The sequence below is a fragment of the Mobula birostris genome, chromosome 5 (assembly GCF_030028105.1).
Source record: "Mobula birostris isolate sMobBir1 chromosome 5, sMobBir1.hap1, whole genome shotgun sequence".
Classification (NCBI taxonomy): Eukaryota; Metazoa; Chordata; class Chondrichthyes; order Myliobatiformes; family Myliobatidae; genus Mobula; species Mobula birostris.
Window position 1 is genome coordinate 64,770,794 of NC_092374.1, and position 117,498 is coordinate 64,888,291.

The following is a 117,498-nucleotide window of genomic DNA, read 5'->3' on the forward strand; positions in this document are numbered from 1 at the left end:
GGCACTCAACGTCAGTAAGACGAAAAAGCTGATTGTGGAATTCAGGAAGGATAAGATGAAGGAACACATACCAATCCTCATAGAGGGATCAGAAGTGAAGAGAGTGAGTAGTTTCAAGTTCCTGGATGTCAAGATCTCTGAGGATCTAACCTGGTCCCGACATATCGATGCAGTTATAAAGAAGGCAAGACAGCAGCTGCATTTCATTAGGAGTTTGAAGAGATTTGGTATGTCAACAAGTACACTCAAAAACTTCTATAGATGCACTGTGGAGAGCATTCTGACAGGCTGCATCATTGTCTGGTATGGGGGGGGGGCTACTGTACAGGACCAAAATAAAGCTGCAGAGGGTTGTAAATTTAGTTGGCTCCATCTTGGATACGAGCCTACAAAGTACCCAGGACATCTTCAAGGAGCAGTGTCTCAGAAAGGCAGCGTTCATTATTAAGGACCTCCAGCACTCAGGGCATGCCCTTTTCTCACTGTTACCATCAGGTAGAAGGTACAGAAGCCTGAAAGCACACACTCAGTGATTCAGGAACAACTTCTCCCATTCTGCCATCCGATTCCTAAATGGACATTGAACCCTTGGATACTACCTCTGTCTGTCTGTCTAGGTACCATATCCGATGCAGACTTTGGTGACCATGGTTTTCCATATAGATCTATCCTTCGTTTTTTGGATGACTTCCACCTCCTCGATGTGTAGCCACCTGGCAATGCTTTTGATGTACATAAGCCGAGGTCTTCCTCTAGGTTTACTCCCCTCAATCTTTCCAGAGAGTATGAGTTTTTCTAGTTCATCTTTCCGCATGATGTGTCCTAGGAATCTGAGTTGTTTTTCTCTTATTGTTGGTATGAGTGATCGAGCTGCTTGGGCTCTTCTGAGAACTTCTTCATTCGATGTGTAGATACTACCTCATTTTTCTAACATAGAGAATTTCTGTTTTTTGCACAATTCTTAATCTATTTAATATATGTACATTGATGTATTATTTTTTTCTATATTATGTATTGCATTGTACTGTTGCTGCTAAGTTAACAAATTTCACGTCACATGCCAGTGATTCTGATTCTTGCTGAGTTATAATGCAATACAAACTGGTTGTGATTTGATAGCGATGTTCCCCTAATGAAGTGCTACCTGTCGCTGGAGAATATCATATCCCTATGGTTTAATTGGCACAGCTGGAACCTACAGCACGGAGAGGTTAAGTAGGGGAAAGGTCAAGCACCAGAGAGCGATAAATGCAGACGCAGTCGATGCAATCACCGGTGGCAGCTCCCCCTACGGAGAAACCTGGTATTACAGCGTGAGGGGCGAGTCCTGACATGCGCAGTGGTGGCGGCACGGGTTGGAGGGGAGGATCTGGGCTGCTGTTTTTTTTAAATGGAGGTGCTGGCAGTAGCAGAAGCTCGGGTAGAGGACGGAGCAACGGGAGGAGAAGGAGACGACTCGGGCGCCATGAGTGCGATGTGCAAAACGTTGCCCTCCTCGGGCCCAAGATCCATTTGCGACGTTTCGCACCCATTATCGGCCGAGGAACTGCTGTCGTCTGGACCCGACGCGACAACATCAACAGCAACGGCAACGGCAACGGCAGATGGGGACAAGGTGGGGGTGGGGAGGTGGGTTCTGTGGTGGGGGTTGGGGTTGTAGTGGAGACGGGGGAGTGGGGCTGTGAGGTGAGTGTGGGGTACGGCAGAGGGTGCGTGGTGGCTGTGAGCGGAGGATGGGGAGGGGCTGTGAGTGGGAGAGAAGTGGATAAGGGTGCTCTGTACAAGGGAGGGTGGGGAGAGTGGTTGTGGATGACCAGGGGTGAATGAGAGGATTGTGGCTAGGGAGCTAGGTGTGTTGGGTGACGTGGGTGAGGGCATGTGTTAGTGATGAGTTTATGGGGTTTGTGTGAGGGAGATGGGGTGAGTGATGAAGTGGGACATTGGAGGTCTGGTGTGAGGTAACCTGATAAATAGGTGTAATGGTGGTAAATCGTTATTTGATGCTACAGGTAGTGGTGGAGGTGGGAAATGTGACTCTTGGGATGTTTGCTCCCTGAGAGCTTTGGTGTTCAGTTTCTTCTCTGCTGTCATCTCAAAATTTCATTGTCTTTCCTGAAGTCGGACTCTGCCTGTAAAGTTTACACCAGTTTATCTCTAAGTATTTTTTTAATTTATAAGTTCATTTCCATCATGGGTTGCTTTGCAGGCAGTGAATTTTGGTAGTAGGGGTATTTTTACAGAGAAATTGATGGGCACTTATAGAACAGTTTGGGATTTCTTTTGTATCTACTTGAATATCAGTGTTAAAGCAGATGAAGTAATCTTGAAATATTGTTGCTGCATATAATGTCTGAAATGTTAGCTGATTTGAATATTAAATGGACCCATAAACAGCAAGATAAGGGTCATGAGAGATTGCAGATGCTGGAAATCTGGAGCAGCATACACAATCCAGGTGAGAAGGGGCTAATGATTAGTGAATCCAGGTGAGAAGTGGCTCTGCCATCTTGTGTACCTCCCCTTCTCTTCTCCTTCTATCTCTTCCCCCCCCCCCCCCCCGCCCCATGCTTATTCTAGCTTCGGCCTCACTTTTTTTTAGTCCTGTTGAAAGTTCTGGGCCTGAAACATTGACTGCTCATTTCCTTACATGGATGCAGTCTGATCAACTGAGTTCCTCCAGTACTTTGTCTTGCAATTATTACCAGGTAATCTGCATTCTGTGTTGCTGAATGAGGATTAAATATTGTTCAGGACATCAGAATAAGCACATTGAAATGCAGTAGGATTTTTATCCACCTAGAAGGGAAGTTTGGCAAAGATACCTCCTCTGACAGCATTTTGATTGGAATTGTAAGCCCAAATTTTTGTGGTCATTTCAGTGGAGTTGGGGGACAGAAGTTTATGACCATGACCTAAATGTGATACCATCTGATCAGATAGCCAGTCTTGCATACAGTTATTTTGTGCATAGGAAGCTCCTGCAAACAAAAAAATTAGAAATCTGAAATGTAAGCAGAAGGTGCCAAAAACCAACAGCCCCTTCTTGTCAGGCTATCATCATTTTGTGAATGAACGATAATTATTGATCTTGCCTGTGCTAGCCATATCCTGTGTAGTAACTTAAAATTACCAAGCATCCTCTGAGGAAAGAGCAGTCGATGTTTTTGGTTTCATTTCCTTTTATCAGGTTGTATTTGTGATGTTGATTGACAGATAGATTTTGACCCAGGAGTAGAGAAGGATTCTGTTATTCAAAATGGACTTTCAGGCTAGCTGGAGAGCACATTTGATTTTAATATCATGCTGGAGTCTCTGTCAGTTAAGTACAGAGTGCATCAGTCTAAATTTTGGGATCATTGAATGGGTCATAAACTTGAGTCTTCTGGTGTGAGAGACCATATACTGTCCATATTGAACAATAAGTGCCCATTGCATCCTCCTTGGCTGCCTCTTCTATCCTGTATAGAGGTGAGCAATACAATGTATTGTAATTTAGTTTGAATAACAAGTATCTGGCTATTGACCATTAATGAGTAAAGTTTTTAATATGAAATGCTATTGATGCTTTTGTTGGGAAGTCTACTATCAAAATGTTTTTGGTTAGGACATTGCTTTCACCTCGTAGTGCTTTATTGAATAGTACAAATAATATATTTATGTTGATAGGTAATGAATTCTTTGTAAAAGTGCTTTTAGCAAGATAGTTTTCATTGTTATTTTAAAAATTTTACAGGAATTTCATCTTGATTAATACAGGTAAAAGTTGAATTTTGCAATGGCAAAAGTGGCAAATGCAATCTTATTCTCTAATCCTGATTTTTTTAATTGCATTTGTTCTTGCAAAGTTTCTATTTTTGTTTTGTCTGTTGTAGCAAAGATGTATATGTAAAAAAAAATGCTGAATACAATGGATTACTTTTTCAAATCATTTTAATTGAATTTATTACTGTTTAGTTCATTCATCATTTCTCCTCACTTCCAACCACCAAATGTTAGGAGAATTTTCAAATATACTTGAATCAGATGGCTGGATAATGCTTTTGTTGAAGTACTGTTGTGTGTTCTGCTATGCTTTCTGTAATGTCATAGTGGTAGATTTCAGATAATAACTTCAAGAAATGGTGTTTGTGCATCTGAAGATTGTATCACTTGGAGTGTAAAAATGATTGAGAATGTGTAGAAATTTAAGATATTTGTGGTTAAAGCGTGTGCAAGACAGCAATCACAATATTAACCAATGTCACTATGTACCAGACTGATTATTATTGTAAATCAACTTGCAGCTAGGGATGTTTTAAGTTTCTGAATTTTTTTTTGTGTAATCATGTTGGTTACACAACGTGTTGGATGGGTGTACTACAAAAATTCACATTTCAAGTGTGTTTTTCTTGTTAAAATGAAGACTTGACCCCATTGACTGTCCTCTTTGCACAGTTCTCAACAGACTTACGATGGTGGTGCCATACTCTTCTAGGCTGACAGCTAAGTCTTTGAACATGGACCAGTTACTGAATTAAAGCAGTCACGTAGAAGCTCATTAGTTTCCTCAGACCATCACTGTATGATTCTGTACAGTAGTGGTCGCCAACCTTTTTAAGCCCTAGATCCCCTACCTCGGCCTTAGTGAAAGGCAACATCTACCCAATAAATTGTTTAGAGAAAAAATAACTCAGATTGTACTTCCAACGTGAGGCCTTTTATTTGGGCTAATTGTATCTGAATTACATAAAATGCTTTTGTCAAATTTTCAAATTAATTCAACCAAGAAAACACTGTAACTAGCATATCAAACAGGCCATAGCTGTCTTTCTTTAAGAATATTATAATACTTCATACCTTTAGTAGTAACTTCTACTTTGGAAAAAGTACCACCCGACAACTTCATGTCCAAAGGAACAACTTTATCTGGGATGGCAAAACCAATGCTGTGGAGGGGCTTATACATACATGCGCAGAAAAGACCGGAAGTAAAACTCCCGCAACACCAGAAACAACCTCTGTTTACAAACAGCTTTCCGTAGCGGGAGTATTGCTATATTACCATTATCCTAATTGGTATTAACTTATCTTTATAATACTCACATTACAACACTTCTCCCCCTTTAAATTCCAACATTCCCCAAATGTAAAAGAACTGGGAAACAAAAAACAGTGATGTCATTATCTTGCGTACCTCTGAAACTTATACTAGTGTCTCAGTAACAGCTTACCAATACAAAACACCTGAAAAATGTGGCAAATTCAACATTCTGTCTGACAAAGGAAACTGTCCATTCAAATATTCAGTCTGTCAGGAGGTTTGTGAGGGTGCTGTGCTGCAACAGATGAAAACTATGAAATCTAAGTACTGGAGCTGTTTTACTGACAGACACCTCACAGACTGTCTCAAACTGGCTGTCTGGTTATGAGCCAAATTTCAGGGAACTAGCAGAAAGTATTCAGCTTCAGTCATCATACTGAGTGCAACAGTCAATTTTTATTCATTTATGTTTGGTGTTGAAATAAAATAAAATAACGAAACAGAATTAAAGGTGCTGTAATGTGAGCATTATAAAAATAAGTAATACTAATTATAGTATTTCTGGGTTGTGGGGTTTTACTTCCGGTCTTTTCTACCACGGTGCATGGCGGGGGAGCTACACACATGCGCACTGGGCAGAACGAACGGAACTAAAACCCCGCAACCTCTCTATCTCTTTACAATCAGCTTTCAGTAGTGGAAGTATTGCTATATTACCATTATCGTAATTAGTATTACTTATTTTTATAATGCTCACATTACAATTGTATTTATTTTTCTTTTTGGGATCTACTGGGAAAGCCTCAAAGATCGACTGGTCGATTGCGATTCACCGGTTGGTGACCACTACCAGTGTACAGGATGCTTCTGTTTCTGTTTCAGTTTCTAATCCATTTTAAAAAGATGGGTCCAAATCCAAAAAAAATTGAAGAATCTTAAACAGATAGCCCCATTCCACTGGATAAAATGCTTTTTCAGCATCGAGTGATACAGCTGTTATAGGTGACTGATTATCAGCCACCGACCACATAATACAGGGTAGTCACAAGACGCCTCATAGAAACAGAGAAAACCTACAGCACAATACAGGCCCTTCGGCCCACAAAGTTGTGCCGAATATGTCCTTACCTTAGAAATTACTAGACTTCCCCATAGCCCTCCATTTTTCTAAGCTCCATGTACCTTTCCAAAAGTCTCTTAAAAGACACTATCATATCAGCGTCCACCACCGTTGCTGGCAGCCCATTCCACTCACCACTCTCTGAGTAAAAAAAAAACTTACCCCTGACATCACCTCTGTACCTACTCCCCAGTACCTTAAACCTGTGTCCTCTTGTGGCAACCATTTCAGCCCTGGGGAAAAAGCCTCTGACTATCCACATGATCAGTGCCTCTCATCATCTTATACACCTCGATCAGGTCACCTCTGATCCTCCATTGCTCCAAGGAGAAAAGGCTGAGTTCACTCAACCTGTTTTCTTAACATATGCTCCCCAGTCCAGGCAACATCCTTGTAAATCTCCTCTGCACCCTTTCTATGGCTTCCACATTCTTCCTGTAGTGAGGCGACCAGAACTGAGAATAGTGTTCCAAGTGGGGTCTAACCAGGGTCCTATATAGCTGCAACATTACCTCTCTGCTCCTAAATTCAATTCCACGATTAATGAAGGCCGATACACCGTATGCCTTCTTAACCACAGTGTCAACCTGCACAGCTGCTTTGAGCATCCTATGGACTCGGACCCCAAGATCCCTCTGATCCTCCACACTGCCAAGACTTTTACCATTAATATTATATTCTGCCATCATACTTGACCTACCAAAATGAACCACTTCACACTTATCTTGGTTGAACTCCATCTGCCACTTCTCAGCTCAGTTTTGCATCCTATCAATGTCCCGCTGTAACCTCTGACAGCCCTCCACACTATCCACAACACCTTCAACCTTTGTGCCTTATGTTATCAGATGAGCTGCGGCCCCTGATAAATCCCATTTGATCACTATGTATCAACCATGTTAGTACTGTGTCCAAACAGTTTGCAAGGATCTTTGATAAAATTTTCACATCTATTGGGATTAGGGAAATTGGTCTATAATTCTTACATTCACATGGGTCTTTACCCTCTTTCAGAGTCATGTAATTAGCGCTTGTGATAAAGTAGGGGGGGTAAATTACTCCGCTCTATAGACTCATTGTACATATTCAGCAGTAGCAGAGCTAGCTCCTCCATATAGCATTAAAAAAAAATTCTGTTGTAAATCCATCTGGGCCAGGAGCTTTCCCAGTAGGTAAGGTCTTAATCACTGATATAATTTCTTCCAATGTTATAGCGGAATCAAGGTGGTGTTCTTTTGTCAACTTAGGTAACCCTAATGGCCTCAGAAAGCTATCAATTTCTTCCTCACAAGAGTTGGAGGTTGATGTATATAGGTCCTTATTAAAATCTTGGAATGCATCTTTAATACCTTTAGTTGTCGTCAGAGTATCACCTGTTGCTGATCTAATAGCTGGGATGATAGAATTGATTCTCTCTGTTTTATACACCTTGCCAGAAGCTTGCCAGCTTTCTCCCCCGATTCAAATTGCCTTTGTCTTGCCCTGAAAAGCCATAATTCTACTGTCTGCAATAATATTAGATTGTATTAATATTTCAGCTGTGTTAGTTCTCTCAAATCTTTGGATGACATCCGCTGCTTCAACGCTGTCTCAATCTCTTTGATTTTATTTTCTAATTATTCTGATTATTTTGGTTTTTTTGTATAAGTAGTATGTTGAATAGTATATCCCCTCGAAACTGCCTTCAGGGCTTCCCAGTTAGTCCCTGCCGAGGAGGCCGTAGGTGTATTTATCTCTAAACACTCCTTGATTTGTTGTCTCATAGCTTGCCTAAATATTGAATCTCCATCTCAGTGACTGTATTCTCTTATACTGAGGTATTGTCTCTAAACAAACTGAAGCATGATATGATATTATAATATTACCAATTGCACATTGAGACACACACAGAAGGTTATATCCAAGTGACTTGGATATAAGGAAGAAATTAATCCTTGTGTATATTTTATGAACTGCAGGAAAAAAATGTGTGATCCCTCCCACTGGGATTCATAAGGCGCCAAACATTCTCAAGCCTGAAGGCTTTACACATTTTTTGCATCATCACAGTGAGTTTCGAGGTTCTATATACGACATCTTACTACGGTCGATGATTGGATCCATTACCAAATTAAAATCTCCAAGTATGATATCATATTCTCTAATAGAATGTAACTTTCCTTCAAGATCAACAAAAAATCTTGCATCTTCTATATTATGTGCATATGTTTGCTAAAATAATATGTTGCTTCTGTACTTCTGCCAAAATAATAAGAATTCTCCCTGCTTCATCTTTGATCTGTCTCTCACATCTAAACTGCAGCTGCCTATTGATAAGTGTTATAACACTCCTGCTCTTAGTTGACCCTGCACTGTAAAAAAAAATGATCTGTAGACCCCCCCCCAGTAGCTTTACTGATTCCTCTGCTGATAAATGTGTTTTCTGTAGAAATACCACATCCCGTTTTTGTCTCTTAAGCTTATTCATTACTTTTCTCCTTTTTATAGGATTCCTCAGACTGTTAACATTCCATATGGTGAAACATATTTTATCTGAATTAAGAGAAGTCAAAGTTAAGACAAACAAACAAATACACTACAATATTTTGACACTGACTCATAAACATCCGGAGACCCGGATGGTAGTTTGCCTCCCTGGTGGGAGGGTGAGGAGCCAGGGGTCATGGTACATATAGGTACCAATGACTAGATAGGAAAAGGGAAGAGGTCCTGAAAGGAGAATATAGGGAGTTAGGAAGGGAGTTGAGAAGAATTGCAAAGATAGTAATCTTGGGATTACTGCCTGTGCCACGTGACAGTGAGAGTAGGAATGGAATGAGGTGGAAGATAAATGTGTGGCTGAGGGATTGGAGCAGGGGGTAGGGATGCAAGTTTCTGGATCATTGGGACCTCTTTGGTGCAGGTGTGACATTGGTGCAGGTGGACAGGTTGCACTTGAATTTTAGGGGGACCAATATCCTGGTGGGGAGATTTGCGAAGGCTACTGGGGAGACTTTAAACTAGAATGGTTGGGGGGGTGGGAATCAAATTGGACAGACTAGGAGAGAGGAGGTTAGTTCACAAATAGAGAAAGCTAGTAGACAGTGTGTGAGGGAGGATAGGCAGGGGACAGAGAACAGGAGCACTCAGACTGAAGATGTAGGGGAGAAGGAAGAAAAAGATAACAAAGTTGTTTGCAACATTAGGGATAAACAGTGAGAGGCAGAGCGTTTCTTAAATGCATCTAATTTAATGCTAGGAGCATTGCAAGAATGGTGGATGAGCTTAGAGCATGGATTGATACCTGGAAATATGATGATGTAGGTATTAGTGAAACATGGTTGCAGGAGGGGTGTGATTGGCAACTAAATATTCCTGGATTTCATTGCTTCAGGTGTGATAGAATCGGAAGGGCAAGAGGGGGAGGTGTTGCATTGCTTGTTAGAGAAAATATTACAGCGAAGCGCTTTGACAGGGTAGATTAGAGGACTCATCTAGGGAGGCTATTTGGGTGGAATTGAGGAATGGGAAAGGTGTAGTAATGCTTATAGGGGTGTATTATAGACCACCTAATGGGGAGCGAGAATTGGAGGAGCAAATTTGTAAGGAGATAGCAGATATTTGTAGTAAGCACAAGGTTGTGATTGTGGGAGATTTTAATTTTCCACACATAGACTAGGAAACCCATTCTGTAAAAGGGCTGGATGGTTTGGAGTTTGTAAAATGTGTGCAGGATAGTTTTTTGCAACAATACATAGAGGTACCAACTAGAGAAGGGGCAGTTTTGGATCTCCTGTTAGGGAATGAGATAGTTCAGGTGATGGAGGTATATGTTGGGGAGCACTTTGGGTCCAGTGATCACAGTGCCATTAGTTTCAATATAATTATGGGAAGGATAGAACTGGACCCAGGGTTGAGATTTTTGATTGGAGAAAGGCTAACTTTGAGGAGATGCGAAAGGATTTAGAAGGAGTGGATTGGGACAATTTGTTTTGTGGGAAGGATGTAATAGAGAAATGGAGGTCATTTAAAGGTGAAATTTTGAGGGTACAGAATCTTTATGTTCCTGTTAGATTGAAAGGAAAGGTTAAAAGTTTGAGCGAGCTATGGTTTTCAAGGGAAATTGGAAACTTGGTTCAGAAAAAGAGAGACATCTACAATAAATATAGGCAACTTGGAGTAGATGAGGTGCTCGAGGAATATAAAGAATGTAAAAAGAACCTTAAAGAAATTAGAAGAGCTAAAAGAAGATAGGAGGTTGCTTTGGCAAGTAAGGTGAAAATAAATCCAAAGGGTTTCTACAGTTATATTAATAGCAAAAGGATAGTGAGGGATAAAATTGGTCCCTTGGAGCAGGGGTCCCCAACCTGTTTTGCACTGTGGACCAGTTTAATATTTACAATATTCTTGCGGACCGGCCGACCGGGGTGGGGGGGCGGGTAGGGTTGCCAACGGACAAGAGTTGCAGTCAAATACGTTGTGTTTGCCCCGAGAAAGACTACAATTACCATGAAGCCTTGCGTGGGCACCAGTGCGCATGCGTGATATGCCGATTTTTCCCCCCCCAGTAAATCGTTTTCGGCGATTCTGTTCGATTGGGGGTTTGAGGGTGGTTGTTAATCATGACCGGAATATAGGTGATAGGTGGCTAATACACTCAATTTCGTTTCTAAAAGGGTTTATCTAATGAATTTAATATTAAACACACAGTGCATATTTTCCTCGCATGAATATAGTGATAAGTCAATTATCAGGGGAGCTTGAAGTAAGTGTTGAACGAACTTCCAGTAGAAGTGGTAGAGGCAGGTTCGATATTATCATTTAAAGAAAAATTGGTTAGCTATATGGACAGGAAAGGAATGGAGGGTTATGGGCTCAGTGCAGGTTGGCGGGACTAGGTGAGAGTAGCGTTCGGCACGGACTAGAAGGGCTGAGATCGCCTATTTCCATGCTGTAATTGTTATACGGTTATATAGATCACTTATAAGTCAATAGCATCATAACATTTTAAGATATTAAACACACAGCGCACATTTTCCCCCGTATGAACATATAAAATAATTGCAACACATCAATATCGCTGAATTAGTGGGAGCCCTGGGTTTGTTTCCCTGCAACAAGTCAGTCCTATCAAGGGGTGATGGGAGACAGCGATACTGGAAGGGGGTTCCTTATGTCCAGTCTATTCCGCGATTTAGTTTTCGTTGCATTCGTTGCAGAAATACGTTGGAAATGGAAGCAACGTTTTCAGTGCTTTCGTGGCTGTCTCAGGATATTCAGCCTTGACTTTGATCCAGAATGCCGGCAGAGATGTTATGTCAAACGTACTTTTCAGCCCGCCGTCATTTGCGAGCTCGAGTTGATCTCCTTCCCGCGCTGCCATGGATGACACGTGCGTAATGACCTCGCGCGTTCAAACTCAACAGTGACCGTGACAGGGAATGAGGAAAGGTGCAGCTGACTCATAGCGCCAAATCATATCGTTTCCTCGCGGCCCAGTAGCATGTGCTCTGTGGCCCGGTACCAGTCCGTGGCCCGGTGGTTGGGGACCGCTGCCTTGGAGAATCAGAGTGGATGGCTATGCGCGGAGCCAAAAGAGATGGGGGAGATTTTGAACGATTTCTTCGGTATTCACTAAGGAGAAGGATATTGAATTGTGTAAGGTAAGGGAAACAAGTAGGGTAGTTATGGAAACTATGATGATTAAAGAAGAGGAAGTACTGGTGCTTTTAAGGAATATAAAAGTGGATAAGTCTCCGACTCCTGACAGGATATTCCCTAGGACCTTGAGGGAAGTTAGTGTGGAAATAGCAGGGGCTCTGACAGAAATATTTCAAATGTCATTAGAAATGGGGATGGTGCAGGAGGATTGGCGTATTGGTCATGTTGTTCCATTGTTTAAAAAGGGTTCTAAGAGTAAACCAAGCAATTATTAGCCACTTGAGTTTGACGTCAGTGGTGGGTAAATTGATGGAAAGTATTCTTAGAGATGGTATATATAATTATCTGGATAGACAGGGTCTGATTAGGAACAGTCAACGTGGATTTGTGAGTGGAAAGGCATGTTTGACAAATCTGATTGAATTTTTTTGAAAAGGTTACTAGGAAAGTTGACTAGGGTAAAGCGGTGGATGTTATCTATATGGACTTCAGTAAGGCCTTTGACAAGGTTCCATACGGAAGGTTAGTTAGGAAGATTCAATCATTAGGTATTAATATTGAAGTAGTAAAATGGATTCAGCAGTGGCTGGATGGGAGCCGCCAGAGAGTAGTGGTGGATAACTGTTTGTCACATTGGAGGCTGGTGTCTAGAGATGTGCCTCGGGGATCTGTACTGGGTCCAATGTTGTTTGTCATATATATTAATGATCTGGATGATGGGTTGGTAAATTGGATTAGTAAGTATGCAGATGATACTAAGATAGGTGGAGTTGTGGATAATGAAGTAAGTTTTCAAAGCTTGCAGAGAGCTTTAGGCCAGTTAGAAGAGTGGGCTGAAAGGTGGCAGATGGAGCTTAATGCTGATAAATGTGAGGTGCTATATTTTAGTAGGACTAATCAAAATAGGACATACATGGTAAATGGTAGGGCATTGAAGAATGCAGTAGAACAGAGGGATCTAGGAATAATGGTGCATAGTTCCCTGAAGGTGGAATCTCGTGTGGATAGGGTGGTGAAGAAAGCTTTTGGATGCTGGCCTTTATAAATCAGAGCATTGAGTATAGGAGTTGGGATGTAATGTTGAAATTGTACAAGGCATTGGTAAGACCAAATTTGGAATATTGTGTACAGTTCTGGTCACTGGAGTTATAGGAAAGATGTCAATAAATTTGAGAGAGTACAGAGAAGATTTACTAGAATGTTACTTAGGTTTCATCTAAGTTACAGAGAAAGGTTGAACAAGTTGGGTCTTTATTCTTTGGAGCATAGAAGGTTGAGGGAGGACTTGATAGAGGTATTTAAAAGTATGAGGGGGATATTAGACAATAGATGCAGGAGTATGCCATTCAGCCCTTCGAGCCAGCACACCCATTCACTGTGATCATGGCTGATCATCCACAATCAATGTCCAGTTCCTGCCTTATCCCCATAACCTTTGATTCTGCTATCTTTAAGAGCTCTATCCATCTCTTTCTTGAAAACATCCAGAGACTTGGCTTCCACTGCCTTCTGGGGCAGAGCATTCTACATATCCACCACTCTCTGGGTGAAAAAGTTTTTCCTCAACTCCGTTCTAAATGGCCTACCCCTTATTCTTAAACTGTGGCCTCTGGTTCTGGACTCACCCCCATCAGCAGGAGCATGCTTCCTGCCTCCAGCGTGTCCAATCCCTTAATAATCTTATATGTTTCAATCAGATCCCCTCTCATCCTTCTAAATTCCAGTGTATACAAGCCCAGTTGCTCCAATCTTTCAACATATGACAGTCCCGCCATCCTGGGAATTAACCTTGTGAACCTACGCTGCACTCCCTCAATAGCAAGAATATCCTTCCTCAAATTTAGAGACCAAAACTGCACACAATACTCCAGGTGTGGTCCCACCAGGGCCCTGTACAGCTGCAGAAGGACCTCCTTGCTCCTGTACTCAATTCCCCTTGTTATGAAGGCCAGCATGCCATTAGCTTTCTTCACTGCCTGCTTGCTTTCATTGACTGATGTACAAGAACACCTAGATCTCGTTGTACTCCCCCTTTTCCTAACTTGACTCCATTTAGATAATCTGCCTTCCTGTTCTTAAAACCAAAGTGGATAACCTCACATTTATCCACATTAAACTGCATCTGCCATGCATTCACCCACTCACCCAGCCTGTCCAAGTCGCCCTGCATTCTCATAACATCCTCTTCACATTTCACACTGCCACCCAGCTTAGTGTCATCTGCAAATTTGCTAATGTTACTTTTAATCCCTTCATCTAAATCATTAATGTATATTGTAAACAGCTGCAGTCCCAGCACTGAACCCTGCGGTACCCCACTGGTCACCGCCTGCCATTCTGAAAGGGACCCGTTAATCGCTACTCTTTTGTTTCCTGTCAGCCAGCTAATTTTCAATCCATGTCAGTACTCTGCTCCCCAATACCATGTGCCCTAATTTTGCCTACTAATCTCCTATGTGGGACTTTATCAAAGGCTTTCTGAAAGTCCAGGTACACTACATCCACTGGCTCTCCCTTGTTCATTTTCATAGTTACATCCTCAAAAAATTCCAGAAGATTAGTGAAGCACAATTTCCCCTTCGTAAATCCATGCTGACTTGGACCAATCCTGTTACTGCCATCCAAATGTGTCGTAATTTCATCTTTTATAATTGACTCCAGCATCTTTCCCACCACTGATGTCAGGCTAACCGGTCTATAATTCCCTGTTTTCTCTCTCCCTCCTTTCTTGAAATGTGCGGCAACATTAGCCACCCTCCAATCCACAGGAACTGATCCTGAATCTATCGAACATTGGAAAATGATTACCAATGCGTCCACGATTTCTAAAGTCACTTCCTTAAGTACCCTGGGATGCAGACCATCAGGTCCCAGGGACTTATCAGCCTTCAGACTCAACAGCCTAGTCAACATCATTTCCTGCCTAATATAAATTTCCTTCAGTTCATCCATTACCCTAGGTCCTTTGGCCACTATTATATCTGGGAGATTGTTTGTGTCTTCCCTAGTGAAGACAGATCCAAAGTACCTGATCAACTCGTCTGCCATTTCCTTGTTCCCCATAATGAATTCACCCGTTTCTGTCTTCAAGGGCCCAATTTTGGTCTTAATTATTTTTTTCCTTTTCACATACCTAAAGAAGCTTTTACTATCCTCTATATTCTTGGCTAGTTTACCCTTGTACCTCATTTTTTTCTCCGCGTATTACCTTTTTAGTTATCTTCTGTTGCTCTTTAGAAGTTTTCCAATCCTCTGGCTTCCCACTCATCTTTGCTATGTTATACTTCTCTTTTATCTTTATACTGTCTTTTACTTCCCTTGTCAGCCACGGCCTCTCCTTACTCCCCTTAGGATCTTTCTTCCTCTTTGGAATGAACTGATCCTGCACCTTCTGCATCATTCCCAGAAATACCTGCCATTGTTGTTCCACTGTCATCCCTGCTAAGGTATTGTTCTATTGAACTTTGGCCAGTTCCTCCCTCATAGCTCCATAGTTCCCTTTGTTCAACTGTAATACTGACACTTACAATTTTCGCTTCTCCCTCTCAATTTGTAGATTAAAACTTATCATATTATGGTCACTACCTCCTAATGGCTCCTTTACCTCGAGGTCCCTGATCAAATCCGGTTCATTGCACAACACTAAATCTAGAATTGCCTGCTCTGTGTTAGGCTCCAGTACAAGCTGTTCTAAGAATCGATCTTGGAGGCACTCCACAAACTCCCTTTCTTGAGGTCCAGTACCAACCTGATTCTTCCAGTCCATGTTGAAATCCCCCATAATAACTGTAGCATTACCTTTGCTACATGCCAATTTTAACTCTTGATTCAACTTGATTCAGATAGAGTTGACGTGGATAGGCTTTTTCCATTAAGAGTGGGGGAGATTCAAACGAGGACATGAGAGTTAAAGGGCAAAAGTTTACGGGTAACATGAGGGGGAACTTCTTTACTCAGAGAGTGGTAGCTGTGTGGAACGAGCTTCCAGCAGAAGTGGTTAAGGCAGGTTCGATGTTGTCATTTAAAGTTAAATTGGATAGCTATATGGACAGGAAAAGAATGGAGGGTTATGGGCTGAGTGTAGGTTGGTGGGACTAGGTGAGAGTAAGAGTTCGGCACGGACTAGAAGGGCCGAGATGGCCTGTTTCCATGCTGTAATTGTTATATGGTTATAAACCCCCGTTTAAACTGAAAAGTAACAAAATGTGCGCAAGAGAGTTTTATGCCATCAGTGGCCACAGAACACGACCAAAAAGAATTATGGTCCATGAAACACCCAGACCAGTTTTAGCTGCTCAGAAACAATGCCGGTGCAATTTCAGTCAACATAGCACAATTAACAGTATGTCAGCCCCAGTGAGATTAAGGTAGCTTCAGTTCAATACAATCCGGCAAGATTAAAAAAATAACAAACACAACCTGCCTTACATCTTGCTCAATTTAACCAGCGTAGTTAAACTGCACCCCCCCCCCCCAATCTCCTTAATAAATTTTCTTGCTTTATGTGGGCACTCAAAAAAAAAAAAAAGAAAAAAACAACTTGAAACTGTCCTTAGTCTCTATTCTTAGCTTGGCTGGGTAAAGCAGCGCAAAGCTCACATTCCACCCCCAAAGCATCTTCTTACATTCTTTAAACTTGCCTCGTTTTACTTGCGTGGGTCTGGAGAAGTCCAGGAAGATCATAACAGGATTGTTGTCCCAGGAAAACTTGCTCTTGACCCTCGCCCCTCACAGCACAAAATCTCAATCCTTTGACCTGAGGAACCTTGCGAAGACAGGCCGAGGCCTATCTCTGGTACTGGGTCTAAGGCCCAGCGCTCTGTATGCACGTTCTATTTCAAGCTTTTCCTCCCGCTTGCCAACAAGCTCCAAGACTAGCTTATCCATGAACGCGATGACATCCTGCCTCTTTTTTTCCCTCTGGAATGCCGATGAATTGGAGATTGTTGCGCCGATTACGGTTCTCCATGTCCTCCAGTTTATCTGTTACCTGGTTAATATCCGCTTTGGTAGCCAATGGGTTGACTTCTCGTTCCCTGTCCGCCGCTTCTAGATAGTCAACTCGCTTCTCGATGTCTGCAAGCCTGGTTATCAGCGATGACAGCTTTGACTCCACTAACGATATAGATCGGCGTATATCTTCAAGGCCTACCAGGTCATCCGAGATTTTTTCCAAAGCTGCATATATGTCAGCCAAGTCATGACTCGCCTCATGTTGGTCTCCCTCAGACGATGGTCCTCCTCCATCCGCCATTTTGATCAGAGGCTGTCTGCCCAGAGCACCGCAACCTCAAATGCCTCTTAATATCTCCGAAGCCTCTGTTTTAAGTTGTTTTGGCATCTTACGTGGACAGTAGCACTTCAGAGCTGCAAGAGTGATAAAATAGACCATGAAAGTGAATTTTGAAAGGATAGTTATATACCACTGGAGAGCACTGTTCTAAGCAGCTGTCTCTGTCATTGCGTCACATGACTCCGGTGTTGGAGCTTTTTGATTAGAATTGAGGATATGATTGTGTTGAGTGCTGAATTGTAGTCAACAAACTGGAGCCTGATGCAAGTATTACTATTGCCCAGGTGATCCAAAGCTATGTGGAGAGCCAGTGAGATTGCATCTGCTGTAGACCTGTTGTTGTGAAAGGCAAATTTCAAGGGGTTGAAGTCTTTGCTTAGGCCAGGGTTGATTCTTGCTATGACCACCTTTGAAAGTACTTTGCAGTAGATGTGAGTGTCACTGGGCAATGATCATTGAGGTGGCTCATTCTGCTCTTTTTGGGCACAGGTATGATTGTTGCCCTTTTGAAGCAGGTGGGAACCTCCAACTACAGCAGTGAGAAATTGAAGATGTCCTTGAACACTCCCACCAGTTGGTTGGTACAGGTTTTCAGAGCTGTACCAGGTACCATCAGGACCTGACTCCTTGTGAGGGCTTGCGTTCTTGAAGGATATGTTCTGATGATGTCCTCTGAGACAGATCAAAGGGTCACTAGATGCTGCAGTTTTATTCTCCCTTTCGAAGCATGCATAAAAGGTATTGAGCTCATCTGGGAATGAAGCATCACAACCTTTCCATGATGTTGGGCTTTGTTTTGTAGGGAGCAATGGCCTGCAAACCCTGCCAGAGCTGACAGGCATCCAATTCTGTCTCGAACCTCAATCGGAATTGTTTTTTCACTCTTGAGATAGCGGCCTGTATACTTCTTGGATCACTGGTCTTGAATGCCAGTGATCTAGACATCAGCAGACTATAAATCTCCTAGTTCATCCATGGCTTTTGATTTGGGTATGTTTGATATGTGCAGTGTCGAGACTTAGTTGAGAAAAGGACAGGAATAGATGCTTTAATATTAGTTTCTATCATTTAGAAAAGATGGAGGGAGGTAAAGGGGGAGAGAGTTCATCAGTGATAATATTACAACTGCTGAACCTATATCGGTAGAGCTCAAAAATAAGACAGCTACAATCACTTGGGGATATATGTCATCATCTCCAGCTGTGTCATATGGCATGAGCAATCATGGTCGCAACTATGTTTGTTCTTGGCAAACTTTTCTACAGAGGTGATTTGCCATTGTTGCCCTCTGGGCAATGTCTGCCTGGTGTCAGTGGTTACATAACCAGGACTTGTGGTATGTACCATTTGTACATACAACCATCCACCACCTGCTCCCATGGCTTCACTTGACTGGGGGGCTAAGCAGGCAATTCACCTTGCTCAAGGGTGACCTGTAGGCTAGCGGTAGGAAGGAGCATTTAAATCTCCACCTTGGCACTTGGGTACGGATCTCCAAATAGCCATAGGGTACTAGGGAACAGATAGGTAAGCAGATTAGAGAAAAGTGTAAAAACAACAGGGTGGCTGCCATGAGCAACTTCAACTTGTATAATATAGACAGGTCTCCTTAGTTCAGAGGTTTAGATGAGGCAGAATTTGTTACCTGCATCTAGGAGGGTTTATAGAGTCCAATGAGAGGAGGTCCATACTGGACCTGGTATGGGGAAATGAGCCTGGCTAGGTGACTTTCCTAAGGAGAGCAGTTGAGGAACCATGATCACAACTCCTTTTAATTTTTAAGATAGCTATAGATGAGGACAAATATGGACCTTGTGGGAGAGTATTAAATTGGAGCAGGACAAGTTACAAGAGTATTAGGCAGGAGCTAGTGAGTGTTAATTGGAAACAGCTTTCTTTTTTGGGCTAGTTCACAGTTGGCATTAAGAGACCAACTACACAGAGTACAGGACAGGTATGTTTCGGTAAGAAGCAAGAACAAAGGTGGGAAAGTAAACCTTGTTGAGAAGGTTAGTAAATTTGGTCAAGAAGGAAAAGTGAATGTAAGGTTTAAAAGTTGGTATTGTGTCTTTTTAAAAAAAACATTAAAGTGGATGTCCCCAGGGCCTGATGAAATGTACTGTAGGTTATTGAGAGAGGCAAGAGATGCGATTGCTGGATCTTTGATCAAGTTTTCTGTGATCTCTAGCACAATTGAGGACTGATGGGTAATGTTTCCTTATTCAATAAGGAAAATTAGGATAATTCTAGGAACTATAGACCATGGAGCCCCATGCCTTTGGTAGGGAAGCTACTGGAGAGGATTCTTAAGGATAGGATTATATGCATTTGAAAATCATGGCCTAATTGTGGGGGGTTCAATATGGTTTTGTACAGGGCAAGTCAGATTACTGATTAAAATTGTTTGAGGGGCTCATGAAGATGATTGAAGGTAGATCTGTGTGTGTTGTCTACATAGATTTTAGTGAACTATTTGACAAAATCACATGGGATCCATAGGCACTTAGCTGGTGGGGATTCACAATTGTCTCTCCCATGGGAGACCGGGTAGTGGTTAATGTGCTTATTTAGGCTGGATGTCTGAAGATTGCTAAAGGATACAGCAGGATATGGATCAGTTGCAGGTGTGTTTGGAGAAATGGTAGATGGAATTAATATGCCAGAGTGAGGTTTTACATTTTAGGACGGGGTCCCCAACCTTGTTTGCACCGTGGACTGGTTTAATATTGACAATATTCTTGTGGACTGGCCGACGGGGGGCGTGGAGAGGTGGTGGTGTTAATCACGACCGGAATATAGGTGATAAGTCAACTATAAGTCACTTATAAGTGGCTAATATACTCAATTTTGTTTCTAAAAGGGTTCATCGAACAAATTTAATATTAAACATAGCGCATATTTTCCTCGCATGAATATAGTGGTAAGTCAATTATAAGTCACTTAAGTCAACAGCATCATAACTTTTTAAGTAATGTTTGGATATTAAATGCACAGTGCATATTTTCCTTGTATGAACATATAAAATCATTGCAACATACCAGTATTGGTGAATCAGTGGGAGCGCTGGGCTTGTTTCCCTGCAACAAGACAGTCCCATCGAGGGGTGATGGGAGTCAGCAATACTCGAAGGGGGTTCCTTATGTCCAGTCTATTCCGCAATTTAGTTTTTGTTGCATTCATTGCAGAAAACCCTGCTTTGCAGAGATATGATGTTGGAAATGGAAGAAACATGGCTATCTCAGGATATCCAGCCTTGACTTTGATCCAGAATGCCGGCAGATGTTATGTCAAATACACTTTTCAGCCCACATGGATGATTCACTGGGGACGTTCACAAATGGGTCAGGGACCCATTCCTTTGCACGTCTTGGGTCATTTGCGGTTGGGAAGTAACGCTCGAATTCTGTCGACAGTGATGATAGGTGATCGCGCACCAGCTGTGAGAAGGATGGTCCAGCCTCAGTCTCTCCCAAAATCCCAGCTAATATTGGGAACATGTCAACTTGCCGTCTCCACAGTTCCAGTTTGGCTTTGAAAGCAGACACTTTATCTGCCAGCTTGAAGACAGTTGTTATTCTCCCCTGAAGTGACAAATTGAGTTCATTGAGCAGGTTGAAGATGTCACACATATAAGCGAATTTTGCTATCCAATCCTCGTCACTGAAGTGTGCTGCCAGTGGTGACTTTTTTCCTGAAAGAAATCTCTGTAGCTGCTCTCTTAACTCAAAAACCCTGCCCAGGGCTCTCGCCCTTGATAGCCACTGGACTTCGGTGTGTAAGAGAAGGCGTTTCTGCTCTGCAAAGCTGCTCAAACAGACGTGAGTTAAGGGCTTTTGCTTTGATGTGATTGATAACTTGTGCCATCTTGTTAGCTGCAGCTTCTCCCAACAGTTCACGGCACATATCCTTGGCAGCAGGCAGAATCAATTCTTCACCAACAGTGAAAGGCTTCTTAGCCTTAGCAATATGGCTAGCCACTAAGTACGACGCACTCAGAGCAGCAGCATTTGTGGAGGTGGTGGTTCTCTGCACTTGCTTCTGTTCCGCTTGCTCACCGTTTTTCTGCTCAAAAAACTCAACGGGTTTGTCTTTAAGTGCAGGGTGCTTGGACTCAAGGTGCTGAAGCAGTTTTGAGGGCTTCATTGCCCCCTTAGACAGCTTGTCTCCACATATCACACACAGGGGGCTTGGAGTGTGCGAGTCATCGGTCGCAATGAAGCTATATTTTATGTACGACTCGTCGTATTTTCTGTTGAAGCTTTTTTTTATTGTCTTGGCCTCAGCTGTTTCTGCATTATCATCATCGTTGGGCCTTTTATGTTCCTTACCACCTCTTCCAAAGAAACACTCAAGCGACGTTTTTTTCACTCTCCGAGTAGTTGTAGGTTAATGACCAAGTGACCTTGCGTGCATTCAAGTTCAACAGTGGGTGTGACAGGGAATGAGGAAAGGTGCAGCTGACTCATATTGTTTCATATTGCCAAATCGTATCATTTCCTCGCGGCCCGGTACTGGTCTGTGGCCCGGTGGTTGTGGACCACTGCTTTAGGAGATCAAATTTAGAGACAGTACACTGTTACTGGCAAAAGTCTTGCCATTATTGAGGCAGAGAGGAATATTGGGATCCAAGTCCGTGTATCCCTTAAAGTGATTGCATAGGTTGATGGGGTAGTAAAGAAGGCGTATGAAATGCTTGCCTTTTTAGTCGGTCACTAATTTTGAGTCAGGAAGTTGTGCTGTAGTTTTATAAAACGTTGGTTAGGTATGTTTTGGAATATTGAATTGAATTCAGTTCTGCTTGCCCCATTTAAGGATGGATGTGGATGTTTTGCAGAGTGTGCAAGAAAGGTTTACCAGATGTTGCCTGGATTAGAAGGCATCCTCTGCAAGGAGAGGTTGGACAAAATTCGGTTGTTTTCTCTAGAGTTGTGGTGTCTGAGGGGAAACCTAATAGAAGTTTATTAGAGATGGAGGCTTAGATGGAGTAGGATCTGTATCCTTTTCCCAGGGTTGAACTATCCTAATACAAGGTGGAGTGCATTTAAGTTAAGAGGGGCAAGTTCAAAGGAGATATGTGGGACAAGTTTTTTTTTTGAAAAATGTGGGTGCGTGGAATACACTGTCAGGCGGAGGCAAATATGATAGAGGCATTTAAGAGGCTCTTGGATGGGTGAATGAATTTGTAGGGAATGGAGGGGTATGGGCATTTTATAGGCAGAAGGGACTAGTTTAGTTAATTGCTTAAGTTCAGTACAATATTGTGAGCTGAAGGGCCGTTGCTGTGCTATACTGTTTGACTTGTGTTTGCTGTCTGTTGCGTATTCTCAGTATTACTTTAATTTTCAGTATATACAGGTTTTTGCTTCTCAATATTTGACTACTGGATTCAATTTTTCTTTTACTGAAGATGCCTATTTAAATCTACTTGGGTCCATCCTTTCTCCCTGGTCCAGAAACTTGTCACTCATTTCCATTATAGCTCTAATGTCATTTACCCCTTAAACATTTATTTTAGTTTTCTTACTCCAAATAACTCATTCATCTTCACTGCATGGAATCCCTCTTTCCCTCTATCTCATATAGGATCATTTCAGGGTCCTCTGCTCCCTTGGTCAACCAGTTCCCACTCTTAACGTCTGTGCTTACCTGGCTAAACTCTTTTGTACTGAACAACTTCCCCTGAACCCACCTGCTTTCTCTACGTCAAAGTTGTAGCTGTGGGAATTCACACAGGCTCATAAAGTGCATGTTTCTCTGTGATATGCAGAAAAGCCATCATTTCAGTCCCATTAAGAACCCACCCCCAACTTTTCTGTTAAGTCAATTACTGCTTGAATTAGTGTTGTTTTACTTACTTGCGCAGAACTAGTTTAGTTTTGCTGCCAATTTCCTGCCTTCTCACTTCTAACTGGTCCCTTTTGGAAACAGATTATTGACGAATATCCACTTTAAGTTCATTGCTATATTGACTATACATGTCTCTTCCCACACTTTCCCAGTTTCTCCTGTCACTGCTCTGGTGATGAGACTTTTCACTCGACCATCTCTGATAAATCTTCCTTTTTCTTTCCCTTCGGCCTTAGTTTATTTTCCCCTCTGCATTCAGTGGATCATCTTTTTGCCATTTCTGTTCAATTAGTGAGATTCCACCACCAGGTCCCTCTCTATTTTACAGCATTCTGAAGGGAATGCTTTACAGAATAAATCAGTCTGTCTGCAAGACTTTTTTTTTGAGCTTCAAGTTTCCCTTCACTTTAATTCTCCCTCCCAATCCCTCCCTGACATGTCTATTGCCAATTACGCTGTTCCAAAAATCCCAGTCGAATCATATTTCATCTTCCATCTTGTTATGACTTTTGGGGATATTGAATTATTTGATATAATCTACAAGATCTATCTCTAATATTAACTCAGTTTTTCATTCTCCATGGTATTATCTAGTCTTTTGGACATTTCAATAGTTCTATTTAATATCAGAGAATGTATAGAATATACAACCTGAAATTCTTGTTCTTTGTAGACATCCACAAACACAAGGGTGTCCCAAAGAATTAGCCCCCTACCTCCCCCCCCCCCCCCCCCACAAGCTGCAACAACCCATTTCCAGTATGTATTTCTTTGGTTTCAGGTTCAAATCCAAGAATCTTTTCACTTGAAGTCAAAATATTTTCTCCAGGGTCTTGCAGAGACTGATTCATGTGATGAAAAAAGTAGGCTAGTTTCTGCAGCCATTCTTCATCTTCAAAGCACTCAGCAAAATCTGGCCTTCTATTTTCTTGAAAGTACTCCTGCAATTCACCTTTCAGCTCAAACACCCTATTAAGAACTTTCTCTGCTACGCCACTGGATATCTGTATGTAGTAGGAGATTGGTGCTCTTTGTCCAGGTTTTCAGTTTTTTAGCATTCTCTAGTGAACTGGTCTTAAAACTGCTAAATAACTTGCTTCCTGAACTTTTTTTCACTGACTGTGACTTTATTTTCAAAAGCTTTAATCTGTTTGTTTTGAGATTCCAATCAGCACTGTGTCATATAGCTATGATTTGTAGTTAAGTGTATTTTCAATTGTGTTGGAGCCATTGCTACATTTGTAAGCTGTTTGCCACAGAGTAGGCACAATGGGGTAGGACAACTTGGATCACCAGTCCATGTAAAACCCACTGATAAGTAGCTTTCATTGTAAAGAGGAACTTCTTTTTCTTTTTGTCTATTGTTGCACTAATGCAGCAAAATGACTCAAGATTCAACATTAACCTTACCAAAATTGTCTATTGGGCTAGACCTAGAATCGTTCTCTTCCATCTTGCACCTCCTCTTCAAAAATTGCCACTCTGGACCATCTTTAGAATGAAAATTTCCCTCCAATCTTCTACTACACTGATAGTTTGCTCGCACCCATGCGTCAGCCGGGGGCACATAAGAAGTTGGGGGAGATAATTTGGGAGGGAGAGGCTGACGTGACAGCCCAGGTTGGGCAAGTCCATTCAATGCTTGGAAAACACACTTCATGCTCCTCCCTTCCATGCATACAGCGCTCGTCATCAACCTACTGTCCTCCCCTCCGTGCAATACAGCGCTCACCAATTATCAGCCTTCCATCCTACCCTCCATGCAATACAGCACTCACCATCAGCCTACCGTTCTCCCCTCTGTGCAATACAGTGCTCACCAATTATCAACAGCGTCCCCAATCTAGAGTCAAAATTTGAGAATGGACTCAACCAGGTAAACATGGTCCTACTGCACACTGCCATACTGAGCTGAGAGACCTCTAACAAGCTTGGTAAAAGGTCTGCTCGGTCACTGTCCTGCACTGTGAATGCTTGCATAACGTGTTGTGCGAAGTTGAAACAAATTTTTTTGAATCACAATCTCTTGCGGAACCCCTAGCGACCTCTCATGGAACCCTGGTTGAGAAACCCTGCTGTAATAGATGACATCACCATCTTCTCTGTGGGCTGATGGGTAAACTGTATATTAATTATCATCTTTAGCCAGTGTGACAAAATACCAAGTTATCAGAAGATTGAGGCTGATAAGAAAGACAATGGGGGAACATTCAGAAGTGTTAATGGGAGACGAGAGAGATTAATGAAAGGAGACACAGTTCCGAGTATTGTCAGAGACCGGTTGCTTTGAACCTGAACTGTTTGAAGTTTGATGGACAGGCGATACCCCAGCAGGGGGATAAAAGGAACAGGTTCGCTAAGGCAGGACACACCACGACACCATGAGATAACGAGACCCTGGAAAAGCGGTGTGCCCCCACAAGTTTGTGGGAGTTTTGGAGGTCTGATCGCGGGACCAACCGTAGACGCACAGAGTGAGAAGGTACGATCAGCAGGAACCTGGTGTGTGTGTCCACCCTTGCCTGGGTGCAGGGTTCACCGCAGAAGAACGATTGTATCCGGAATGGAGGGGTAACTGTCGGTGACCTCAGAAGACATTAAAAAGGGCTTGCGCCAAAAGCTAACTGTGATGAACACAGGTCGGTTTGAATCCGATTTGCATATTCATTCTCTCTCCCCAACGGCACAACAGCGATTACTGCGAACTAAACTGAACTGAACTCTGTGTCACTTGAGACTGATCATTTTACCCCTAGACTGCGATAGAGCTTGATTGATCCTATTATCCTAGTTCTGTGTACATGTGTGTTTTACCATTGCTAACCTGTTGCATTTATATCCTTATGATTAGAGTACTGTGTTGCTTATTTCTTTAATAAAACTTTCTTAGTTCCAGTAATCCAGACTCCAACTAAGTGGTCCATTTCTGCTGGTTTGGCAACCCAGTTATGGGGTACATAACACCAGTTAGAATTGGTGTCACTGGGGGAGCAGTTAACTGCAGGAAGAGTAAATTTTTTTTTTTTTTTGACTGATTCAGCATTCCTTTCACTGTTTAGTCTACCTACCTGAAGGTACTGTAGGTCTTCTGAGGTGTGAAAGGATATGGCAAGGATTGGCTAGATCGGGTAGCCAAGACTGGTCAAAATCTGGAACTGTAGAAGCAGTACTTGCTCTCGATATGGACAAGGACCTGGTCATTGGGGCAAGGTATTTTTGGTATTGTTTGTGCCCAAACTATTATCCTTTTCATCTGGAAATCTAAGATAGAACAATGCCTAAAGACACAAAATAAAACTTTTCATAGAATGGGGAAAAAAGTGTACCTGATATTGCCCTTGTCCTGATGGCCACCACCAAGGTGTGAAAATCACCTTTGGCCACAAGTCTGTCAGGCAGTGATCAGTGAGAAACATTTTTGGGGTGGCGGGGGGTGTAGGTGGTGCATATTCCTCTAGGTTAGTTTCTAGCAATTGACAAAATATCTCGTTATAACTCATCAGCAATTTTCTAGGTATTGTTTGGCTGGCAGTGAGAGGGGCTTACCCCATCAGATTCCTCCTGCACAGTCAGACTCTCACTACCAACAAGTGTTGCAGAGATGATTGTCTATTCCTTTGAGCAAAAAGGTCTGGAAAAAGATGCAAGAGTCCTTGTTCAACCTGAGCTGCAATATAACAGGGGACTCGTCTGTTGGCTCTTTTCAGGGGCACAGTATAATGTAGTGCTGCTGGAAGATCATTGGTTTGGTGAAAGTTGCAACTTGGTTTGCTTACAATTTGGTCGTTTGGTGCCACAAGATGTCAAATTGAATTCTGCTGACTAGCACTTTACAGATTGTAGGAGCAAATGCTAGGGAACACAAACTTTGTGAAGCCAATACAAAGACTTTGTGGAGAAGTACTACAATCTAGGGCCCTGTCACCTCTTGATATTGAATGGCACAATCTAGCGATCTCTTATCCACCTCCGTAGGTCTTTTGGTCAAGTAATTAGCATTGGTGTTTTGTGAAAATATTGGCTTAATGAAGCAAGTGTCAACAAGTCATGACATCCATGGAATGAAAAGAATGCATGATTGTATTTCCTGTGTGCATTTTTATGAATACTGTAAACTTTTAAAATAAAAGAATTTTGGAAGCTCTCTAGTCAGGCAGCAGCTGAGGGGAGAGACGGCAGATGTTTTGTATTTATCATAAGTGTCTGCAATATTTTACTACTTGAATTTTTTGAACATGCAATGTTGGTCTTCAAAAGCATGCCATGTTCTTTAGTATAGTGCGTAGTATAGTTGGGCTGCTCATTTTTTTGTTTTAGTTTATTCTGTTCTAATTGAATCTCACTGTCTGGGGGAGTTGGATTGCTCATAGGCAGCTGTTGTACTTTTCATTTGGCCAAGGTGCACTTTAATAGCTGGAAGGGAATTTGTTTTGCTCTTGTTAGAAGATATCCTGCAAGTGATTCAGTTAGATGTGCTATAACCACTAGTTTTGCTATATAAGGGTGTTACCACATTTATTAAATTGTTCATACTGTAAATGGCAGTTAGTGTTTTTAATTGGCTACCAATGGGTGTACAATGTTCATAAAAGGTAGAAAATTGATATATTCTCTTGTTGGCTGGAATTTAGGGGAAACTACCTGCACTTGTTTTGGAGGCTCAGATGACCACATTGTTTACTGTTTTTTTAAAAAAAATCCTTGAGTAACTCCCGCAGTTTCTCTCCCAATTCTAACATCTACAGAATCTGGAGTCTATATTGCTTACTGTGTGCAGCTTATCATCCTACAAGATAAATGCTGTCTAATTTGTTGAATAGTAATTTTAATGATCCTGAATTAGACATGGTGCAATTGCAAAAAGAAAGATTCAATTTTAATATTTATAGGTTGGTATGAGGCAAAGTATGATGCACTTCACCTTGCTGTATAGCAAAAGTCCCCATATTGTTCAAAAGTTCATTTATTATCAAAGTATATGATTGAAATTCTTCTTCTCCAGATAGCCACAAAACCAAGAAAGAAAAGAATGGAAACACTATCGTCAACCCCCAAGTCTCTCCTCGACGCACACCAAAAAACCCAAAGACAGAACAGGCACATTGACCACCACCCCCATCCCCCTCCCCTACACACAAAAAAACCCACAGATGTGGTGAAAAACATGGAATATAAAAAAAACCTATAAGGTGGGGGGTGGGGCGTGGAAGAAAACTGTCTGTAGACCAAGTTGATATCCAAAATGCAGAAAACCTGGGTAACATTCTCGGGACATAGCAAGAGGCTTTTCCCTCTCTGTAGCAGAGTGATCCCACCAGTGATGAAAAGGTCGTCTCCATTCTCTATAGCAGAGTGATCCAACTGGTGATCAAAAGATAGTCTTCCCTCTCCAGCAGTAGAGCAATCCCACCAGTGACCAAAAGGCAGGCAGCTGGTATTCACCTTCAGCATTCGTCTGGATGTTTCAATCTCCCTCAAGTTAATGGAAGCTTTAATTGACAAAATGGAGTTGAACGTTGGTTTGCAGCCTTTTCACCACGAGGTTCGTGCATACTCCCTCTGCCTCCCGGAATCCCCTTGGAGACTACAGAGTGCTGGAACACCCAAATAACCTCCAAACAGCAAATCACAGGCTCCAACAGTTGCAGATGAAAAATGAAGAACAAATGTAAAAGAAATGAAATGTATGGTTCCATGATCTATCCAGACGACATTGACTGAATACATTGTTGTATGCTGGCACCATCTTGATCAGAGCTAGTGCTGTGGCAGAGTTGTAGATTCTAGTTGAAACCACACATTTAAAATGGCAGCTGTCTGAGTGGGTTAAGTTCCATCTGCTCTGCAGAGTTCATCCATTTTTCAAAAAGTCTGTTTGCACTGTGCCTTCCGGTCCCTTTTTCCGTTCACTTTGTTCCTATTACAACAGCTGTGCTGGTCTGATGTCCTAACTTCAGGGCTGGGGGGGGGGGGCAGAAGAGGAGGGACAGTCTATGTTGCAAGCCTGCACTGGTGACCGTCCCACACTTGCCCTACGCTACATCGATGACTGCATTGGTGGTGCTTCCTGCACCCATGCTGAACTCGTCAATTTCATCTACTTTGTTTCTAACTTCCACCTGGCCCTCAAATTCACCTGGTCCATTTCCAACACTTCCCACCCCTTTCTCAATCTCATTATCTCTATCTTCAGAGACAGCTTATCCACCAATGTCTATTTATAAACCAAAGGACTTTTACAGCTACCTGGACTATACTTTGTTCCACCCTGCTACTTGTAAAAACACTATTCCCTTTTCTCAATTCCTCAGTCTCTGCTGCATCTACTCTCAGGATGAGGTTTTTCATTTTAGTACGAAGGAGATGTCCTTGTCCTCAACCGCATCTCTTCCATTTTACGCACATCTGCTGTTACCCTTTTCTCCTGCCATACTACCAGGGATAGGGTTCCTTGTCCTCACCTACCACCCCACCAGCCTCTGCGCCCAGCACATAATTCTCCGAACCTTCCGCCTCCTTCAACTGGATCTCACCACCAAACACACCTTCCCCTCTTCTCTGCACCCCCCCCCAACTTTCTGCAGGGATCGCTCCCTATGCAACTCCCTTGTCCATTTGTCCCTCCCCACTGATCTCGCTCCTGGCACTTATCCTTGCAAGCAGAACAACTGCTTCACCTGCCCCTACACCTCTTACCTCACTACTATTCAAGGTCCCAAACAGTCCTTCCAGATGAGGCAACACTTCACCTGTGAGTCTGTTGGGGTCATGTACTGTGTACGGTGCTCTTGATGTGGCCTCTTGTTATATCATTGAGACCTGACGTAGATGGGGAGACCGCTTTGCCGAACATCTATGCTTTGTTCACCAGAGCAAGTGGGCTCTCCCAGTGGCCACCCATTTTAATTCCATTTCCCATTCTGATATGTCCATCCATGGCCTCCACTATTGGGATAAGGTCACACTTAGGTGGAAGGAACAACACCTTGTATTCCACTTGGGTAGCCTCCAACCTGATGGCATGAACATTGATTTCTCAAACTTCCAGCAATGCCTCCACCACTCCACCCCATTCACCATTTCCCATCCCTTTTCCCTTTCTCATATTATCTCCTTGCCTTCCCATCGCCTCCCTCTGGTGCTCCTCCTCCCCCCCCCCCCCTTTTTCTTCCATGGCCTTCTGTCTCCTTCACCAATCAACTTCCAAGCTCTTTGCTTCATCTCTCCCTCTCCAAGTTTCACTTATCGCTTGGCATTTTTTCCTCCCCTCTCTCCACCTTTCAAATCTACTCAGTTCGTGTCAAATCACTTTTTATTGTCATTTTGACCATAACTGCTGATACAGTACACAGTAAAAATGCAACAATGTTTTTCAGGACCATGCTACATGAACAATACAAAAACTACACTGAACTATGTTTAAAAAAAAAACACAAAACTACACTGGACTACAGACCTACCCAGGACTGCATAAAGTGCACAAAACAGTGCAGGCATTACAATAAATAATAAACAAGACAATATACACAGTAGAGGGCAGTAGGTTGGTGTCAGTCCAGGCTTTGGGTATTGAAGAGTCTGATGGCTTGGGGGAAGAAACTGTTACATAGTCTGGTCGTGAGAGCCCAAATACTTCGGTGCCTTTTGCCAGATGGCAGGAGGGAGAAGAGTTTGTATGAGGGGTACGTGCGGTCCTTCATAATGCTTTTTGCTTTACGGATGCAGCATGTGGTGTAAATGTCTGTAATGGCGGGAAGAGAGACCCCTATGATCTCCTCAGCTGACCTCATTGTCTGCTGCAGGGTCTTGCGATCCGAGACAGTACAATTTCCGAACCAGGCAGTGATGCAGCTGCTCAGGATGCTCTCAATACAACCTTTGTAGACTGTGGTGAGAATGGGGGGTGGGAGATGGACTTTTCTCAGCCTTTGCAGAAAGTAGAGACGCTGCTGGGTTTTCTTTGCTATGGAGCTGATGTTGAAGGACCAGGTGAGATTCTGCACCAGGTGAACACCAAGCAATTTGGTGCTCTTAACGATCTCTACGGAGGAGTCATCGATGTTCAGCAGAGAGTGGTTGTTCCGTGTCCTCCTGAAGTCAACAACCATCTCTTTTGTTTTGTACCAGTCTGTTAGCTGCTGCACCTCCTCTCTGTATGCTGACTCATTGTTCTTGCTGATGAGACCCACCACGGTCGTGTTATATATAGTCTCCAGATTGTTAAGGACTTGCTGCTTGGTTCCTACGCGTGTTCTGCCTAAATTGGTCTTAATGTTCGGCTTAAATCTGAACAGTCAGCAGAAAATTTATGGCAGGATCTGACCTCATGATGTGGAGCCTGAGAAGAGATCTACCTACGTAGTAGAAAATGTTTAGGCATTCTATCCAACCATATGATGGATTTTTCCCCGTTTTTTTTTTCCTCAAAAAAAAAAAAAAGCAGTGGCCTTAAATGTTTGTCAAATGAGATTACTTGATTGGATATTTGTTGCCTAATTTCATAAGAAATAGGGGCTTGTTGTGAAATTTGATTTTTGGGACACTGCCCAACTTAGTTGGGTAGAAACCTGAATTATAGTATTGCATTATGACGGGTGCAGGTTTGGCATGTGATATTGTCAGGCTCGCAGGTGAAATGGAGCTGCACCCTAAACATCAGCGTGTCGTTTACAACTTGTTCTGCTATCAGGTATATTGCCCTAGTTGGTCGTTCTTTTTTTTTGCAGGAAGTGAAAAATTTTCCACCTGGGGGATTCCACCAAAGCTGTTTAAATTTAAACTGCAACATTTGCAAGAAAAAAAATTATTAATCCAATGAGGAAGTAGGGGTCATAGTGAATTTTGCAAAGTGTGTATTACTTGGGCAATAACTGTGAATGAATTAACCTAATTATGAAGAGATGAGTAATAAGCCAATGGGCTTTCCAAGTGTGCAAAACCTATTGCATAAAGTTATGGAGAAAACATTGGACATGACCAGTAGGTTGGGTAAGGCTTGATGTATCCTGTTGAGGATCCTTCAGCAGAGTGGATTAATTAATAAAAACATTAAAACGTAGAGCTAAGTTGCTGAGAGGATAGATATGGGGATGGCTAAGACAAAGAGCATTTCTAAGGTGAGAACAAGGTTCCCATGGCTGAGCTTTAAACACAGTCATTAGGTTGCAGGGCTTAAGGCGGCAGTTACAGAGGATATATTAACAAAGAAACAGAAAAGCCATATAATGAGGGTGGTTAGAGAATGTGCACTCAAATGAAAGCAGAAGCTGCAAATTGCAGATCTATAAAACAAGTCTGGCTGATGTTCCAGTGACATAGATGGAATGGCCATATGTGACTGAGACAGAGTTGAAACTCTGAAATAAAAGCAGAAAATACTGGAAACATTCAACAGGCCAGGTCATACTTGTGGAAAGAGAAAGCAAGGTCACTGAAGTTGTAAAATTTTGAGTTTGGTAGGCTCAGAAGTGCCTAGACTGAGAATGCTATGCTATTGCTTGTGCTTGCTTTGCACTTTAGGATTAAGCATGTGGTACAGATAGGGAGGGTGTGAGATGAAGAAATGAGCAGCTCAAGAAAGAGTGTGCCCAGATCTGTTAAATCTAATCTATGATTTTAATGGAAATTGATAAAGCAATATTTAAGGAGTTTATGGAGAGTAGTGCATGCTAGAAGACTGCAAGAATGCAAATAAAAAGTACTTTTATTTTTCCAACTTTAAGAAATGGTCTCACTCTCAACTGTTAACTTGACACTTGCCTTACTTCATTAGTAATTTATCCCTTGTTCTATTTGTAAATTTCATTCAGGTCATAAGAGACATTTATGCAATGCCTTTCAAGTTCTCTGGAACATCGCACGCTGAATTGGGAAAGTGGGTGACCAATCTGAATAGAACAAGTAATACAAACGGTGTAAATGATTTTTCTGGAGTCTGAAGAATAACAATTGATGTTGAGGATACTGAGGATGCCATTAGAACTTCCATACTCTTCAAAGTGCAGATGTGGTCCTCTGTTTAACATCTCAGTTTGGAGCTGGAGTCTCTGATAATGAAGTGCTATACTTTATTTGATCTTTGGAATGTTGCCATCATGGACGTAGCCTGGGTTAATTGCCCTGTTGTTAAGTAGGGTGTTCTAGGATTTGGACCCAGCATGGGTTATGTTCCAAGTTAGGAAGGGGTGTAACTTGGGGGGGGGGGCGGGGGGAGTGGAGGAAAATATGCAGGTTGCATTGTTCATGTTTGCCTGAAACCTTTGTCTTTTTCTGGTTAGTTGCTGCCACTGGAGTAATGTAGATAATTAATATTAATAATTTTTATGGATGTATGGTATCGTGGAGGTGTACCAGTAAAGTGGGCTGTTTGTTCTGCTTGATGATAGATTTGCCTATTGTCGGAGAGGTACTCATCCAATATACTTGTGAACTGTGTTTTATGGAGAGTCACTTGCTGTTGGATACCATTGTCAGACTTTCTCCTATAGCCACTTGCATGTATGGTCTTGACTTTCTGAACAATGGTGACCCCCAGAATATTGGTAGTGGAGAATTTGGTAATGCAGTAGCTGGCTATTCTAAAACTTAAAAGATGATCAATTCTGAAGTGTAAGCTTAGAACTGTGATCATCATGATGAGCTTCTGATCAACAGCTTTCTGACTGGGAAGCATCTATGCTGCTATTTGGGCTGCAGTTCACACTGTCATCTCTTGGTCCTGTAGTTCAGTTTCCAGAGACCAAGATTCTCCGGATATCATTTACTTTCAGCTCTTTTTGGAACTGAAGGCTGTGAGGAAACTGGTTTATAGACTAACTACAGCAAAACCTGGGTTAATGTTTGATCAGTTCCCAAAGTAGACATGTTGACTAATGTGCTACTCATTCTGTTATATTTTAAAAAAACAAATTGGTTCTGAATTGGTAGAGATTCAAAACAAGGAAAGAATGGTGGCAAGGACTGAACTGTGAAGGGAGCTGGTTAAATCTAGTCACTGGTGTTACCTGTAAATATCAGGCTCAAAAAATTGAACATAAATTTAAAGTCCAGCTCTAAATTTATCCTTCGCTGTTTTAATATAGAAAAATAGAACCAAGGATTGCATGTTTCTAACTATTAAAGAAGAATAAAAAAAGGTTTATAAGATACAGTGGATTCCAGTAAATTGAGACATTAGTAATTAGATGAACAGTTTATTTAGTAAGACTATTAAAGAACAAAAACTAAATCAAGAAAATAGTCAGTATTCCCTATGTTTATTTTGGGCACTACGCCACTTGATTGGGCCAGGAGACTGTTGCTGAACAATTTCTAACTAGCGTCAGTCACGTGCACTTGGCCATTACACACTGCACTGCTTAGAGCGAACAGTTTTTAAGTAGTGTCAGTTGGATGTTTGTGTTCAAAATACATTTGCAGTTATTTTTGTCCAGAATGCAAGTTGGTGATTATGTTGAGTGTATTTGTGGGCGGGCACAGTGGCACAATTAGGATCTGCGGTCTCACAGCACCGGAGACTTGGGTTCAATCTTGCAGAGGAGGAATTTGTTTAGCTGGAGAGTGGTGAGTCTGGAATTCATTGCACTGGATGGCTACAGAGGCCAGTCATTGTGTATATTTAAAACAGAGGGTGAGAGATTCTTGATTTGTCAGGTTACAGGGAGCAGGCAGGACAATGGGGTTGAGAGGGATAATAAATTGGCCATATGGAATGGTGGGGACTCGATGGGCTGGATGACCTAATTCTGCTTCTATGTCTTGTGGTCTGACCTAGGCTGCTGTTTGCATGTTCTCAGTGGGTAATTGTGCAGTTTCTTCTGCTTTGGTTTGTTTCCATGTATACAGTGTGCAAATGAGTGGTAAAATCTGAGGGCGTGTGGATTGAGAATATGGAGAGAAGAGATTAGTGTAACATTACTGTAAATGTGTTGTACATGGTCTGTGTAGGCTCAGTGGTTTAAAGGGTCTGTAATGTGGCCACACATTGCAGCACCAACAGAGCATGCCAAAATGTTCAGGAGAACAGCAGCAACAAAACAACAGGAAAAACAAGTCTCTTACCCACCCACCCCTCACACAGATAGACTTCATGCCCCAGATTCATTCTTGTGAACTTTCTCTGGACCCTCTCCAAATTCAGCACATCACTTCTTAGATAAGGGGCCCAGAACTACTTTCAAAATGCGGTCTGCCCAATGCCTTATAAAACCTCACATTACATCCTTGCTTTTGTATTCTAATTCTCTCAAAATGAATGCTAACATTGTATTTGCCTTCCTTACTGCCAACTCAACCTGCAAGTCAACCTTTAGGGAATCCTGCACAAAAACTTCCAAGTCCCTCTGCACCTCTGATTTTTGAATTTTCTCCTCATTTAGAAAATAGTCCACACTTTTATTCCATATGCCAAAGTGCATGACCATGCACCTCCTACACTATATTCCATCTGACACTTGTTTCTTCATTTTCCCCCAATCAAAGTCCTTCTGCAGGCACCCTGCTTCCTCAACATCACCTGCCCCTCTGCCTAGCTTTGTACACAAAGGCATCAATTCCTTCATCCAAATCATTGACACAATGTAAAGAGTGGTCCCAACATTGACCCCGGCAGCAAACCAGAAAAGGCCCCCTTTATTCCCACTCATTGTCAGTCAGCCAATGCTCTATCCATGCTAGGGCTTTTCCAGTAATACCATGGGCTCTTGTTATCTTGTCTGAGACCTTTTGAAAATCCATTTATACAATATCCTGCCTTCTATTTCCTTAAAAAATTCCAACAGATTTGTCAGTTTCTCCACTAGAAAACATGCTAACTTTGGCATATTTTATCATGTGCCTCCAAGCAACTCAAAATCTCATCCTTAATAATAGACACCAACAAATTTCCAACCACTGAAATTGAGCTAACTGTCCTATAATTTCCATTCTTCTGCCTCCTTTACATCTTAAAGAATGGAGTAACATTTGCAATTTTCTTATCCTCAGGAGCTATTCCAGAATTTAGTGATTCTTGAAAGATCATTACTAATGCCTCCACAATCTCTTCAGATACTTCTTTCAGACCTCTGGGGTGTAGTCTATCTGGTCCAGGTGACTTATCTACCTTCAGACCTTTAAGCTTCTCAAGCACCTTAGTAATACCAGCTACACTCACTTCTGCCCCTTGACACACTCTCATTTCTGGCATTCTGCTAGTGTCTTCACAGTGAAGGCTGACACAAAATACTTAAGTTCGTCTGTTATGTCTTTGTCCCTCAACACTACCTCCCCAGCGGTTCGCTATCCACTATCTCTTTTATTCTATACATCTTAGGGGAAAAAAAAACTTCTGGAATTCTCTTTTATATCATTGGCTAGGTTGCCTTCATTCTTCATCTTTTCTCTTGTTGGCTTTAATTGCCTTCTGTTGATTTTTGAAAGCTTTCCAATGCTGTACCTTCTCACTAATTTTTGCTATATTATGTGCTCTTTTGCTTTTATGCTGACTTACCAGCCGCGGTTGCCCCATACTCCCTGTAGAATACTTCATCTTTGGGATGTATATTTTCTGCGCCTTCCAAATTTCCTCCATGAACACCAGTCATTACTGTTCTGCTGTCAGCCCTGCTAGTGTCCCCTTTGAATCAACTTTGATCTGCTCTTCTGTCCCACACCTCATACCTTTTACACCATTGTAATATTGATAAAGTGGCATGCAGCAGTTTGGGCACCCCAGTCAGAATTTCTGTTACTGTGAATAGCTAAGTGAGTAAAAGATGAACTGATTTCCAAAAGGCATCAAGTTAAAGACACATTTCTGTAATATTTTAAGCAAGAAAACTTTTATTTCCATCTTCTACCGTTTCAAAATAACAAAAAAAGAAAAAGGCCCGAAGCAAAAGTTTGGGCACCCTGCATGGTCAGTACCTAGTAACACCCCCTTTGGCAAGTATCATAGCTTGTAAACGCTTTTTATAGCCAGCTAAGTCTTTCAGTACTTGTTTGGGGGATTTTCACCCATTCTTCCTTGCAAAAGGCTTCTAGTTCTGTGAGATTCTTGGGCCGTCTTGCATGCACTGCTCTTTTGAGGTCTCTCCACAGATTCTCGATGATGTTTAGGTCAGGGGACTGTGAGGGCCATGGCAAAACCTTCAGCTTGCGCCTCTTGAGGTAGTCCATTGTGGGTTTTGAGGTGTACAGGTTTCCCCCGCCATCCGATAGCGTTCCTATGAAACGGTTCGTAAGCCGGAATGTCATAAAGTGAAGAAGCAATTACCATTTATTTATATGGGAAAAATTTGTGAGCATTCACAGACCCGAAAATAACCTACCAAATCATGCCAAATAACACACAAAACCTAAAATAACAGTAACATATAGTAAAAGCAGGAATGATATGATAAATACACAGCCTATAAAGTAGAAATACTTTTCTACAATCATTGCTGCACTGTTCACCGTAGCGAAAATCTCACGCAAGTGCTCTCGGCAGAAACACTCTCTCCAGTAACCTTTAAGCAATGAAACTGCCAAATCATACCAAATAACACATAAAAATACACGAACTATATAAAGTAGAAATAATGTATGTACAGTGTAGTATCACTTATGGGACTCTGGGAAACAGCACCGAGCACACTGATGATGGTGTGTTAGGCTGAGTTGTCAGAGTTTGGGGTGGTGCAGTGGTCCCCAACCTCCAAGTAGCGAACCGATACCGATCCGCAGAAAATGCAGCAGCCAAAAAGTTCTATTCAGAAGGTTCAAAGGAACATCTAAACAAGCCTGATGCATTTTGGAAACATCCTGTGGACTGATGAAGTTAAAATAGAACTCTTTGGCCGCAATGAGCAAAGGTACGTTTGGAGGAAAAAAGGGTGCAAAATTTCATAAAAAGAACCCCTCTCCAACTGTTAAGCACGGGGTCTGATTGATCATGCTTTGGGCTTGTGTTGCAGCCATTGGCACAGGGAACATTTACTGGTGGAGGGAAGAATGAATTCAATTAAATACCAGCAAATTCTGGAAGCAAACATCACACCGTCTGTAAAAAAAAAAAAGCCGAAGATGAAAAGAGGATGGCTCCTACAACAGGATGATGAACTTAAACACCTCAAAATGTACAATGGACTACCTCCAGAGGTGCAAGCTGAAGGTTTTGCCATGGCCCTCACAGTCCCCTGAACTAAACATCATGGAGAATCTGTGGAGAGACCTCAAAAGAGCAGTGCATGCAAGACGGTCCAAGAGTCTCACAGAACTAGAAGCCTTTTGCAAGGAAAAATGGGCGAAAATCCCCCAAACAAGAATTGAAAGACTCTTAGCTGGCTACAAAAAGCATTTACAAGCTGTGATACTTGCCAAAGGGGGTGTTACTGAGCACTGCCATGCAGGGTGCCCAAACTTTTGCTTGGGCTCTTTTTTTGTTATTTTGAAACTGTAAAAGATGGAAATAAAAAAAAATAATGAAATATTAAAGGAAAGTGTCATCTTTAACTTTATGCCTTTTGGAAATCATTTCATCTTTTACTTAGCTATTCACAGTAACAGCAATTTTGACCAGGGGTGCCCAAACTTTTGCATGCCACTGTGCATTCAATTTTACTTTCTCCATCTCAAACTGCAGGGTGAATGGCATGGACATGATCTGAGTCGTCTCTGACCTTAGCACCAGGGAGGCAACATACCATTCAGGTGTCTCTTTCATTCCACAAAATTTGCTTCCTGCTGTAATTGTGGAATCACTACTGCACTCCTCTTCTTCCCACCCTGCCTGAGCCACAGGGCCAGACTCTGTGCCAGGGATCTGGTCGCTGTTGCTTTCTTCAATAGGTCATCTCCCCTAACAGCATCCAAAGCGGTATACTTATTATTGAGGGGAACAGCCACAAGGGTGCTCTGTACTAGCTGTCTATTCCCCTTCCTGACAGTAATCCTGCTACCTTCCTCCTGCAACTTGGGGGTGACTACCTCCCTGTGGGTCATATCTATCTTATTTTTCTATAACCCAAATGTCATCCAGCTATAAGTTCTGTCCCTTAGCACAGTCTTTGAGGAGCTGTAGCTTGATGCACTTTGTGCTGACATAGTTATCATGGGGAGACTGGATAGCTCCCAAATTTCCTAGATCTCTCACAAGGAATGTACCACTACATCTGGACCCATTTTCAGTGTACTCACTATGTACTAATGGAGAAAAATACCTTACTAGAAACTATTTTACTTAGAACCTGTGCTTGCCCAAAGCTGTTGAGCCAAAGCAGGACCTCTCCAACTATGGCCATTCCACATACATATCCTCTCTTTTTATTGGACCTGTGCAAATTTCAGCCTATTGATACCCCAGAGCCTCACTTCATTCTTCATTTCCCAGTATTGGGGGGGGGGGTGCGGGGGAAGGAAAAGAACAGCTCCACTTTTTTTTTAAAACAAAAGATAAAAAGCTTACGTTGGAAAAATCTGTTTTCCATGTCTGTTGAATTTGTAGTGTGCTTCCATTCTTCCACTCTTGCTTGGGTTGCTGCGTTCTTTTTTTCTGGCTGAGTGAATTGGAGGTGTGGACCCCTGTTAAACCATGAATGTAATTTGGCTCTTGGCTAAGATGTCTTGAGATGAAGGGATTCACCTTGAATTGTCAAAAGTCCATTTCCCTGTATAGATGCTGACTGACCCACTGAGTTCAGTTTTTCCTGAAGATTTCTGAACAGCTTTGCTTATGTAGCTTCATGAAAATTTGGATGGTGGATAATTGCTCTTTGTTTGATCCTCCTTTTGAAGGAGTACAATGCAATCTTTTGCCTTCACCTGACTTGTATAGGGAATCTGTTTCATCATCCATCTAACAAATAGCTCCTTTGACACTGGTGGAAATCTGAGAAATCAATGGAGATGTTGGACTGGAGTTGTGTGTGTGTTGCAAACATGATATTTTCAAGAAAGATCTCACATTGATCGATGTTGCTAGCTAGCTCACATAAGTAAAATGTCAATTGACTGCCTCCAGAAATTTGGCATAAGCACTGAGATTGTTCTTTGTATGAATAATAACAAATTTGAATGGAATTTCCATAAACGTTTTGTCTGTTTTTATAGGTTAGATAAGCTATTGCAAATGGTTTCAATTAATTTGAGAGAATGTTTACAGTATACAACCTGAAATTCTTGCTCTTCTCAGGCATCTGTTTTAAAAAAAAACAGAACCCCAAAAGAATGAATGACAGAAAACTGTTAGACACTCAGGCCCCTCCCGCCACCCATTTCAGCAGAAAGCATCAGCACCGACCACCCACCAAGCAATAGCAAAGCCCCAAAGAGACCATGATCTGCAGTCAACAGGCAACAGAAACTGTTGTCTACCTGACAGCTCAAAATACCACAGTATGTCTCTTTTGTTCCCCCTTTCACCAACAAGGGACAGAGATGTCACCCATTTCAGTGAAAGGGGAGACCAACAAACACTCGCTGTTACGATGTTACAGTTTGCTGCATCACTTATTCAGAGATTCCCCCAGAATTGTCGAGAGGAAGAAAGATCTGCCATGACAAAATCCTGCTGTTCCTTCTCCTGCAATGTCTCAGTTGGCAATGCTGACATGGAATCAGCCCTCCACAAGGCTGCACCCTGGAGATGCCATCATCTAGGCCACTTCTGGAAAATGTCAGAAAACAACCAGTTGGTGAGCTCCAAGAGTGGAACTCATCCACGTTGGGGGGAGCTGGGGTGGGGAATAAACAGTTTGGGTGCTGTTGCAGATCAGGAGCTACAATAGAAGCCCCAGCCACCTTGAAAAAGGAAAAGGACATTAAAAAGAAATTTAAACTGTTTCCACAGATGAGCTCGAAGAAGCAGCCATTTGGTGCCATCTTAGCTCCGCCTTCTATGCCACTATTTGAAATTCCCAGTCCAGTTTTCTATAATCTTGTGAGCAATATATCAAGCTTCACTTTTGGGACTTGCTTTGTGTGAGCATTTATTCTCTTTGCTTCCTAGTGTACTATGGTTTTAGGCTGAGATATAATGTCCCAGTTTGGAACTTGCAGTCCATTTCTTTTATATGCCTGACAAAGCTGAAGATCTGTAGTGAGATCGCAGATTGTTGCAGGAAATATAAGGTTGTTATAGGAGGTGATTTTAACTTTCCACATATTGACTAGAACTCCACTGGATGTGGACCAAACATTACAAAACGAAATAGAAAAGGTGTGTCAAAAGGGCAATGTTATGATGGTCATGGGAGTTTTCAGCATGCAGGTCGATTGGGGAAAATCTGGTTGGTAATGGATCTCAGGAGTTTGTAGAATGCCTACAAGATGGCTTTTTAGAGCAGTTTGTTGTTGAGCCTACTAGGAGATCAGCTACACTGGATTGGGTGTTATGTAATGAACCGGAGACTATGATGGAGACTAAGGTATGAGAACCCTTGGGAGGCAGTGATCGCAATATGATTGAGTTCAACTTGAAATTTGATGAGGAGAAGGTAAGGTCTAACGTAGCAGTATTTCAGTGGAGTAAAGGAAATTATAGTGGTATGAGAGGGGAGTTGGCCAAAATAAGCAGAAGGAGATGTTGGCAGGGATGACAATAGTGCAGCAATGGTGTGAGTTTCTGGGAAAAATGAGGAAGATGCAGGATAGATGTATTTCAAAAACACTAAGAACTACTCAGTGGTAAAATAGTACAACTGTCGGTGGCAAAGGAAGTCAAAGCAAATGTAAAAGCAAAAGAGGGCATATAACGAAGCAAAAATTAGTGAGAAGACAGGATTAGGGTAGGAAACCCTACAGAGGGCATCTAAAAGAATCATTAGGAGGGGAAAGATGAAATACGAAAGCAAACAATATCAGGGTAGGGTAGGAAACCCTACAGAGGGCATCTAAAAGAATCATTAGGAGGGGAAAGACGAAATACGAAAGCAAACAATATCAAAGTGGATAGTAAAAACTTTTTCAAGAATGTTTTTTTAAAAAAAAAAAATGAATGTATATAGGACTGCTAGAAAATGAGGCCAGAAAAATAATAACAGGGACCAAGGAGATGGCGGATAAACTGAGTATTTTGCATGTCTTCACTATGGAACACAGTAGCATTGTGCCACATGTTGAAGGGTGTGTGGGAAGAGAAGTGAGTGCAGTTGCTATTACAAGGGAAAAGCTGCTCAAAAAGCTGAAAGTCCCAGTACATAAATCACCCGGACCAGATGGACTGCACCCAAGGATTCTGAAAGAGGTAGTGGTAGAGATTGTGGAGTCATTAGTAATGATCTTTCAAAAATCATTGAACTCTGGCAAGGTGCCAGAGGACTGGAAAATTGCAAATGTCACTCTGCTTTTTAAGAAAGGAGGAAAGCAGTAGAAAGGAAATTATAGACCAGTTGGCCTGACGTCAGTGGTTGGGAAGATGTTGGAGTCAGTTGTTAAGGATGAGGTCAAGATGGGACAAAGGCAGCATGGTTTTCTTGAGGGAAAATCTTGCCTGACAAACCTGTTGGAAATTTTTGAGGAGATTGCATGTAGGATAGATAAAGGCATCTCTGTGTCATCAGCAAACTTACTAACCTACCCTTCTACTTCCTCATCCAGTTCAATTATAAAAATCACAGAGGAGGACTCCCAGAACAGATTCTTGCGAAACACCACTGATCACTGACCTCCATATAGAGCACAAACTATCTACAACCACCCTTTGCTTTCTGTGTGTAAGCCAGTTTTGGATTCACAAAGTAAAGTCTCCTTGGATCCCATGCCTCCTTACTTTCTGAATAAGCCTTGCATGGGGAAGCTTATCAGATACCTTGCTGAAATCCATATACACTACATCCACTGCTCTACCTTCATCAATGTGTTTTGTTACATCCTCAAAGAATTCAGTCAGGCTCGTAAGACACGACCTGCCTTTGACAAAACCATGCTGACTATCCCTAATCAGATGTCTCTCCAAATGCTCAAGTCCTGCCTTGGGACCTTCTCCATCAACTTGCCTACCACTGAAGTAAGAGTCACTGGTCTATAATTTCCTCGGTTATCTCTACTTGAACAAGGGAGCAACATTTGCAGCCCTCCAATCCTGTGGTACTTCTCCTGTCCCTCATGACACAAAGATCATTGCCAGAGGCTCAGCAATCTCTTTCCTCTCTTCCCACAGTAGTCTGGGGTATATCTTGTCAGGCTGGAAGTTCCCCGGATAGCCCATATCTGACACCCGGAGCAGTAAACTGACCTTGCAGTCATACCCACTATTCTTAAGTTAGAGGGGAAGAATATATGAAAGTAACTTGCCTCTTGTTCTCGCTGAAGCCCCAATGAGCCAAAGCCCTACTACTCTGACTCGCACTACTCTGACTGCTCTGCTAGGCAGTGTTCTCCCTTTATATTAGAACCTTCTTAGCAGCCTTGCTTTATGATGAGCTACTGCATCTGTGCTCTTCTCCCAATTGAATCTGCAGAGAAATTTCTTCAGCCAGAGATTAGTAAATTTGTGGAATTTGTTACCACAGGCAGCTGTGGAGGCCGGGTTGTTGGGTGTATTTAAGGCCGAGCTCAGAGGTTCTTGATTGGACATGGCATCAAAGATTATGGGAAGAAGGTCGTGGAGTGGGGCTGAAGAGGGAGGGGAAAGGATCAGCCATGACTGAATGGCGGAATGGACTTGATGGGCCAAATGACCTAATTCTGCTCCTATGTTTTATGGCCTTACGGTTTACTATAAAAGGACTAGGTGGGATATAGTTTGTCAGGTGTGTTCCAGAAAGTTTCCTTAATCATTACAGTCCCAGTGCAAGACTACAATACTTCATCTCCTATTAGGGAATGAGATGGCAGGGGACAAAAGTTTGTGTCGGGAAAGACTTTGCATTTACTTTAAAGTAAATACAGAAAAGGATAGGTCTGGTCAGCAGGTTGAGATTCTAAATTGGAGAAAGGCCAATTTTGATGGTATCAGAAAGGATCTGGAAAGTGTAGATTGGAATAAGCTGCTTTCTGGCAAAGGTGTACTTGGTAAGTGACATAGAAATTTTGAGAGTACAGAGCTTGAATTTGTTTGTCATGATAAAAGGTAAAGATAACAGGTTTAGGGAACCTTGGTTTTCAAGAGATATTGAGGCCCTGGTTAAGAAAAAAAAGTGTATAGTAGGTATAGGCAGGTAGGAGCAAGTGTGGTACTTGGGTAGAAGAAATGCAAGAGAACACTTAAAGAAATCAGGAGGAATAAAAGAAGGCACAAAGTTGCCTAAGCAGACAAGGTGAAGGAGAATCTTAAGAGAATTTACAGATGTGTTAAGAACAAAAGGATTGCAAGGGACAAAATTCTTCCTCTGAAAGATCAGAGTGGTAATCTATGCATGGAGCCAAAAGAGATGGTGGAGATTTTGCATGGTCGTTTTGCATCTGTATTTACTTGGGAGATGGACACAGAATCTATAGAATTGAGGCCAAGCACCCTATGCAGATTACAGAGAAGGTGGTGTTTGTTGTCTTGAGGTAAATTGGGGTGGATAAATATTCAGGGTGTACAACCCTGAGAAGGTGTTTCCTCGGACCCTCTGGGAGGCAAGTTTTGAAATTTGAGGGGCCTGGCAGAGATATTTAAGATCATCCTTGGCAACAGGTGAGGCACTGGAGGACTGGAGAATAGCTAATGTTGTTTTGCTGTTAAGGAAAGCCTTTTAAAAATAAACCAGGGTATTATAATCGGCCCTGTGTATCCGCGGAGGTTTGGTTCTGGGACATTCCGCAGATGCTCAAGTCCCGTATATAAAATGGTGTAGTATTTGCATATAACCTACGCACATCCTCCCGTATACTTTAAGTCATCTCTAGGTTAGAAACATAGAAACATAGAAAATAGGTGCAGGAGTAGGCTATTCGGCCCTTCATGGCTGATCATCCAATTCAGAACCCTGTACCTGCCTTCCCTCCATACCCCCGATCCCTTTAGCCACAAGGGCCATATCTAACTCCCTCTTAAATATAGCCAATGAACTGGCCTCAACTGTTTCCTGTAGCAGAGAATTCCACAGATTCACCACTCTGTGTGAAGAAGTTTTTCCTAATCTCGGTCCTAAAAGGCTTCCCCTTTATCCTCAAACTGTGACCCCCCTCGTTCTGGACTTCCTCAACATCGGGAACAATCTTCCTGCATCTAGCCTGTCCAATCCCTTTAGGATTTTATACGTTTCAATAAGATCCTCCCTCAATCTTCTAAATTCCAACAAGTATAAGCCTAGTTGATCCAGTCTTGCATCATATGAAAGTGCTACCAATCCAGGAATCAATCTGGTGAACCTTCTTTGTACTCCCTCTATGGCAAGGATGTCTTTCCTCAGATTAGTGGACCAAAACTGTACACAATACTCCAGGTGTGGTCTCACCAAGGCCTTGTACAACTGCAGTAGTACCTCTCTGCTCCTGTACTTGAATCCTCTTTGCTATGAATGCCAGCATACCATTTGCCTTTTTCACTGCCTACTGTACCTGCATGCCCACTTTCAATGACTGGTGTATAATGACACCCAGGTCTCATTGCACCTCCCCTTTTCCTAATTGGCCACCATTCAGATAATAATCTGTTTTCCTGTTTTTGCCACCAAAGTGGATAACCTCACATTTATCCACATTAAATTGCATCTGCCATGAATTTGCCCACTCACCTAACCTATCCAAGTCACCCTGTGTCCTCTTAGCATCCTCCTCACAGCTAACACTGCCGCCCAGCTTCGTGTCATCCGCAAACTTGGAGATGCTGCATTTAATTCCCTCATCTAAGTCATTAATATATATTGTAAACAACTGGGGTCCCAGCACTGAGCCTTGCGGTACCCCACTAGTCACTGCCTGCCATTCTGAAAGGGTCCCGTTTATTCCCACTCTTTGCTTCCTGTCTGCCAGCCAGTTCTCTATCCACATCAATACCTTACCCCCAATACTGTGTGCTTTAAGTTTGCACACTAATCTCCTGTGTGGGACCTTGTCAAAAGCCTTTTGAAAATCCAAATATACCACATCCACTGGTTCTCCCCTATCCACTCTGCTAGTTACATCCTCAAAAAATTCTATGAGATCCATCAGACATGATTTTCCTTTCACAAATCCATGCTGACTTTGTCCGATGATTTCACCTCTTTCCAAATGTGCTGTTATCACATCTTTGATAAGTGAATCTAGCATTTTCCCCACCACCAATGTCAGGCTAACCGGTCTATAATTCCCTGGTTTTTCTCTCCCTCCTTTTTTAAAAAGTGTGGTTACATTAGCCACCCTCCAATCCTCAGGAACTAGTCCAGATTCTAAAGAGTTTTGAAAAATTATCACTAATGCATCCACTTATTATTACTTATAATACCTAATACAATGTAAATATTATGTAAATAGTTATACTGTATTGTTTAGGGAATAATGACAAGAAAAAAAAGTCTGTACACGTTCAGTACAGATGATCATAGTTCTTCTAGAGAATCAACCGATGCCAATTCTCCCGTGATCTTTATGTTCTTGAGGTTGTAGTGCTTTACATAGCGAGTCAGCCATCCCTTACTAGCCTTAAGCTCCTTCCTCTTGCTCACAAGTAGCGAACGAACGAAATGCAAGGTGAACAATGCTCAAACAACGAGTGCTGGAGAGAGAACTTCCGGGTTTTTTTCGATCCTGATCCATGGTTGGTTGAATCTGCGGGTTCCGCATCCGCGGATACGGAGTGTCCGTATAGGGTGGTGAGCCTGACATCAGTAGTAGGTAAGTTATTGGAAGGTATTCCAAGGGACTGATATGAGTATTTGGATAGACATGGACTGATTGGGGATAGTCAGCATGGCTTTGTGCATGGTAGGTCATGTCTAATCCATCTTGTAGTTTTTTTGAGGTTACCAGGAAAGTTGATGAAAGCAAGGTAGTGGATGTTGTCTACGTAGCTTTAGCATGGCATTTGACAAGGTCCCACATGGGAGGGTGGTCAAGAAGGTTCAGTTGCTCTGCATTCAAGATGAGGTAGTAGATTGCATTAGACGTTGGCTTTGTAGGAGAAGCCAGAGAGTATTAGATGGTTGCCTCTCTGCCTGCAGGGCTGTGGCTAGTGGAATGCTGCAGTGTTTTTTGTCATCTATATCAATGATCTGCATTATAATGTGGTCTATATCCCTCATAATTTCATGAACCCCTGATAAAATCATCACTTGGCCTTCAATGTTTCAGTGAAAATAAATCCACCCTATCCAATCTCCGGTTTTAACTGCAGCCCATCAACATCACGGTGAATCTCTTCTGCAGTCTCTCTGTTGCTATAAGGAAATAAAGCAATGTATATGAATACATGGAATAACTGAGAAGTTTTAAATTTTGCTTTAGCATTTGTCAGTGCACATTCATGAATGCTTGGAGATGGTTGAATTTGTGTACAGTTACTTATTTGCTGGTAAGTGGATGGAGCTGTTTTATGTATTTTCTTGCTGTACTGGTGGAGTGTAAGAAGCCAGCATCATTGCTGCAGGGAAGTATATGGACCAAACATAATGCTATTAAGTTGTACTTCATTTAGCATCAGAGGATCCAAAATTGTCTGCAGACCAGTAGGATGGGAGAGGGGTAGGTGGAGGAATTTGGTGGGTCAAGTTGCATCTATGGGAAGAATGGAATTGTTGATGTTTTGGGTAGCATCCTTGCCTCACGACTGAGAATGGAATTGAGAGATGGTCAGTATAAAGAGGGGAATGGTGACTGAGTGGTGTAAGATGGTAGATGTGTTGGTGTTAGGGGGCGGGGGTGAATTTGGGATACTGGCTGGTGACTGATAGCTGGAGGCAGACGGGAGGAGGGGTGGAGGAGAAAAATGGAGTGGGAACGTGTGGGGGTGGAGGGGAGTGTGAAGATTGTAATCCTGCTTGCCTCTCTTCAGCAGTTTCCAAAGGGCTACCCACTAGTTGTTTAAGCCAAAAGCCACCGATGTGATTCTAAGGAATGGGCTTAACTTGCAATGAGCTGATTGCTGTTGAAACAGAAGGCAAAAAAAAACCTTGCATGGAGAAACTGGAGGTTGGGGAGTTGAATAAGATCTTTAATTTATAGCTGCTGTTTGAATTTAATGTTTAATGTTCATGTTTGGCTAGCTTTTCATTTGCTTAATACTCTTGTAATTAGAGCATAACGTCTTGTAAAATGGGTTGAGTAGAGTGCTTATAGGAGGATACTGTAGAAAATGTATTTGAGGTTACTTGTGGCTGCTTGTTTAAACTTTCAAGAATATTATCTGTTGTATTTTGAAATATTGTCTGAATATTATGGGTATTTGGCCATATTCCATGAAACTGTTTTGTATGTCATTACTGCCTTTGTGCAGCGCCTCTACTTCCTCAGAAGTCTACGAAGGTTTGGCATGTCATTGAAAACTTTGGCAAACTTCTATAGATATGTGGTGGAAAGTGTGCTGACTGACTGCATTACGGCCTGTTATGGGAATGGGAATGCCAATGCCTTTTGAGTGACAAATCGTACAAAAGGTAGTGGATTTGCCCAGTACATCATGGGTAATTCACTCTCAACCTTTGAGCATATCTTGAACAGAAGGGGATAGCTACACCCATTGAAGGACCCTGTTATTTCATGTTCTCTACGTATTGTTGTTCAGTTATATCTGCATTTGCAGTTTGTTTACAGTTCCTGATGTTTAGCTAAGTACGCCTGCTGAAAAACAATCTTGGGCTTGTATGTGGTGATATGCACGCACTGATAATAAATTTTACTTTGAACCTTAAACTGTCTAGAAAGCTAATTTCTTTTCAGCCCATGACGACATTACTGTTCTAGACTACAGAAGAGGAGGTGCTTGCTGCCTTGAGTCAAACTAGGGTAGATAAGTCCCCTGGGCCTGACAAGCTGTCCCTTGGGCCTGGAGGGGGGGGTGCTAGTTCAGAAATTGTAGGGTTGCTGGCAGAGGGATTTAAAATGACCTTGCCTATAGGTAAGGTACTGGAGGATAGCTGATGTTCCATTGTTCAGGGAAGTCTGTAAGGATAAGATGGGACACAGATTGGTAAGCCTGATGTCAGTAGTGGATAAATTATTGGAGGTGTTCTAAGGGACCAGATATATAAGTATTTGGACGGACAGGGCCGGATTAGGGATTTCAGAATTGGCTTTGTGCATGGTTGGTTGAGCCTAACCAATCTTGATGTTTTTTTTTCAGGAAATTTGATGCAGAAAGGGCAGTAGACATTGTCAAAATGGACTTCAGTAAGGCCCTTGACAAAGTCCCGCATAGGGGGCTGGTCAAGAAGTTTCAGTTACTTGGCATTCAGGGCAAATTAGTAAATTAGATTCAATATTGGCTTCATTGGGGAAACCAGGGAGTGGTAATTGATGGTTGCTCTCTGACTAATGGTGTGCTGCAGGGATCAGTGCGCTGGGTCCATTGTTTGTTATCTATAGCAATAATCTAGATGTGGTAAACTGGATGAATAATTCATGAATAACACTAAAATTGCGGGCATAGTGGGCAGTGAGGAACGCTATCAAAGCTTGCAGTGGGATTTGGACCATCTGAAAAAATGGACTGAAAAATGGTTCATGGAATTTATTGTAGATATGTATGAAGTGTTTCACTTTGGGAGGATGTACCAGCGTAGGACTTGGACAGTAAATGGTAGGAGATTGAGGAGAGCAGTAGAACAGAGGGATCTGTGAATAAAGGTGTATAATTCCTTGAAGTGGAAACACATAGATAAGGTCATATAAGGAGAGCTTTTGGCTTTCATAATGATAGCGTTGAGTATAGGAGTTGGGATGTTATGTTGAAACTATTTAAGACTTTGAGGCCAAATTTTGGAGTATTTTGTGCATTTCTGGTCACCTTCCTACAGGAAAGATGTTAATAAAATTGAAAGAGTACAGAGAAAATATGCAAGGATATTGTCGAACTTGATGTTGAAAGAAAGAATGAATAGGTTAGGACTTTATTCCCTGGAGCGTAGGAGAATGAGGGGAAATTTGATAGAAGTATACAGACTTATTTGTGTAGATGGAGTCAATGCAAGCAGGTTTTTTTTCCCCACTGAGGTTCGGTAAGACTAGATTTGAAGGTCATTGATTAAAGGTGAAAGGTCAAGTATTTGAGGGGAGCTTCACTCAGTGGTACAAGTGTGAAACAAACTGCCAGCAGAAGGGGTGGATGTGGGCTTGATTACAACAGTTAAGAGAAGTTTGGCTAACTCTATGGATGAGAAGAGTAAGGAGGGCTACTGTCTTGGTGCTTGTTGATGAGACTAAGTAGAGTAATAGTTTGGTACAGGCTAGCTGGGTCAAAGAACTGTAGTGATCTGTGTCTCTGACTGAGTTTCTTTTGCTTTACCAAGTTCTCTTACTTTTGTCATATAGTGGCTGACCAGCTATGTTGATTGTGCATAGAATCATGTAGAATGCTGCCTATGATTCCAACCTAGTAATTTGCACATGGATGAAATGTGCAAATTAATCACGATATTGCAGGCAGGTTTTTAGATTATTATAGGATGAATACTTTTTGGGAACGTAGTCAATGAATATATGAACCATTTGATGGGTCTGTGCACAAGCGTGTCTGTTTGCCAGCAGAAGAGTTTAAATTCACAAATTGCCCCCCTTTTGAGGATGAAATGGGAGATGTTCAAAATATCGTTGTAAGTCCTGAACTGCTTCAGCTTCTTGGAAAAATAGAATACAATGCATATGTAGTGGATTAGCTTCCTTTTAAATTGTACGTGAGCTGTGTGAAGTGAATGTTGCTGTGTTTAAGCATTAATAAAGTTGCATACTTATCTGTTGGAATATTGGTTGTGTGTATCATTGTGGAATTTCTGGTTATCTTGGGTTTTGTAAATAGCAAATCTGTTCTTAATGCTGGTCAGCTAAGTATTTACTTGTCTTTCAGGATCTAACATTGCCCAATGGGACACCGGTGGAGACATCAAGCCCTGCCTCTTCATCATCACTCCTCAATAGACTACAGCTAGATGATGAGCTGGATGGTGAAACTAGAGATCTATTTGTTACAGTTGATGACCCAAAGAAACATGTGTCTGCAATGGAGACTTACATCACTTACAGAGTTAGTACAAAGGTATAAATAATTGAACTGTTAATTTTCCTGCTATATATTATGTATTTTTTTGGCTTGGAAATAGTAAGTTATGTAAAGAACTCAAATCCCACTAGGGAAGCCATGAAAGTAGTAGGAGAGGGTAGAAGGAGAAGGTAGTCAATAGTATTAATCACCGATCAGATTGTTAAAAGTTGTCTAGTTCACTCCTTGTGCAGTTTGTCTTGAGATCCACCAAGGAGCTATTGTGCGGATTTGAAAACCTATTGTTAAAAGTGTGCCTTCAGCTAAACTTGAATAATCTGCATTTCGGATTAACTGTTCACAAATAGTTGGGTGTCCAATGGACACATTGTATTGTGATGTAATATTCTTCTGGTTGATACAGAACCCAGCCACTTGAGAATTTTCCAGATTTGATGAGAGACTTTTTAAGTTTGTGGCATCAGAGTTGTAGGAGCACTCTTGTTTAAAAGCTGTGAAGTACAATACCATCTGCCTTGGATCAGAGAGTAGAATGGCACAAATGAAGTATAGTGGTACAAATGAAATATAGTGGTTGTGGTTAATTGGGGCAGCCACTTATTTGGGACAGCTCTGAAGGGACAAAGACAAATTGAGAAAATAGCTGGGATTCCCTTAGTTTATTTGGGACACTATGCCTCTTAATTGGAGCAGGAGACTATTGCTAAACACTTTATAATTAATGACAGTTGTGTGCAAGTCATGTGCCGTTAGACACTACACCATGCTTCGAGCAAGCAGGTTTTAAATGGTGATATTGGTGTGTTTGTGATTTTTGTCACTGATAATTGGCAAGTAATGAACAGTAAGACAGTTAGAACTGTTTTGCTCACTACTGTTTCAAGTAATCAGGCTTGGAGATTCCAGAAACAACAAAGAGTGAAAATGAAATGATTTGACTACTTTAACCATCCTCCCCCTTTCTTTCTTCTTAGGCCTCCTGTCCCATGATCCTCTCATATCCCTTTTTCCAATCAACTGTCCAGCTCTTGGCTCCATCCCTCCCCCTCCTGTCTTCTCATATCATTTTGGATCTCCCCCTCCCTCTCTCACTTTCAAATCTCCTACTAGCTCTTCTTTCAGTTAGTCCTGACGAAGGGTCTCGGCCCGAAACATCGACTGTACCTCTTCCTAGAGATGCTGCCTGGCCTGCTGCGTTCACCAGCAACTTTTATGTGTGTTGCTTGAAATTCCAGCATGTGCAGATTTCCTTGTGTTATAGTACTATAGTAGTTTTGGCAGTGTTCTAATTTATTTTGTATTTCACTTAAGTACATAACTTGTTACTCAGTTAAATGGTAGTTTGTCATCTTTTAAATATACCTTTTTAACTATTTCTGTGAAACTTCGGCTACTGGGGCAGCCACGTAACTTGGCCAAAAATGTTCTGGTCCCAATGTGTTCCAATTAACTGGTATCCACTGTGGCTGCAGAGGGAAAAATACACTGTCTCCCTTGTCTTAACTATTCTTTTTGAACTTTAAAGTACTTGTTGGTGTCAAAAGTTCCTTTATAGCAATTATCAGCCAGAAATGTTACTCCACGATTTACAGGACTGTGCAAAAGTATTGGGCGTATATATCCAAGACTTGTGCAATGTACTGTAGTGCAGGCGACTGTCACTAGTTAGAAGCTGTTTGTGGCAGCAGTGCGCTGCATAACAAAAAACTTCCATAAAACATAAACAAATTTCATGACTGGATGATAAACCTGATTCTGATGCGAGTCTCTGTGGACTGAATGGGAAGGGGGCAGGGAGAAGGGGAGGCAGTGGGAAGCATCAGAGACATTCTGCAGTGATCAATAAACCAATTGTTTGGAATCAAGTAATCTCGCCTGGTGTCTCTCAGGGCTGGGTTTGTCTGCACCCATGCCACTCACTGGCATTTCGCCACTGATCCTATATGCCTCCCACTGTGCTTCACCCTTGCTATTCCTAACATCCTTTGCTCTCGCCAGATTTACGAACTCGTGCTCTGCTCCACATTGACAATACAGTACTGTGCAAAAGTCTTGGGCATCTAATACTTTTAATAGTACTGTATTTAATTATCCTTCAAGCTAAATATCAATAGCATAAAGTTGCTCCCACTTTATGCTACTTGTATTTATATATTGAGTTGCTTATTACCATGTATGAGCCCAGCGGGTGTCAGTCTCCCAAATGAATGTGACCTGAAGTGCCATTGCATTGAAATAATTTAACTCTTATTTATTTTGCTTTATGTTGATGTGATGGAGAAGATCACAGGCTAATGTATGCAATCAGCCTTCATGCTATTTTGATGGGCTTAAATTGTGGAAAGAAATGACTAGTTTGTCTTCCTGGAATAGTTTACTACTGGAATATGTGTGCTAAATTAAAACAATGAAATATTAATGATTAAGCTTGACACTGTTTTAAGAGAGTTATGCGGGCAAAAAATAGTTCTGAGACTCAGGCTTGTGATAAGCATCCTTAGTTGGTCTTTGATCATAATTATTAATTTCTTATTAACTGTGGTTTCACATTTTTCTTCCTCCACAGATTTAGTTATTGTATTTATATCCCAGTAATTGTCAATGCTATTTTTAAACAAATGCAAAATGTTATAAATCTTGGATAACTTCTAAAGCTTCTCAGTTTAATTAGCGCAAGTTAATAATAAACCAATTTGGAGAAGTCAGATCAAATTCCAACGCTCTGAAGGTTTTAACAAAAGTTAATATTTTAATTTCACCCTGTTTACTAAAAGTTTCAATTAATTTCAGACCACCAGAACCGAATTTGATTTACCAGAATATGTAGTACGGCGCAGATACCAGGATTTTGATTGGTTGAGGATTAAACTGGAAGAATCGCAGCCGACACATATCATACCAGTAGGTACAGGGTAAATCTGGTCTCCAGGTGCATATGATATTTAAATTCATTTATGGCATGCATGATCTGGAAAAGTGTACTTTATTAGATTTTGATAATGTTGAGCTGCACCTTGAACTACTGCTAAATGTATACTTCGGCTAAATGCATGGACCTGCTTTATTCTATTTTGTCTTTCAAGTGCCTATTGTTATAATCTCTGCAATCAATAGTTTGCTTCCTATATCAGTATGTCTCTATTCAGTGTGAGGTAATCAAAATTCACGTGTATACTAACTAACATTGTGAATCTGCCATTTTTTTTTTTTTTTGGCCCATTCTCTGCTTGATATAATTCTCTTGGGTTTTGTTGGTTGTCAGAAATATTTCTAATATACCAGATAACAGGAACTGAGAACAGCAAGTGATTAAAAATTGAACTAGTGATTTGTATTTCTTGTGATAACCAATAATATCAAATGGACAGTATTAATAAACAGTCGCAATAACCCAAAATACAAATTAATGAGATTAGATGCTTACAATTCCAAATTTCATGCTGGCCTTGGCTATTAAATAAGTGAATCACGTCACTGATTTTAAAAATGGCTCTATATGCAAACATTTCCATTTGTACTGCAATGTTTACACAGAAGTTGAACTCTTAACTTTAGTTGCCCTATCCCCCAATCAGTTAATCATATCTACAATAATCTCTCAAGAATTTTTTAATCCTATAGATGAACAAACTAGTCATCATTAATACGAGATTCTGCAATTACTTGAAGTCCAGAATAACACTCGGAATGCTGGAGCAGTTCTGTAGGCCAGGCAGCATCTATGGAGAGGAATAAAATCAACATTTTGGCAAGACCTTTCATCAGGACTCTCATGATGAAGGGACTCAACCTGAGACATCAACTCTTCATTCCTCTCCATAGATGTTGTTTGACTTGCTGTGTCCTTCAGCATGTTACCCTAGTCATTATTAAGCAACCACAGCATGCTTACAGGTCCGCAGCAGATGCCATCTCACTGGCTCTTCACTCAACCCTGTAATATCTGGACAGCAAGGATGCATACATCAGTATGTTCTTTATTGAGTACAGCTTGACATTTAATACCATCATTCTCTCAGATCTAATCAATAAGCTCCAAGACCTTGGCCTCAATACCCTTTGTGCAACTGGATCCTCAGTTTCCTCACTTGCAGACCCCAGTCAGTTCAGATTGGCAACAACATCTCCATGTTCTCCATCAGCACAGGTACACCTCAAAGCTATGTGCTTGGCCGCCTGCACTGATCTCGGCGGCTCCAACACCTCAGGGCATATTCAAAACCCGGACTCCAGCAACGACCATGGACACCTTCACAACGATTGCGCAACCACCAACTGCGACTCCAGCCTTGAACTCCAGGCCGGGTCTTTATGTGCCGCTGTTGTGACTCCCGTCTCCCGTCTCCCCTTCCCCCACCAATACTCTGCAATCCCGTCTCCTTCAGATCCCATCGTCAGCTCCTGGGTACTCAGAGGCTCCATCTTCCTCTCACCCCAACCCTCCCCTCAACATTGACACCCCCAGCCTCCCCCCTCCCCCCCTCTGATCCCAGCTCTCAAGATTCCAGCCTTGAACTCCAGGCTGGGTCCTTATGTGCTGCTGTTGTGACTCCCGTCTCCCCTTCCCCCACCACCACTCTGCAATCCCATCTCCTTCAGATCCCACCGTCAACTCCTGGGCCCTCGGAGGCTCCATCTTCCTCTCACCCCAACCCTCCCCTCTCCACTGACACCCCCAGCCTCCCCCCTCCCCCTTCTGATCCCAGCTCTCATCCGTGCCGGGTCTTTACCATCCCCTCCGACCTTCAACTGTCGGAGGCAGAATGCTCTGTTCTCAGTAAGGGCCTCACGTTTGTCCCCCTTCGCCCACACCTCAGCGAGTTCCGTGTTCTTCATGATGTGGAACTTTTCTTCCGCCGTCTCTGTCTCTGAGCCTACTTCTTCGGCAAGGACTCTTCCACCCCCACCGATGACCCCTTCTCCCGTCTTCAACCCTCCTCTTCTCCATGGACACCCCGCTCTGGTCTTCTGCCTGCTCTGGATCTCTTTATCGCTAATTGCTGACGGGACATCAACCGTCTCGACTTCACCGCACCTTGTCTCCATTCCAACCTCACTCCTTCGGAACGCTCTGCTCTCCACTCCCTCTGCACTAATCCTAACCTTATTATTAAACCCGCCGATAAGGGGGGTGCTGTTGAAGTCTGGCGTACTGACCTCTGCCTTGCTGAGGCACAGCGACAACTTGCGGATGCCTCCTCTTATTTACCCCTCGATCGTGACCCCACTAAGGAGCACCAGGCCATTGTCTCCCACACCATCACTGACTTTATCCGCTCAGGCGATCTCCCATCCACTGCTACCAACCTTATAGTTCCCACACCCCGCACTTCCCCTTTCTACCTCCTACCCAAGATCCACAAACCTGCGTGTCCTGGCTGACCTATTGTCTCAGCTTGCTCCTGCCCCACCGAACTCATCTCTGCATACCTCGACACTGTTTTATCACCCCTTGTTCAATCCCTTCTGACCTATGTTCGTGACACTTCTCATGCTCTTAAACTTTTCGATGATTTTAAGTTCCCTGGCCCCCACCGCTTTATTTTCACCATGGATGTCCAGTCCTTATATACTTCCATCCCCCATCAGTAAGGTCTTAAAGCTCTACGCTTTTTGGATTCCAGACCTAATCAGTTCCCCTCTACCACCACTCTGCTCCGTCTAGTGGAATTAGTCCTTACTTTTAATAATTTCTCCTTTGGCTCCTCCCACTTCCTCCAAACTAAAGGTGTAGCTATGGGCACCCGTATGGGTCCTAGCTATGCCTGCCTTTTTGTTGGGTTTGTGGAACAATCTATGTTCCGTGCCTATTCTGGTATCTGTCCCCCACTTTTCCTTCGCTACATCGATGACTGCATTGGCGCTGCTTCCTGCACGCATGCAGAACTCGTTGACTTTATTAACTTTCCCTCCAACTTTCACCCTGCCCTCAAGTTTACCTGGTCCATTTCCGACACCTCCCTCCCCTTTCTAGATCTTTCTGTCTCTGGAGACAGCTTATCCACTGATGTCTACTATAAGCCTACTGACTCTCACAGCTATCTGGACTATTCCTCTTCTCACCCTGTCTCTTGCAAAAACGCCATCCCCTTCTCGCAATTCCTCCGTCTCCGCCGCATCTGCTCTCAGGATGAGGCTTTTCATTCTAGGACGAGGGAGATGTCTTCCTTTTTTAAAGAAAGGGGCTTCCCTTCCTCCACTATCAACTCTGCTCTTAAACGCATCTCCCCCATTTCACGTACATCTGCTCTCACTCCATCCTCTCGCCACCCCACTAGGAATAGGGTTCCCCTGGTCCTCACCTACCACCCCACCAGCCTCCGGGTCCAACATATTATTCTCCGTAACTTCCGCCACCTCCAACGGGATCCCACCACTAAGCACATCTTTCCCTCCCCCCCCCCTCTCTCTGCATTCCGCAGGGATCGCTCCCTACACAACTCCCTTGTCCATTCGTCCCCCCCATCCCTCCCCACTGATCTCCCTCCTGGCACTTATCCGTGTAAGCGGAACAAATGCTACACATGCCCTTACACTTCCTCCCTTACCACCATTCAGGGCCCCAAACAGTCCTTCCAGGTGAGGCAACACTTCACCTGTGAGTGGACTGGGGTGATATACTGCGTCCGGTGCTCCCGATGTGGCCTTTTATATATTGGCGAGACCCGACGCAGACTGGGAGACCGCCTTGCTAAACATCTACGCTGTGTCCGCCAGAGAAAGCAGGATCTCCCAGTGGCCACACATTTTAATTCCACATCCCATTCCCATTCTGACATGTCCATCCACGGCCTCCTCTACTGTAAAGATGAAGCCACACTCAGGTTGGAGGAACAACACCTTATATTCCGTCTGGGTAGCCTCCAACCTGATGGCATGAACATCGACTTCTCTAACTTCCGCTAAGGCCCCACCTCCCCCTCGTATCCCATCTGTTACTATTTTTGTGCACACATTCTTTCTCTCACTCTCCTTTTTCTCCCTCTGTCCCTCTGAATATACCTCTTGCCCATCCTCTGGGTCCACCCCCCCCCCCTGTCTTTCTTCCCGGACCTCCTGTCCCATGATCCTCTCGTATCCCCTTTTGCCTATCACCTGTCCAGCTCTTAGCTCCATCCCTCCCCCTCCTGTCTTCTCCTATCATTTTGGATCTCCCCCTCCTCCTCCAACTTTCAAATCCCTTACTCACTCTTCCTTCAGTTAGTCCTGATGAAGGGTCTCGGCCTGAAACGTCGACTGCACCTCTTCCTACAGATGCTGCCTGGCCTGCTGCGTTCACCAGCAACTTTGATGTCTGTTGCTTGAATTTCCAGCATCTGCAGAATTCCTGTTGTTTGCTTTACACATGACTGTGTGGCTAAGTACAGCTTCAATGCCATATTGAAGTTTGCTGAAGACATCACTGTTGAAGGCCAAATCAAAGGTGGTGACGAATTAGCTTGTAGGAGGGCGATTGACAATCAGGCTGAGTGATGCCATAATGGCAGCCTCTTACTCAATATCAGCAAGACCAAGAAGCTGATTATTGACTTGAGAAGGAAATCAGAGTTTCATGAGCCAGTCCTCATTGGAGGTGGAGAGGGTCAGCAACTTAAATTCTTTGGTGTTATCATTTCAGAGGACTTGTCTTGGGCCTGGCATGTCAGTGCAATTATGAAGAAAGCATGGCAGCATCTCTACTTGGGAGTTTGCAAGGATTCAGCATGTCATCTAAAACTTTTACAAACTTCTGTAGGTGTGTAGTGGACAGTATATGGACTGGGCTACATCACAGCCTTGGATGGAAACACTAATGCCCTTAAATGGAAAATCCTACAAAAAGTGGTGGGTGTGGCCCAGTCCATCATGGGCAAAGCCCTCTCCACTGTTGAGCACATTTCTACATGAAATGTTGTTGCAGGAAAGCAGCATCCATAATCGGAGATCTCCCCCCACCACCACCCAGGACATGCTCTCTCCTCGCAGCTGCCATCAGGAAATGGGTACAGGAACCTAAAGACTCATATACCACCAGGTTCAGGAACAGTTGTTACTTCTCAACCATAAAGCTCTTCAATCAAAGGGGGCAACTTCACTTCATCACTGAAATATTCTCACAACCAATGGACTCCTTTTCAAGGACTCTTCATTGGTTTGTTTATATTTGGAGTTGCAGTTTATCTTTTTCACTGGTTGAAATACAGCACAGAAACAGGCTCTTTGGACCATCTAGTCCACGTGAACAATTTAAGCTACATACTCTTATTGACCTGCACCGGGACAATAGCCCTCCATACCCTTCCCATCCATGTACTTCTCCCCCAAACTTCTCTTAAATGTTGAAATCAAGCTTGCATGCTTCACTTGCGCTGACAATTCGTTCCACATTCATGACTCTTGTGGTTTCCCCTTGTGTTCCCCTTAAACTTTTCACCTTTCACCCTTAACTCATGATCCAGTTGTAGTCCCACCCAACCTTGGGGTAGATGCAAGCAGGCTTTCCACTCCCTGCCCCCACTGCCTATACCTCTCATAGTTTTGTGTACATTGATACTGTTATGGTTATTATTCTATTATGGATTTATGGAGTATGCCTGGAAGGAAATGAATCATCCTGTGTATGGTTATTTATATATATTAAATAAATAAATCAACGGGAGGTGCAACTATTTTGGATGCTGTTTTTAACATTGCTTTTGGGCAAAATTATTCATTAATTTTTCACATGTACAGTTCATTGAAACAGTGAATTGTGTCATTTGTCTTAACAACCAACAAGCTTAAGAATATGCCTGGGATAGCCCGCAAGCATCACTACACGTTCTGTGGCCAACAGACCAACAGAGCATGGCCACAATGTTCAGCAGCAGCAATAATAGTACATAACAAGCAGCAAAACAAACCCCTCTCTTTCCTCTCTATCACTCCCAAACTGTCTTCCATACCAAGATGGGCCTCAAGGCCTCCAGCAGACTCGAACAATGGGCCTTTAATTTCCTCAGACTTGCAGACCCAGAACTTCGGCCAGTGGGCTTTGACTCCTGGACTTTCTTTTGACCTTCTGGCTTCTATCTTCAGTATCGATTCCAGGACTAGATGATGAGATTCCAAACTCCAGATTTACGCCTCCTGCTCTCACGGACATCCGACACGGGACTCAGATCTGGGGGCCCACTAGCCAATGTCCTTGCTGGTCTTCATCAGATTCTTGCCAGCCTGGCATCCATAAGTGTCCTTTGTGACATGTCCACTTCGCTGGGCTTGGAGTGTGTAGCAGAGGCCTAGACTCTGACCTGGCTAACTCCATGTCCCTGTCCCTAAACCTTAACCTGACTCCTAACTTCCCCTCTGTCCCCCAAACCATCCCTGTGAGCTTCAAGAAACAACCAAGTCTCTTAGCTGCACCCCTGTCGGACACTGCATCTTGGCACCATCTTGACCAGATGACTTCTTGATCATTTCTGAACTAAAGAAAATTGGTTTAGAACAGTTCTTGCAACCAGAACCACCTCAGTAATGATAGTAATAAAAAGAGAGCATGTCCTGAGCGATTGAGGTTCTTAATGATAGACGTTACTTTTTTAAGATGACCTAAATGCTGTGGGGCTAATGCTCATGATGGAGGTGGCTAGGTTTGCAATCCTCTGCAGCCCTTTCCAGTCTTGTACAGTGGCCCCTCCATACCAGACTCTGATGGAGCCAGTTAGAATGCTCTCCATGGTACAACTGTAGAAATCCTCAAACTCCTAACTAAATATATAGCCTGCTGTCATGTTGCGTTTGTAATTGCATCAATATGTTGGGCCCAGGATAAACTGAGATGTTGACACCCAGTAACTTGAAGCAGGCGTGTGTGTGTACACGCACACTAATGGTTTCAAGTGCTGACAGACCCTTTCATTGTTTGAGGGACTTCCTCATCTGATTTGGCCTCTCTGTGTCAGGTTGCAGGCAAAACTTGGGCATTGGTCCTTTCCCCTCAGACCCTTTGTGTTGGCTGTTCCAAGTTTTATGGTTGTTGCTGTTCTTTGGTGTGATTTTCTATTACTCTTTCATCAGATCCAGACTTTCATCTGTTTGCTATTTTTCTTTTTTTGGTATCACTTCATTAGATATATTCACTGCTGCCTTTTTTTAAACTTCAGCGAACTTGGTGTGTTCTCCACGGTCAGCTTCAAATCTGTTCTTCACTGCTGCGTTGTATTTCATCTTCGTGTCCAGATATTTCAAGCAAGCCAGGTCTAATTTGGATAAGACATGGCTATAGGTTCAGAAAGACTTATACTTATATTTCATCAATTATACCAAATCACTGAGACTTCTTTAACAGTTAAAGCTTAACCCTCAACTTGCACATCACTGGAACATGATCACTCTCTCAGTCCACTCCTGGATATGCCTTGGGCTGTTGCACGGCATTTCTAAATGCTTGCTGATTGTGATGTAGTCTATTGATTGTGGTACCCATCTTCTGAGCTTCTCCAAGTCAACAGCTTTGTTTGTTATTACCTGATCATTTGCACGACACCAGTCTGTGAATCTCTTATCTCTGTTCCTGGTTCCTAATCCAAATACGCTGACAATATCACCATCCTGTTGTTTTCCAACTTTAGTATTCATATCCCCTATCATTATATCTTGTGATTTGCAGTGGTCCTTTGCTTCTTGCAAGATATTATTTAAAAACTTCCTTCACTACTATCAGCTGTTGGAGTATATGTCACTATTATTGAAATGCCCATGGGTTGTCCTTGGAGTTTCACCAGCAGGACTCTGTCCGATAATGCCCAGTATTCCATAAGGCTTTTGGTGTTTTTTTCAGCATCTAGTATTATTCCCACATCTCGTTCAAGTTTATCACCACCTGACTAGCTCATCAGAACTGAAACATCTAGTCCTTTCCACCTTGCCTCTCACAGTCCCATGATGTTGACTTTCAAATGTTCCATTTCTTGCTTCATATTCTCTAGCTTTCCAGCTTGATCGAGTTCACACATTCCAAGTTGTTATTTTGATGGTATCCTTGTTACGGACCATAGCCTGATGACAGTCAAGTCTCACCTGTTGTATATCAGTGACCTTACTGAGGGAGGAATTGTTGCCTGTGGGAAAGACCCCCTTCACGCTTTTCCCCTTAGTCCATCATTGTTCTTGGTAAGGTTTTCTACAGAGGTGGTTTGCCATTGCCACCTTCTGGGCAGTGACTATACAAGATGTGTGATTCCAGACATTATCAATACTCTTCAGAGATGGTCTGCCTGGTGTCAGTGGTCTCATAACCAGGACTTGTGATGTGCACCCTGTTCTTCCAACCATCCATCACCTGCTCCCGTGGCTTCATGTGACCCTGATCAAGGAGGGTGCTAAGCCGGTACTACACCTTGCCTGAGGGTGACCTGCAGGCTACCGGAGGGAAGGAGCACCTTACACCTCCTTTGGTAGTGATGTACCCAAAGAACAGTGACAATGATGAAACTTCGAACCAAAGAGATCAAGTGAAAATATAGGGAAGTGAAAGAACAATGGATGAATAGAAAATGCAGAGGTAGAGAAACTGAAAAATTCTGACAACATGCACAAGTTGAAGACACTCATGGGTGCTAATTCTTGTATATCTAGTTAGATGCTTGAGGCATCGATACTCATGGAAGAAGCAGATGTACTGGCTAGATAGTCTGATACATTGTCGACTTGTTTGAAGAAATGAGAGGAGAGAAGCCAATAATTACTAAGTACATGGACATCCCATCTATTATGAAATTAGATGTTAAGGCAGCAGCGGGGGAAATTAAAAGGAATAAGGCATTGGGACCAGATGGCATTGCTATAGAAATGATTCAAGCTCTGGAAGATTTCGGGATTGAAAGGTTGTCAGATTTACTGAATGAAATAATAATGGGGGAGATATGTGAGAAAATGAGCAAATCAGTGTTTATTGTACTGCTTAAAAAAAAACAAACCTTAAGCAATTGAATATGAGTTATGCTGCACAATTAGTTTGAGTCATGTTGTGAAAGTCCTGCTACAAATCGTGATGAGAGCAAGAAACTGGAGATCACACAAGCAGTTCTGCTTCATTGAAGGTAGTGGAACTTGAAATGCAAACTTCATCCTTGGAGTGATTTGAGGTCCAGAAAGATCTATACCCATGTTTCGTCAATTGTACAAAAGCTTTTGATTTTGATGAGGTGAGACAGAAGAGCTGATAAAAATCCTTCCGCACTTGGACATTAATGGGAAGGATATCAGAAACTTGTATTGTGAACAAAGGGCAGGGATGAGAGTTGAAAATGAGACTAGTGATTTTTTTTTTTGGTCAAGATTAAGAGGAGTTCAACAGGTTTGTGTTCTCTCACTTGGCTTGTTCAACCTTTATAATGAGAAGAGAAGTTAGCAGTATTCTAGGATACAATTTGAACAATCTATGATATCCAGATGACACAGAGCCGATAGCTATTTCTAAAGAGAAACTCCGAGAAATATCAGAAAGTTGTTGAAGAAAGTGCTAAGAGGGAATTGATCATCAACTGCAAGAAAACAATGTATGGTTTCACAAAGAAGAATGAAATACAGAAGTGTGAACTGAAAGTGGGCAATGAAACAAACAAGGAAGTTCAATTACTTAGGGAGCTTGATAACAGCTAGCAGTAGGACTGATGCTGAAGTTAGAAGGAGAATGCAAGTTTGAACACTTGAGCAAGGTACTAAAAAAGTAACAATTTCTGTGGGTACGAATCTGTTTTGTGGAGCTGTGTTCATTCCACACTTAATGCAGAAGCAAATGTTGGAGAATATCAAAGCAAAATGAGGGAAGACTCTTAAGCTGCAGTAAAGAATGAGAAGAAATATTGTGGAAGGACAGAGTAACAAATGAAGTATTGTGAAAACCTGGAATAAGAAGAGAGCTGGTGTCATCAATCAGGAAATGGCAGCTGGAATTTCTGGGACCTGTACTGAGGAAAGAGAAGCTCAAACATCTTGCAGTGCCAGGAAAAACTGATAGAGGAAAAAGTCGTGGTCGACAGTGCATGACATTCATGTTACCTTAAGGGATGGACAGGCAAAGGTTTTGAAGAGCTTATTAGTACTTCTCAGATTAAAGACAAATGGAAGACTATGTTGCCCAAGTCATACGACACAGCATGTGATGATTTTGATGTACCAAGCTTCAATGCATCCTTCAATTAGTAGCATTCCCTTATGGACATCTTGCTGTGCTGGAAGAGTAAGTTTTAGGCAGATCAAAAAGCCTTTAGTATTTTGATCTTGCAACTGCATTAGATGTCCATCTCAGTGTATGTCTCTAGGAATAGCATGTATAGATCAGAGTCCTCTGGTGCACAGCATTGGAAATTACATTCCATAAGTAGTATTGCCACACACTAAATATCTCTAATTTTAGGTGTTGAGATCAAAATGGTGCACTTTTAATTTGTTGAAATAACTCTGCAAAATTTAATACAGGTCGACCTTCACTAATCTGACTACAGGTCGACCTTCGCTAATCTGACTAAGTGTAATCCGGTCCCTTCAATAATCCGCACTGATTTCAAATTTTCCAGGCCACCATACCAATCTACTGCGCATTGTTTTGGTTGTGCTAGATCTGTTCACCTGTTGGTGCACTCTTGTAAGCACAGACGGGCAATTCCTGCTTGTTTTCCTGCATTTATTATCATTTGCGTGAGGCGCGGTGGCCCGGCACCCACCCGTCTCACCCGCCAGCGGCGGGGGAGCTGCGCGCGCGGGGTCGGCCTGCTGGCAGTCGCGCACTGCCCTCTGGCGTCGCCCAGCTGGCACTCTGTTCTTTTCTGCCTACGACCTCAGATCAGACGTGGTCACCCGCTGGATTTAAGCATATTACTAAGCGGAGGAAAAGAAACTAATGAGGATTCCCTCAGTAACTGCGAGTGCAATGTAGTCTTTGGGGTAACTGCAAGTCTGTGTCTTTGCTATCGATTAGCTCACGCTTGAGTGCTGGTAGTGAGTGCACTTTGTTTTTTGCCAGTGGGGAGGGGGGGATTGTTGCTTGCTGCTGCTTACACACGGGAGGGAGGGGAGCGGTGGGGGGAACTTAGGGGTTCTAACATTTAACTGTCATTCATTCTTAGGGACACTCCTCTGTTTTCATAGGTGGTTGTGACGAAAAAATTTCAGGATGTATATTAACATAGAAACATAGAAAACCTACAGCACAATAAGCCCTTTGGCCCGCAAAGTTGTGCCGAACATGTCCCTACCTTAGAAATGACTAGGCTTACCTATAGCCCTCTATTTTTCTAAGCTCCATGTACCTATCCAAAAGTTTCTTAAAAGACCATATTGTACTAGCCTCCACCACCGCTGCTGGCAGCCCATTCCATGCACGTGCCACTCTCTGAGTAAAAAATCTTACCCCTGACATCTCCTCTGTACCTACTCCCCAGCACCTTAAACCTGTGTCCTCTTGTGGCAACCATTTCAGCCCTGGGGAAAAAGCCTCTGACTATCCACACGATCAATGCCTCTCATCATTTTGTGCACCTTCGTCAGGTCACCTTTCATCCTCCGTTGTTCTAAGGAGAAAAGGCCGAGTTCACTCAACCTATTCTCATAAGGCATGCTCCCCAATCCAGGCAACATCCTTGTCAATCTCCTCTGCACCCTTTCTATGGCTTCCACATTTTCCTGTAGTGAGGCGACCTGAACTGAGCACAGTACTCCAAGTGGGGTCTAACCAGGGTCCTATATAGCTGCAACATTACCTCTCGGCTCCTAAATTCAATTCCACGATTGATGAAAGCCAATACATCATAGGCCTTCTTAACCACAGAATGTTAATCTTAACCACACAAATGTATATTGTATACATTTCTCTGACATTAAATGAACCTTTAAATTCTTTGATATTTTAAAGGTATGATGAGGGGATTAGCTATTGCTTAGTGATCCTTCTGTAATTTGGCATTTTCACTAATCTGGCACTCCTCAGGTCCCATTGGTGCCGGATTATAGAAGGTCGACCTGTACTACCTTTCTTGGCTTTGGTTACAAGGTGGTCTGCTCATTTGGTATTTTAAGAAGTGTCTCCTCATTTGGTGGTGTAGTTTCTACCCACATCTCCAGTGCAATGTATTATTAACATGTACGGTATTTAAGTATATGCTAGAGTTATAATCTGATTTGCTGTTGTCCACTCCCATTCTGATTGGGTTGCAGAGTTTTTGTCACGTTTGGGGGGGGGGCAGAAATGGATTTTTATCAAAGTTGAAAGCTGAGGAAACCTAATAGTTAAACTGTTTAATTTGCATTGAATTGCATTTGATTTTACACCATCATAACTGGACAATCTGCTTAATTGTTTTTTAGAAGTATTGTCTTGCCTTTAGTTCCTTTGTACAGCTCATCTGGTTTGTTCTGTAATGAGTTTCTTGTGGTAACTCTTTGTTTTTGAAGTTTCTTCCAGGTTCCTTCCCTGATTAGTTATTTTAATTTATTGGTCCTAGTTTTGAAACATCTCTAATATTTTTTAAAAAAACATTGTACTTTCTTCTGAATGTTGTACACAGGTGAATGTGTCATCCAATTTTAAATGTATTTTAAGTACAGAGAGATTCATACATCACTAATTTCATGCAGTAATTTTAGATTTCTTTTCTTGCAGCCTTTGCCAGAAAAGTTTGTAGTGAAGGGGGTTGTGGATCGCTTTTCAGAAGACTTTGTGGAGACCAGAAGGAAGGCACTGGACAAGTTTCTGAAAAGAATCTCTGACCATCCTGTTCTTTCCTTCAATGATCACTTCAATATATTCCTTACGGCAAAGGTACCTGGTTTAGATCTTAGCACAGTGCTTTACAGTACCAGTGACGCAGGTACATTTCCTGCCACTGCCTGTAAGGAGTTTGTACATTCTCCCCGTGACTGTGTGGGTTTCCTCCGAGTGCTCTGATTTCCTCCCGCATTTCAAAGATGTACTGGTTGGTAGGTTAAATTGTCTCGTGATTAGGCTAGGAGTAAATTGGGGAATTAGTGGGCCTCTGCTCAAAGGGCTAAAAAGACCGCGTTCATGCTGCATGTCAATTTCAAAAAAGGAAAAAAAAATCAAAACACTTAACATGCAAACTATTCCTGAGGTTGGACTCAGGCATGAGAATTTTGCCATCAAGTACAACATTACAGATCTCAGAACACAGATCATGTTTTGTTCATCTACCCAACACACCCTTTGATCTTTGTTATCAACAGATCACTGAACAAAAATTCTCAATATTCTAATTTTAAAATCAGCTCTTAAGGTATTACTTGTAACTTAAGCAATTGCCTTTTTTTGGTCAGGCATTGAAGATCATTCTGCTGTTACCACAAATTAAGTTTCCTTTCATGAAACTGGAGTCTGAGGCCCTTCTCTTTGGTAGGGATTTTTTCTGCTCCAGAGGCCTTGCCTTGTTTTCTAATTGATGTGGCCTTTTCAACTTGGTCTTTCTGGGCTAGTATTGAGATTGGACTGGGTGGTGGAATCAAGGAAATTCATGATAAGGCGAGGTCTCTTCAAGGTGCTCCTTCCAGCAGGGTCTAACTGCCTTGCTCTTGATAAATGTTCCTCTTAATAGACTCAACTCCTAATGGCTTACCCAATGAAAGTGGTCACAGCAGCACTGAAGAAACCATTCATTCCTTTAAATCTGTTTTTCAAAATTAGTCACATTCACTTCCAACACAATTTTAGGCATATGGTCCTTGTTCCTGAGAACTATTTTCTTTCTTGTTCTTCTTGAAATTTTTTTATTGTTTAACAAATTGTTATTTTCAACTGACTTGTGTGGTTTTGTTTTTTTTATATATAGGATTTGAATCCTTATAAAAAGCAAGGCCTGGCTTTTATTGCAAAGATGGGGGAGTCTGTAAAATATGTTACTGGAGGTTACAAACTAAGAAGCCGCCCTGTAGAGTTTGCTGCTATGGGAGATTATTTGGATATGTTTTCTCAGAAGCTGGGGACAATTGATCGAATTGCACAAAGGATAGTTAAGGAACAAACGGGTAAGATATTGTGTGTTGATTTTTGAAACTGTGCTTACATTTTGCACCCAGTTCCATTTAGGTTAACTTTGTGCTTGTTTTAAAGTAACTTTAGTAATGGTGCTTCCAAAATAAATGGTTAGTCCTTCAGCACATCATGTTCATTCTGTCCATTGCCCCAACTGTAATCCTATTTACCACATTCGATCTGTAGACTTCTGTACCTTAAAGGTTGAAGTACTTGACTGGCTGCTGCATAAATGTTATGTGTAACTATCTCTGCCACCCTTTACAAGTAACATGTTCTGACTTCAATTACCCTATGCCTGGGGAGGGAAGAGTGGGAGAAATCCTTTCTAAACCAATCTTCCTCTACCTTAAACCTAAGCTCTCTTGTCTTCTACACTTTGTGCTGTAGGAACAAATGTCATGGGAACATTTCAGTGATAGGGCAAGTGAAGCTGTCACCTTTAGTTCAGGAGTCTAATGTTTGAGGGGTAATAACTTTTCTTGAATCTGAACGTGGGAGTCCTAAGGCTCCTGTACCACCTTCCTGATGACAGCAGCAGGAAGAAAGCATTGCCTGGGTATGTTTTTTTTTGGGGGGGGTGGTTATCCCTGATGATGGATGGATGCTGCTTTCCTGCAACAATGCTTTGTGTAGATGTGCTTAATTGTGGGGAGGAGTTTACCCATGATGACTTTTCCGTATCACTTTTTTTTGTAGGATTTTCTATTTGAGGGCATTGGTGTTTCCATATCAGGCTGTTGTGCAGCCTGTCAATATGCTCTCCTCCACACATCTATATAAGTTTCTGGAAGTTTTAGATGTTGTGCCGAGTCTTTGCAAGCTCCTAAGGATGTAGAAATGCTGCTGTGCTTTCTTTGTTACTGCACTTGTGTGCTGGGCCTAGGACAGGTTCTTCGAAATGATAACACTGAGGAATTTAAAGCTGCTGACCCTCTCCACCTCTGATCCTCTGATGAAGACTGGCTTATGGACTTCTAGTTTCTTCCTCCTGAAGTTGATCATTATTGACTTCAAAAATCATCATTAGAAAACACTTATGATTTCCACAAGTTATGCAGATGATACACAATTATATGTCTTGGTTGAACCTGATGATGATAACACCCTATCTTTTCTGTCTTCTGGTATGGCTGTAATGAACAACTGGATGAGCAATAATTTCCTAGAATTAAATGAAGATAAAGCTGAAATATATTTAGTTGGTCCCAAAGCCAAAAGAGAGAAACTTCCAAATAAACTTGAATTTGTCTCCCCTTGTAAAAGCTGAAGTAACAAGCCTGGGTGTAGGCTTGGTCGAGAGTGCATGTCACTCCCATCTTAGCTCAACTCTGCATTGGCTTCCTGTATCTTTTAGAATTGATTTTTAAAGTTCTTTTAATTTTTAAAGCTGTCAGTGGTCTGGGACCCAGAGTACATGACAGAACCACTTTTGTTTCATAATCTTGCTCGAGCTTTCAGATCGTCATCAAAATCGGGTACATCTATAGAAGTTTTTGTGTGTATTTGTTGACATGCCAAATCTCTTCAAACTCCTAATGAAGTATAGCCACTGTATTGCCTTCTTTATAACTGCATTGATATGTTGGGATCAGGTTAGGTTCCCAAATCTAGACATCCAAGAACTTGAAACTACTCACTCTCTTCACTTCTGATCCCTCTATGAGGATTGGTATGTGTTCCTTCATCTTCTCCTTCCTGAAGTCCACAATCAGCTCTTCTGTCTTACTAACGTTGAGTGCCAGGTTGTTACTGCGGCACTACTCCACTAGTTTGCATATCTCACTCCTGTACGCCCTCTAGTCACCACCTGAGATTCTACCAACAATGGTTGTATCATCAGCAAATTTATAGATGGTATTTGAGCTGTGCCAAGCCACACAGTCATATGTATATCGAGAGTAGAGTAGTGGGCTAAGCACACACCCCTGAAGTGCCCCAGTATTGTTCGTCAGCGAGCAGGAGATATTATCACTAATCCGCACAGATTGTGATCTTCCAGTTAGGAAGTCAAGGATCCAATTGCAGAGGGAGGTACAGAGGCCCAGGTTCTGCAACTTCTCAATCAGGATTGTAGGAATGATGGTATTAAATGCTGAGCTATAATCGATGAACAGCATCCTGACAGAGGTGTTTGTGTTGTCCAGGTGGTCTAAAGCCATGTGGAGAGCCATTGAGATTGTGTCTGCCATTGACCTATTGTGGTGATAGGCAAATTGCAACGGGTCCAGGTCCTTGCTGAGGCAGGAATTCAATCTGGTTATGGCCAACCTCTCAAAGCATTTGATCACTGTAGATGTGAGTGCTACTGGGCGATAGTCATTAAAGCAGCTTACATATAATTGTTGCCTTTTTTTGAAGCAAGTGGGAACTTCCATCTGTAGCAGTGAGGTTGAAAATATCCTTGAATACTCCCGCTCGTTGGTTGGCACAGGTTTTCAGAGCCTTACCAGGTATTCCATCAAGACCTTCCGCCTTGCGAAGGTTCACTCTCCTTAAAGACAGCCTGACATCGGCCTCTGAGACAGAGATCACAGGGTCATCAGGTGCAACAGGGATCTTCACAGCTGTAGTTGTATTCTCCCTTTCAAAGCAGGCATAGAAAGCGTTGAGTTCATCTGGTAGTGAAGCATTGCTGCCATTCATGCTGCCAGTCTCTTAAATTTAAATAATTTCTCTCAAGGGATAGTTGGCAGGTCAGCTTTTTTGAACTATGTTCCTAAACTCTGAAACTCAATACCTAAAACTATAAAGGATGTAGTCTCAGTTGGCACTTTTAAATGCCATCTCAAAATCCATATAGCTTTGTTTTTAACTAACATCTTTGTCTTTTATTTTTATACTTGCATTTTATTCTGTTGTAAAGCACTTCAAACTACATCATTTGTATGAAAAATGTGCTATAAATATGTTGTTATTAAACTTTGCTGGAACCAATTGAGCAACTTGGTTTATAAGGTGAAGTGGTAACAAAATGCACAGGGGGGGGGTTGAGACGGATGATGAATTGGCCATGACCGAATGGCAGAGCAGAGACAGTGGGCCAAATGACCTTATTCTGCTTGTGTGTCTCATGGTCTTGTGTTTTGTCAAATAATCAGGAAAAAATTGAGAGGATGGTTGAGAGATGAGATGCTATACAAAAAAGTACGTTTTTCAGCTACTACTACGGACTTGAATGCAGATTGAATCTGAATTTAAGTGTTGGCTGACTTAGAAAAGGAGTTTAGACATTTGCCAAAGGGATGCCTGATTCTAATTTTCCCTCTAGTTTTTTTTTAGTGGGGGAGGGTGCTATGATAATGGAAGCAGCTCAATGCAAGCTATGTAGATTTTTGCAATATTGATGGGTTATATTCCTTATGCGCAATCCTATTTCAACCCTCATTCTCTGAAGCACTGATGCACGTGTCATGTATTGTGAGCAACTACTCAAAGATGGAAGCTGTGGTTCAGCTAATGCTCAGTGTCACAGCCAGAAGGTTGCAAGTGTCTAATAAGCCAGTATTTGCTAATATTCCTCAAACATGGATTGACCTTCATTTGAACAACACAGAGACCAAGACAATAGAGATTGAATTTGAAGAAGCAAAAGTATTCAAAGCTATAGTGATGAACAAAGTTTCAGGTTACTGTCAATGGGTTAATTTGTTTCCAGTAGGTTAGTCAGTTGCCTGGAAGTACAACAAATCCAGTTTCTCTTTACAAGTGGGTGTTTTGGTAGAGTTGGAAAGTCAAATATTCTACTCTAATTGGCAAAAGAACCATTATTGGAATTAGTGAGAGGCTTCATTTGCCTGTCATGGAGGGACCACTTTGGAATGAGGAAGGCACGAGGGATTTTAAAGCAATTGTGAAGTTGAGCGCAGTAATATCAAGTGAAAGGTGAAACGTGTATAGACAGAGCACTTGGGTGTAATCCGTCACAGTAATCCAGGCTTGACTGAAAGAAAAGAATTTGTGATACAGCTGCTGCCCTAGTCATTGTTCTGGCATGGGAGACTGGGAGAAACAAATGGAACTTTAAGTAGGTTAGGACAGGGGTCCCCAACCTTTTTTGCACTGCGGACTGGCTGGTTTAATATTGACAATATTCTTGCGGACCGGCCGACTGGGGGGGGGTGGGGGGGGGGGGAGGGAGGGGTAGGGTTGCCAACGGACAAGAGTAGCAGTCAAATACGTTGTGTTTACCCCAGAAAGACTACAATAACCATGAAACCTTGCGTGGGCACCAGTACGCATGCGTGACCTGCGCATGCATGTACCTGCTGATTTTTTTTTTTCTCCTGCAAATCGTTTTTGGCGATTCTGTTCCGGGGGGGTGGGGGGGGGTTGATGTTAATCACGACCGGAATATAGGTGATAAGTGGCTAATACACTCAATTTCGTTTCTAAAAGGGTTTATCTAACGAATTTAATATTAAACACACAGCACATGTTTTCCTCGCATGAATATAATGATAAGTCAATTATCAGGGGAGGACAGGGGAGCTTGAAGTAAGTGTTGAATGAACTTCTAGTTTAAGCGTCAGAAGCAGGTTCGATATTATCATTTAAAGAAAAATTGGATAGGTATATGGACAGAAAAGGAATGGAGGCTTATGGGCTGAGTGCAGGTTGGTGGGACTAGGTGAGAGTAGTGTTTGGCACGGACTGGAAGGGCAGAGATGGCCTGTTTCCGTGCTGTAATTGTTATATGGTTATATAAGTAAGTCAATAGCATCATAACATTTTAAATAATGTTTGGATATTAAACCCACAGCACATATTTTCCTCGAATGAACATAGAAAATCATTGCAACACACCAATATCGCTGAATCAATGGGAGCCCTGGGCTTGTTTCCCTGCAACAAGACGGTCCTATCGAGGGATGATGGGAAACAGCGATACTCAAAGGGGGTTCTTTATGTCCAGTCTATTCTGCAGTTTAGTTTTTGTTGCATTCATTGCAGAAAGCTCCACTTCGCAGAAAAAGGTTGGAAATGGAAGCAACGTTTTCAGTGCTTTTGTGGCTTTCTCAGGATATTTAGCCTTGACTTTGATCCAAAATGCTGGCAGAGATGTTATGTCAAACATACTTTTCTGCCTGCCGACATTTGCAAGCTCGAGGAGTTGATCTCCATCCTGCGCTGACACGGATGACGCGCGGGTAATGACCTCGCGTGCGTTCAAGCTCAACAGTGGGCGTGACAGAATGAAGAAAGGTGCAGCTGACTCATATCGCCAAATCATATCGTTTCCTTGCGGCCCGGTGGCACGTGCTTTGCGGCCCGGTACCGGTCCGCAGCCTGGTGGTTGGGGACCACTGGGTTAGGAAGACCTACAAAGTAGTTCGGAGGATTCAAAGGCTTCTAATTTTATTTGAGAAGTCCACAGATGCAGAAAAATTAGCTGAGAAATTAGTCATGTAATGATGGAAAATTGAAGCAAGCTTTTGGAAAAAACCTCAAATGTTACAATTTTGCCAGTAGCTGGGCAATTCTTGAGCAGAGCTACAATTTGGCCTTGTGCTTGGAGCATTGGCTGCAATCCTTCCACACTGCCAGGTTGGTCTCCTAATACTGTTCAATGGGGCAATTAAATTAAAGTGACATTGCAGACAGTCTGGTGTTTAGAAATAGCAGCAAATCTGTCCCTCTAAGATCAGAGGGGACCTCAGCAAGACGAGGTGGTTGGGGGGAGTGTGAGCAAAGAACCTGCTGAGCATATTATATGGAATAATTATGTCTTTTACTTGGTCAAGGTAAAAAGTTAAAGGAACAGTCAAGTGAAAATTTGAGCCGGATTGATTAGAGAGACTTGGTCACTGTTCAAGTTGGAAGTTCATTGTCTGAGGGTGTGTCTGGGGAAATGGTTTGCTACATAGTAAGTCACATGGTAGTTATTGGGAAATGCATGTAAATTGTCTTCTGTTTGAGTATCTGGTGTTTTCATTGTGCTTGTAATTACTAAAGCAATTTTTTAAAATTTCAAACTTCTTTGGATTACTTAGAATATTTGGTGGAGCTTCGAGAATACGGGCCTATTTATTTCTCCTGGTCTGAAGTGGAAGAACAACTAAGCAAACCCCTCAGTGGGGCATCAAATTGCATTGGCAGCTGCTGTGTAGCCCTGGAAGAACTGTCAGAGGGCATGTCTGAAGACTTCCTTCCTGTACTTCGCGAATATATCCTCTATGTAGAATCAATGAAAGTAAGAGATCCCTTTTACTCCACTAGGGCTATTTTTGAGCTTTGCATAGTGCATCTACTGTTTGATGGTTGAAGTACATGTTTTCTCAAATGGGGTAGATGTAATATTTGGAAATTGCATTGCTACCACCTTAGCCAAGTCTAAATCTTCAGGAGTGTTCTTCTTGAAAGTCTTTCCAATTTCTTTTTGATATTCTTTTAAATTTAAGAGTATCCATTCCAATTAAATGTTAACATTTTTAAAATTACTGTCATCTGCTTGAAAACTCAACAACTGACAATTGTTTTCATGCCCCATCTCAATTAACCTTTTTTCCCCTCTAATATCCTGAAAATCTATCAATAATCAAGCCTCTGCGATCCTCAAGATTTTCAAATATTTTGCATTGATGTGTTCTAAATGACTGGTACTTGTTTCTGTGGATATAGCTTGTTCTACACTGCTGGGAGAATGCCTTGCTGGCATTTAGCTTGTAGAGCTTTTTAACAATCATGCATATTCTATGAAGTTATCTCATTTTTTTTTTCCAGAGATTAGATGCTTAACCTACTTGATCTCTCATTTTTGACAAATCTACCATCCCAGGAATTCATCTAATCTTTGCAGCATTGCTATGATCATAAGAGTAAGATTCCATTAGTAGAGCAGTCTTGGTAATTGACACTGGAATATCAGATTTTCTAGATTATTGGATGTTATTAACAATGCACATTTTTAAATTCCCTTTCCCAGATGATGCCCATTAGCAAAATATTTTCCAGAAAATCCTGGGTTTAAAATGGGTGTGGGAACTGGGCCCTGGTGATCTTAAAGAAAATAAGCCAGTGAGTTTGAAAGGAATGTGAGGAGACAGCTTTGTGTAAGATGCTGAATGAATTGGATACCAAGTTATTAATTTCACTGTAAATCCTTCATTTAAGTGAGAAGTCATAAAACTGTGCAGAAAGTTTGAGGCTAGGCAATAAACAAGTCTAATGTGCTTGTAGCAAAGGAATGGAAGATGCCTAGAATTTGCAGTGGGGGGTGCTGGGACAAATGTGCAGTATATATGATGTAACATGTATTTCACTTGAGAAATGTTTTCTCATGGTTGTCTTTTGAATCCACATTTTAAGTGGTTGTCGGCAGCTGTGGTTTACTCTTGAGGTATATTTGGAAATTGAAGTGCACTTTGTATGATGTGTTTTGCATGTTGCTCTTCCTGAGATTTAATATTTCAGTGCAGATTCTGATTCAGCATCTATGCCGGCTGACTTGTTAATATTTGTCTAGTGAGTGCTTTATTTGCATGTGCCAGGATTGTTTTAGAAGTGAAAATGAATTGTACTAACTGATTACTGTCTGGTAACACAACTTTTGAAGATTAGCACAGCTGTTAGTTAAATTACAGATAATATTGTGTTCAAGTCTGTTATTTTTTTCAGAATGTGCTGAGAAAAAGGGATCAAGTGCAAGCAGAATATGAAGCTAAACTGGAAACTGCTGTTTACAAGAAAGAAGAAAAACAAGCAGTGAGTACTGTTTCACTATTAAGTTAAATTGTAACACAGGCTTTTCAACCTACAGATCTTGTAGTACAATGAGACAGACAAGTGGAGAGCTGTTTGAAGACCTTTTATTTCTCTAGTCTGGGTTGGGATTTGTTCACGCTGTTCAGTGTGTCCCCCTTTGTCAATTAGAGGAATCCATTTCAAATGAGCCTAGGTTCATGGCCCCAAAAGTGTTTAAGCACAGAAACTTTTCTGGGACTTTGTTCATTGTTCTCGTGAAGTAAAAGCAAGAAAAGCTGCCAGTGAGTGGCTGTCCTTCTGATATGAGACAAGAATTGAACATGCAGCCATTTTGAGATGGTTCTGCTATTCACTAAGATTGTAGCTAATATGTACTGTATTTTCCCAGTATCAAATTGTTTTGAAAGTTTCAATGGCACCAGCCTCCATTTTGAGCACAATTTTTTCAATGGAGCTTCCTGGCGTTGCTGTTGCGTGCCTTGGCTGAGTGCTCAAGAGGCAAAGATACTTTGATCAAATGAGTGCAGAGCAAAATTCAATTTGACCTGTTATCCTAATGTTTGACTTTGACAACTGTATATAAAATTAACAATTTTGTAAGTGCTAGAAATTGAATTTGTTCTTAAGGCATTGCAATGTTTGCATTGTTTTAAAGTTTGTATACCCTGTTGACGGGTGGGTTCTCTGAATGAGCTGGTAGTGCAGCCTTTCAATGGATGGCAAAATCTGAACTAGTGCATCAGGTTTTTCTTTTTTTTTACTACCTAGAAATGAAAAATCTGGCTGTATAGCCAGGTACCTTCATTTCTGTCATTCTTGAGTTTAAAAAAAAAACTGGACTTGTATTTGGCTCTTTTGAATAGGCTAAGATTGGAAGATTAAGACTGCTGTCACTGGACAAAATTTTTCTCAATTTTAAAGAAAGGTTGACTTGGAGCTTCAGCTCTGAACAGCCTTCAGCTCTGGAACCTTTTTATTATTCTTGGCAAATGGTGCTCTGCCTTAAATATGTTTATTTCTTCCATCTTAAACTTTTGAGGATGTTGAAATTTTCCATTTAATAAGATGAGCTTGGATCAAAGTAAAATTTATTATCAAAGTACATGTATGTCACCATATACAACCCTGAGATTCATTTTCTTGTGGGCTTACTCAACAAATCTGTAGAATGGTAACTGTAATAGAATCAATGAAAGACTGCCCAATTAGGGTGTTCAACCAGAGTGCAGAAGGCAACAAACTGCAAATGGAAATGTAAATAAATAGCCAGAAGTTACAAGAACATGAGATGAAGTCATTGAAAGTGAATCTCTTGGTTGTGGGAACATTTCAATGATGGGGCAAGTGAAGTTGAGTGAAATTATCATTTTTGTTCAAGAGCCTGATGGTTGAGAGGTCATAACTGTTCTTGAACCTGGTGGTGTGAGTCCTGAGGCACTTGCCCTGCCTTCCTGATGGCTGCAGTGAGAAGAGAGCATGGAGTGGATGGTGGGGATCCCTGATGATGGATGTTGCTTTCCTATGAAGTTTCATGTAGGGAGGTTGGGAGGGCTTTACTTGTGATGGTCTGGACCCAAAACTCCAAATCCACTACTTTTCATAGGATTTTCTGTTCAAGGGCATTGGTGTTTCCATACCAGGCTGAGATGCAGTCAATCAATGTACTCTCCATGACACATCTGTGGAAGTTTGTCAGAGTTTTATCTGCATGTGCCAAGATTGTTTTAGAAGTGAAAATGAATTGCACTAACTGGTTACTGTCTGGTAACACAACTTTTGAAGATTAGCACAGCTGTCAGTTAAATTACAGAAAACATTGTCTTCAAGTCTATTATTAATAAGATCCTCTAAGATAGTATCACTTGGGATCAGCTAACCCTCACTACCTCTGATCCTCTGGTGAGGACTAGCTTGTGAACTTCTGGTTTCCATCTCTTGAAGCCTATGATCAGTTCCTCTGTTTTACTGACATTGGATGAGAGGTGGCTGTTGTGGCACCACTTGGCCAGATTTTCAATCTCCTTCTATATGCTGATTTATCACCACCTTTGATTAGGACAATGACAGTGGTGTCATCAGCAGACTTGAATGTGGCATTGAAGCTGTGCTTAGCCACACAATCATATTGTAAAATGAGTAGAGCTAAGCACACAGTCTTGTGGTGCATCTTTGCTGATGGAGATTATGGAAGAGATGTTGCCAATCTGAACTGACTAGGGTCTACAAGTAAGGAAATCCAAGATCCAGTTGCACAAGCAGGTATGAGACCAAGGTCGAAGAGTTTATTAATTAGTTTTGAGGGGATGATGGCTTTGAATGCTGAGCTGTAGTCGATAAAGAACATCCTGATGTATGCGCCTTTGGCTCTGGAACATCTGGCAATGAGATGGCATCTGCTGTAGATCTGTTTTTGTTGTGGGCAAATTGGAGTGGATCCAAGTTGCCTCTTGGGCAGAAGCTGATATGTTTCATCACCATCCTCTCAAAACACTTCACTGTGGATGTAAGTGCAACTGGACGATAGTCATTGAGGCAAGTCACCACAGTCTTGGGCACTGGTATAATTGAAGCCTGCTTGAAGTAGGTGGGTGCCACTCACTGCCAAAGCGCGAGGTTAAAGATCTGTGAAAACACGAACCAGCTGAGCAGCATAGGTTTTTTGTATGTGACCAGGTACTCCCTCTGGTCCAGATGCTTTTCAAGGGTACACCCTCCTGAAGGCAGCCTGCGCTTTGGCTTCAGAGATTGAAGTCATAGAATCATCAGGGGATATGGGAGTTCATGATGGTCCTCTGTAGTCTGGTCAAAGCGAGCATTGAGTTTATCTGGAAGTGAAGCCTTGCTGTCTCCCATGTTGCTTGGTTTAACTTTAAAAAGTGATAGCAGTCAAGCCCTGCTACAGCTGTTGAGCATCCCTAGTTGATTCAAGTTTGGTACGGAAATTCCACTTCGTTGCTGCGATGCTTTCCAGAGATAGTTGTCTCAAGACTTTAAACAAGCCTGGTTTAAGTCTCTAACTATGATTTGAAATGCGTAGGATGGACTGTTTCTTGTTTGGAGACTACATCACGGATTGTCGCGGGTGCATGGTTATAGTCAGCTGTTGATGGTATGTACATTGTGGTCAGGATTACTGAGAACTTCCTAGGTAAATAAAACAGACAGCATTTGACCGTTAGATGTTCAAGGTTGGGGGAGCACGAGCTTGACAAAACCGCCACATTGGAGCACCAATGAGCTTATCATAACACACAGACACCTCCTCCTTTTGCCTTTTCCGAATCTGTGGTTCGGCCCATTCTGCAGACCGAGAATCCTTCTGGTTTGTTCACTGTGTCTGGTGAACCTAAAGAAAGTCACATTCCAATAAAGCATGCAGTTGAGCAGTTTCTCAGTTGCTTCTGATACAGCAATCTTGCCCCAGGGTCCTCAATTTTGTTCTCCATCAACAGTACATTTGCCAACAAGGTGCTGGGTGGAGGGGGTGTCATCCTTGTGTTTCAACCTGGCTTGGAGTCGTCCTCTTCTGCCTTGCTTTCAGCTATGCTGATAAACCTTAAGGTTGCTGTACTTGACTAGTCTGCTGGGTACTTCAGTTGATTGTGAGATCTGATGACCATTGGAGTTGATTTAAAAGTCCATTGCTTAGCGAGAAATTACGTGTTGCAGATTGCAGTGAAAGTCATTCTGAAGTGGTATATTTAAAAGAATTTTTGGAATTTCCTGCAGCCCACAAAAAACATAGCTGATGATTGCCAGTACCATTTATTTCTATATTGTGTCCTAATTCACTTAGCTTTTCTATTAAAGATTAATGTGTACACTTGAGCCTTTTTAAATACATCCTTTAGGGTGTCAGGTACTTTATTGATAACAAACGACCTTTGAAGTATAGATATTGTAGGATGGGAAGCATAACCAAGTTGCCTATAGTGAATTCTCTCAGAAGATGATTTTAAGGTAAATGTGCATTACATTAATCTTAGGGGTCTGAGGTCTTTGTGACAATGTAACGGTCTCAGTATTGCACTAGTTTTGACCTTGGGGTATTGTGCTTGTACATCTTGTTAAGGCTGTCATATGTCAAAACACTTGTCTGTTCAAGCTGGAGAGTTCCTTTATATGACTTTGCCAGGGCTAAATTGGAAAATTGTGAATGCCATTTGGTAAACATGTATTTTCCAGAGATAAAATTCTAGCTGACTAGTTGTCTAGTTAGTGTAACGCTATTACAGTGCCAGCGACCTGGGTTCAATTTTGCAGCTGTCTGTAAGGATACAGGTTGTATGTTCTCCTGATTGCTGGGTTTCTTCTGAGTGCTCCAGTTTCTTTCCACATTCTAAGGATACAGTTTTTGGGTTACTAAGCATGTTGGTGTTGGCGCCAAAGCATGGTGACGTTATGGGCATTCCCCAGTACATTGACTCAAATGACGCACTGTGCTTCAATGTATATGTAACAAATAATGCTGATCTATTTTCGTTCAAGCAAGTTGTTTTCTTGGGTACTGTCAACTTGAATGAAGGGTTTGAATTTGAAGACCTGAGCTATGTCTATATCAGCGGTCCCCAACCACTGGGCGACAAAGCATGTGCTACCGGGCGGTGAGGAAGCGATATGAGTCAGCTGCACCTTTCCTCATTCCCTGTCACGCCCTGTTGAACTTGAACATAGGGCTGCCAACTGTCCCCTAATTGCCGGGACATCCTGTATATTGAGCTAAATTGGTTTGTCCCATACGGGACCACCCTTGTCCCGTATTTCCCCGCTAAGGTAGAACGTTCCTATGAAATCTTTCGTGCCGAAATGGCGTGAAGCGAAGAAGCAATTACCATTAATCTATATGGGAAAAATTTTTGAGTGTTCACAGACCCAAAAATTACCTACCAAATCATACCAAATAACACACAAAACCTAAAATAACTCTAACATATAGTAAAAGCAGGAATGATATGATAAATACACAGCCTATGTAAAATAGAAATAATGTACGTACAGTGTAGATTCAAAGATTCAAAAACTTTATTGTCATTCTAACCATACATCTGCTCTGCAGGGCAGAAAGAGACAGCGTTTCTCAGGGGCAGTGCAATCATAACATAACAAACGCAACACTAAATAATAAACATAACAATAAATAGTAAAACACAACAGCCACATGTCAGTTAAAATCAGTTATAAGTGTCCAGTGCAAGTTAAAAGTGTCCAAAGCAGAGTCAAGTGGAGCAGCTATTTAGCAGTCTGACTGCCTGTGGGAGGAATCTGTTTAGTAGCCTTGTGGTTTTAGTTTTGATGTTCCTGTAACGTTTGCCTGATGGCAGAAGAACAAACAGTTCATGGAGGGGGTGTGAGGGGTCTTTAATGATGTACCGTGTCTTCTGGAGGCATTGACTCTGAAAGAGGTCTTGGACAGAAGGTAGGGAGACCCCAAAAACCTTCTCTGCTCCCCTAACCACCCTCTGCAAGGCTCTTTTGTCGACAGCACTGCAGCTGGAGTACCAGGTCAGCACACTCTCAACCACGCCTCTGTAGAATGTAGTTAAGATGTTTAGTGGGGAGTGATGCTTGTTTAAGCTTCCTCAGAAAGTGCAATCTCTGCTGGGCCCGTTTCACAATCCCAGTGGTGTTCCTGGACCAGGTGAGATTGTCTGAGATCTGCACCCCAAGGAACTTGATGTTTTCCACTCTCTCCACTGTGGAGCCACTGATGCTGAGGGGTGTGTGCTCAGGCTGAGACCATCTGAAATCGACGATCATCTCCTTGGTTTTGGTGACATTAAGCATCAAGTTGTTATCCCTGCACCAGCTCTCTAGGTGTTTGACCTCCTCCCTGTACATTGTTTCATCATTTTTGCTGATGAGCCCCACCACTGTGGTATCATCTGCAAATTTAATGATCAGGTTCTCCTTAAATCTGGCTGCACAGTCATGTGTTAGCAGTGTAAACAGCAATGGGCTAAGCACACAGCCTTGTGGGGATCCAGTGCTCAGTGTGATGGAGTCAGAGATGTTCCTGCCAACATGGACTGACTGTGGTCTCTCTGTCAAGAAATCCAGCGACACATGGCAGTGCTAAGGCCAAGCAGCGACAGTTCCTCCACTAGTCTCTGCGGGATGATGGTATTGAACGCTGAACTGAAATCAATGTACAGGATTCTGGCATAAGTGTCTTTGTTGTCCAAGTGAGACAGAACTGTGTGCAGTGTGATGGATATTACGTCCTCCGTAGAGTGATTTGGACGATAAGCAAACTGTAGAGGATCCAGTGATGAGGGGAGGCTGGCTGTGATATGAGGCTAGACAAGCCGTTCAAAACATTTCATCACTATGGGGGTCAGGGCAACGGGTCAGTAATCATTCAGACAGGCTACAACTGATTTCTTTGCTACAGGGATGATTGTGGAGGTTTTGAAGCATCTGGGGACAATAGCTTGACTGAGGGAGATGTTGAAAATGTCTGCCAGGACATCTGCTAGTACTTCAGCACATTCCTTGAGCACACTTCCAGGAATGTTGTCGGGACCTCCTGCTTTTCGTGGGTTGACCCTGGCAAGGGTCCTCCGTGTTTGCTGTGGATCAGTGATTGGAGCCGGCTGGTCAGATGGTAAAAAGGGACTGGCTATCCCCCTTGCTGTGTTACGTAACCGGCAACAATGAATATTAATTGAGACAGGTTTTATAAAAACAACCAAACATTTATTAAACACGTATAAATGATAAGGGAAAAAAAACAAAGGAAAACTTTAACCAGAGGTTAAACAGGTATGCAGCCGTTCATCAACTCCACTCGGCTCTGGTTCTTATAGCGTTAAATGTGAAAACAGTTCTTAAAAGCGATACAGCCAGATGTAGTTCTTAAAGCGATAACTTCGAAAGTCCAACAGTTTTACGCATTCAATTGGGAGAAACTTCTCTGGAGAAGGATTTCCTCACAGACGCACCTTTACTGCTGCTTCTGTCCACAGGATTCCTGATGCCGAAAATAAACAGTTTAAGTGGACTGACTTTAAATTCCTTTAGAGAGAGAGAACCTTTTTGCATGAACTGATTGCCCTGTTGCAAGAGTTATCTCGATGCAGGTTCTCTTCAATGAAGACTCAATAAGGTCGATCCTTTATTAAACTGCCAACCGATGCCGACTTCTCTCGATCCTTCACTTCAATGAATTCTTCACTCTCCCTTCAAAACTGTCGGAATTGAGTAGATTAGCACTTCCAGCTGCAAATTTCCAGTTCAATAATACAATATCTTGTAAGAGAACGCACCTTCCGTTTTAAAAATGAAACTGCGTCACAAAAACAAACATGCAACAGAAACGGAGGCACAACACATTCTATCTGGAAATCTACAAACTCAAAAACCTACTGCGTCACCTGAGTCGACCCTTATATAGTCACGGGGCACATGTCATCACGTGACCTCACATCGACGGGAAAATCACATCAGATGACCTCCAAAAGACCATTACATCATTCTCACCCAAAAAAACTTCCTTGAGAATGTAACAGTTGTAGTGTTTGATGCTTCGAAGTGGGCAAAGAAATTGTTAAGCCTGTCTGGTAGAGAGCTGTTGCTCTCATCAGTTTTCTGCCTGATCTTGTAGTCTGTCAGAGCTTTAATTCCCTGCCACATCCGTCTGGTGTCACCTGTGTCACAGAAGTGTCCATGTATTTTGCCCGCATAGGCCCTTTTCGCTTTCCTGATCCCTGGTGAAAGCGCAGACCTGGCTGAGCGAAGCGCTCTCCTGTCCCCCGATCTGTAGGCTGTGTCACGGGCCTTCAGTACTGAACGCACCTCTGTTGTCATCCATGGCTTTTTATAACCACGTGTGGTGAAGGTTTTCATCACAGTGACATCCTCCGTGCATTTGGCTATGTAGCTCGTTACTGCCTCCGCATACTCCTCAATGTCTGTATGTTCGTCATAGGAGGCTGCAGTTTTGAATATGTCCCAGTCTGGGTGTAAGAAAACAGTCTTGTAGGGCTGAGGCTCCTCCTTTTGGCCAGACCCTTATCTCTCTTTTCTCTGCTCTCACACGTTTAAGCAGTGGTTTATATACTGGTGTTAACATGACAGATATGTGGTCAGAGTGGCCAAGATGGGGGCGGGGGGCTGCTTTGTTGGGAAGATTAAGCCAAAACCGATTTATGGGGCAAAAAAAAAAACCGGCACGTCCCATATGCGCACTTCACGCATGCGCACACGGGTGCCCACGCAAGGCTTCATGGTCATGGTAGTCTTTCTTGGGGTAAGCACAAGTGTCCCGTCAACACACACAAAAAAAAGATGCTGGTGAATGCAGCAGGCCAGGCAGCATCTATAGAAAGAGGTACAGTCAACGTTTTATAATATGATAATTTATAATATGATAAGTTTTAATCTACAATTTGAGGGGGAGAAGGGAAACTTGGAAGTGTCAGTATTACAGTTGAACAAAGGGAACTATGGTGCTATGAGGGAGGAGCTGGCCAAAGTTCAATGGAACAATACCCTAGCAGGGATGACAGTGGAACACCAATGGCAAGTGTTTCTGGGAATAATGTGGAAGGTGCAGGATCAGTTCGTTCCAAAGAGGAAGAGAGATCCTAAGGGGAGTAAGGGGAGGCCGTGGCTGACAAGGGAAGTAATGGACAGTATAAAAATAAAAGAGAAGAAGTATAACATAGCAAAGACGAGTGGGAAGCCGGAGGATTGGGAAACTTTTAAAGAGTAACAGAAGGTAACTAAAAAGGCAATGTGCGGAGAAAAAGTGAGGTACGAAGGTAAACTAGCCAAGAATATAAAGGAGGATAGTAAAAGCTTCTTTAGGTATGTGAAAAGGAAAAAAATTAGTTAAGACCAAAATTGGGCCCTTGAAGACAGAAGCGGGTGAATTTATTATGGGGAACAAGGAAATGGCAGACAAGTTGAACAGGTACTTTGGATCTGTCTTCACTAGGGAAGACACAAGCAATCTCCCAGATGTAATAGTGGCCAAAGGACCTAGGTTAATGAATGAATTGAAGGAAATTGGATTCTGCAGGGAGCGCTCATGGAGTGAGGTTGTCTCTGGCTTCGCTCCATTCCTGTTATCCTTAACCTATGATCTCCTTGATCTAATTAATTTTATCCACACCAGAAGATTTATTCTATCTTACTGATTCATTGATTTTACTGAATTCTTCGTAAATTGCAACTCTGGAGTTTAAAGAAATAAGTACAAGATCCAAAGCCAAAGATGGGAAAGACTCCGACAGGATCGGAGGAAAAGAGAGAGGTGATTCCAAACAAACCAAATCAACTTACGAGGTTATAATGAAGTGTCTGGAGGAAAAGCTCGAGGAACATCGGCGAAAATTATCCGGAAGTTTATCTGCTCAACTTGAACAACATCGCCAAAGCCTTAATGAAGACTTAAAATCAATCACGGAATCTTTGAAATCTCTGGATTGTGAAGTTCATAAACATGGAGGTAAAATTTCTGAACTGGATACTAAGTCTCAGAAGACGGATTCAAAAGTTGAGAACTTAGAGAAGAATTTAGCTTCGACTACTAAGCAACTGCAACACCTTAAATCCAAAGTTATCGATCTTGAAAATTGATCGAGAAGACAAAACTTACGCTTAATTGGCTTACCCGAGGATGTTGAGACTGGAGACCCTGCAATATTCTTTGCTCAACTTTTAAAGGATACGTTCAGTTTAGTTTTTCCCAACGACCCTCCATTACTTGATCGTGCCCATCGTATACTGTGGATAAAGTCAGCATTGGCTGTATCCAAACCGAGACCAGTTATTCTTCGTTTCCATTATGTCAATGTTAAAGAACAGCTTCTCCAGACTGCTCGTCGACAAGGGATGATCAAGTATCGCCAGCATTCCTTCAGGATAGTTCAAGATTATAGTCCCGAAGTGATGAAGGAGCAACTGACTTTTAAACCTCTAATGTCAGAATGTTTAAAAAAAAATCTTAAACCGGCACTTTTGTATCCTGCATGTCTCAGAATTTCTCTTTCTGATGGATCTCGTCGTGTCTTCCGTTCCATAACTGACGCTCGAAGCTTTTTGGATGACAACTACCCATCTGACACAGATACCCTTCTTTAATTAATGCCCAGTGCTTTCTGCACCAGCTTTTTTCTCTGGTGTTTTTCTTAAAAACAAACCTTCTACCACTGTACAATGAAGGTTTTTTATAAGCTCAAGATTTGTGTTTTGTGCTTACTACTATAGTTATTATTCTATAACCTATATAGAATACTTGTTTCTTATGAATAACATCATTTTCCTTTAGTTAATTTTTTCTTTAACTTTTTTTTGTTATTATTACTAATGATTTGATCTGACGATCATTTTTAGTTATTTTATTTTTGATTTCCGTATAATTAAAATGGCGATCTGTCTTTCATTTTGCATAATCTCCTTTGTTCTTTTTGGGACGCCATGTTCCCATGTTTCTTCTCCCCATAATCCCTTTTCTTTTCTGGAAGTGATATTTTACTTATTTATAATTAACTAATCATACATATTGATACTAACTTTTTTAATTTATATATTTTAGTAATTATACTATGTAGATTATTTTACTATAGTGTTTATTTTTTATATGTATTAGTTTCCAGGGGATCATCTATATAACATATATCTTTGGAGTTGCCTCCTGCAGAAATGGGGTTAGAGTTAGTATTAGTTAGTGCTTTCTTCAGCCTTCTCTGGTTTAGTTCGGGGTTCTTGGGGTTGGTGGGTGGGGTAGTCTCTTTCTTTCTTTAATTTTTTCTATTGGGCTGATTTAGAACTACAAAGATGTCTGCAGTGTCGAGATTTCCGGTTCCTCTCTGATCATGTATTCCTCTTCCGATTTCATGAGTTTACATTATGGTTAACCCTCTACTTACCAAAGGGTTAATCTCAAATTATGGTTCACATTATTAATTTTGTCTCTTGGAATACAAATGATTTAAACTATCCAATTAGACGGAAAAAGATTTTCGAAGTATTCCAAAGACTGAATGTTCATATTATTTTTGCACAAGAAACTCATGTAAGGAAAGAGGATAATCAACGCTTCTTTAAGTTTTGGAAAGAACAACAATACCATTCAAAAGCTCAAGCCAAAATTAAAGGCGTTTCAATTTTTATAGATCCCTCAATTACATTTATTCATCAAGATATTATCTCAGATCCTAATGGCAGATTTTTGTTAATCACTGGGGTACTTTTTAATAAAAAGGTTGCTATGGTTAATGTTTACGCTCTGAATGTGGATTATCCTGAATTTTTTAAACACCTATTCACTTCCTTTCCTAACTTAAATGAGTATATGTTGATAATGGGCGGTGATTTTAACTTATGTTTGAATCCCATGTTGGACAGATCCATCGGTAGTCCGGCTTTACCGAATAAGTCGGCTACTCTTATTAACTCTTTTATGTTTGATTCTGGGATTTCAGAAATTTGGAGATTTCTACATCCAAATGACAAAGAATTCTCTTTTTTTTCCACATGTTCATCGTTCTTATTTCCGAATTGACTTTTTTTATTGACTCTCGATTAGTCCCATCTGTAGTTGATTGTAATTACGACATTATCGCCATTTCAGATCATGCTCCAATGAAACTTTCTATCAAGTTAATGGATACTTCTTGTACTAATAGACAATGGCGATTTAACCCTACTTTACTTCAAGACTCGGACTTTGTCAAGTTTATAAAAGATCAGATTGATTTCTTCTTTTCAACTAATACTACGGAAGAAGTTTCCAATGGAACTGTTTGGGACGCTTTTAAAGCTTATATCCGTGGTCATATTATTTCCTATTCGGCTGGGGTTTGAAAAGATGTGTTAAGAATGAAATAGTTTTGGTTGATAAAATTAAAGAAATCGATTTAAAAAAAAAAAAAAAAAAATGCTATTTCTCCCAGTAAGGAGCTATACAAACACAGAGTTGAACTTCAATTGGAACATAGCTTATTATTAACATCCTCGATTGAAAATCAATTAATGAGCACTAGTAGTGATTTTTATATTCATAGTGATAAATCGGGTAAATTATTGGCTAATCAATTGAAATTCGATTCGGTTAAACGTCAAATTACTAAGATTCGTAAACACGATCATACTTTCACAGTTGATCATGTTGGGATAAACAAAACCTTTCAAGAATTTTATACCTCTCTATATCACTCGGATTTTCCTCATGATTCCGATTTCATGCATGATTTTCTAGGTAAGTTGAATTTCCTGAAATTATCACCCGAAGATTGTTTATCATTAGAAACTCCCATTACGGAAGAAGAAATAATAACTGCAATCTCATCATTGAATTCTGGTAAAGTACCTGGTCTGGACGGGTTTACAGTGGAATTTTTAAAATTTTTTTCCTCCATTCTCTCTCCAAGGTTGTCTAGAATACTCAAAGAAGCAATCAGTTTAGGTAAATTACCACAATCGTTTTACGAAGCCTCTATTTCCTTAATCCTTAAAAAGAATAAAGATCCTACTGATTGTGCATCATACAGACCGATATCTCTTTTGAATGTAGATTCAAAAATTTTTTCAAAAATTCTAGCAACTAGGTTAGAGAAGGTGTTACCTCAAATTATATCTATGGATCAACTGGATTTATTAAAAATCGTTATTCATCCTTTAATATTAGGAGGTTAATGAATATTGTTTATACTCCCTCAGTTACTACCCCGGAATGTATTATCTCATTAGATGCTGAGAAAGCCTTTGACAGAGTCGAATGGCCTTATTTATTTAATGTTCTTGAGAAATTTAATTTTAGTCTGACATTTATATCTTGGATTAAATTGTTGTATTACTCCCCGGTAGCCTCAGTTTGTACTAATAATCATAGATCTCCTTTTTTATATGCCCAAATTTTTATATGTATTTCAATCGGTTCCAATTTTTATCCCAAAATCTTTTTTCGATAATGTAGACTCAAAAATTTCCTCGTATATGTGGCAGAACAAAAATCCTAGGTTAGGTAAAAGGTATTTACAGAAACCTAAAAAGGAAGGGGGCTTGCCCTCGCGAATTTCAGATTTTATTATTGGGCAATTAATATTCGATATTTAAAATTTTGGTTACGAGATTTGGATGTATCTTTAAATCCACAGTGGGTAAATCTTGAATGTAATTCATTACAAGGGTTTTCCTTGGGTTCAGTTTTAGGAACTTCGCTTCCTTTTACTTCTTCCAAATTGTATAAACAAATGAATAATCCAATAGTTAAGCATACTTTACATATATGGTTTCAATTTCGAAGAATTTTTGGGTTCAATCAATTTATTTTAGCAAGTCCTATTATATCTAATTTCCTTTTTCAACCTTCCACTATGGATCAAGCTTACTTTGATGGGAAAACCAAAGGTATAATACGTTTTCGTGATTTATTTCTGGATAATTGTTTCATGTCTTTTGATCAACTTTCTAATAAATATAACTTACCCAGATCTCACTTTTTTAGATATCTACAGATTAGAAACTTTTTAATTACTGTTTCTCCTAATTTTCCACACCCATATCCAATGGACACTTTGGAAAAAATTTTAGATTTAAATCTCTCTCAGAAAAGTGTTGTAGCAATTATATATAATATAATTATGAATTTATGTCCTGATGTTTCCAATAAAATTAAAGCTGACTGGGAAAGTGAACTTAACATTACTATACCGATTGAAAATTGGGAAAGAATTCTTCAGTTGGTTAATTTATTCTCTATATGTGCTAAACATGTTGATACAGTTTAAAGTAGTGCACAGGGCTCATATGTACAAAGATAAACTATCTCGTTATTATTCTTATATTAATCCAATATGTGATTGATGTCATTCCGTGATAGCTTCTTTAACTCACATGTTTTGGTCATGTCCTTTGTTGGAAAAATATTGGAAAGACATTTTTGACATTATTTCAATGATTTTGAATATAGATTTACAACCTCATCCAATTACTGCTATCTTTGGATTGCCAATGATAGATTCAAATTATCTAACCTCTTCAGCACGTAGGATGATTGCATTTCGTACTCTAATGGCTAGAAGATCCATTTTGCTGAATTGGAAAGAGATTAACCCTCCTACGGTATTTCATTGGTTTTCACAAACTATGGTATGTTTGAATTTGAAAAAAATTAGAAGTGTGGTTTATGACCCTTCCATTAGATTTGAAAAAACTTGGAGGCCATTCATTCAGCATTTTCATTTGATGTAATTTGACCATTTCCAAACTTGTTTTATTTCTCTGTGCTGTTGGTTGAGAGGAACGGAGTCGTTGACACTAAGGTTTTCTTCTTTCCCATTTTCAAGTTGTTAGTATTGCCCAAGTCTTTTAGTTTAGTTGACTAATTCTGTTTAGTTTAGGTTTTTTTTTGGGGATGGGGTTTGTTTTTTTTTTCCTTTTTAATGATTTTTCTTCAGTTTTTTTTTGCTTTGTATTATTCATTATTATTCTACACGATTGGGAGCTTCATCAATTTTTACTATTTGGTTTTACAATTACTCATTTTAAATGTAACAATGTATCTCCTACTAGTGTTTTTGCTTTATGTTTTCATTCTATGAAATTAATAAAAAGATTGAAAAAGGAAGAAAGGAAATTTATATTAGGCAGGAAATGGTGTTGGATAGGCAGTTGGGTCTGAAGGCTGATAAGTCCCCGGGACCTGATGGTCTGCATCCCAGGGTACTTAAGGAGGTGGCTTTAGAAAGCGTGGACGCATTGGTAATCATTTTCCAATGTTCGATAGATTCAGGATCAGTTCCTGTGGATTGGAGGGTGGCTAATGTTGTTCTTCTCTTCAAGAAGGGAGGAGGAAAGAAAACAGGGAATTATAGACCGGTTAGTCTGACGTCGGTGGTGGGAAAGATGCTGGAGTCAATTTTAAAAGATGAAATTACGACACATCTGGATAGCAGTAACAGGATTGGTCTGAGTCAGCATGGATTTACGAAGGGAAATCGTGCTTGACTAATCTTCTGGAATTTTTTGAGGATGTAACTATGAAAATGGACAAGGGAGAGCCAGTGTATGTAGTGTACCTGGACTTACAGAAAGCCTTTGATAAAGTCCCACATAGGAGATTAGTGGGCAAAATTAGGGCACATGGTATTGGGGGCAGAGTACTGATATGGATTGAAAATTGGCTGGCTGACAGAAAACAGAGTAGCGATTAACGGGTCCCTTTCAGAATGGCAGGCGGTGACCAGTGGAGTACCGCAGGGTTCAGTGCTGGGACTGCAGTTGTTTACAATATATATTAATGATTTAGATGAGGGAATTAAAAGTAACATTAGCAAATTTGCCGATAACACAAAGCTGGGTGGCAGTGTGAAATGTGAGGAGGATGTTATGAGAATGCAGAGTGACTTGGACAGACTGGGTGAGTGGGCAGATGCATGGCAGATGCAGTTTAATGTGGATAAATGTGAGGTTATCCACTTTGGTGGTAAGAACAGGAAGGCAGATTATTATCTAAATGGAGTCAAGTTAGGAAAAGGGGAAGCACAACGAGATCTAGGTGTTCTTAGTACATCAGTTACTGAAAGCAAGCATGCAAGTACAGCAGGCAGTGAAGAAAGCTAATGGCATGCTAGCCTTCATAACAAGGGGAATTGAGTACAAGAGCAAAGAGGTCCTTCTGCAGTTGTACAGAGCCCTGGTGAGACCACACCTGGAGTACTGTGTGCAGTTTTGGTCTCCAAATTTGAGGAAGGACCATCTTGCTATTGAGGGAGTGCAGCGTAGGCTCACAAGGTTAATTCCCGGGATGGCGGGACTGTCATATGTCGCAAGATTGGAGCTACTGGGCTTGTATACTCTGGAATTTAGATGGCTGAGAGGGGATCTTATTGAAACATATAAGATTATTAAGGGATTGGACATGCTGGAGGCAGGAAGCATGTTCCCACCGATGGGTGAGTCCAGAACCAGAGGCCACAGTTTAAGAATAAGGGGTAGGCCATTTAGAACAGAGTTGAGGAAAAACTTTTCACCCAGAGAGTGGTGGATGTATGGAATGCTCTGTCCCAGAAGGCTGTGGAGGCCAAGTCTCTGGATGCTTTCAAGAAAGAGATGGATAGAACTCTTAAAGATAGCGGAATCAAAGGTTATGGGGATAAGGCAGGAACTGGATACTGATCGTGAATGATCAGCCATGATCACAATGAATGGGTGTGTTGGCTCAAAGGGCTGAATGGCCTACTCCTGCACCTATTGTCTATTGTCTTGGGCCGGGACCCTTCGTCAGGATTTGACTGCTACTTTTATCCCTTATTTGGGAGTGAGAAAGTTGGGAACCCCAACTGTAAAAGACATGTTGAGGTGAGTTTAACCCTGCTTGAACACCCCCTCCCCCCCCCCACCCCGCCAGTCAGCTGGTCTGCAAGAATATTGTGAATATTAAGCTGGTCCACGGTGCAAAAAAGGTTGGGGACCCCTGGTCTATATTGATCTCCAAGGAATGGTTATTTTGGTCAGCCATTCACTAAGTGTAAACATTGTCCAGCTGTTCTATTAAATAAGGCAGGAGCATGCTTTCTGTTGAAAATGCTTGCGTTTGGAGATAAATCATCCAAGAATTTTTTTTTTGAGCCTTGTAGGAAAATAGCTATAGGTGTCTAGTTCAAAATTAATGCTTTAGTGTTCCTAATCTAGTTTTAACACTTGAGTCAGAAGACTCTTGCTGCTTGCTACTAGATATGCATTGGGTTTGGGATAAATTTGGTCATGCACTTCAAAGATTGATGCATCTTGGCATAAGTGGCAGCAAGAGTTTGGATCTGGGCAGTGAGTGTCATAATTAAGGAAAATTGACAAAGCAATATATTGGCAAGTTCTCTCATGTAGCATGGAATTACTTAATTTCTTTCCAAAATGAAGTCCATGTCTTCAGTTGGTATTACTAGCCAATCAGCATAGTTGAGTATTCTCTAAAATCATAATCTAAAGAAAGGTGTAAATTTAAAAGTTTTGGAGAAATTTCCCCGTTTGGAAAGTGTATTTCTAAATCGATTCAGATGGAAAGTGATAATAAATGACTGGTACTGGGTCTGGAGCTGGTATCACCCACCCACTTTCCAAACTAAGCAAATACAAAACAAATATACAATGTTTGAATTAAACCTTGATTAGGAAGAAAGAAATTTTTGATTATTTGTAAGCTCAGCTATTCCTGTTAAACCAGTAATTTAGTCCATTTTTAAAAAAAATATTTACTGAATAAAATTTTTTTTAAATTGCCAGACTGGAAGAATCACTCAAATGTCCATACATAATGCCCTTTTTGTAATTCCATCTGTTGAAATTTTATCAGCAATTTTATTTGGGCTTGGAATTGCTTGGCTAAAATACTCAAGTGGGATATTAGTGTTTGCATGTTTTTACAGTGATGACATTGGAGGCATTGTGACTTCCTCCATATTACAAAATATGCTGGTTAGTAGTTTAATTGGCCACTGTAAATTGCACATTGTCGGTGAGGTTGTGGAAGGAGTGAAAAGGATAGTTAAGAGAATCATGAAGGGATTTGATGCAGAAGAGAATAGATTACAGGGAAAGTGGGTATTGATGGGATTCATCTAGGAGTTGGTATTGTATCATGTGAGAATTCAGTGGTGTTTGAGGCTACGTCCACACTACGCCGGATAATTTTGAAAATGCCGGTTTTGAGTAAAAACGACAGGCATACACACTAAGTGTTTTTCAAAATATCTCTGTCCACACTAACACGGATATTTGGGCGAATCTCCTCTACTGGGCACGCGCAGGACACACAGAAAACAAGCGAAGAGGAAACTGTATACTTAGTGCGCATTTGTTCAGTTACAGAGTAGAAAAACTTCAAAGGAATTGCTCTTGGCTTTCGCACAGGAGGACTTAAAACTAAAAAAAAAAAAGCAAATACTGGAGCTTATGGAGGCAACTGATAGCGAGTTCATGGACAGTATGACCCGGCTGAGGACGAACATTGAAAAACTGACTAACTCTGTTGCATTAATAAAGCACCTTGTTAAATGTATTAAAACATGTCTGCATCGGTATTATCTTGTATTTCCATACAATGTTACGTTAGGCTGTTACACATCTATTGTCAGAGAAGTACTTGCATAAATAACTAAACCACCTTCATACGAGCAAGGACAGAAAACAGGGTAAAGTGTGTATACTTATTTATTCAGTAAGCTATGGGTCAAAGTATTTGGTGAGTACACTTCTAACTCTTCTGGCTTCAGTCTCGTTGCCGTCTGTTCTGACATTGTTAGGTTATGTTGGGGGTTGCGTTCAGGAAAACAACGAAATGCCGCGCTGCGACCATCTGTTCCGGCACGTCATGACAGCGTTTTTAAATAGTCAAAGGAGCTCACTTTACAATTTAACTCTCACGCCGTTCACACCGACTGCGCGTTATAACAGCCGTACGGCAGTGCTTGTGCAGTACCAAGCAGAAGCAGAAAAAGCATTGTTGTGGTGTTGTCATGACAGTGTTTTTAAATCTCTCCGTTTACCCCGTGCACACTACAACGGATATTAGGCGTTTTCAGATTTATTCACTCTGGAGACAGTTTCTGAAAATCTCCGTTTTCGCGGTATGAAAATGCTGCTTTAGTGTGGACGGAAGGTCAAAACGAAGAGAAAAAGCTTCGTTTTCAAAGTTATCCGGTGTAGTGTGGATGTAGCCATAATGTTAATCTCAGTGCATGTTTGATTTTTTTGTAATCTGGGAAATGTATGCTGTTGAATATGTAAATGTCTGTATTGGGTGCTAAATGCTCAGACTTTGTATCTGTCTTCCATTTGCTTGTATTTATTACATGTTTTAATGAGGGCTTTACTAGAACTTTGTCAAGCAGAATTTGGTACTGTAGCATAGAAATGTTAGGACAATTCATAAAACTTTTTGAAGTAATCTTTAATCAGGGTCTGGAAAGGAAAGAGGCAGAAACGTAACCTGAAATGTCGTGTTTGTGAACCAGAATGACTTAGGCAAAATGGAGCAAACTAAATTGGCAACATGCAACAAACTGTGGAAAACGCATTTTAAGTCATTGAAATCCTACTTTCCAAAAAGACGGGCTTGTTTGCCAGCTGACTAGGTAGAATTGTGGTATTGAATGAGCTTAACTTTCCAGTGCAATGTGCCATATCATTAAGGAATTTGTTGTGCTGCAGTTTTCGGGTCTCTTTGACTAATGTGTTGTGTACAGACTGCATTTTGTTTTTTCTCTTTGATACTGGTGTTGACTGAGGAAATGCTTAAAGGAAGCGGCATTAAAAATTTGAAATGAAGCCAAAAGTCTCTGGTCATACAAACTGGCGCTGGGATTTTAAATTGCTGGAAGGCTTCAACAAAAGGAGTCATGTGATGATGGTGAAATGATTGGGGGAAGAGCTCTAGTTGAGATGCTTGTTGTAAGAGTCCTGATGAAGGGTCTTGGCTCGAAACATGGACTGTACTTCTTCCTATAGCTGCTGCCTGGCCTGCTGTGTTCCACCAGCATTTTGTGTTTTGTTGCTTGTAAGTATAGAGTTGGATGTTCTAAAACTTGTGTAATGCAGTGTATTTTGTCACCATTGGGAAAACAATCCTTCAACCATAACTACTTCTGGTGTTCTGCATTGGGCTCCCTTATGTGCCTAGTGTTGTCTTAGCAGTCTCTTTTGTACGTCTGGCTGTGGTTTTTGAAATGGGTTTAAAAGGTGTTTCATTCAGTAGCAAGTCATAGAGTATCAGGCAATCCATAATGGGAAAGAATTCTTTTTAGAAGTCACAGATAACATTTGACATAAAGACAGTTTTTAAGCTGGTGTACTTGGTCTTTCCAGGATAAATCCAGTTGAAGTTGTGAATGAACTAATTCTGGATGCTGATCGTAAGCCATAGGAGCAGGTTTGTGCCATTTGGCCCATCAAGTATGCTCCACCATTTCATCACGGCTGATCCATTTTCCCTCAACCCCATTCTACTGCCTTCTCCCTGTTGCCTCCAATGCATTGACTAGTCAAGAAACTATTAACATCTGCCTTAATACACCAATGACCTGGCCTCCACAGGTGTCTATGGCAATGAATTCCACAGATTCACCAACCTCTGGCTAAAGAAATTCCTCTGCATCTGTTCTAAGTAGATGTCCCTCTATTTTGAGACTGTGCCCTCTGGTCCTAGATTGCCCCACAGTAGGAAACGTCCTCCCCACATCCAATGGGGCTTTCAAGATTCAATAGGTTTCAATGAGATCCATTCCTTAGTCTTCTAACTTCTAGTGAGTACAGGCCCAGGACCATCAGATACTCCTACAGTAACTGCTTCATTCGTGGAATCATTCTCATGAACTTCCTCTGAACACACTCCAATGTCAGCATATCTTTTCTTAGATAAGGGGCCCAAATCTGCTCTGAAAACTGGTGATACATCACCAATGCCTTTTAAAGTGTCAGTGTAACATCCTTGCTTTTATATTTTAACTCCCTCAATTCCTTCACTGCCAGCTCAAACTGCAAGTTAAACTTTACGGAATACTGCATGGGGACTCCCAAGTCCCTTTGCACCTTGGATTTAAAATTTTTCTCCCTATTTAGAAGATGGTATATACTTTTATTCCTTCTACCGAAGTGCATGACTATACACTTCCCAGCACTGTATTGTCTGACACTACTTTGCCCATTCTCCTAATCTGTTCAAGTCCTTCTGTCTTCTCCATTTTACCTGCCCCATCACTTCGTATCATCTGCGAACTTGGCCACAAAACTATGAATTCCGTCATCCAAATTATTGACACATAATGTTAAAAAGCTGTCCCAGCACCAACCCCTGTGGAACTCCGCTAGTCACCGGCAGTCAACCAGAAAAGACTCCCTTTATTCCCACTTTACCTCCTGCCAATCAGCCAATCCTCTATCCATGCTAGTATCTTTCATGTAATACTATGGGCTCCTACTTTGTTAAGCAGCCTCATACGTCACCTTGCACTATATCCTAGCTGTATTATTGATTCATTCAGTGCAAGTACAACATTTTTAACTGGAAATTTGTACAATATTTTTATTCAATCAAAAGTTGTGGGAAAATGAATATGATGGAGTTGGGTGTTTGGGGGGAGGTGGTAGATGAGCTGCTGCAGTAATTCAGCATTTCTGCATGTAAATGTCCATTTACCTGCAGAGATGCTGCCTGACCTGCTAGGTTCCTCTAGAAGTTCATTGTTTGGCTGTAGCTTCCAGCATCTGCACTCTCATGTCTTCTGGGTGTTAGCAGCGGCGGTCTGTGAAATATTCATTCTAACCTGTAATTGGAGGAATGAATGACCAACAAACTAACTATCGGGTTTGTTCAGGTGTAAATTTTTAACCTTTTGACTTTTATTTTCAGAAGCCTGATCCATGATTTGGAGTATGTTCAATTGTGTTTTTCATCATACCCTGTTTGCCTTCTTTTGTGTTTAAAACATGAAATGATTGGCATGGTAGTGTAGAAATCAGCGTAATGCTAATTCAGCACCAGGATTCAATTCCCATTACTATTTGTAAGGAGTTTGTATGGGAATTTCCTCCCAGGTACTCCAGTTTCCTCCCACGTTCTAAAGATGTTGCAATAAGGTTAGTAAGTAGTGGGCATGTTATGTTGGCGTCGGAAGCACAATGACACTTCGAACTTTGGACTCTCACCACCAGGGTCAAGAACAGTTACTGCAAATATTCAATGCTTTTCTCTTCTATCAGTCTACTTCCCAAAAGCCCTGGAAACTGCAGTTATTTAAGTTACTTTTATTAAAAAAAAAAAAATAATCATCCTAGGTACCCCAGTAATTAATATTAAACTTGTGTTTAAGTAAAATTATTGAAAAGGTGGTTTATTAGCAACATAATAACTTTTTGGCACTAAGCAACTATGGATGTTTTCCAGTCTGGATTTCGACAACACCGTAGCACTGAGACTGTTCTGGCTAAGGTTTTAAATGACATCTGCTTAAATCATGATGAAGTTTTAGTTTTGGTTTTACTGGATGTTCGTGCTGTTTTTGATATAGCTGGCGATTACTGGATAGACTGGAAAACCGGGTGGGATTTTCTGGTATAGTCCTTAAGTGATTTAAATTGTATTTACAGGGATATTTTGTATCGATTGGTAGCTGCATATCTGACTGAACAAAAATTGCATGTGAGTGTCTCAAGGGTCCTTGCTAAGGCCTCCTCTGTTTAACGTATACATGCTCCCTGTAGCTCAAATCATGGTAAGCAACAAAATATCTTAATTATGCCAAAGACACTCCAATTTATGTGTCACCAAGTGACTGTGGTCCCATATTATCTCAAACAAAGCAGTACTGAACAAATCACTGATTGGATGTGCCAAATTTTCCTCCAGTTAAAGAGAATGCTGAAATAATTGTTATGATGCCAAACAGAACATTCAAAAGTTGATGCTCACTTAGAATCCCTGTCTTTACAGATCACAAACCAAGCCAGAAACCTTGGTGTTGAGATGGACTATGACTTAAATTTTAACAGCCACATTAAGATGTAGCCCCCGGTAAGCCTCAGGCTCGCTCAGCTCGCTTTCGCTGAGGGAGAGCAGCCTTCGGCCCCGCCAAACTGGGTATTCAAGCTTGTGTGGATGCTGTGTGATGTACCCCACCCCACCAAATAACAGACAATACACCATATGCGATTAAATGATTACACTTTATAGATCTTACTGGAACTATAATTAATAGAGATAAAATATAAAAGGAAAGTAAAAGGCTCCAAACTTATCAAAGTTCAACCACTTCGTGCACAACAGTTGGAGCTCAATTAACGGAGTCGTCTTTCAACCATTCGATCCCCTCCGACCACCTCAACTCACCGCCTGGGACCAACCACGGTGGTTGACCAGACGCTCCACATGAGTCTGTCTTCATCTCCTCTCCTTGCCGAAGACCCTGGGCCTCGGACTCCCGCTCGGGGTCCGTTCTGCCGCCCAGCTTACAACATTGTGTCTCCTCTCCCCGTCCCCATCGCGCCTTCTGCCTCAAAGCCCGCGAAAAACAATAGCTTACAGACACACAAGAAAGAATAACAGTTATTCCAGTTTGTTCGTTCCCTCTCTTATCAATAATATAGTCATAGTCATACCTTATTGATCCTGGGGGAAATTGGTTTTCGTTACAGTTGCACCATAAATAATGAATAGTAATAGAACCATAAATAGTTAAATAGTAATATGTAAATTATGCCAGTAAATTATGAAATAAGTCCAGGACCAGCCTATCGGCTCAGGGTGTCTGACCCTCCAAGGGAGGAGTTGTAAAGTTTGATGGCCACAGGCAGGAATGACTTCCTATGACGCTCTGTGCTGCATCTCAGAGGAATGAGTCTCTGGCTGAATGTACTCCTGTGCCCACCCAGTACATTATGTAGTGGATGGGAGGCATTGACCAAGATGGCATACAACTTAGACAGCATCCTCTTTTCAGACACCACCGTGAGAGAGTCCAGTTCCATCCCCACAACATCACTGGCCTTACGAATGAGTTTGTTGATTCTGTTGGTGTCTGCTACCCTCAGCCTGCTGCCCCAGCACACAACAGCAAACATGATAGCACTGGCCACCACAGACTCATAGAACATCCTCAGCATCGTCCGGCAGATGTTAAAGGACCTCAGTCTCCTCAGGAACCCAAACAAGCAGAGAGAGAACTCCTTACATCGCAGATATTACAGAAAAGCCATTTAAATTATAACATAACAAAGAAGCCATTTTGTTAGCCTTCGCCGTAACATAAAAGAAGAATCCCCTTACAAAGCCAGCCTACTACCATCTTAAAAAAATGTAAAGTAAGAGCTAAAGGGTTTGTGTCTCAGCATAGGCTAGAAAAACTCGTCCATGCATTTATTTTTTAGTAGGCTTGATTACTGCAATGGTGTATTCACAGGTCTGTTTAAAAAAAAGCGCCCTCAGACAGCTGCAGTTCATTCAGAACTTTGCTGCTGGAGTCTGCAATAAGACCAAAAAAGTAGAACATATCATTCCAGTTCTCAGACCCCTGGCTTCCTGTCCGTCAGAGGATTGACTTCAAAACTGGTTTATAAAGCACTGAAGAGTCTCGGGTCAAAATATATCTCGGATCTCTTGCTGCATTATGAACATTCTCGAGCTCTCAGGTCATCTGGTGCTAGTCTGCTTTCTGTCCCTAGGGTCAAAACTAAACATGGTGAAGCAGCTTTTAGTTACTATGCTCCATACATCTGGAATAACCTTCCGAAGGATCTGAAGTCTGCCCCAACTTCAAGCTCTTTTAAATCGAGGCTTAAAGCTTTCCTTTTTGCTGTAGCTTTTAATTAAAATCTCCTGCACTATAGCCTCACGTATCCTTTGTGATTTTATTGTATGCTGTCTGAAATTTGTTTGATTATTAGATCTTGTTCTATGTAAAGCAGTTTGAACTGCCTTGTGTTTGAAAAGTGCCATACAAATAAACTCGCTTGCTTTCTACCTGTTAGGCTCTTGAACAGAAGGGGATAACTACACTTGCCCATCTATTGAGGGGATAACTACACTTGCCCATCCATTGAGATGTTCCCACAGCCAATAACCTCACTTTAAGGATTCTTTATCTCAGTATCCCATTCTTGTTTTATTGCTATTTATTTATATTTGCATTTGCACTGTTAGTTGTCTTCACTCCTAGTTGATCTTTCTTTGATTCTGTTAGTTACTATTCTATAATTTTGCTGAGTGTGCCTGCAGGAAAAATTAATCTCTGGGTTGCCTATGGTGATGTATGTACTTTGATAATAAAATTTGCTTTGAACTTTGGTCATTGACGCAAATGACGCATTTCAACTGTTTCGATTTACATGTGATAAATGAAACTAATTTTTAAAATTTTTTTAAATCTAAGTGCTATTTTTAATGCTTTGCTACAGGCTTTATTTTCCCTCTGACCCCACAAGTCTACTTGAATTCTAGGCCTCTGTTGCAACTTCCCACAAGAGTGGTCCATGTGGACTAGCCCTTGATGGCTGATCTCATTCTCCTGCCTCCAGCCAACCTTATTGTCATTTTAATTGCTTGTAGTATTTAAGGCCATCTGACTATTTTTCAATCTCTGCATCGAAGACTATACAAAACACTTGAAATAGATTTAAATTTAAAGTCAATTTCAGAAATGAGTTGTCAGCATTAATACTTAATGAGAAAAGTCTTTTTCCACCTTCTCAGTAAATTCCTTTCAAATGAAGGAACCATGCTTTATGTATGCTGGTTGTAGCTGGAATATATGCAAGGTTTATATGGCCCCTCACCTTTCTAATTTTGTTCTGTCTCAGACTCGGTCCAGTGGCAGAATAGGTCAGTTGCCATTGAGCTGCATTGCATTACTTGTGTAATCCTCTGAATCATTGGAAGAAAGTATTTCTTCCATGCAATCTATGCTAGTGGTTAATTGTTTTTCTTTTTTATGTGCACAATATATGAAGGCAAATTGAATCTTTTCTATTGTAAAGATACCAACAGATGTTGAAAAGTGCCAGGATCGCGTGGAATGCTTTAATGCTGATCTAAAGGCAGACTGGGATCGGTGGCAGTGTAACAAGAGGCAGGATTTCCGGCATCTATTAATGGGAATGGCAGACAAAAACATCCAGTATTATGAGAAGGTAAATCTGTGATATGAATGTGCATGCTATGCTGCCTGACTTTTTAAAACTATTCTTTCGACCACCTATTTCTACTGTTTGTGGTTTGTATTTATGCCTTAGTGATATCCCATGCAAAAACAACTGGTATGTTACTGCTGCTTGCGTATGTTGTTCTAGGAAGTAATTGACTTGCTTCCTAGTTTGAGACAAATTCTGAATTGGGGCGCAGGTTCATTTTCTCATTTGGAATTCATGACATGCACTTATCTTGATACTTGTTTTTGTGTTCTACAGTGCCTTGCAGCATGGGAGTCTGTTATTCCTCTTCTACAAGAGAAGCCGGATGATAAAAGTGAGGACCACTTGTAGCTTGTTACTTAGCATTGGTCACTGATGGCTTTCTCTCCGTCACTTCCCAGCTCAGTACTGGAATATTGCACTTTGGGGCAGGAGAGTCAGTTGATTTTGTGTGTGGCTCTATATCAATACCATGTTGTACAAGGACATAAAACTCTGCAGAAGGTGTGCTCTGTTTAGTGAAGGTTTTTGTTTTGTCCAGTATTATCTAACAATTCACTTTGTGGTCTGCTGAGTGCGGTCCATGTCTAGTACTGCAAATGGTGAAGAATATAATGTAGGCCTTTGGCTGTTGTGCTGTTTCATGAACTGTACTTTTTTTAAAAAAAAAAGTAACATGTAAGCATTTTTGATAGATGTCTAATGGCATTCCATGTAACCAACAGAGTGCACTTGGGTATGGGCTGGTACTTCTGTGGATTCGGTTGTAGAGGTTTGAGTATATCTGTACATTGGAAAGCCCCAAGGCTTGATTTGGGGATTGAGCGATTATATTAAAACCCCTAGACCAATGGGAGAAAACACCTGATACTTAAGATTTGTTCTTTTGTATTGTTATCACTACACTAGTAATCAACCTTAATTTTGTAAAATGTGATTATTCCCTTGTGCACATTAGACAGACCATGGCAGCAGGACACTAATTATTTGTGAGATTCCATCACCGTGCACTGCATGTGAGACATTTTTGAGGCCATCAATTGAAAATTAACAGCATTCCATCTATTAATATTAGGGTAAACATATCCATCCTTCACTCATGTTATTTGAGGGTATAGTATCTTTTATTTTCATTCTCTCTGTACAGTTCCTAATCCTTGATGTTATTTTCACATTCATTGTCATGTTTGTTATTTCCAAATTACCTGAAATAATGGATATTTTTACAGGAAAGGAAGAAAAGACTCACTTAATTTTTTTTTCCTCCTGTTGATTAGACCTACTTGTATCTGATTTGAGTGACTATTGCAGATAAAGGCAGAGGTATTCCTACCTATCAGATAACCCAGGGAGCAAATAATTGAAGTAATTATGAGTGTACAAAAGTGCCTTTGTTGCATTGAAAATTTTGTATAAGCAAATTTATCTGTCTGAATATTTAGCAACCCCAGGTGCTTTGTTTCCATGGCTTCAGTGTACTAAACTATGAAAGTGAGGGGGAAAACTGGCCAAGTTGCATGATTTGCACTTTGCTTTCATGCCTTCTGTAATGGAATCACTGCACTCAGTGTATTTTTTCAGTTTCTTCTGAAATGAACATTGATAGTTCACTAAACAATGGGCAGTTTTTTGAAAGTGCTGTTGTGTTGCATTAACTAATTTTTTGGTAAAAGAGAAATCTGCTTGTACTTTCTGCATCAACAATGCTGTTTCATGCTTATTTAGGTGTTCTGTGTTAGATATTTAAGGTCTTCTAACTGAACTACCATTTGAAGGAGAATTTCATTATATGTGGAAGTGCTTTGAAAATAAGGGTCTGGTTGAAGAACGAGGTTTTCATTTTTATATTTTCATCCATGGTAATTTTCCAAGAGAAGTTTATGTACCATTGAGATACTTAGCCTATCTACTCACCCATTCCTGTGCATTTCCTTATTGTGAGCAGTTTAATGTGTGAAACTAAAAACAAAGTTATTGGGTGTTCTGCTATGAGGAGTGGGTGTGAAATTTGGATTTGATTGAAATTTGCTTGTACACTTGAAATCAATGTTCCCTTTTAATTGTTCGAAATGGTATGTTCAGAGTTCTCCAAAGTTGCAGGACAGGCCTGTTTTTTTTTTGGGGAGGAAGCATTTTTTTTAAAAAAGTTCAGGAAAATAACTTTTTGGTCAGAAGAGTAATAGCAGAATATTCTTAAATGATCATTATTTTATCACACCAGTGAGATGCCTCAATGTACACTAATCTTGCAAAAACTTTGATGTTTCTTGGCTTGTAAATGGGTCATTTGGCCATGCTATAATTTATTACTATTTGTATGCAGTGATTTGCTTAAGTGCCAAAACTTTATTTCATTTTCACAGATACTTAATGTTTTCAATGGAGAAACAAAAGTGAATGATTTAAGTAAAATGATCAGACTTGCAGCAAGTTAGTATGGAGCAAATGAACCATTGGAAACTCATGGCATAGGCAAGTAGCAGTGTAAACTGTGTTCAGGGTCACTTGTTGGCTTTACTTAGTTCTGTCTTGTGGGGGAGAAAAGTAATATCAGTGCTACTGTTATAGCTGTAATGGCCCTTGTGCTTACAAAGGTATAGATAATCCAAGGCAATATTCTAATGTAAAGTTCCATTTGACAGGCTTGGGTTTGGGTGCAATTACCATATCCAGCACAGTGTAATAGTGATGGTCATTTTCATTACTTAAATTAACAATGAAATGAACTAATCAAATGTTTGTATCTCTTCAGTGTTTGCTAGTTGGAACAAATATAATAATCCCCTTTAGGGAATAGACGTGTCTAATTTCGTTAAATGTAACTCCATTGAAGGATTCTTACAACGTGGATTATTGCAGTTTTGCAAGGTACTAGTTTCTAGAAGTGAGACATTGAATGTTTTATTCCCTTGTTTTGCTGGTGGATCTTGGGGTAAATTCAATTGTAATCCTCAATTGTTTGAGGTTGTGCTTTTGTTTACTGTAAACCATGAAACATTTGATAAATCATGAAGGACTTGATCGTTAGTAAAATGAGTGTGGGCTATTTAATTTGGTACATCTTTCCCCTGCAAGTTTGGTGCTATTGCCAACATTTATTGTAATCTAATTTGTATCTATGAATTTTTTTTGGACACTATTGAATAAAGTTTTGGGTCAAGTATTTGCCTTCAAATGGTGTATTATTGTTATGCAGGAATAAGTAAATTTCTGGTGTGCACTCACTAATTCTGTCAACCCTTTCTAATCTTTGAGGAAGAAAACTAAGCATTCCAAAAATAATTTTGTTTCATTAAATGGGCAGCACTTCCTAATGTAATTTATGGAATCAAATTTATTTTACATGGGTTGTGAGCCTGGCAAAGAGTTCTGTTAAGCAGTGGATAATAAACCAATTTCTTGCTTGCTGGCAGGCATAATTGTGATTGTTTGGTAGCACTTGGCACTATTTAATGTCTCATCAGTACTTGTACTGTACTTGTGAAACATTAAAGCTATGTTATCTCCCATGTTAAAAGATTGTGAATGAGCACTGAAGGTGTGTATTTAAAAACAAAAGTAGCAGTAATACTAAGCTATCAAGAGCAACAAGCAGTCTGCTGAAAGAACTTTTGGATTGAACCCTTTCTTCCTACGGGTGCTGCATGACCTACTCATCTTCCAGCAGGTTGCTTTTTGCTCCACATTTTGATATCTGCAGTCCTTTGTCTCCAGTGAGCTATCAGTGTAATCTGAAAATTTCTAAGTCTTTTTCAGTTTGGGCAAGAGCCAGCCACTCCTCACCAAGAATAAGGTGGGGGAAGCCTGCATTGGTTTCCCTTTTCAGATGCCTGCTTTGGTTTCCCTTTACGAGTGGTAATTGAATATTTTGCTTGTAAGCCTGGAATCCAGTAAGCATGAGGAAGTTGAGTTTACAAGTAGAATGGAATAGAGACAACTTCAGTAAGAGGCACAATCTACAAAGTAAAACTTCTGTTGAGGAACTAATAAGGCAATTTTGATAATGGAGAAATTATATCTGGTTTAGTGCTGGGCACTGACTCTATCCCATTTTTTAGGTTTTCAAGCAGATATATGTTGAACTGGTAAAATTCTAGTTTTATCCTTTCTATTTTGTAAAGGTAGTTTGTGATCAGAGTTCAACAAAGCTGGTTAAATTAAAATTGTAGATTTAAAAGAATGCAAATTCTATTTTCAAGATTGTTTAATATTTCCTGTATACAAATGTAAAGGAGAATTAAATAATTGTTACTTCAGATCCGATGGAGCTTTTTTTAAAAAAAAGAACCCAATAATGTTCAAAAACAATTATAAATACATTAAGATATCTTGTATACATTGTATGTCCATAGTGATGCTAGGCACAGAAGTGTCTGTACATAAGTGACTTATTAGTAAATAAAGAAATGGTGGTTGGGTGCGTACATGAGTGGGTTAGTGGGTGGAGGTGTTGATCAGCCGTACTGCTTGGGGAAAGTAACTGTTTTCAAGTCTGGTGGTCCTGGTATGAATGCTACATAGCTTCCTCCCTCATTAGAGTGGGGAAGGCAGTACATGAGCAGGTTGAGTGGGAACCTTCATGGTGTTACAGCACCTTTCTGTACATGTCCTTGCTGGCAGGTAGGTTGATGCTGGTGATGCATGGAACAGTTTTGACTACCTGTTGTAGATCCTTCCTTTCTGGTGCAACATCGTTTCCTTGCCAAGCAGTAATGCAGCTTGTTTGGATGCCCTTTACTGTGCATCTGCAGAAAGACACAAGTTCGGTCTTCTACCTCCTCAAAGTAGAGGCATTGCTGATCTTTCCTGACTCTGCAGAGTATGTTCTGAGACCATGAGAGGTTGTGTAAAATGTGCACTCCCAGGAGTTTAAAACTGCTTGCAGTTTCCATTGCTATGCCACCAAGTTCTCCTGAAGTCGATAACCATCTCCTTCGTCTTGTTGACTTTGAAAAGTCAGTCTCACTGTTGGTGATGAACCCCACCACTGTCATATCATCAATGAATTTGACAGTGTGGTTGCTCGGGTGGTCTTGGGTGAGCAGAGTGTACAGCAGTACACAGCCCTGGGGGGCACCAGTGTTGAGGATGATAGGGAGGGAGGAACGGTTGTGCATCTGACCTTGTTAGGAAGTCCAACACCCAGTAGCAGTGGTATACTTAGACTGAGGAGTAGGAGGTTGTTCACCGAAGTCTGTGGGCAATATTTTGAATGCCGAACTGAAATCCAGAAACAGCATTCTGGGTGTCCTCATTTTCTAGGTGTGTCAGGGCCAGGTGCATCTGTCATAGAGCGGTTCTGTTGGTGAGTGTACGATGTGGTAGGAATGGAGTTTTTGATTTTTTGATATGTGCTATTATCAACCATCCAAAGTACTTGATTGGTGTTAGTGCCACTGGGCGGCGTTCATTTAGACCACAAGGCCATAGGAGATAGAAGCAGAATTAGGCCATTATTACACACATCTTCTACAACACTGTCCTCTTGTGTTGTCAAACATTAATATTTAAACCATAAGACATGAGAGCAGAATTAGTCCATTTGTCCCATCTAGTCCACTCTGCCATTTGATCATGGCTAATCCATTTCCCTCTCAAACAGTTCTCCTTCCTCTCTCTGTAACCTTTCATGCTCTGACATCAAAAATACACCCAATAACCTTGCCTCCATAGTAGCCTGTGGCAACGAATTCCACAGATTCACGGCCCTCCTCTCCATTCCAAATGAGTGCCCCTCTATTCCAGGGGTTCCCAGTCTGGGGTCCGTGGCCCCTCGGTTAATGGTAGGTGTCCATGGCATAAAAAATTTGGAACTGCTGCTCTATTCTGTGGCTATGCCCTCTAGTCCTAGACTCCCTCACCAAAGGGAATGTCTTCTGTACATCCACTTTGAAGGTTTAGAGCTCTTTGGTAAAGAAATGGTGGCTGATTTGAAGCAGCCTGGATGACAGAAGTGTTGATGATCTCTTTGAAGATGTCAGTGAGCTGGTGCACACACTTGGAGTACCCCACCTGATTTGCTGTCTGGCCCGGTTGCTTTACTGGGGTTGACTTTCTGCAGAGTCCTTCTCACACCTGCTGCTGTTAGACTGTGGCTGCTCACCTGGGAAAGTGTAGCTTTTGTTGCTGGTGTTGTGTTGCATACTTCAAAGTGTGAATAAAAGTTGTTTAGAGTGATGGGGAGGGAGGTGTCACTGGTACAGTTGATGTTGTTTTTCCTTGCATAGGTTATTCATTGAAATGATTCTTGGAGTTGAACTTCATTAAGTAGGAGGAAAGACTTGTTGCTATGGCAGCATGACCCAAAGAGTTGTTTGCATATAATGAAGTGTTTCTGCGGTGTAGGAAATAGAATACAACAGACTTCTATAAATAATGTTACTGAACAGATCAGCTATTTTTAGTAAACTTTATGAAAAATATGTTCTATCTTGGCTTGAAAACCAAAGCTAACACCCAATGCTACTTTAACATATTAGTGCTGGAGAATCGACTTGATAGTATAACTGAAGGTGAAGCACCTGATTGTTCATTGACTTAGTTTTATGGTCCCCAATTTCAAATCGCCTTGCTTTTTTCGCATTTGTAATACGTGGGCTACCTCTTTTAGGAAGTTGAGGCTGTCATTAAGAATGCAGCCAGACTTGTGCTTGGAACAATTAATGTGCCAAGTTGTGTTTTTTTTTTTGAATCTGTGATTTATTTTCACATTTTTAATTTTTTTTGTGTGGTTGAGTGTCCTTAACTTGCCAAGGTTGTGGAAAACCATAGCCTAGGATTTTTTATTTTGTGTCTAGAATGCCTCATACTCTACAAGTGTTGTCAACTAAACCATAATATTGGAATCTGGTAACATTCTTGAATGAAATTCTTTATGTAAGTATTATGTTCCCACTTTTCAGTCCTAGTGTTAAGAAAAGGAAATGGTGTTTAACACATTTATTAGGGGATGAAGCAGTCAAGGGAGATTATGAAAACTTGAAACAGTATTGTAATATTTGCAAAGTACAATTTACATTTCCATTGCGCAAGGTGCGGTTAATGGTGAGAACATGAAAAAAGGACCTGGATAACTATCAGAAGGTGGCAAGTAAATATAAATTGGTAATGTTCAGGATGACAACTAGAAGGATGCCCAATGGATCAGTGCTGACGACTGCTGTTTGAGTCAGTTGCATTTTAAAAATAACTTGTGGTGTAAGGTAACTTTGATTTGAGGTCTTTGGTTTTGGTAGAATAGAGTTCAGAATGTTATTGAAATATTGTGAGACTTAAAGTTAGCATTCAGATACATCAAATGAGGAAGGCAAACAAAATAGCCCTTTATTGAGTACATGATACAAGGAAGTTTTGCCACAACTGTACAGAGCCTTCAGAACAATGTATGCAGTCAATCAGATGCTGAAACTTCAGGCTTCACTTATTAACAAACACTAAGTTGCTGTTACCTGTGGACTTGTTAATGGTGTACTAGCAAGGTCCTGTCTGTGACTGCAGGTCTGGGCCAGATGTGGAGTTATGATCAAGAACACTGGATGTATGGAATTTAGCCAGGCCCTGGAGTAATTGAAGCAATCTGAAATTTGCCTGGTTCTTTTTCCTGTGCTCCTGTTTAAACTCAGCAGGCATCTATTTACCCGCCAAGGCTAAGCTTCCTGCTCACTGGAATTGTTTATTTCTTTTAAACAAACATGTTACAAGGTAATATGTACATGTTGCAAATGTCCAGTTTAGCAACTGGAAATGTGCTAATCTAGTACCACTGACATCCCAAGGAAGCTGATTATTTGAGTTTTCCTCAACTGGCCCTGGACTGTAATGAAAGTAGAATAGATGAGGGTTTTTTTTAAGGAAAGATTTAGCAGAAAGGCTGGAGTCCCTGGAATTTAGATAAATAACGAATCTTACTACCTTTTTTAAATGGTTGTGGATGGTAGGCCATTCAGCATTTTCACGTTGATTTAAAATGTTCTAGGCAGTAAGAATCTCTGCAGTTAAAGCCAAAGATGAGATGTGCTAGGATTCTGATGGATGATATCACAGGCCATTGGGGTTTCTCCTTGGTTCTTTGCTTATGAATTGCTACTGGCTGACTGCTATCATTATCAGTTGTTCTTAATGCATACTTGGTTTTGCTGATCTAAGTACAAAGTAGCAAGGAAAAATAATGGAAATGACTTGATGGTTAAAAGAAACATTGAAGATTTGTCTCTTTCTTTTAATGCAGTGACCAGTAGAAATTAATGATTGTATAGTTCTAAAATAGGCTTTTTTCACTGAGGAGGTAATGATTGCAGAAAGAACATTTTCTATATCTGTAAATGTCAACTACAATATTGAGCTTCTGGCAATTTTTCTAAATCTTTTTTGTAAAGGATTGGCAATTCAAAGTTGCAAAATACTGCCATCTTTTGTAATTGGTAACTAATGTAAAATTGAAATCTATGTAAATCATTTACTCTTGATGTGTGGTTCTCAGTGCATGATCGTCTGCAGTGAAAGCTTTTAACAAGTGTACAGACTTGGCTTAATGTGCAATGTGTCAAAAATTGCATCATAGGAAATTTGATCCTCCATGTACATTGGTTAGCAATTTGATTTGTGTGAAAATGTTATTGTATAAACTTTAAGTGATCATGGCTAAACTATATGAACTGTATAATTTTGATATTGCATTTCTTTACCTCAATTGATTTTAAATACTTTGACTAATAAAAATTAATGTATTTAAAAACAACATGGTACCGTTTTCTAATTTAATTCACAAGGATTTGAAATGTGACTTTTTTTATTCACCCACTTACAGAATATGCCCATTGCTGATAAGGGCTCTATTTATTGCTAAGTTAATGTCTTGCTATGTCACTTCAGAATGCAGATGAAATTTTACTCCACTGGTGTGGGTCTGGAATTACACCTGGTGTAACCAGTTAAGTGCAGTATTTTTTTAAACCTGATGGGTTTATATAGGAATCTAATATTTTTAATCATTATACCTGGTACTAGCTCTCCAGATTTAAATTCCTTACCATGAAAGTGTTATTTTAATTTTAATCAGGTTATTAATTCAGGTCTTTGAATTACTCTAGAATAATTTAACCACACTGGCTAAATGTTAGTCTCTTCACACCCTGTTCCAAAATTGATAAAGTAAACTGACCTTCACTAACCATGATAAAGACATATCATTTGTGAAAACTATTCAGTCTTGATGCCCTATACAGTTCAGCAATTAATTATTTACAATAGATAATTAATGAGCAATTCCTATCTGTTCCCTATTTTGTAAATGTGAGACTTTAATGTGTTCTCCTGCTTTGGGTTGGGAGAAGTTATGTCCTACCACCAGAGTTGATCAGGAGTGACTTTTCAAGAATGATGGTAATGGATAAAAGGGATGTAATTAAAGAGTTATTTGAGGTGGGTTTTTTTTAAAAGCAAGTGACTGGTAAAAGTTTGCGACAAACATTGTCTAACATTGTTCGGGAGGGCTTAAACTAATTTGGCAGTGGATGGGGAAATGGTGATGGGGCTGAGGATGGCAGAGGTAGTGTGTAGAGAGACTGTCAGAAAGAACAGGTAGATGATGGGGCAAAGTTGCATGGGATGAGATGCAGTGTAACGGGAACAAAACTGAAAAAAGGTGATACTATCTGAAGATGTATTCAAATACATGCAGTATACAGAATAAGGTAGGTCTTGTAGAGCAGTTAGAGATTGGCGGGTATGACGTTGTGGACATCACTGAGTTGTGACTGAAAAGAGATAATTGTTGGGAGCTTAACAGCCAAGGATACAATTTGTGTTGAAAGGGTAGGCAGGCAGAGGGAGTGGACTGGCTCTGCTGGTTTAAAAAAAAATGAAATTAAAACCTTAGGGGTGACATTGGATTGGAAGATGAAGAATTGTTGGTAGAGTTGAGAAATAGCAAGGGTAAAAAATAGTCTGGGAGTTGTATGCAGACATCTGAACAGTAGCTAGAATGTAGGCTACAAATTATAATAGGTGATAGAAAATGCATGTCAATAGGGCAAAGTTACAATTGTCAAGGGGGATTTCAGTATGCAGTTAGATTGGGGAAAATCAGGTTGGTGCTGGACCTCAAATTTGTAGAATGCCTATGAGATGGCATGTTGGTTTAGCCCACAAAGGGATCAACTATTCTGGATTGGGTGTTGTGTAATAAACTGGATTAAGGAGTTTAATTAAAGGAACCTGTAGGAGAGAATGATCATAATATGACAGATTTTTGCCCTACAATTAGAGGGTGAGTAGCTAATGTCAAATGTATTAGTATTACAGTGGAGCAATGGGAATTTATACAGGCATGACAGAGAAGCTGGCCAAGTTGGTTGGAAGGGGACACTAACAGAGATGACAGCAGAGCAACAGTGGCTGGAGTTTCTGGGAACAATTTGGAATGCACAAGATAGATGCATCCCAAAGAAATAGTAGTACTCTAAGGGCAGGTTGACATAACCGTGGATGACATAACAAGGGAAGTCAAAGCCAACATTAAAAACAAAAGGAAGGGCATATGATGGAGCAAAAATTAGTGGGAAGTTAAAGGATTGGGAAGCTTTTAAAAACCAATAGAAGGCAACATTATTTTAAAAAAATCTCGAGGGAAAAGAAGAAATATGTGAGTTCTGTGCGCACCATGATATCAAGCTCTGCTTCTGTCTGAGGGCACTCCTTTGACAAGGATCCCATACCCCGCACTAATGAACCCTACTCTCATTTCCAACCTTCTTTTCTTGGACACTCCATTCTGGTTCTATGTCTGCTCTGGGTCTTTTCATATCTAATGGCTGATGATTGATTTCAACACTCCTTTCTGCTCCAACCTGACCCATTCCGAACACTGCCGTGCACCCCCTCTGCACCAATCCCAGCCTTGTCATCAAAGCTACAGATGAAGGGGCTGCTATTGTTGTGTGGCACACTGACCTCTACCTTGCTCAGGCCAGGTGACAACTTTTAGTCACTACCTCATGCCTACACCTTAAGAGTCCCATTCCATATCATCAAAAAACTGTCTCTGAAACTATTACTGTTCTCAGTCACCCTGGAGAACTCCCAGCTACTGTCACCAAACTTGTAATTCCCTTACCCTGCACTGCTCACTTCTACCTCCTACCCAAGATCCACAAACCGGACTGTCTGGGTAGGCCTATTGTCTCAGCCTGCTGCTGCCCTACCGATCTCGTGATCTCGTATCTTGATTCTATTCTGTCCCCCTTTGCTCAGTCCCTTCCCATCTCCCTCATGACTCTTATATTCGATCTCCTCAGTAACTTTCAATTCCCTGGCCCTGACAGCCTCATCTTCATGGATGTTCAGTCCCTATACACTTCTATCCCCCATCAGGAAGGCCTGCTTTTTTGACATAAGAACCAATCAATCCCCCTCCACCTCTACCATCTCCTGTCTAGCAGAACTGGTTCTCACCCTGAACAATTTTTCCTTCGGCCTGTCCCACTTTCTCCAAACCAGAGGATAGGCACGGGCCCAAGCTATGCCTGCCTTTCTCTGGCTATGTAGAACAGTCGATGTTCAAAGCCTTCCCTGGTATTACTCCCCAAGTCGTCTTCCACTACATTGATGACTACATTGGTGCTGCTTTATGCATCCATGCTAAGTTCACTAATTTAATCAATTTTGCCTCTAACCTCCACCCTGCCCTTAAATTCACTTGGCCATCTCTGATAGGTACCTCCCTCCCTCCCTTTTTTTGATCTCCCTGTCCCTATCTCTGGAGACAAACTGTCAACTGACATCTTTTGTAAACCTATTGATTCCCATAGTTATTTGGGCTATACCTCTTCCCATCTTATCTCTTTTTTTTAAAAAAACTATTCCCTTTTCTCAGTTCAGTCACCATCTCAGGATGCGGCTTTCCCTTCCTGGACATCAGAGATGTTGTCCTCCTTCAGATGATGGGGTTTCCCCCTCTCTACTATTGATGCTGACCTCACCCACATTTCCATTTCCTGTACATCTGCACTTATCCCATCTCACCATCATACTAGTCCTTGCCTCCACACCCAACACACACTCTGCAACCTCCGCCATCTCTAAAGGGACCCTGCCACTAAACATGCCTTTACTTCCCTCACCCCCCACCAGCTTTCTGCAGGGATCACTCCCTTCGAGATTCCTTTGCCCACTCGTCCATCCCCACTAATCTGCCTCCAGGCACTTCGCCCTGCAAATGGCTTAAGTGCTACGCCTGCCCATACACTATCTCCCTCGCCTCCATTCAGGGGCCCCAAGCAGTCCTTCCAGCTGCGACAACACTTCACCTGTGAATCTGTTGGGGTTGTCTGCTGTGTCTAGTGCTCCCACTGTAGCCGCCTCCTGTCGTAAATTAGGAGACCACTTCATCAAGCACCTCCGCATTATCTACCACAAGCGGGACTTCCTGGTGGCCAAACATCTTAATTCCAATTCCTATTCCTGTTCTGATGTGCCAATCCATGGCTGCCTGTTGTGCCAACATGAAGCCAACCTCAGGGTGGAAGAGTAACACATTGTATTCCATCTGAATACCTTCCAGCCTGACGGTAGGAATATAGATGTTTCTTTTCTCTCTCTCCTTGGAAAAAAATTCCCCACTTCCTGGATTCTCCACTCTGAGCTTTTACTACTTCTCACCTGGCGATTACTTCCCCCTGGGTCCCCTCCACCCTCCCTTTCTCCTTGTCTGCTAGATTGTTTCTTCTCCAGCCCTTAACCTTTCCCACCCACCTATCATCTATCATCTTCACCTATCATCTTCTAGCTAACCTCTTTCCCCTTCCCAACCTTTAAATTCAGGCATCTCTTCTCCACTTCCCCCTCATTCCTGAAGAAAGGTCTCAGCCCAAAATATAGACTTTTACACTTTACCACGGATGCTGTCTGACTGGCTGAGTTCCTCCAGCATTTTGTGTGTGTTGCTTTAAATATGAAGGTAAGCGAGCAAATAATATGAGAGAAGGAGACGCACATGAGGCTGCTTAGCAAGATAAGAACCCATGGTATTACAGGAAAGCTACAGGTATGGATAAAGCATTGGCTGATTGGCAGGAAGCAGAGTGTGGGAATAAAGGGAGCCATTTTTGATTGGCTGTCAGTGCTGAGTGGTGTTCAGCAGTAGTTGGCGTTGGGACTACTTTTCACATTGTATGTCAGTGATTTGGTTCAAAGGTACAATTTAATGTTAGAAATGTATACAATATACATCCTGAAATTCTTTTTCTTTGTAACCATCCACGAAAACAGAGGAGTGCCCACAAAGAATGAACAACAATTAAATATTAGAACCCCAATGTCCCCCTCCTGTGTGTAAGCAGCAGCAAGCAACAATCCCTCCCCCCCCCCCCCCCCACTGGCAAAAAAGCATAGACACTTCCACTGAGCACGTAAGCGTGAGCAAAGCAATAGCAAAGACACAGACTTGCAGTTACCCCAAAGACTTCGTGTTTCACTTAGTATTCGACATACTACAGGTTCTCTCTCTCTAAAAAGGGAGAAAGGGCTGTCTCCATTTTCCCAGCGAGCGGGGAGACATAACAAACAACTCACTTTTTCAAGCTCTGTGCCGAAAAACTGGGCACACAGCTGCAGACATCCCAACTCCCCAGACGACACGGGTCTCCTGTCATGATACTGACCCTTGATTTGCCCGTTTCCAGAGCCCCGAGATCCTAGGCTTCCGAATCCAAGCCTGACTCTTAGGCCGAGCTACACTGGCCGGTTGTGAAGCCCCAACAGCAGGTCCCATTCCCGCAAAAAAAAAAACTGGACAGAATTGATAGCTTTGTGGAAGATACAAAGATAGGTGGAGGGGCAGGTAGTGCTGAGGAAGAAGAGAGGTTGTAGATTAAGATAATGGGCAAAGAATGGCAAGTGGAATATAGTGTTGGGAAGTATATGGTCATGCACTTTGGTAGAAGGAATAAAAGCATAGACTATTTTCTAAATGGGGAGAAATTTAAAAAATCTGAGGTGCAAAGGGACTTGGGAGTCCTTGTGCAGATTTCCCTAAAGGTTAACTTGCAGGTTGAGTCAAGGGTGAGGAAGGCAAATGCAATGTTAGCATTCATTTCGAGAGGACTAGAATATCAAAAACAAGGATGTAATGCTGAGGTTTTACAAGGCACAGGTAAAGTCTCACTTGGAGTGTTGTGAGCAGTGATTGGGCCCCTTGTTTAAGAAAGGATGTACTGACATAGGAGAGGGTTCAGAGAAGGTTCATGAGAATGCTCTCAGGGTGAGGCTTTTCATTCCAGGACGAAGGAGATGGCCTCCTTTTTTAAAGAAAGGGGCTTCCCTTCCTCCACCATCAACTCTGCTCTCAAACGCATCTCTCCCATTTCATGCACATCTGCTCTCACCCCATCCTCCCACTACCCCACTAGGAATAGGGTTCCCCTGGTCCTCACCTCCCACCCCAGCAGCCTCCGGGTTCAAAATATAATCCTCTGTAACTTCTGCCACCTCCAACGGGATCCCACCACCAAGCACATCTTTCCCTCTCTCCCCACCTCCCCCTGTTTTTCGCAGGGATTGCTCCCTACGTGACTCCCTTGTCCATTCGTCCCCCCCATCCCTCCCTACCGATCTCCCTCCTGGTACTTGTCCTTGTAAATGGAGCAAGTGCTACACCTGCCCTTACACTTCCTCCCTCGCTACCATTCAGGGCCCCAGACAGTCCTTCCAGGTGAGGCGACACTTCACCTGTGAGTCAGCTGGGGTGATATACTGTGCCCGGTGCTCCCGATGTGGCCTTCTATATATTGGTGAGACCGGACGCAGACTGGGAGACCGTTTCGCAGAACACCTACACTCTGTCCACCAGAGAAAGCAGGATCTCCCAGTGGCCACACATTTTAATTCCACGTCCCATTCCCATTCTGATATGTCTATCCACGGCCTCCTCTACTGTCAAGATGAAGCCACACTCGGGTTGGAGGAACAACACCTTATATTCCGTCTGGGTAGCCTCCAACCTGATGGCATGAACATCGACTTCCCTAACTTCTGTTCATGCCCCACCTATATATATTTTCTCATTTTCTCCCCCTCTCCCTCCCCCTCTCTCTCTCCCCCTCTCTCTCTCCCCCTCTCTCTCTCCCCCTCTCTCTCTCCCCCTCTCTCTCTCCCCCTCTCTCTCTCCCCCTCTCTCTCTCCCCCTCTCTCTCTCCCCCTCTCTCTCACTATACTCCTTGCCCATCCTCTGAGCTTCCCCCCTCCCCCTTTCTTTCTCCCTAGGCCTCCCATCCCATGATCCTCTCATACCCCTTTTGCCAATCAACTGTCCAGCTCTTGGCTCCACCCCTCCCCTTCCTGTCCTCTCGTATCATTTTGGATCTCCCCCTCCCCCTGCCACTTTCAAATCTCTTACTAGCTCTTCCTTCAGTTAGTTCTGATGAAGGGTCTCGGCCCGAAACGTCGACTGTACCTCTTCCTATAGATGCTGCCTGGCCTGCTGCGTTCACAAGGAACTTTTATGTGTGTTTCATGAGAATGATCTGAGAATGAAAGGCTTATACAGTTGAAGTCAGAAGTTTACACGCACATTGACCAAATACATTTAAACTCAGTTTTTCACAATTCCTGACATTTAATCCCAGAAAGCATTCCCTGTCTTAGGTCAGTTAGGATCAGCCAACCTTACGATATATAGAAAAGTTAATCAGAACTTTTATCACCACAGAGCTGTATTTATGAAAAGGTATTTATATAAAGGTATACTACCTAAGCTATAATATGTTTACACATAAAAAAAACGTAAATCTTAAGTGAAAGAAGCTGGAAGTAAGGAATTTAAATACAAAAGAAAAAAAGGAGGGATGAACTCTTAATCTAAATGGGAATTATGAAAATATTCAAGAAAAGGTCCCCACACCTTTTGGAACTTTATGTCCGAATTAAGAAGTGAATAATGAATCTTTTCAAGGATTAAGCAGGACATAATGTCTCTGAACCATTGAGCATGAGTGGGTGGGACAACATCTCTCCACCTAAGGACTGCACGCCGAGGCAAAAGACAATGTACGCCATTTAGTTGGACTCAGATGCTTGTCAACTTCTCCCGAGGTGCTGAAAAGAGCAATCAGAGGGTTAGGTTCCAAATAGCAATTAAGTATATGGGATAAAGTTAAAAAGACATCTCTCCAGAATTTCTCCAAGCTAGGACAAACCCAGTACATATGAATAAGGGAAGCCTCGCCCTCTT

General features: G+C 41.5%; 1 protein-coding gene across 2 annotated transcripts; it reads left to right on the forward strand.

The window, feature by feature from the left end:
- Nucleotides 1–1,368: 1,368 nt before the first annotated feature.
- Nucleotides 1,369–109,982, forward strand: snx30 (sorting nexin family member 30). 2 transcript variants are annotated; one of them, XM_072258186.1, is made up of 10 exons: nt 1,369–1,615; nt 50,789–50,977; nt 53,732–53,842; nt 66,564–66,722; nt 67,744–67,939; nt 73,940–74,139; nt 75,564–75,650; nt 101,121–101,273; nt 101,550–101,607; nt 103,637–109,982. In XM_072258186.1, the coding sequence occupies exons 1-10, from the start codon at nt 1,391–1,393 to the stop codon at nt 103,642–103,644; spliced, it is 1,386 nt and encodes a 461-aa protein (XP_072114287.1). In that variant the 5' UTR covers nt 1,369–1,390; the 3' UTR covers nt 103,645–109,982. The 2 variants fall into 2 exon arrangements, with proteins under 2 accessions (XP_072114287.1, XP_072114286.1); XM_072258185.1 differs by having other exon boundaries at nt 101,550–109,982.
- Nucleotides 109,983–117,498: the final 7,516 nt, after the last annotated feature.

Coding starts and splice junctions, on each gene's coding strand:
- snx30 (XM_072258185.1), top strand. CDS start 1,391: ATGGAGGTGCTGGCAGTAGCAGAAGCTCGGGTAGAGGACGGAGCAACG. Junction 1,616..50,788: donor CAACGGCAGATGGGGACAAG/GTGGGGGTGGGG, acceptor CTTGTCTTTCAG/GATCTAACATTGCCCAATGG. Junction 67,940..73,939: donor GATAGTTAAGGAACAAACGG/GTAAGATATTGT, acceptor TGGATTACTTAG/AATATTTGGTGGAGCTTCGA.